Source organism: Mustelus asterias, chromosome 23, assembly GCF_964213995.1.
Source record: "Mustelus asterias chromosome 23, sMusAst1.hap1.1, whole genome shotgun sequence".
Taxonomy (NCBI): domain Eukaryota; kingdom Metazoa; phylum Chordata; class Chondrichthyes; order Carcharhiniformes; family Triakidae; genus Mustelus; species Mustelus asterias.
Genome location: NC_135823.1, coordinates 61,758,826 through 61,903,004, shown reverse-complemented (window position 1 = coordinate 61,903,004; position 144,179 = coordinate 61,758,826). Strand labels below are relative to the sequence as shown.

The following is a 144,179-nucleotide window of genomic DNA, read 5'->3' as shown; positions in this document are numbered from 1 at the left end:
ACCTCGATCTGCACTTCCCTATTGTCAGCCTTCACTGCAGCACCGGGATCTCGGATGAGAAGCAAGGGGTTTCAATGCACGTCTTATCATTATTGGTCTTATTTTGTAACAATTACAATGCCAGGAACAAAGGAGAAATAGTAACTGCGATACCACCTGCCTTGTCCTCAGCCACATGCTGCTCCAGGTGACAGAAGGAATGGGACACAGATCTCTAACATTAGCTCAACAGGCAGAGGAACATGTATGAGCACCAGAGCCTCAAGAGGGAGGTAATGGTATTGTCACTGGACTAGTAATCTAGACACTCAGGGTAATGCTCTGGGGACCCGGGTTCAAATCCCACCACAGCAGATGGTGAAATTTGATTTCAATACCAATCTGGAATTAAAAGACAAACGATGACCATGAAATCGATTGTCATAAAATCCCATTTGGTTCACTAACATCCTTTAGGGAAGGAAATCTGCCGTCCTTACCCTGGTCTGGCCTACATGTGACTCCAGAAGCAACGGCAATGTGGTTGACTCTTAAATGCCCTCTGAAATGGATGTTAGGGTTGGGCAATAAATACTGCTCCAGATAGCGAAGCTCACACCCCTTGCATGAATAAAAAAAAATAATGGCAGGTGAATGCTGATATCTGCAGACTCCTGGAACAAAACCTCCTTCCTGGTGAAGCGGGTCAATGCGCATTGTCAGTCGTCATCGAATTGGCCAACTCTGGAGAACCCACTCTGCCCACCACCACCTCCAACCCCTGCCCCAGTCACCCTTCCCCTGCTTTCTGCTCCTCTCGGAGTTGCGAGTCTCCGCTGCATTGAGGAAACAGTGAGTGAGGAATGGATTGTGTGGAGAGGAGGGAAGGACAGCATTTGTGGATGGTGAAGGTGGGACACGGGTGTGAGACAGTCCAAAGATAAGGGTGAGTGGGTTAAGTGTTGGCTGTTCAAACAGGGAGGTGAGGAGGAGCTGGGAGAGAGAGGAATGAGTGGAGCTGCAAGGTGCATTGATCCGAGGAGCCGTGTGCAGGAGAATGCTGGGGAAATCTAAATGTGGGAGTTGGCACCAGAAGTGTCATGTAACACTTAGTGTCAGGGGGACTAACTAGGGTAAATGCATGGGGTTGTGGGGATAGGCTCTATGGCCGGTATTCACTCAGGCAAGGCACCGAAAATCCCGCCCAAGGCCAACGGGGAATTTCATCCTACAAGACTCGCTCGCCCCGGAATCAGGGCAGGCATGCCGGTAAAATTCCGGCCTATGAATATATAATTCACTTATCCCACAGTGCTAAGGTCTTGGATTTTCTTGGTGCACCATCTCCAACCTGGAGGGACCTCATTCCTACTGCCTACTTCCTCAATCAGTTCCAGCCAAGGTTTGAAAGGCTGGTCTCCTCCTCCCCTCCTTGGGAAACAGCACCTCACTTCAGACCGTCAGATCCTATAGTAGGACCTCCGGACAAGAATGGGAGACCCCATGGGCAGTCTGTCCATTCCTGAGATTGCTGGAGCTTCAGGAATCAATCAACAGTTCAACAATTCTGACCCCTACTGCGTTCCTTTAACTAGAAATCCTTCCATTGCCAGAGCTGATGAATCATCTCACCTGTCCAGATGGTCGGGAAACAGGATGCTCAGGTCCGAGTTAAAGAGTCGTGATAAAGGGGGAGGGGAATGGGTTGGCGAGAACAAGGATAAAGGCGCTAAAGAATGGATGCACACCATTAGATTCAAAAACAGGGCAACCTCCTGTTGACCAAAAAGGATGGTTGAGTCAGACACTCTTGTAACATATAGGAAGTATTTAAATATTCACGTTGTGCTTCCGTAACTGCCAGAGCTATGGGCCAAGGGTTGGAAAATGGGATGAGTGCAATCAGATCTTCATTGACCAGCGTGAACATGATGGGCCAAATGGCCTCCCTCTGTGCTGTAATAGTCTATGAATCTATGAAAAATTCACGGTGGTGAGTGGCAGAGATCCCTGGTGGAGAGGGACTTGCTCCAACCACAGAGATCACATGGCTCTCAACAGTGGCAACATGATTTGTTTTATTCATTCGTGGGACATGGGCGTCGCTGGCTGGTCAGCATTTATTGCCCATCCCTAGTTGCCCATGAAGGACAGTTGAGAGTCAACCACATTGCTGTGGCTCTGGAGTCACATGTAGGCCAGACCGGGTAAGGATGGCAGATTTCCTTCCCTGAAGGACATTAGTGAACCAAATGGGTTTTTCTGACAATCAACAATGGTTTCACGGTCATCAGCAGATTCTTAATTCCAGATAATTTTATTGAATTCAAATTCCACCAGCTGCCGTGGCGGGATTCGAACCCTGGTCCCCAGAACATTAGCTGAGATCCTGGCTTAATAATCCAGTGATAATACCACTAAGCCATCTGTGAGAACACTGTGGCACGGTGGTTCAGTTGTTAGCACTGCTGCCTCACAGCGCCAGGGACCCGAGTTCGATTCCTGGCTTGGGTCACTGTCGGTGTGGAGTTGGCACATTCTCCCCATGTCTGTGTGGGGTTTCCTCCGGGTGCTCTGGTTTCCTCCCACAGTCCAAAGATGTGCGGGTTAGGTGGATTGGCCATGCTAAATTGACCCTAGTGTCAGGCGGATTAGCAGGGTAAAGTTGTGGGGTTACAGGAATAGAGTCTGGGTGGGATTGTGGTTGGTGCAAACTCAATGGGCTGAATGGCCTCATTCTGCACTGTAGGATTTTATGATTCTAACTCAGTGTGAGATGGATCTTTTCCTTTTGCCAAATTTGTCACCCATTCATACTTTACAAATAAGATTAAGAATTTCGGTGACTGATGCATTCAATCCACTGATGGTATGGAAGCGGTCTGCGCAATCAAAACCACCAGCTATAAACAGCGTTCTGCTGCTTACCTCTTCCCATCTTTCTCGGGTGAAATTTGGCATGTCTGCTACGACTCTCACCAACTCTTACAGATGCACCATAGAAAGCATCCTTTCCAGATATATCACAGCTTGGTATGGCTCCTGCTCTGCTCAAGACAGCAAGAAACTACAAAGGGTCATGAACGAAGCCTAGTCCATCACACAAACCAGCCTCCCATCCATTGACTCCGTCTACTCTTCCTGCTGCCTCGGCAAAGCAGCCAGCATAATCAAGAACCCCATGCAGTCCGGACATTCTCCCTTCCACCTTCTTCCCTCAGGAAAAAGAGACAAAAGTCTGAGGTCACGTACCAACCCACTCAAGAACAGCTTCTTCCCTGCTGCTGTCAGACTTTTGAATGGACCTACCTCGCATTAAGTTGATCTTTCTCTGCACCCTAGCTATGACTGTAACACTACATTCTGCAACCTCTCCTTTCTTTCTCTATGAACGGTATTCTTTGTCTGTATAGCAGGAAACAATACTTTTCACTGTATACTAATACATGTGACAATAATAAATCAAATCAAATCAAAATCGTCATTTCAGCCCTTCCTTGCTGAGGTTCGTGCGGTTCACAGAATGAGTCTTCGCAGTTTCATAAACCTGAGAAGCTTGCCCATTCCAAGCTGATGGGAAGCGACAGACATTGTGTTCTGTCACATGACCAATGGCCAGAGGAGACAGGTCATTGTCCCACTGCCTAAATTAAATCGTTTTCCTATTTTACAATCTAGAACCTTCCAATGCCACAGCAGTAAGTAGTATTTATTCTTCTGAGGATACAGTAAACCTGGAATCATTATTAGGCTCACAGATTTAATTCAATGAATTAAAATGACTGCATTGTTTATTCGAGTCTGCCTTTTATTGACACTTTGGGTCCATGAATTAAAGCTACTGTCAGACTGGTTTGTGTTAGCTATGCTGGAGTTACATTGCTGCCACAACTCCGCACTGCATAGAACATTTCACTGATCTGGGAAGTTTCAGATTTGTGATTTGGAGATTACAGTGTATGTTTTATTTTTGTATCAGCAACTTGTTTTTTTTCATTCTTTCATGGGATGTGGGCATCGCTGGCAAGGCCAACGTTTGTTGCCCATCCCTAATTGCCCTTGAACTGAGTGCGCCATTTCAGAAGGCAGTTAAGAGTCAACCACACTGCTGTTGACTCATATTTAGGATGTGGAGATGCCGGCGTTGGACTGGGGTAAGCACAGTAAGAAGTCTCACAACACCAGGTTAAAGTCCAACAGGTTTATTTGGTAGCAATGACCTGTCTCCTCTGGCCATTGGTCATGTGACAGAACACAATGTCTGTCACTTCCCATCAGCTTGGAATGGGCAAGCTTCTCAGGTTTATGAAACTGCGAAGACTCATTCTGTGAACCGCACGAACCTCAGCAAGGAAGGGCTGAAATGGCGATTTTGATTTGATTTGATTTATTATTGTCACGTGTATTAGTATACAGTGAAAAGTATTGTTTCCTGCTATACAGACAAAGAATACCGTTCATAGAGAAGGAAAGGAGAGGTTGCAGAATGTAGTGTTACAGTCATAGCTAGGGTGCAGAGAAAGATCAACTTAATGCAAAGTAGGTCCATTCAAAAGTCTGACAGCAGCAGGGAAGAAGCTGTTCTTGAGTGGATTGGTACGTGACCTCAGACTTTTGTCTCTTTTTCCTGAGAACAGATTTTCACTCCATCTGACGAAGGGGCAGCACTCCGAAAGCTTATGGTATTTGCTACCAAATAAACCTGTTGGACTTTAACCTGGTGTTGTGAGACTTCTTACTGGACTCATATTTAGGCCAGACCAGGGAAGGAAAACAGATTTCCTTCCCGAAAGGACATTAATGAACCAGTTGGGTTTTTATGACAATCGGCCAATGGGATAACAGAACATAAGAACATAAGAATTAGGAGCAGGAGTAGGCCATCTGGCCCCTCGAGCCTGCTCCGCTATTCAATAAGATCATGGCTGATCTTTTTGTGGATTCAGCTCCACTTACCCGTCCGCTCACCATAACCCTTAATTCCTTTATTGTTCAAATATTTATCTGTCCTTGCCTTAAAAACATTCAATGAGGTAGCCTCAACTGAATCACAGGGGAGGGAATTCCACAGATTCACAACCCTTTGTGTGAAGAAATTCCTCCTCAACTCAGTCCTAAATCTGCCTCCCCTTATTTTGAGGCTATGCCCCCTAGTTCTAGTTTCATCTGCCAGTGGAAACAACTTCCCTGCTTCTATCTTACCTATTCCCTTCATAATCTTCTATGTTTCTATAAGATCTCCCCTCATTCTTCTGAATTCCAATGAGTACAGCCCCAGTCTACTCAGTTTCTCAGGGAGGCGATGGCCTAGTGGTATATTAGACTATTAATTCAGAAACTCAACTAACGCCCTGGGGACCCGGGTTCATAATCCCGCCATGGCAGATGGTGGAATTTGAATTCAATAAAAAAAAATCTGGCATTAAGAACCTACTGATGACCATGAAACCATTGTTAGACAAACCCACCTGTTTCACTAATGTCCTTTAGGGAAGGAAATCTGCCATCCTTACTTGGTCTGGACTACATCTGACTCCAAAGCCACAGCAATGTGGTTGACTCTCAATTGTCCTTCATGGGAAACTAGGGATGGGCAATAAATGCTGGCCAGCCAACGATGCCCATGTCCCACAAATGAATAAAAAAGATCTAGAGTCACATGTAGGCCAGACCAGGTAAGGAAAGCAGATTTCCTTCCTTAAAGGACATTAGTGAACCAGATGGGTTTTTCTGACAATCGATTCATGGTTATCATTAGACTTTAAATTCCAGATTTTTATTGAATTCAAATTTCACAAAATGCTGTGGTGGGATTCGAGCCTCGGTCCCCAGAACATTACCTGGGCCCCTGGATTACTAACCCAGTGGCAATAGCACTATGCCATTGCCTACCTTTCTATAAAGGCTGCATGAGATAATAATGGAGAACAATGGAGGATCACTCAGGGATAAATTTCCAAAGGTTTCGGAGACTGGGAAAGTCCAACACAGCAACATAATGCAGCTTTGCTGAAACCCCATTCACTGGACTACAGGAGGAGACTGCAAATGGAGACAGGCTAGAAGAGGTGGAGACAACGTGCGCTAAACAAGGCGGGTGGCCATTCGCTGGAGAAGCTTCTGGACTTTGGTCAGCTCTTTTAGGGCAGAATTCACGAGAGTGAAAGCCACCACAGAGGAAGATGATCTGCCTGATAATCTCGCCTTCTCCAATATAAATTGGGACCTAGTGTTCCTGTGAAATAATGCTTCTATCTCACTGCCAGCTTGCTAAGGTGTTATTTACGTTGTCTAATCACACACTGATATAAATAAGCATTTATCTTCTTAAATGCCTCCTCCCATGCATTATTTTGCTTTTATTTTTGTTTTGTTTCGCTTTCGCAGGATCGCACAGAATTCCTCGGCTAGCACAGCGGATCTTTTCCTTTATTCATTCATGGGGCATGGGCGTCGCTGGCTGGGCCAGCATTTATTGCCCATCCTTAGTTGCCTGAGGGCAATTGAGAGTCAACCATATTGCTGTGGTTCTGGCCAGACCAGGTAAGGACGGCAGATTCTCTTCTCTAAAGGACATTAGTGAACCAGATGGGTTTTTCTGACAATGGTTTCATGGTCATCAGTAGATTTGTAATTCCGGATAGAATCATAGAAACCCTACAGTGCAGAAAGAGGCCATTTGGCCCATCGAGTCTGCACCGACCACAATCCCACCCAGGCCCTACCCCCATATCCCTACATATTTACCCGCTAACCCCTCTAACTTACGCATCTCAGGACTCTAAGGGGCAATTTTAGCGTGGCCAATCAACCTAACCCGCACATCTTTGGACTATGTTACAATTGAATTCAAATTCCACCTTCTGCCGTGGCGAGATTTGAACCCGGGTCCCCAGAACATTAGCTGAGTTTCTGGATTAATAATCCAACGATAATACCACCAGGCCGTCGCCTCCTGCCTCTTTCTCAGCCTCTGCTATGAGCCAACCTGATTTGGCAAAAGGAAAGTGTTCCAAACCTTTGGGAAGAGGGGGAGAAGAGAGGACCATCAAGTGTCTTCCCTGTGGTGACACATTCAGGATTATGTACCACCGTGTGGCACAGTGGTTAGCACTGCTGCCTCACAGCGCCAGGGAAACGGATTCGACTCTCGGCTTGGGTCACTGTCTGTGTGGAGTTTGCACATTCTCCCCGTGTCTGTGTGGGTTTCCTCCGGTTTCCTCCCAGAGTTGAAAGGTGTGCACTCTGAAAAAAAATGGAGGAAGAAGAGAACTCTCCATGGAGAAGCCGAACCACGCTGAGGCATTCTGGGAGCAATTCTCAAACCTCCAGCTGAGCCCAGGAGTTGAGTAGATTTAGAGTCATAGAGGTTTACAGCATGGAAACAGGCCCTTGGGCCCAACTTGTCCATGCCACCCGAACAGGTGGTTCAGAACTGTGCCATCACCTACAGTGTGGCCTAGAGCCTAACATTAGGGTAAGGCTGGCAAAACCAGTGGCCACTGACGCCACAGTGGCATTAAACATATCTGGCGGTTACAAGCGAGATATCCGACAGCCGAAATTCTCTGGTCCCTTACACCCCACCACTGCTGCCAAAGTTAGTGGAGAATTTGACACTAAGCCAAATCTTCATTCCAAGCAGCAGGACTGGAAAACCCCAGCCGTGGGCGAGGTCAGAGAATTCCGGCCATCATCTCCCAGTACACTATCCATTGCTGCATCCAAGGGTATGGAGGCCCCACATATCAAGAGGTGTGGTTACATCATACTCTGCCCCTGGAGGGAGCAGAAGGATGAGTGATATATAAGTCAGGATGGTGAGTTGCTTGGAGGAGAACTTGCCGGTAGTGGTGTTCCCATGTTTCTGCTGCCCTTGTCCTTCTAGATGGAAGTGGATGTGGGTTTAGATGATGGTGACTTTGGGATTTAACCAATCTTGGAACGGGAGCCTCAAGCAGGCATTGGCTCAATATTTGCCTGTGGAAAGGGACTGACATCTGCTTCAGCCAATGAGAAAGGACGCCCTTTGCTTGGCCACACACTTCCTTACCACCATCTTGGGGTCTTAGGAAGTTGCATCATAGAATCATAGAATCCTACAGTGCAGAAGGAGGCCAGTTGGCCAAGTCTGCACCAGCCACCCAGGCCCTATCCCCATAACCCCATGCATTTACCCCAGCTAGTCCCCCTGACACTAAGGGGCAATTTAGCATTGCCAATCCACCTAACCCGCACATCTTTGGACTGTGGAAAGAAACCGGAGCACCCAGAGGAAAGCACCGCAGAAACGGGGGGAACATGCAAACTCCACACAGACAGTGACCCAAGCTGGGAATCGAACCCGTGTCCCTGGCGCTATGAGGCAGCAGTGCTAACCACTGTGCCACCGTGCTGCCACCTTGCGGCTCATGACTGAATAATGGTCACCACGACTCCCAGATTGTGGGCAATATTTGAACGATAGCTTCAGCACCGATGTACAACTTTCCTGGGCTTCTCCATCATCATGCAAGAGAAATTATCCACAAGGATAGTCCCCTTTCAAGACTGATAGTGTTTAAAAGTGGAAGAGAATTCTTATTCATGTAACGAGCTAAGTAGCCTAGATTTAATTTGTTTGGAAAATGAGGTTTCTATATAACCATTGAGAAGTCCTGCTCTTGTCCACCTCATTTGGCTGACACCATTTACACAGTTTGTTGCCAATTACTCTATTGCTAAGAGCTTGTTTATTCTCGGCACCATATCATTTTGAATATCCATTGATATGTGCATGCAATCAGTCCTAATTTGCAAATGCTAATCTCTTAAATCTCCACTCAATGTGGATTTGGAACCTAATGACACACATTTAACTAATGGGCTGAAATTTCCAAAATAAATACAAATGGCAGGGATTCAAGAGAGTTTAGTTTCGAGATGTAGAATCGTTCTCGATCCAGACCGGCACAGAAGGCAGTTCACATTTCTAGAGGTACATCTTCAGGGTGGACCTTTCTGAGAGCCAGAACGGAAGGCTCCTTTCCCCGATTCTCAGGTTCTCGTTACCAGTGGCAATGCTCGACACCACACCCAGTCACGCTGGGGCCTGAGAGCGCACAGCTCATTCGCAAGCCGTGTGTTGCCACAGTTAAAGGACTATAAGGTTGGAGAGAGATGTACAGCAAGTAGTCTCGCAACACCAGGTTAAAGTCCAACAGGTTTATTTGGTAGCACGAGCTTTCGGAGTGCCGCTCCTTCATCAGGTGAGTCTCTGATGAAGGGGCAGCGCTCCGAAAGCTCGTGCTACCAGATAAACCGGTTGGACTTTAACCTGGTGTTGTGTGACTACTTACTGTGCCTACCCCAGTCCAATGTCAGCAACTCCACATCATGGAGAGAGAGGTGCAAGAGAAAAGATACAAATGGAGGCTTTTGGCAAAGCATTTTTCCTTTTTTATTCATTTGTGGGTCATGGTGTCACTGGCTGGCCAGCATTTATTGCCCATCCCTAGTTGCCCGAGGGCAGTTGAGAGTCAACCACATTGCTGTGGCTCTGGAATCACATGTAGGCCAGACCAGGTAAGGATGGCAGATTTCCTTCCCTAAAGGACTTTCTGCAGAATCTCTCATTCTGCAGATGGGTTTTTCCGACAATCGACAACGGTTTCATGGTCATCAGTAGATTCTTAATTCAAGACTTTTCGAATTAAATTTAAATTCCACCATCTGCCATGGCAGGATTCAAACTCGGGTCTCCAGAAGATTAGTTGAGTTTGTGGATTAATAGTCTAGCAATAATACCATTAGGCCATCACCTCCCTTAACTGAAGAGACAGAGATACTGACAATAGACAGAGAGAGAGAGAGAGAGAGTTTGGAAGCTGTCATGTCCATAAGACATGAAAGAAATGATAAACTGTTTAAATCAAACCTTACTTCCTGCTTTTATATAAAAAAAATGGACTTTGCTGGATCAAAAACATGGCTGCTCCAGGTCACATGATTTGTAAATTGGCTACAGTTCTGGAAACTTCCAACAACAATTACAGGACAATCTCAATCTTCATCCTTGTGGGATCTCGCACCTATAATTATGTGGATTCGTTGCAATAAACGAACCCAGGAAGAAGCAGATGGCCTGTCTTCCCAGCCTGGATTTATAAAGGCAGAGCCAACAAAACTTGCTGCACCTGTGGAGGTGTTAATGACCACCCCTAATCCTAAAGTGAATAATGGAGTTTGACCAGAGATATAGAAACTAACTGTTTGCCTGAAACTGACTCATCAATGGGTAACACCACAAGACCTCAGCTCCTCTAGCCTTTGGAAAGTTTTCTTGTTACGTTGCTGGATTCTGAGGGCAGTCAACTGTTATCCAGCCTGTTAACATCAAAACTGGACTCCAGGCTGACAACAAAGCCTGTCTTAAGACATTATGGACTGGCGTTCTCGTGATTTAATATCCATATATTTGGTTCTCCTCTTCTTCAAGCTATTCTTAGTTGTGAAACTCTTTTCTTTCCTATCCCCTTCTTATGTGCTTGTGTGTGTGTATATTCTTGCAATGACCATCCCCGGGGTTTAAATGTATACGTAAACAATACTACTCATTTAACCCTAAAGGAAGTTTTGCTGCAAGTTACTTTAAAATTGATTTCACAAACAGAGGATTTGAGGACCATGCCACAACCTATTTTCATAGAATCATAGACACCTACAGTGCAGAAAGAGACCATTCAGCCCATCAAGCCTGCACAAACAGGCCCTATCCCCATAACCCCACGTATTTACCCTGCTCATCTCCCTGACACTAAGGGGCAATTTAGCATGACCAATCCACCTAACCCGGACACCATTGGAGTGTGGGAAGAAACTGGAGCACTGGGAGGAAACCCATGCAGACATGGGGAGAATGTGCAGACTCCACACAGACAGTGACCCAAGCCAGGAATCAAACCCGGGTCCCTGGTGCTGTGAGGCAGCAGTGCTAACCACTGTGCCACCATTCAGAATTCTGGCACAGCAGGATGGTCCGATTGGCCTCTTAGAATCTTAGAATCAGACAGAACAGTCCATTCGGCCCATCAGGTCTGCACTGACTCTTCGACAGAGCATCTTACTCCACCCTCTCCCCTGCCCTATCCCTGTAACCACACACATTTCCCATGGCTAATCCATCTAACCTACACATCTTGGGACACCAAGAGGCAATTTAGCCTGGCCAATCCACCTCTTCCTGAGCGTTAGCCATTCGATGATGAGAGATATCAGGCTGAAAGGACATTACGATATGCTGGAATTTGGACTGAGGTTTAGAAATAAGAGCGTAATGTGAGGAATAGCTGAGAGATGATGGTCAAAGTAGACATTGGGTTTGCTTGCCATCCTACCCCTCCCCCACCTGGCACTGGGTTAATACCCGCAGCAGCAGGATGAGGCCCTGAAGTTGGCATCAACTGGGACTTAATGGGGGTGGAGGCAGAAGGGTAGCTCGGTCACACCTGACTAAATACCCCATCCACCCCCCACCAAGCGCACCATGGTGGGAAAGGACATTCAATTCCATCCTTTTGTTTTCTTATTCTTTATTCTTTCATGAGATGTGGGCATCGCTGGCAAGGCCACCATTTGTTGCCCGTCCCGAATTGTCTCTTAAATTGAGTGACTTGTTCGACCATTTATCCAGTCATACATCAAACCCCTACAGTGCAGAAAGAGGCCATTCGGTCCATCGAGTCTGCACTGACACCAATCCCACCCAGGCCCTCTCCCCGAAACCCCACATATTTACCCTGCTAATCCCTCTAACATACACATCCCGGGACACCAAGGGGCAATTTAGCATGGGAATTCAGAGGGCATTTAAGAGTCAACCACATTGTGGGTCTAGAGTCACATGTCGGCCAGACCAGGTAAGGATGGCAGATTTCCTTCCCGAAAGGGAAAGTTTATTTATTATTGTCACAAGTAGGCTTACATTAACATTGCAATGAAGTTACTGTGAAAATTTCCCAGTCGCTGCAATCCGGCACCTGTTTGGGTACACTAAGGGAGAATTTAGCAAGGCCAATGCAGCTAACCAGCAGGTCTTTCGAACTGTGGGACGAAACCCACGCAGACACGGGGAGAACGTGTAGACTCCGCACCGGCAGTGACACAAGCCGGGAATCGAACCTGGATCCCTGACACTGTGAGGCAGCAGTGCCAACCACTGTGCCACCGTGCTGCCTGGTGACATTCCCTCTACGTGGCCATCTTCCCCTTCTGTCTAACTCATTAATATGCATTGTACAAATCTGAATCATAGAAACCCTACAGTGCAGAAGGAGGCCATTCGGCCCATCGAGTCTGCACCGACCACAATCCCACCCAGGCCCTACCCCCACATATTTTACCCGCTAATCCCTCTAACCTACACATCCCAGGACTCTAAGGGGCAATTTTTTAACCTGGCCAATCAACCTAACCCGCACATCTTTGGACTGTGGGAGGAAACCGGAGCACCCGGAGGAAACCCACGCAGACACGAGGAGAATGTGCAAACTCCACACAGACAGTGACCCTAGCCGGGAATCGAACCCGGGACCCTGGAGCTGTGAAGCAGCAGTGCTAACCACTGTGCTACCGTGCCGCCCTCAGCTCTGATCCTTGCTGCACTCCATTACTTGCAGCTATCAACCTGAAAATGTCTTGCCTACCCCCACCTGAAGCTTCCTGTCCGTTAACCAATCCTCTACATATGCCAACATATTACTCCTAACTCCATGTATCCTTAGATAAAGGCAAAATACTGCGGATGCTGGAATCTGAAACAAAAACAGAAAATGCTGGAGGAACGCAACTGGAGACTTGAAACTCTATTGTTGGCTCTATTCTCTCTCCACAGATGCTGTCAGACCTGCTGAGTTTCTGCAGTGTTTTCTGCTTTTGTTCCATGTGTCCTTATCCTGTATATTAACTCACATTTATGGGGGGATGGTGACTGGGTGGTAACATCACTGGGCAAGTAATTCCGGTGGGAGAGCCTCAGGATGGGATTCTCCGATCTCACTCATGCCCGCCCCGCTGCCAGTGAAAATGGAATTCCAGCCAAAACTCTATTCGCTTCAGCGGCACCGGAGAATCCCAGCCGCGGATGAGGTTGAAGGTTTTCCGTGTTAACCTCTCCCCCTACCAATGCAGAGGGAAAGTGAGAGAGGGCCAGGGTAGATATCAGGAGTGTGTAAAGGGACGGCTCATTCGTAAGGGCGGCACTTTGGCACAGTGGTTAGCACTGCTGCCTCACAGCGCCAGGGTCCCAGGTTCAATTCCAGCCTCGGGTCGCTGTCTGTGCGGAGTTTGCACATTCTCCCCGTGTCTGTGTGGGTTTCCGCCGGGTGCTCCAGTTTCCTCCCACAGTCCAAAGATGTGCAGGTTAGGTTGGATTGGCCATGATAAGTTGACCCTCATCTCAGGGATTGGCAGAGTACTATGTAGGGTTACAGGGATCGGGCCGGGATGGGATTGTGGTTGGTGCAGACACAATGGGCTGAATGGCCTCCTTCTGCACTGTAGGGATTCGATGACTCCCTTTCAACCTTCACCACAGATGCATTTTACCCCTGAGAAACAGGGCCTGAAGGCAGGAAGAGAATGGAGTGTCAAAGGTTATAGTGATGGGTAGCACAGAGGGTCAGGAGCGGCCAGTCCAAGAATCAACCCATACTTCAGCTCCCATCCCTATTTCGGTTTTTTGTGGGACAAACCCAACCTCAGCACAGGAAAATGGACAGTAACAAACTGTCCGCCCAATAAAGAGCCAGCCTGATGTTGCCTTGCTTTAGAGATTGAATTGAAAATCAGTTACAGTGCGGAGCCAGTCCTCTGCTGTCTAGCATGGGTTGAAAGGGTTAATAATCACACAAGTTGAAAAGTCACATAAGCTGCTATGAAGAACAAAGATCTGCTTATCAGAGCCTTTACAGACAAGCACCAAGGCCATTAGTCTGGGCAAAACTCATTAACTCAGACATCTGTAACTAGAATGGGAGTGATCCACAGGCACAGAAGCGAGCTGGACTATGGTAAGTTGCAGCAACGATGTATTAAGTTTTCACGCTGATTGTTTATTGTAATGAAGCAAGCATAAAGTGATTGCAATTGGCTTATGCTAATTACTTGTAATCGAATTTGAAGTCTATAATTGCTTACGTATCTCAGAATTCGCCACTCTGGCTAACTAGAGATGTGAACTGTAGCTTTCCAGCGTCCTTGCTGTAGCTTGCATTAAAACAGCTGTTTAAGAGAACTCTGTGACTTGGTCTGGTTACTTGAAGGGTAAAGTTGTGACTAATTAAAAGGTTGACATCAAAGCCTGCAACACAGGTACACAACTGTAGTCAAATTTGTAACGAGACTGTACCTTCAAGAAATGTATTACAGTCATGTTTCTGCCCAGGATGTTTCTGGCAGTCCCTTCCATTTTATCGGAGCCATTCTGTCTACAGGCATCCTGTATCGTTGCTGTGGCAGCATGATTGTTTCGAATGGCTAGAATATTGGTATTAATCTGAACTAATGCTGTTCTACTGTTTCCCCCGGGGATTTTGCAGAGTGGGGTGATTGGCAGGTATGGTTATATGATGGGGAAGCTGGGCTGACGCAGAATATTAAAGCTTAAATGCTGCTTTTTGAGTTGAGAGAGCGAGAGAGCAGTGTCTCTCTTTTATCCTCTCTGAAGTTGGAGACTGAGTGTTACCGGAGGCTGCGTTTGCTCCTCTGAGGTTTCCCTGCTTTGCGGATATATCCTTCTCTGAAAACTGCTGTCTGGATCTCTGTCCAGAAGGGGGCACAGGTTCAAGGTGAGAGGGGGGAAAGTTTAGGGGAGATGTGCGGGGGAAGTTTTTCACACACAGAGTGGTGGTTGCCTGGAACGCGCTGCCAGAGGAGGTGGTGGAAGCAGGAACATTTAAGAGGCAACATTTAAGAGGCATCTGGATGGGTATATGAATAGGGAGGGAATAGAGGGATACGGTCCGAGTAAGGGAAGAAGGTTTTTTGTTAGTTTCATTTGAGCATCATGAACGGGACGGGCTTGGAGGGCCAAAGGGCTTGTTCCTGTGCTGTACTTTTCTTTGTTCTTAAGTGTTACAAATGCAGCATCATGTGAGCACACTTGTTTTTGTGCTAACTAATTTTGCAGAAGGGTATATATCTATGGGACATTGTTTTCATAGAATCCTCATCATAGAATCACGACAGTGCAGAAGGAGGCCATTCAGCCCATCGAGTCTGCACCAACCACAATCCCACCCAGACCCTATTTCCATAACCCTACTAACCCCCTGACACTGAGGGGCAATTTAGCATGGCCAATTAACCTAACCTGCACATCTTTGGACAGTGGGAGGAAACCAGAGCACCCGGAGGAAACCCTCGCAGACACGGGGAGAATGTGCAAACTCCACACAGACAGTGACCCAAGCTGGGAATTGAACCCGGGTCCCTGGCGCTATGAGGCAGCAGTGCTGACCACTGTGCCACTGTGCTGCCCAAATTGTCACTGTGCCACTTTAAATTGGAACAACAGAGATAGCTAGTTGTTAAGCACAATACTTTGCCATATCTAAGCACTTTAATTGGTAAAAGTTATGCCAATTCTTTTTGTTATATTCTGATTGTGTTCTTAAATGAGCTTTTTTTAATAAAAGCTCCCTAGTGGGCCACTTGAACCATACCTGGAGTGAAACACCTTGTGCTCACCCTGATGCCAAAATCAAAAGGAAAAGTGAGGGTTTAGGCTAACTGCATAATACACATCGGAGTTCCTGGTCTGGGTTTTAACAAAATGAACCCAGTACATCCCTGGCCAATTTTGGTAAAGATCAGCTCAGGGGAACTCTGCTGCATTTCAATGGCCTGGAACATGAGTAGAAGGTCCTGTGCACCATCCATCATCTTTAACCTTTAGAACAGGAATATTTTCAGTCCATTTTATGAAGACGGATGAAGCAGACCAGATAGTAGACAGATGAATTTGTCCTGCTTGTCCTTCTGGCTCCCCATATTTAACCTGAATTGACACACATACTGTACACCTCATGGGGCTACGCTTACTTTATAATATATATATTTAGTGTTCCTGTCCAGGATAATTGTATTTTGAAAATCAATTGCAACTGAGCATGTCACAGAACTGAAAGGTAGGGGAGTCTAAAACTAGAGGGCGTAGGTATAAGGCGAGAGGGGAGAGATACAAAAGGGTTCAGAGGGGCAATTTTTTCACACAGAGGGTGGTGAGTGTCTGGAACAAGCTGCCAGAGGCAGTAATAGAGTCGGGTACAATTTTGTCTTTTAAAAATCATTTAGACAGTTACATGGGTAAGATGGGTATAGAGGGATATGGGCCAAATGCGGGCAATTGGGACTAGCTTAGTGGTAAAAATTGGACGGCATGGACAAGTTGGGCCGAAGGGCCTGTTTCCATGCTGTAAACCCCTATAACTCTCTGTAACTCTATGACTCTTTTTAGACCCTCATCATGTGCTGTCAAAGACTCTCCTGGGTAGGTAACTGTGGAGTTTCACTCATTGACCTGATAAAGGAAAGGTTACAATTCTAAAGCAAACAGCTCCTCAGGGGTGACATTCTCCCAATCATTCCATTCACCTCCCCCACCTCACCCTGACAGATTAAATTCACATCGTTGTCATCCTAGTCTACATTTACAGACTGTGGAAGAATAAGCTTAAGAATTACTGGATGAGTTTGAGTAAAAGAATGTCCGAGATTTTCCGCGATCATTTTATTGATGAAGGAGTTTGCTGTGCTTGTGTTTAGCCTTTGCTGTATCTGCACCTGCCCTTGTGACTCACAAAACCACTTGTGACAGCAAATAAGGCTGTGAAGCAACGGCAGACGGAAGGACGGAAATCCTGTGGCCAGCCAACAATGTGAAGGAGGGTCACATGACAAAACAATTGGCAGTGGGGTAAGCCCAGTGGGATACGGGCCAATCACAGACTCATCATTCATCCCGGAGACCAATCGAGTGACTCAGAATGAGTGGGCATGGGTGGATGTTGCTTTGCAGCTAACGTAGAAAGCAGGGGTTCCCAAACTGTGGGTGACCCCTCCCCCACTTCCGCCTCCTCCCACCAGCCCATGGGGGTCACGGGATGAGCAATTGGGGTGGCAGCTCTGAGGCAGAGACTGAGGTTTCATAGAATCATAGAATCTCTACAGCGCAGAAAGAGGGCATTCGGCCCATCGAGCCTGCACCAACAACAATCCCACCCAGGCTCTATCCCCGTCACCCCACATACTTACCCTTCTAATCCCCCCTTACACGAATGGCAACTGGGCATGGCCAACCCACTTAACCTTCACATATTTGGGCTGTGGGGGGAAATCAGAGCACCCAGAGGAAACCCACCGGGACATGAGGAGAACATACATGTCAGCTACGACTCTCACCAATTCCTACAGGTGCACCATAGAAAGCATTCTTTCTGGATGTATCACAGCTTGGTATGGCTCCTGCTCTGCCCAAGACCACAAGGAACTACAAAGGGTCATGAACGAAGCTGAGTCCATCATGCAAACCAGCCTCCCATCCATTGACTCTGTCTACACTTCCCGCTGCCTCGGAAAAGCAGCCAGCATAATCAAGGACCCCACACACCCCGGACATTCTCTCTTCCACCTTCTTCCATCGGGAAAAAGATACAAAAGTCTGAGGTCACATACCAACCGCCTCAAGAGCAGCTTCTTCCCTGCTGCCGTCAGACTTTGGAATGGACCTACCTTGCATTAAGTTGATCTTTCTCTACACCCTAGCTATGACTGTAACACTACATTCTGCACTCTTTCGTTTCTTTCTCAATGTACAATATGCTTTGTCTGTATAGTGCGCAAGAAACAATACTTATCATTGTGTCCCAATGCATGTCACAATAATAAATCAAATTAAAAATTAAAAAATATATTGTACCTCCTCTAATGAACATGAACTTTGAACCAATTTCACAGAAGTAAATATGACATTTAGACACTTCTTATGTAATCAGACCAGCTCAATATATATTTGAATCAAGCATCATTGGATGGATGAAATAAAGTTAAAGTTTATTTCTTAGTCACAAGTAAGACTTACATTAACACTGCAATGAAGTTACTCTGAAATTCTCTTAGTCGCCACACTCCGGCGCCTGTTCAGGTCAATGCACCTAATCAGCACGTCTTTCAGACTGTGGGAGGAAACCGGAGCACCCGGAGGAAACCCACGCAGACACGGGGAGAACGTGCAAACTCCACACGGACAGTGACCCAAGCCAGGAATTGAACCTGGGTCCTTGGAGCTGTGAGGCAGCAGTGCTAACCACTGTGCCACCGTGCTGCCCAATGTTTAAATAAAGTGAAATAAATTGGCTCAGGTAATTAATTACAGGAAATGGTGATTTGATTCCTGCAAGCTGTAGAGCTCAAGAGACACTTACAGGAGAAAACCCCATTGTTTATCGACTCTGATTAAATGGTGGGGTCGAATTCTGAAGAAATCCTCCAGATTCCCTGGTGTTTGACGGGGGGAGGGGAACTCTTCCCATTGGAGGAGCCGCCTTCAGTGCGCTGAGCGGGCCACTGCGCCTGTCCAATCTGCCAATGGAGAGATTGGCTCATGCGCACTAGCGCCCCCCGCAACCGCCGGCCTCCCAAACCATCCCCCACCCTGAGCTATCCCAAATCTCCAGTCCCCCCCATAGCCAGCCTGAGCCCCCACCCCTCCGCAGAGTGGCACTGGGTACCCCCCTTATGCTGTGGTCTGGAATCACCCCCGATCAATGGGGACACTTGAGGGGGGAGACACTAGTGGGCCTGGAGACTCTCATCCCGAGCTCGCTAAGCAGATGGAAATAACGATTTCCATATGGTAATTGGCCCCACTTCAATTTCCGGTGCAGGACTGATTGCGTGGAAAACATTGCCTGGGACGCTCATGATTAACTGGACTCAGGTCGTGCGTCCTGCTACAGGAGCCCCGCTGATGTCTCCCGGCCCGCTGCGCTACTCGAGCAGCACAGCGGAACAGGAGAATCCCGGCTGTTATGTTCAAATATTCTGGATTTCCCCATCGAAGGAAAGAATGTTCCTCTAACTATCCGAACCAAACATTTCAATTATCTTCAAGATATCGAACAGATGAGCTCTAAACCTGGTCCTAACCATATCTGCTGCGATCGCATGGCCTCTTTAAGGGGCAATTGTTTGTGAATCACATGACCCTCTTGGGGCCTATCGGAATGGCGCGTGTGAACCTCAGCCTATCGGGTATTAGAGCGCAGATCCAGGTAGATGGGACCTGCAGTCTGAGCCCGGATGTGGGTGGGACTAGGCTTGTATCTGCACTTAGCCTTTCTGTATGTAGTAATAACCATTGTTCAATAAATCACCATTGTGATTTAAGGCTTCCTCGTCATATTACCTTGCGCCAGAGCATCTACTACACCTTATTCTGATCTCAGATTTTCCATTCTTTCTTGGCGCATGTACAGATTGCATGTGTGAAAGTTGGCATGGTTTCTAATACAAGAATAGAAGCAATCAGAATTAAGTTTTAGGTTGTTAAACATGGAAACATAGAAGATAGGAGCAGGAGGAGGCCATTTGGCCCTTCAAGCCTGCTCCACCATTCATGGCTGATCATCCAACTCAATAGCTCAATCCTGCTTTCTCCCCATAACCTTCGATCCCATTCGCCCCAAGTGCTATATCCAGCCGCCTCTTGAATACATTCAATGTTTTGGCATCAACTACTTCCTGTGGGAATGAATTCCACAGGCTCACCACTCTTTGGGTGAAGAAATGTCTCCTCACCTCCGTCCTCAATGGTCTCCCCTGAATCCTCAGACTGTGACCCCTGGTTCTGACTCCCCCACCATCGGGAACATCCTCCCTGCATCTACCCTGTCTAGTCCTGATGCCTGTTGCTCAGTGCAATCAGATACAGGGTAGATGCTGTGCATTCTGCATGACCGGAGACTCCAGAGTCAGGGATCATAGTCTTCAGACATGAGTCAATCATTGAGGACTGAAATGAGTAGAAGGTTCTTAGATAAATCTGAGGAATTCTGTGCATCAGAGGGCTGTGGATATTCAGCTGTTCAGAGGATCCAAGAGTGAGACAATAGATTTTTGGACACTGAGGGCATCTCGGAATAGAGGGAAAGGAAAGGGCAGTGGGGTTGAAGTTGAAGATCAGCCACGATTTTTATTGTATGGCTGGATGGGCTGAATGGCCTACTATCCCTGATCCTATATAGGGCAGCACGATGGCACAGTGGTTAGCACTGCTGCCTCACAGCGCCAGGGACCTGGGTTCAATTCCCGGCTTGAGGGACTGTCTGTATGGAGTATGCACATTCTCCCCGTGTCTGCGTGGGCTTCCTCCGGGTGCTCCAGTTTTCTCCCACAGTCCGAAAGATGTGCTGGTTAGGTGCATTGGCCATGCTAAATTCTCCCTTAGTGTACCCGAACAGGCGCTGGAGTGTGACGATTAGGGGGACTCACAGTAACTTCATTGCAGTGTTAATGTAAGCCTACTTGTGACACTAATAAAATAAATAAATAACTTAGAAACATACGTAGAAGATAGGAGGAGGCAAGTTGGTCCTTCGAGCCTGCTCCGCCATTCATCACGATCATGGCTGATCATCCAACTCAATAGTCTAATCCTGCTTTCTCCCCATAACCTTTGATCCCAGTTGCCCCAAGTGCTATATCCAGCCGCTTCTTGAATGCATTCAAAATTATGTTCTGCAAATCCGAATTCAGGCCTTCAGTCGATCAGGGGTACCTCAGCTGCTGAAAAAAAACTACTGACAGGCTCACGGGCCTAGTGAATTGCAAGATTTTTATGATAGTGGCTTGGAGTAACTGCACACCAGTAAATCTGTCCAACATCTCACCTCAGAATTGTCGCAAAGGGAAAACAGCTCTGACGTCCCTCAATTTGACAGAGACAAATGCTTCATATTATATTAAAGAGCTTCCTCGGGGTTGCTCTGAAACACGGATCATGTTGTACATTTGTGGGAACCAGTGAGGACTCTCGTACCTGTTCTCACTTTGATCCCTTCTGGCTGACAGATTCCGTCATCTCTGTGTCAGCTCCTTTAACTCTGTACCTTTCCTAATTTCTACCAGATATCAGCCGCCTGGAAAGGTTCAAGTGTCGCCTCAGTTCAGGACACCTCTCCCCGAGCAAGCCTGAGAAATGAGTGACAGCAAAACCAAACAAAAGAGTTGAGGCCGGCAGCCTGTGTTTGTGTGAGAATTCAGAAGGGCATAGACAGCTCAGAGTATAACCTGCAATTATTTCAACATTTGGACGGTAAGTGTAGCAATAAAATGTTGTTGACTGCTTCATTTACTGTGGAAAAATAGTAGAGGGCAGCACAATGGCACAGTGGTTAGCACTGCTGCCTCATAGTGCCAGAGACCCAGGTTCGATTCCCTGCTTGGGTCACTTCTGTGTAGAGTTTGCACATTCTCCCCGTGTCTGCGTGGGTTTCCTCCGGGTGCTCCGGTTTCCTCCCACAGCCTGAAAGACGTGCTGGTTTGGGTGCATTGGCCGTGCTAAATTCTCCCTCAGTGTACCCGAACAGACGCCGGAGTGTGGCGACTAGGGAATTTTCACAGCAACTTCATTGCAGTGTTAATGTAAGCCTACTTGTGACACTAATAAATAAACTTTAAAACTCTGACTGTAATAGTATCCAGGGAGGTAATTTTAACCAAATCAGCCCATCAGCAAGCTTAAAGGTGCAATGCTAATTTTACACCTGCCAATGACATCTCTCCATTGAAGAAAAATATTGAGCAAGGTAAAACCGCCCACTGTACTTGATCTTGTGGCTAATCCCGCGCACTGGGGAGTTGGGTTAAAATCATCTTGATACTGCATCTGATTGTTAAATTATTTTATTTATTGGATTATAAAACCGATACTCAAGCCATTCCTGCCCGACCACTTCCTTCAGTTCATAGAGACATCACCACCCTTTCCCCTTAGCCCCCAGTCCCCAATGTAGCACACCTCAGACCACTCTCAGTCAATGTAGGACCCTCCTTCACACCCTCCCCCCATCTCCTGGTCAATATTGGACACCCCTCCTTACCAAAACCAACCCCCCTCAACCTGCAATCAATATTGAATCCATCCCTCTCTCCACCTCAGTCAAGAGCGAATCCTCTTCTCTCCCCCTCAGTCAATATTGGATCCTCCTATCTCACCTTCAGTTAATATTGGACTCTCCTCTCCCCTCCTCAGTCAATATTGGATATGCCTCCATCTGCCTCTTCCCTCTAGACCTCCTATATGGGACTGTTCTCTCTCCCCTTGTGAATGGAGAAAGAACGGCTACAACAATGATTTAACAACAATAATGGCAATAGTGGCTTTAAAGTGGCTTTTCTGGCTGAGAGTGAAGCATGCTGGGAATTCTGGTCAATTTATAGATTAAAACCAGATGCAGGTCGTAAAGAGTCTCTGGTCTGGGAGCGGTGATCTGAAGCTTCCTGTATTGGTCGGATCAGAGAAGTTATTTACATTAACTGAGACAGCGTGGCTCCAATTTATGGCTGCTATGTATGGGACATGTCAAATGAGCTAAGCACCATGGTGTCGTTCAAAAGTAATTTCACTGGATGTTCGAGCCATGTAATCGATTTCTGGTTACACAATTGGCTGGATGACAGAGAATCTTCTGGAAGCAACTGGAGAATTGTGGATAAAAGACATGTAAGTTCTTTGTTTGGCAGCGATAAGTCCAAGAGAACAACCATCGCAACAAAACCTTGTACCCTGAAGGGTGCTTCAGAGAGAAGAGGAAGATAGATTCTATATCGAGGATATTTCTTGGCCAAGATTTTCCTAAACTCGGTAGTACCTACTTTCAGTTAAATAGTTAACGTTGATGTTCAGTTAAAGTTAAAGTGAGTTTAAGAGTTAAAGTTCAGTTAAAATTGATGTTCAGTTAGAGTTAAAGTTCAGTAAAGAGTTACAACTGAAGTTGATGTTTGAGTTGGTACTCGGAGTGTTAAGTAAAGAAATAATTGAATTACTGTCCTTGTTTGTCTCATTAAACTGGAATGCTTGGAAGGTGTTTAAATTAAAACTGTATAACGCCCTCAGTCAATATTGGAGTTTCCACTCCCCCCCCCCAATCAATATTGGACTGTCTTTCACCACCTTCACCCCTGTAAACTTTCGAGATTGGATTCTCCTCTCTCCCCCTCAGTCAATATTGGACTTTCCTCTCTCCCTCACCCCGCACCCCCCATCAATATTTGTCTCTCCTCTCTCCCCCTCAGTCAATATTGGATGTGCCTCCATCTGCCTCACCCCTCTTGACCTTCTATATGGGACTGCCAACTCTCTCCCTCAGTCAATATTGTACTCACCTCTCTGCTCCTCAGTCAATATTGGACTTTCCTCTCTCCCCCATCCCCACCCATCAATATTTGTCTCTCCTCTCTCCCCCCACTCAATTTTAGACTCTCCTCCACTGCTCTGACTACCCATCCCCGGCCCCACATGCCCCCCCCTCCTCCCCCCACCATCACTATTGGATTCTTCCACTCAGTCGTTGTTGGATTCTCCTCCTCTCCCCACCCGAGTCACCCAGGCAGTTGCATCCTGCAGTCTCCACCTTCAGTCATTGATAGACTCTCTCATGGTGCTTTTAGGGAGGGAGTTCCTGGATTCTAGCCCAGTGACAGTGAAGTGAGACAAGAGACTGTCTCCAATATATTACTGCAAACCAGTCTCAGGTCCCCGAACATGCAGTGTAAATCCAGCCTCGGTTGTAAAGTTTATTTATTTATTAGCCACAAGTAAGGCTGACATTAACACTGCAATGAAGTTACTGTGAAATTCCCCTAGTCACCACATTCCAGCGCCTGTTCCGGTCAATACACCTAACCAGCACGTCTTTCAGACTGTGGGAGGAAACCAGAGCACCCGGAGGAAACCCACGCAGACACGGGGAGAACGCGCAGACTCCGCACAGACAGTGACCCAAGTCGGGAATTGAACCTGGGTCCCTGGCGCTGTGAGGCAGCAGTGAAGCAGCAATGCCACTGTGTCACCGTGCTGCCCACAGGTACTGCTGATCGGGTAGAAGTTACATCTCCACCGGCCACGTATGTTAACTCAACTGCAATAACAATCACAACCTTCATTTAAATCGCGCCTTCAATGTAGTGAAGTGCCTCAATACTCTTCACATGAGTGATGTTGAGCAAAATTTGACACTGGGCTGCATGTTCTTTTTGAAGTTCATTTATTAGTTTCGCAAATAGGCTTGTGTTAATGAAGTTACTGTGAAAATCCCCTAGTCGCCACACTCCGGTGCCTGTTCGGGTACACTGAGGGAGAATTTACCATGGCCGATGCATCTAACATCCCATCTTTCAGACTGTGGGAGGAAACCGGAGCACCCGGAGGAAACCCACGCAGACACGAGGAGAACGTGCAGACTCCGCGCAGCGACCCAAGCCGGGAATCGAACCCAGATCCCTGGAACGGTGTGACAGCAGTGCTAACCACTGTGCCACCATGCCATCCTGCATGTAGCGGGTGATGGAAAGCTTAATCAAAGATTTAGGTTGCAAGGAGCATTTTAAAAGAGGAAGGAGTGTCGGGAGAGAATTCCAGAACTTTGGGAAAAGACACAACTGCCAATGGTGGGTAGACAAAAGAAGTAGGGATTGTGCAAAGTGCCAGAAGTGGAGGTGTGCTGAGGTCCCCCACAATCCTTCGATGCTGTGGGGCTGGCAGAGGTTACAGAGATAGGGAGGGGCAAAGCCAATGGATGGGAAATTGCTGCTTCTTCACAGCGGATTGATAATTCTATCTGTGCTACTTCTCTGCTTCAAGCCAATTAACCAAGTTTCACGACTCTCGCATTTGTTTCGTTAGCTAAGTGTAGGAACTGAACACATTCCCAACATTGCAACCGGATGCTTGAGGATTTGTTCCCAAATTAGATCCAATCAATCATTTATCCCCAAACTAATCTAAATAATTGATTAGTGGCATTGCTCCTGCCAATTAGAGTAAAAGAAACTACTCAAGTACAAAATGGTAACACTTGTTCTGGAGTTGCACCAACCCTTTTGTTGAAGTTTATTTATGAGAAGCTTTTCATCTCCATTTGTGCTCTAAATAGGCATTCATTTTAGAATTGGCAGTATGAGGAGAAGTACGAGAAGGAAGTATATCTCCATTAAGAGAATGAACAGTCACTTTCTGGCACTGGAAATGTGCAATATATTGCTTTTGTTTCAATACTTAGTTCACTGCCATTCCTCAACCAATAGTACCCACCAAGGAGAAGCTTAGTTCTTCTCTCCAACGGGATTTTCTCTTTGAACTTGTTCTTTGTTGTTTCCCCTTTCCTTTTGCCGTTCTTACTCATCAACCATCTTCCAATTTGTCGTCCAACTTTAAAAGTGCATGGGGGACGCGTGGATACTGATAATCAGAGGGACTCGATTCTACTTGAGAAAGTTAGCCTGCAGACTCAGCAGGCGACGAGAACGGCAAATTGTATGTTGACCTTTATTGCAAAGGGATTGGAGTTCAAGTGGGAGCCGGGTGACGCAGTGGTTAACACCGCTGCCTCACAGCACCAGGGACCCAGGTTCGATCCTGGCCTCTACCTGTCTGCGTAGAGTCTGCACGTTCTCCTTGTGTCAGCATGGGTTTCCTCCGGATGCTCCGGTTTCTTCCCACAGTCCAAAGATGTGCAGGTTAGGTGAATTGGCCATGCTAAGTTGTCCCTTAGTATCCACAGATGTGCAGGTTAGATGGATTAGCCATGGTAAATGCCCTGTATCTCGGCGAATGGGTGGGGTGGTCCTGGGTGGGATGCTCCTTTGCAGAGTCAGTGCAGACTCAATGGGCCCGATTTTACCATCAAGTTGTGCTCATTTTCAGGCGTGAAAACTTGGTAAAGTCGGGCGTGAGGTGAGTAGCGCGATCCACGTCCACCTCCGCGCCAGTTCCCCTTTTACCAAGGCCCAAAAATGGCCGTAACGCATTTGCATGCATTTAAATTGACTTAATGGGCTGCACGCCCAACCTTACCGGCACTTCCCCCTTTACCACCGTGTTCGCCCATCCAGAATCGGCATGAAACAGACATGATCCCCAAAGGTCCGATTCGGGAGCTCCGGTTAGTGAGGAGGTAAGTGCCGAGTGTCCAATGGTTCTCTGCTTGAGATCGGTGGGGGGACGGGGAGGGGGGGGGTGAAGTGAAGGGGGGCCCACTGCCACTCTGCCTGAGATCAGTGAGCGGGAAGTGTGGGTCCGCTACCACTCTGCCTGAGATCGGTGGAGGGAAGGGGGAGGGGCCCGCAGTCAGTCTGGGTGGCGGGGGCTGTGGGGATAAGGGGGTAAGTAATGTTGCGGGGGTTGGGCAATGTCTGTGGGAGCCAGGGGGAGGCATTATCCGACCCCGGAGGGATCTGGCAGGGAAGCATTATTTTATCTTTTTTTTCTGCGCATGCGCAGTTGGAGGCGCCAATCGGAGCTGCAGGATTTTGGGCACATTAGGCCCCGCCCACAGGCTTCTGCAGCACGATTCAGAATCGCTGATATTTTTTCAGGCAGAGTGTGTATGGGGGCGCCTGAGAACGGATTTGAAAGTCGAATCTGAAACACTCCCAATTTCAAGTCCGCCCAGCACTGAGAATCAAAATGGTAAAATAGGGCCCTAAAATAGGGCTTCAAAGCTTTGACAAAGGGTGATCTCCACTCGAAACGTCAGCTCTTTTCTCTCCTTACATTTGCTGCCAGACCTGCTGAGATTTTCCAGCATTTTCTCTTTTGGTTTCAGATTCCAGCATCCGCAGTAATTTGATTTTATCCTGTAATTTACTTTGTTCTTTGAGAAGCTTCAGCAGGAATTATATCTCTATTAAGAGAATATGCAGTCACTTTCTGGCACTGAGTTTTGTTTTATTCTGGAAAGGATTTCCAGTCTCACCATGAATGGAGATAAATGGAGTAGCTTGCACAGACATAGTGGCCTCTTTCTGTGCCAAAACTTTTCTATGGCTCTGTTACATATTTAAATGGTTGCATGGCTGCTCTAAGAGCTGATCACATGATTTGATGGTGATCACATGATTTGATGGTGATCACATGATTTGATGCAGCTGTTTTACTTTCAGTTTGTACTTGTAAACAGGCAAAGACCATTAGAATAAATCTGTTGTTGTTAGTTTGAATCTACGCGTACAAACTACAATTTTTTTCTTTTTGTGTAAAACCCACAATCAATAACATAGTTTGGGCATAACGAAAAGAAAATTGGCAACAAGTTGGTATTTTGTTTCATCAAGGACATCGAGAAAAGATCCTGAGGTAGAAGGAAAAAGCATTGTGCATCTTCAGGCTAGAAAGCTGGGGGGAAGCAACAAGCGGATTCAACATTGAAGTACCAGGAAGGCCAAGCAAGGAAAAAGCTCTCTCTGTGGTTCTAGAAGAGGTTTTCTTTTCCTGATCAGATAGGGGTGAGATTTCAGGCAATATCTGGCATATTTGAAAAGAAGGGCTAATTTGCTATACGGCTGGGGTCATTTGAAAGAAAATACATCTCGACAATAAAAAGGGGAATACTGCGAAGACAGTAAAAAAAAATACTTAGCAGTCTTTGTACTCTTAGAAAGTACAAATGAATAAAATTGCAAATGAGGTGCTTGTATCAGCTTTTCTCAGTACAATAGGAAGTAAAACCTACAATTTGCACCTGAGTTTGGTTCATCCAGCAAAATCAAGAGCCAAAACTTACAATGACTTGACAAAGATCCTTGAAGAGCACTTCTTTCCAAAGCAACTGATCATCGCGGAACAGTTCAGGTTCCACTGAAGGAGTCAAGCAGAAAGGCAAAAGCATTGCTCAGTTTGTGGCAAACTGAATAAGTCTGGCACAGCATTGTGAGTTTGGTGAGTCGTTAGAAGATACTCTTCAAGATCGTCTGGTTTGTGGTCTCCAAAATGAGGCCATCCAAAGAAGATTATTTATTGAACATATTTTGACTATAAAGACAGCAGTAGAAATTGCAATGTCGATGGGACAATTTGGTGCAGGAATGAAGATCCACAAGTTGGGGACTGCCCATAATAAGTTAAAACAGCAACAAGCATGTCACAGATGTGCCAAAATGGTTCATTCAGTGAGTGAATGCTGGAGCAAGGATAGTCAATGCAAGGATTGTTGCAAAGTGGGTCACATTGCAAACGCTTTTAAGGAACTATTGATAAGGCTGCAGGATAGGCATGTGCCTGTAAAAAGGAAGGATAGGAAAGGTAGGATTCGAGAGCCGTGGATAACCAGGGAAATTGAGGATCTGATTAAAATGAAAAGGGAGGCGTACGTTAAGTCCAGGCAACTGAAAACAGATGGAGCTCTGGAGGAATACAGAGAGAGTAGGAAAGATCTCAAACGGGGAGTTAGAAGGGCAAAAAGAGGTCACGAGATGTTCTTGGCAGGCAGGATTAAGGAGAATCCTAAGGCATTCTATTCATACGTTAGGAACAAAAGAGTTGTCAGGGAGAAAATCGGACCTCTTAGGGACAAAGGAGGGGAATTATGCTTAGAACCCAAGGGAATAGGGGAGATCCTAAATGAATACTTTGCATCGGTATTCACGAAGGAGAGGGGCGTGTTAACCGGGAGTGTCTCGGAGGGAGGTGTTGACCCATTAGAGAAAATCTCCATTACAAGAGAGGAAGTGTTAGGTTTTTTAGGGAACATTAAAACTGACAAAGCCCCAGGGCCTGATGGCATCTATCCTCGACTGCTCAGGGAGACGAGAGGTGAAATTGCTGGGCCTCTGACGGAAATCTTTGTCACTTCTTTGGACACGGGTGAGGTCCCTGAGGATTGGAGGATAGCGAATGTGGTCCCGTTGTTTAAGAAGGGTACCAGGGATAATCCAGGAAATTATAGGCCGGTGAGCTTGACGTCCGTGGTAGGGAAGTTGCTGGAGAGGATTCTTAGAGACAGGATGTATGTGCATTTAGAACGAAACAATCTCATTAGTGACAGACAGCATGGTTTTGTAAGAGGGAGGTCGTGCCTTACAAATTTGGTGGAGTTTTTTGAGGAAGTGACAAAAACGGTCGATGAAGGAAGGGCCGTGGATGTCGTCTGTATGGATTTCAGTAAGGCATTTGACAAAGTCCCACATGGCAGGTTGGTTAAGAAGGTTAAGGCTCATGGGATACAAGGAGAAGTGGCTAGATGGGTGGAGAACTGGCTTGGCCATAGGAGACAGAGGGTAGTGGTCGAAGGGTCTTTTTCCGGCTGGAGGTCTGTGACCAGTGGTGTTCCGCAGGGCTCTGTACTGGGACCTCTGCTATTTGTGATATATATAAATGATTTGGAAGAAGGTGTAACTGGTGTTATCAGCAAGTTTGCGGATGACACGAAGATGGCTGGAATTGCGGATAGCGAAGAGCATTGTCGGGCAATACAGCAGGATATAGATAGGCTGGAAAATTGGACGGAGAGGTGGCAGATGGAGTTTAATCCGGATAAATGCGAAGTGATGCATTTTGGAAGAAATAATGTAGGGAGGAGTTATACAATAAATGGGAGAGTCATCAGGAGTACAGAAACACAGAGGGACCTAGGTGTGCAAGTCCACAAATCCTTGAAGGTGGCAACACAGGTGGAGAAGGTGGTGAAGAAGGCATATGGTATGCTTGCCTTTATAGGACGGGGTATAGAGTATAAAAGCTGGAGTCTGATGATGCAGCTGTATAGAATGCTGGTTAGGCCACATTTCGAGTACTGTGTCCAGTTCTGGTCGCCGCACTACCAGAAGGACGTGGAGGCATTGGAGAGAGTGCAGAGAAGGTTTACCAGGATGTTGCCTGGTATGGAGGGTCTTAGCTATGAGGAGAGATTGGGTAGACTGGGGTTGTTCTCCTTGGAAAGACGGAGAATGAGGGGAGATCTAATAGAGGTATACAAGATTATGAAGGGTATAGATAGGGTGAACAGTGGGAAGCTTTTTCCCAGGTCGGAGGTGACGATCACGAGGGGTCACGGGCTCAAGCTGAGAGGGGCGAAGTATAACTCAGACATCAGAGGGACGTTTTTTACACAGAGGGTGGTGGGGGCCTGGAATGCGCTGCCAAGTAGGGTGGTGGAGGCAGGCACGCTGACATCGTTTAAGACTTACCTGGATAGTCACATGAGCAGCCTGGGAATGGAGGGATACAAACGATTGGTCTAGTTGGACCAAGGAGCGGCACAGGCTTGGAGGGCCGAAGGGCCTGTTTCCTGTGCTGTACTGTTCTTTGTTCTTTGTTCTTCTTTGTTCTTTGCTTGCTTGGCTAGTCCAAAGATGTGCAGGTTAGCCATGCTAAATTGTACCTTAGTGTCCCAAGATGAAGTTGAGATAGACAGATTTTTGGTCTCTCAGGGGATCAAGAGGTATGGGGAATGGGTGGGAAATTGGAGTTGAAGCCAAAGATCGGCCATGATCGTATTGAATGGCGGAGTAGGTTCAACGGGCTGGGTGGTCAAGTCCTGCACCTACTTCTAATGTCCTTAATTCTGATGAAAGGTCATCGGCCTGAACCATTGACTGGTTTCAGCCTCCATATTCGCAAATCCTCAGAAACTGAAGCAGTCCATGTCCAAATGTAGCCTGACTTGGACACTATGCAGGCTTAGGCTGACAAGTGGCAAGTAACATTCATGCCACACAAGTGCCAGTCAATGACCATCTCCAACAAGAGAGAATCTAACCATCGTCAATTCAATAGCATCACCACCGCTTGGCACATCATAGCATTCAGGGCTATGGGCCAAGCGCTGGCAGATGGGATTAGGTGGGAATTCAGGTGTTTCTAATGTGTTGGTGCAGACTTGTTGGGCCAAAGAGCCTCTTCTACACTGTATGATTCTATGATTCTATGAATTCCCCTCTATCAACATCTTGGGGAGTCACCGGTCACTAGAAACTGAACTGGACTAGCCATTTAAATATCCTGGCTACAAGAGTAGATTGGAGGCTCAGAATCTTACAGCAAGTATCTCAACTCCTGACTTCCCGAAGCCTGTCCATCATCTGCAAGGCACAAGTCAGGAGTGTAATGGAATACTCTCCACTTGCCTGGGGGGGTGCAGCTCCAAAATCATTGAAGAAGTTTGACACCACCCAGGACAAAGCAACTTGCTTGATTGGCACCACATCCACTCCCTCCATCACTGGCAAACAGTGGCAGTTGTGTGTACCATCTGCAAGATGCACTGCAGGAACTCACCGAGGTTCCTTCATCAGCACCTTCCAAACTCGCAATCTCTACCATCTAGAGGGATAAGAGCAGCAGACACATGGGGAACACCACCATCTAGAGGCTCCCGTCCACACCACTCACCGTCCTGACTTGAAAATATATCCTTCACTGGCGCTGGGGTCAAAATCCTGGAACTCCTCTTCCTAACAGCACTGTGGGTGTACCTACATCATATGGATTGCAGCGGTTCAAGAAGGCGAGTCACCCATCACCTTCTCAGGGGCAATTGGGAATGGACAACAAATGCTTGCCTAGCCAACAATGCCCTCATTCCAGGGCTGAATAAAAAGAAAGAAAGCTCTTCATCAGGAGGGTAATTAGAATCTGCAACTTGCGACCGCTTGGACTGGTTGAGGTGAGTAGCATAGATGCGGGAAGCTAGGTGGACACATCAGGGAGAAATAAAATAAAAGGTCATGCTGACAGGGTTAGATGAATTAGGCTAGGAGAGGCTCACATGGCATATAGACATTGGCATAGACCACTTGGGCAGAATGGTCTGCTCCTGCCCTTTAAATGTCTATGTAACCCGCCCTACTGGAACGAATAAGTGTGGAGATTCCCTGAGGGGGTCACTGCTCACAATCATGCTAGCTGCTTTTCACCATATGTCACAGGCCCAAATAGCTCTGCATCTATGCCAGGAATAGCCTGACCTCTCCGGGATGTGGGGACACATAAGCCTTGGGGGTACTTCCTGAGCTGCAGGAGCGTTGTGGAGTGTGAAATGCTAAAAGACAGTGACATTTTAGCCTCAGCGGGAGCAACGGGGCCTTTGCAATAATATTTTCATTTATACCTTTCACCGTCTAAATTTGCCTAATTTTAATGAGGTACCAGGAGGGGTTTAAGCTTGTTTATTTGATGCCTGAACTGTGTGCCGGTCTGTGCCAGCGTTAGGCAAATGAACTGGACAAACAGGTGATGTGATTCACTGTTCTCTAACTGCCTGTTCTTATTTAATCCCCAACGGTATTTGGCCTACTGTTTAAATTAAGACACTAAATTGGAGCTGAATAACAAGAGATTCATGTTGATCTGTGAGAGGTCAGTGGAACATGAAGCAGCATCAGCAAAACTGCTGCCTTGGAGAAGAAAGAATGTTAAGTGCCAAGTTGGGTAAGTATTTGAATCAGAGGAAAATACTGGGCTACAGGGAGACTGTGGATTCATTTTATCTTGCTGCAGTAAAGAGCTAGCACTGATTCGCTGGGCCGAATGGCCTCCTCTACTGCTGTTAATAGCATGATCCTACGGTTTGTGCAGCTTACCCAGAGACAGTAGCTGGTAAAAGATGCGCAGCGATTTGGGATGTTGGCCAGAATTCTCCGGTCGGTCACGCCGGTAGGATTCTCCAGTCCCACCGGCAGCGCACCCCCGCCCCCACCTTTCCCACTGGCATGGGGTGACATCAATAAGAATTCCCATTGACAGTGGCGGGACCAGGGAATACCACCGCTAGCAAACAACACGCCACCTCCTGCCGGCTGAAACACTCGGCTGGGAGGCCAGAGAATCTCATCCCTTAAACTTAGGTCTGGGTGGATTCATCTGTGCATCAACATCCTGTGATTCATGTACAAGGACACCCGGATCCTTCTGTACCACAGCGTTCTTTAGTCTTGCTCCACTTCTGAATACTCTGCTTTCTTACTCTTCCTGCCAAAGTGGGCAACCTCACATTTTCCTGCATCAGTGGAGTTAAAAGTAAAAGTGGAAAGTGAAAGTGGAGTTGAGGCCATAGTCAGGTCAGCCGTGATCTTATTAAATGGCTCGAGGGGCTGAATGGTTTACACCTGCTCCTAATTCATATGTCCACCTACCAAGTTTTAGCTGACTCACTTAAACCCTCTCTACTTCCCTTTGCAGAGGCTGTTTCCTCCTCACAGCTTCCTCTTCCATTCTTTGTCTGTCATTAAATTTGATGTTATCTATGAAGGCCTTCTCAACCTTGCCACTCGCCTAAGGTGAACCTCAGGTTAAATCACCACCAGTCAGCTCTCCCCTATGGTCATCTGGGACTATGGCGACTTTACCTTTTACCTTTAACTTTGGCTACAATACCATTGGTCCCTTCATGAATATAGATTGTAAATAGTTGAAACCCGTGTGACTAGCTACAGTTTGCTAACCTGAAAATGCCATATTTATCCCAAGTCTGCTTCCTGTTGGTTAGCCAATCCTCTATCCGTGCTAATATATCACTCCCAACATCATAGGTTTGTACCTCGTGCAATAACCTTTATTGCTGCTCCTGATTCCATGCTTTCAGGAAATCCAGATACACTACATCTACTTATTCCCCTTTGTCTACCCTGCTTGTTACATCCTCAAAGAACTATAATGAATAGGTCAAATGCAATTTCCCTTTCACCAAACCATGTCGACTCTGCCTGATACCATTCTGATTTTCTAAATCTGCTGCCATGTCCTCCCTAATAATGGATTCCAATATTTTTCCAATGACAGATGTTAGGCCAACTGCCCTATAGTTTCCTGCATCTTGTCTCCCTCCACCTTTGAATAGAAGTGTTCCATTTGAAGTTTTCCAATCCAATGGGAACTTTCCGGAATCTACAGAATCCACATTCCAATGAATGCATTCACTATTTCTGCAGCCACTTTGTTTAAGCATTTCAACAGTTGCTACACTTAAGTTGCTGTAAAACACTGTGTGATGTCCTGAGGTCAACAAAGGCACTATATAAAAGTGAGTCTTTTCAATTGGCAGTAAGGTTATGTCAGGTGACTAATGTCAGGCAAGCATGTGATGTAACCTAGAAACAGAGAAGCTGGAAGCAGGAGAAGGCCATTCGGCCCTTCGAGCCTGCTCCGCCATTCATTTTGATCTTGGCTGATCATCGAATTCCATATCTTGATTCCTCTCCTTCCCCCCCCATACCCCTTGATCCCTTTAGCCCCAAGAGCTTTTTTCTTGAAATCAGACAACGGTTTGGCCTCAACTACATTCTGTGGTAGTGAATTCCACACATTTACCATTCTCTGGATGAAGAAATTTCTCCTCACCTCAGTTCTAAAAGGTTTACCCCTTATCCTCAAACTATGACCCCTAGTTCTGGACTCCCCCACCATCGGGAACATTCTTTCTGAATCGACCCTGTCTAACCCTGTTAGAATTTAATAAGTTCCTATGAGATCCCCTCTCACGCTTCTAAACTCTAGTGAATATAATCCAAACCGACTCAGTCTTTGCTTATATGACAGACCTGCCATCCCAGGAATCAGCCTGGTAAACCTTCGCTGTACTCCCTCTATAGCAAGGACATCCATCCTCAGATAAGGACACCCAAACTGCGTACAGTACTCCAGATGTGGCCTCGTGAACAGCCTATACAACTGCAGCAAAACATCCCAATCCCTATACTCAAATCCTCTTGCTATGAAGGCCAACATACCACTTGCCTTCTTTACTGCCTACTGTACCTGCACGCTTACTTTCAGCGACTGATAAACGAGGACTCCAAGGTCTCGTTGAGTATCCACCTCTCTCAATTTACACCCATTCAAGCAATAATCTGTCTTCCTATTATTGCTACCACAGTGCATAACCTCACATTTATCCACATTATACTGCATCTGCCATGCAGATGTCCACTCACTCAGCCTGTCCAAATCACGCTGAAGAATCTCTGCATCCTCCTCACAGCTCACCCTCCCACCCTACGTTGTATCATCAATTTGGAGATAATACATTCAGTTCCCTCTTCCAAACCATTAATATACAATGTTGAACAGTTGGGGTCCTAGCACAGATCCCTCCAGGAATATGGTTAACTAGAGTTCGCAACCTAAGCTCTTGTCTGCGCATCATTGGTGATGTATCATATTAAATGCTTTTTTAAATTTTTATTCGTTCATGGGATGTGGGTGTCGCTGGCTGGGCCAAGCATTTATTACCCATCCCTGTGGGGATGCTGTGGCTCTGGAGTCACATGTAGGCCAGACCAGGTAAGGACGGCAGATTTCCTTCCCTAAAGGACATCAGTGAACAAGATGGGTTTTTACAACAATCAACAACCGTTTCGTGATCATCATTAGACTTTTAATTCCAGAGCTTTATTGCATTCAACTTTCACCATCTGCCGTGGTGGGATTTGAACCCAGGTCCCCAGAGCATTACCCTGGGTCTCTGGATTACTAGTCCAGTGACAATACCTCTACGCCACTGCTTCCCCTGCAGAGTAAGTAAGCTTTGCTGTGTGACACTGCAAAACAGGGGAAAAGAAAGACTTGCATTTGTATTGCATCTTTGATGACCTCAACTCAAAATGTAATCACTGTTTTAATGTCGGCGCCGCAGCAACCAATTTGTGCACAGCAAGCTCCCATAAGCAACAACCAACGAATTGTTTTGGTGATAGAGGGCTGATTATAGGACACAAGGGATAACTCCCCTAATCAATTTCAAACTCATGCCGTGGGACCTGAATGTGCTGCCGGGTCCTCATTCTAACATCTTACCAGAACAACGCATCTCTGGCAAGGCAGCACTCCTTCCGTACTGCACTGGAGCGTCAGCCTAGATTTTGTGCTTAACTCTCTGGAGTGGAGCTTGAACTTATGACCATCCGACCTAATGGTAAGAGCGCCCAACTGCGGCATAGCTGTCAGTGGAAGGGTTTGCAATTGTATTCAACCTAGATCACAACAAATGAAGCAGGTGATTTATAATCACCAGTGCAGTCAGAATTCCTGAGGCGGGATTTTCTGACCGCGCTCGCCCCAAGGACGGAAAATCCCACCTGAGGTCAACGGACCTTTACATGGTCCCAGAGTATTGTGTGCAGTTTTGGTCTCCTTTTCTGAGGAAGAATGTTCTTGCTCTCGAGGGAGCGCAGTGAAGGTTTACCAGGCTGATTCTGGGGATTGCGGGACTGATGTATGAGCAGAGATTGACTCGATTAGGATTGTTTTCGCTGGAGTTCAGACGAATGAGGGGGGATCTCACAGAGACTTATAAAATTCTAACAGGACTAGACAGGGTAGATGCAGGGAGGATGTTCCCGATGGTGGGGGGAATCCAGAATCAGGGGTCACAGTCTAAGGATTCGGGGAGACCATTTAGGACGGAGGTGAGGAGACATTTCTTCACCCAAAGAGTGGTGAGCCTGTGGAATTAATTACCACAGGAAGTAATTGATGCCAAAACATTGAATTTCTTCAAGAGGCGGCTGGATATAGCACTTCGGGCGAATGGGATCGAAGGTTATGGGGAGAAAGCAGGATTAGGCTATTGAGTTGGACGATCAGCAATGATCATGATGAATGGCGGAGCAGGGTCGATGGGCCGAATGCCCTCCTCCTGCTCCTATCTTCTATGTTTCTATGTGTCCCGCCCGTTACAATTCCCGTGGCCGGCGGGACGGGAAAATTCTGCCCTTGACATTCCCTCCATTTCATCAATGGCACCACAGGGGTTGGAATGCAGAACATAGCACAGCTAGTCCAGTGCCCCATCTGACTGTGAATTATATTTACACACATACACTGATTTGTTTTTACTGTTCTGAGTTGGATTAAAACTATCCAAGTTTATTTAATTTAGGGTCTTTTAAATCATAAGAATTGCTCATGAAGGAGTTCTTCCCACATAAAGTATTGCTATTAGAATATATCTACATAATGATGTGTGCTAGAGGGTGACAGGAGGAGAGAGTAATTGTGCTGAGCAGCCAGCACTCTGTACAGGAAGAGGTCTGTCTTTAACTTCTCAAGGGCAACATGGGATGGACAATAAATGCCAAAAGGGAAAATGCTGGAAAATCTAAGCAGGTCTGGCAGCATCTGATGTTTCGAGTCCAGATGACCCTTTGTCAAAGCTAAAAGGCAGAGAAAGTGGGAGATATTTATACTGCAGGGTGAGGGAATGAAAGATGAGTCATAGCCACAAAAACCAGGGGAAAGGCTGCTAATGGCAGTCCATAGAGAGAATAAAGGGCCAAACGGCAGAGAAGCTGAAATCAGAGGGTAAACTGTGACAGATGAAGGTGTGGGGGGAGGGGGGGAGACGGGTTGGGAGAGAGAGAAAATGGGGGAAAGGGGAAGCAAAGGGGAAGAAAAGGCAAGGAAAGGGGGAATAAAATAGGGGGGAAAGAGTGAGGGAGAGGGAAAAGGAAAATAAAGAAAGGCAATAAAGAAGTAAAAGCTCGATTCAGATTCCAGCATCCGCAGTAATTTGCTTTTAGACAATAAATGCCAGACTTGCCAATGTTCCAAGATCTTGATGGATTTTGAAAATGACTGCCAACTATGGATGGCCATTTGCTGTTTTTGAGTTACATGCAATCATTTCCAGATGAGGTTTTGAAAGCTCGTGCAGACTTTTCACTTGAACCTCTTTATTTACTTTTGCTCTGTCTTTCTGGCTGTTTTGTAGAAACATGGGAAATAGAAGCAGGAGAGAGGCCATGTGGCCCAACTCCACCATTCATTCTGATCATGGCTAATCGTCCAACTCAATAGCCTGATCCCGCTTTCCCCCCATATCCTTTGATACCCATCGCCCCAAGTGCTCCATCTAACTGCTCCTTGAAAACATTCACTGTTTTGGCCTCAACTACTTCCTGTGGTAATTAATTCCACAGGCTGCCCACTCTCTGGGTGAAGAAATGTCTCCTCATCTTTGTCCTAAATCATAGAAATCATAAATCTGTATCCTCAGACTGTGACCCCTGGTTCTGGACACTGCCACCTTCGGGAACATCCTTCCTGCATCTGCCCTGTCTAATCCTATTAGAATTTTATATTTTTCCTTGAGATTCCCCTTCATTCTTCTGAACTCCAGCGAATACAATCCTTACCAACTCAATATCTCTTCCGTTTTCATTTCCGAGCCACTGAGATTCTGAAATCAAGAACTTTGAATTTTGCAACACTGCCAAGTCGCCCAAATGATTCCCTCATTATTTACACCTGCAGCACTGCTGCCTCACAGCGCCAGGGACCCAGGTTCAATTCTGGCCTCAGGTCACTGCCTGTGTGAAGTTTGGACATTCTCCCCGTGTTTGCGTGGGTTTCCTCTGGGTGCTCTGGTTTCCTCCCACACCCCAAAGATGTGCAGGTTAGGTGCATTGGCCATACTCAATTGCCCCTTAGTGTCCGGGATGCAAAGGTGAGAGGGATTAGTGTGGTAAATATGTGAGGTTATGTGGATAGGACCTAGTTTGGATTCTTGTTGGTGCAGACTTGATGGGCCGAACAGCCTCCTTCTGCATTACAAGGTTTCTATGATTCTATGATTGTATCCTGGTTACAACACCACCCAGTCCTACCATATAAAATGGAGTGCATGTTTACCATCTGAATTGAAAAGAAATACTTGCTTTAGAGGTGGTACAGCGAAGAATCACTGGACCTTTCCTTCGCATGGGAGGGTTGTCCGATAAGAAGAGGCTGAGTAAGTTGGACTTCCATTCTGGGATAACTATGGAAAATGTTGGATAAACGCAGCAATTCTGGCAGCATCTGTGGAGAGAGGAACAGAGTTAATGTTTCAAGTCCATCTGACTCTTCCATAGAACTGAAGAGAGATAGAAATGTGATGGGTTATATAGTTGGTGGGTGGGAGCAGAATGGAAGGTCAGGGATAGGTCAGAGCTGAGGGGAGATTGACAGAGATGTCATAGACATAAAAGAAAGATATGCTAATGGGAACATTAAGGACTAAAGAAATGCTAATAGTGATATAAAGGTAAGATAGCAGAATGTGTTAATAGGATAACAAAGGTCAGTGAAAGCAAAACTGAACATTAAGTTGGCCATGAAGAGGAAGGGGTGGAATTGTGTCGGAGCCAGACAAGGGAACCATAAAACAAAAAATAAAAAGGGGAGGTTAAGATGGAGGGGAAAATTCACATTCCAAAATTGTTGAACTTAGTGTTGAGTCCAGAAGGCACGCTGGCACAGTGGTTAGCACTGCTGCTTCACTGCTCCAGGGGCCTGGGTTCGATTCCCAGCTTGGGTCACTGACTGTGTGGAGTTTGCACATTCTCCCTGTGTCTGTGTGGGTTTGCTCCGGTTTCCTCCCACAGTCCAAAGATGGCCAAGTTAGGTGCATTGGCCATGCTAAATTGCCCCTTAGTGTCCTGGGATGTGTAGGTTAGAAGGATTAGTGGGGTAAATATGTGGGGTTACGGGGATAGGGCCTGGGTGGGATTGTTGTCAGCGTAGGCTCAATGGGCCAAATGCCTCCTTCTGCACTGTAGGGTTTCTATGATTCTCTATGAATTCTTGAATCCCGACAGAGCACAAGGAGGCCATTTGGCCCATCGAGTTTGCACCGACAACAATCCCACCCAGGCCCGATCTGCGTAACCACATGTATTTACCCTGCTAATCCCCCTGACACAAAGGGGCAATTTAGCATGGCCAATCAACCTAAATCGCACATCTATGGACTGTGGGAGGAAACCGGAGCACCCGAAGAAAACCCCGCAGACACAATAAGAACATAAGAACTAGGAGCAGGAGTAGGCCATCCGGCCCCTCGGGCCTGCTCCGCCATTCAATAAGATCATGGCTGATCTTTTCGTGGACTCAGCTCCACTTACCCGCCCGCTCACCGTAACCCTTATTTTCTTTACTGTTCAAAAATTAATCTATCCTTGCCTTAAAAACATTCAATGAGGTAGCCTCAACTGTTTCACTGGACAGGGAATTCCACAGATTCACAACCCTTTGGGTGAAGAAGTTCCTCCTCAACTCAGTCCTAAACCTGCTCCCCCTTATTTTGAGGTCATGCCCCCTCGTTCTGGTTTCACCCGCCAGTGGAAACAACTTCCCTGCTTCTATCTTATCTAGTCCCTTCATAATCTTATGCGTTTCTATGAGATCTCCCCTCATTCTTCTGAATTCCAATGAGTATAGCCCCAGTCCACTCAGTCTCTCCTCATAAGCCAACCCTCTCAACTCCGGAATCAACCTGGTGAATCTCCTCTGTGCCCCCTCCAGTGCCAGTATATCCTTTCTCAAGTAAGGAAACCAAAACTGTACACAGTACTCCAGGTGTGGCCTCACCAGCACCTTATACAGCTGCAACATAACCTCGCTGTTTTTAAACTCCATCCCTCTAGCAATGAAGGACAAAAATCCATTTGCCTTCTTAGTTACCTGCTGCACCTGCAAAACAACCTTTTGTGATTCTTGCACAAGGACACCCAGGTCCCTCTGCACAGCAGCATGCTGCAATTTTTTAAACAATGGCGTCACGTTTGCTGTTTTCCAATCTGCGGGAACCACTCCGGAGTCCAGCGAATTTTGATAAATTACCACTAGTGCATTTGCTATTTTCCCTGCCATCTCTTTTAGTATCCTGGATGCATTTCATCAGGACCAGGAGACTTGTTTATCTTAGAGTCATAGAGTCAGAGAGGTTTACAGCATGGAAACAGGCCCTTCGGTCCAACTTGTCCATGCCGCTCTTTTTTTTAAAAACCCCCTAAGCTAATCCCAGTTGCCCGCATTTGGCCCATATCTCTCTAAACCCATCATACCCATGTAACTATCTAAATGCTTTTTAAAAGACAAAATTGTACTCGCCTCTACTACTACCTCTGGCAGCTTGTTCCAGACACTCACCACCCTCTGTGTGAAAAAATTGCCCCTCTGGACACTTTTGTATCTCTCCCCTCTCACCTTAAACCTATGCCCTCCAGTTTAGACTCCCCTACCTTTGGGAAAAGATATTGACTATCTAGCTGATCTATGCCCCTCATTATTTTATAGACCTCTATAAGATCACCCCTCAGCCTCCTACGCGCCAGAGAAAAAAGTCCCAGTCTATCCAGCCTCTCCTTATAACTCATTCCAACAATTCCCGGTAGCATCCTAGTAAATCTTTTCTGCACTCTTTCTAGTTTAATAATATCCTTTCTATAATAGAGTGACCAGAATTGCACACAGTATTCCAAGTGTGGCCTTACCAATGTCTTGTACAACTTCAACAAGACGTCCTAACTCCTGTATTCAATGTTCTGACCGATGAAACCAAGCATGCCGAATGCCTTCTTCACCACTCTGTCCACCTGTGACTCCACTTTCAAGGAGCTATGAACATGTACCCCTAGATCTCTTTGTTCTGTAACTCTCCCCAACGCCCCACCATTAACTGAGTAATTTAGCCCCATTAACTTGCCCAACACTATCTCTTTCGTGATGATAGTTTCTGGGTCCTCACCTGCCATAGCCTTCTTGTCATCAATTTTTGTCATGTTATTTGTGTCTTCCACTGTGAAGACCGACACAAAATATCTGTTGAATGCCTCAGCCATTTCCTCATTTCCAGTTAATACATCCCCCTTCTCATCCTCTAAAGGACCAATGTTTACTTTAGCCACTCTTTTTCATTTTATATATTTGTAGAAACTTTTGTTAGAGTGTAACCAGTGGCAACTTTGTATTGATTGTAAAGTGACCAATGGGAACAAGATGTAAGAGTCAGCTGACCAAGTAAACTATGGAACCAATTACAGAGTGATGTAATAGTCAGCTGACCAGCTGATTCACTATAAGTAACAAACCATGTAGAATTGTAGGGAGCTTGGAGTGCACCAGGGCGAGGCGCCAAGTTTGGAGTAATGATGTTTCTTTATTAAACCCTTTCTTTGATTTATAAGTTGGAGTAAGTTTTGTTGCATTTTCATATCTGCATTTTTGAAGAGTTCCCTCTGAGGAAACAACTTTTGCTCTCTGTAAATATTTGTAGAAACTTTTGCTATCATGCAACATGCAAACTCCACACAGTCACCCAAGGCTGGAATTGAACCCAAGTCCCTGGTGCTGTGAGGCAGCAGTGCTAACCACTGTGCCACTGTGCCGCCCAGAAAGGAAGTAGAAAAGTCTGATGGTGAAACCCGTCTAATGAGATGGGGAGGCTTACTGAAATGTAGACCACGTTTTCCCAAACACAGCTGGGTCACCTTCATTACAACAGCCCGGATTTGCAAAGGAGGCTTCAATCAAGTGTGAGGCCTATTAATTTTTAAATGGAAAGAGTTCAACACCTCTTTAAGGCACAGGCCTATGAGACCTCTTTATCTACCTTTACCAATGTGGCTGTCTGTGCTCTCTTGCTCCATGAAGTTGCGCATCCACCGTGTTGTGGGTGAGAAATGGGTGCAGTGTCATCAGGTTTCAAAGTTTATTTATTAGGGCCCGATTTTACCAAACCTTTGCGCCCGTAAACAGATGCAAAATCGCGGTAAAGTTGGGCATCGGGCCTATACCGCGATCTGCACCCGATTCCGAGCAGATCGCGGCTTTACCGACACCCGATTTGGGCGCGGGTCCGGCCCGTGCCCAAATCGGGCGGCCCGACGATTTAAATGCATTAGCATGCATTTAAATTGACTTAATGAACCGCGTGCCCAACCCTACCGCCACATCCCACTTTACAGTCTTCTGGCCCGTTCCGAATCCGCACTTTTAGCGACCTGCTGAATAAAAGTCCGAAGCGGATTTCTATTCTGCAGGGGAACCTCCTCGACCATCCTTCGCGGACCCCCCCCCCCCCCCTCGTCCCCCGGATCAGACCCTCCTGGGAGGCAGGCCCCCCTTGGCAGAGCACACTCCCAACCTACCTGATCGCTGGTCTCCCTCCACCACCCTTCCGTTAGCAAGATAAGCTGTATGTTCCTCAGCTAGATCCACTTTTGTCAACACAAAGATGGTCCTTCTGCCTTGTGGGTCCATCTGGCTCACCAAGTCAGTTACAATACTGCGTTCAGCATCTACTGAACCATCTTGGATACAAAGGATAATGAATGGTACTGGTCGATCTTCCTGGTGCTATCAGTACTGTAACATCAGGAATGGCTGCCGACACCAAGGATATAATTTTTAGCATAAGCAAGGCTTACATGCAGAACCCTAATGCCATTATCCTTTGTATCCAAGATGGTTCAGTAGATGCTGAACGCAGTATTGTAACTGACTTGGTGAGCCAGATGGACCCGTCACACCCCCTCTCCTCCTCCCACCGCCCCCCCCCCCACCCCTCCCCCTCCCCCGATGATCTGGGTCAGAGAGCCGCTCTCTCTGCTTTTTTCTCCCCGCCCGGGCGCGCTGCTTCGGATTTCTTTTCAAACTGCGCATGCACAGTTCAGAGCTCCGATCGTTCCGGCAGCGCTAAGCCCCGCCCACAGAGTGAATCGGACTGGAGCCGGCAAAACGCGTATGGGTGCGCTGGAAAGAGGATTCCAGGCTCGGATCTATTTGACGCCCAGATTCGGCACTTAGACTCAAAATGGTAAAATCAGGCCCTTCGTGTCACAAGTAGGATTACATTAACACTGCAACGAAGTAACTGTGAAAATCCCCTCATCGCCACACTCCGACGCCTGTTCGGGCACATGGGGGAGAATTTAGCATGGCCAATGCACCTAACCAGCACGTCTTTCAGACTGTGGGAGGAAACCCACGCAGAGACGGGGAGAACATGCAGACTCCGTACAGACAGTGACCCAAGCCAGGAATCGAACCTGGGTCCCTGGCGCTGTGAGGCAGCAGTGCGAACCACTGTGCCATCCAGTCGCCAAATGCCCAAGGATAATTGCACATGGGTGGAGCCCACATCTCACCATCAAAGGGGACGCAGTGTTTCCTGCCAATGGAGCACTGCTTATCCATGCAATTACTGTGCAAAACATGCTTTGTTAGTAAGCTGTTATCCACAAGGGCAGCTGGTTGACAAATAAGTCGGAATTATGACACCATGAATTACTATTCTTTACTCTATCCCTTCCAGGCACACCTTCCCTCGAGTTGTAGAAACACTGATGTGAATAATTGAATAACTAATCCAAAGACACTAAGAGAGTCAAGCTGTGCACATTGTCGATATAATGGAACCACGGGAGCGACTTCAAGGCTGCAGCCTAAACATTGTGGAGGTGCTGCTTGTTAATTACAGACGTTTTGCTTCTGTGGTGAAGTGTCAGCTGTGGTTGAGTGGTCAGAGTGGTTAGCACTGCAGCCTCACAGCGCCAGGGACCCGGGTTCGATTCCCGGCTTGGGTCACTGTCTGTGTGGAGTTTGCACGTTCTCCCCGTGTCTGCGTAGGTTTCCTCCGGGTGCTCCGGTTTCCTCCCACACTCCAAAGATGTGCAGGTTAGATGGATTGGCCCTAGTGGCAAGGGATTAGCAGGGTAAATATGTGGGGCTGTGGGATTAGGGCCTGGGTGGTCGGTGGAGACTCGATGGGCCGAATGATCTCCTTCTGCACTGTCGGGGTTCTGTAATTGCAGTGTTAAGCCTACTTGTGACACTAATAAATAAACTTTAAACTTAACTGTCTTACCCTAAAGGGGTTTGTGGACTCAAATCCTATCCCAGGGGCTTAGACCTGCTCCAGGCTGACACATCTGTGCAGAATGGAAGGAGTGCTGCACTGTTGGAGGTGCAGTTTCTCAAATGAAACTGAGATTCTGTCCACCCTCTCAATGCGTGTGAAAGATCCAGAGCTGCAGAGGAGGGGATGGGGGAGCTCCATGTCACTATTTTGGACAATAACATCACTAAAACAGATTATCAGACCTTTTGGCCTTTGCGGGATCTTTCTATGCTCACATTTTCAGCCACGCTTCCAACAACAGGTGAATGGGATATCTTGAAATGGTGAGAAATGCTGGTGATAAATGCAGATGATGGCACAGTTGTTAGCACTGCTGCCTCATAGCGCCAAGTACCCGGGTTCGATTTGTGTCTGTGTGGGTTTCCTTCGGGTGCTCCGGTATCCTCCCACAGTCCAAAGATATGCATGTTGGGTGGATTAGCCATGATAAATGTGTGGGGTTATGTGGACAGGACGGGGAAGAGGCCCGGGTAAGATGCTCTGTTGGAAAGTTGGTACAGGCTTGATGGGCCAAATGGCCTTTTCTGCACTCCAGTGATTATCTGATTCTATATACATGCATATTTTTAAAAATAAGACATTACATAAACAGTAAAATGTCTTACAAATGTGATTATCTTCAGGTCTCTACCACACGGATTATGTATTAAAATGCTTTATTTTAGGTCCTGATGTGTTTTGTGACTGGTTATAAAATTCAAAACTAAAATACTTAGATTTTTCAGTTCAACTTAAAAATAAAATAGGAATGTAGGAACTAAAGGAGGCCACTCAGCCCTTCGGGCCTGTTGTGCTATGCAATTACAGCATAATTGGTCAGTGCCATGGTGGTGTTTACCCTCTTTGGCTCCAGATCCCTTAATAATACATCTCCAACAAAAATTCATCGATCTCAATCTTCAAAGCTTAATTTGACCTACAATCCACTTTAATTATGGGTGGCACGGTGTCACAGTGGTTAGCAGCGCTGCCTCACAGCGCCAGTGACCCGGGTTCAATTCCAGTCTCAGGTTACTGCCAGTGTGGAGTTTGCATGTTCTCTCCGTGTCTGCATGGGTTTCCTCCAGGTGCTCCGGTTTCTTCCCACTCTCCAAAGATGTGCGGATTAGGTGGATTGGCCATGCTAAATTGTCCCTTGGTATCAGGGGGATGAGCAGGGTAAATATGTGGGATTACAGGGATAGGGCCTGGGTGGGATTGTTGTTGGTGCAGACTTGATGGGCTGAATGGCCTCCTTTTGCACTGTAGGGATTCTATTCCATTTGGGGAAAGAGAATACTCAACTTCACACTTTGCAGACAATAGGAGACAAGTTAATTAAACTGAAGGGCATTCAAATTTGATAGAATATCCATAACTTTATCCAATGTCCACAACATAACTATCCAGTCGAAAAATGTGCGGGTCAGCTGGATTGGCCATGCTAAATTGCCCATAACTGGCAGGGGGCCTTGCCAGGGTAAATACATGGGGTTATGGCAACAGGGTCTGCGTGGGTTTCCTCCGGGTGCTCCGGGTTTCCTCCCACAGTCCGAAAGATGTGCAGATTAGGTTGATTGGCCATGGTAAATTGACCCTCAGAATCAGGGGGTTAGCAGGGTAAATATGTGGGGTTACAGGAACAGGACCTGGGTGGGTTTGTGGTCACTGCAGACTCCATAGGCTGATTGGCCTCCCTCTGTACTGTAGGATTCTATGATTCCATGAACCTTAACATGAACGCAAAATGCCTGCGGATGCTTGCGATCTGAAATGCAAGCAACAAAATGCCGGGAACAGTGGGCAGGTGACACAACATCTGCGGAGAAAGGAAAAGAGACTTCATTTTTCTAATTCAAAACCCATTCAACTTGCACGGTGTTCAAATCGAGGTCAATATTCTAGGCCAATGACCTGAATCTGTGGCAAACACCTTTAAAAATAAACCTCGATCCGTGCTTTTACTAAACACTTTGGCACAGATTCTGCAACAGAATAATCGACCGCAGGATATTTGTCTTCGGAGAGCGGAGATGGTTCTGGCTCTCGGTGTCAGCTGCAGAGCTTTGGGGTTTGTTTTTTTTAAATTCCTGACCCACTTTCCTCCGCGCCTCACATTTCCTGGTTTTACAACTCAGAGCCTGCCATCTGTACACGAGTTTGCTGTGCCCATGGGGCCTGTTCCCCCGCAGTGGTCCAGGTATCATCAATATCACCCTATCCACCACTCACAGCACAGAGAGAGAGAGGGAACTGAGCCAAGTCTTCTCCGATGACACTTCTCAGGGACTGGAACAACTGAAGATTTTTTTGTTGTTGTTGCATTTCTCATTTTGTCCTCAATAAGTTCTTGGCAGCTTTAGTCACAGCCAGGCAGAGATCGCAACGGATTCCTGGTTAGGATACACCTGAAGGTACTGTGAGCAGTTTCTGGGCCCGATACCCTGGGGAGGATATATTGGCATTGGAAAGAATGCAGTATTGATTTACCTGAAAGCTACCTGGCCACAAAGGGTTCACTTACAAAGGGAGATTACACAAAGCAGTAGGAGAGGCAATGGCCTCGTGCTATTATCACTCGATTATTAATCCAGAAACTCAGCTAATAAACTGGGGACCAGGTTCAAATCCCACCACAGCAGATGGCTTTGATTTATTATTGTCACATGTATTAGTTATACAGTGAAAAATATTGTTTCTTGCACGCTATACAGACAAAACATACCGTTCATAGAGAAGGAAAGGAGAGAATGTAGTGTTACAGTCATAGCTAGGGTGTAGAGAAGGTTCAATTTAATGCGAGGTAGGTCCATTCAAAAGTCTGATGGCAGCAGGGAAGAAGCTGTTTTTGAGTCAGTTAGTAAGTGACCTCAGACTTTTGTATCTTTTTCCCGACGGAAGAAGGTGGAAGAGAGAATGTCCGGAGTGCGTGGGGTCCTTAAGTATGCTGGCTGCTTTTCCGAGGAAATTGAATCTAATAAAACAAATCTGGAATCTACTGATGACCATGAAACCATTGCCGATTGTCGGAAAAACCCATCTGATTCATTAATGCCCTTTAGGGAAGGAAATCTGCTGTCCTTACCTGGTCTGGCCTACATGTGACTCCAGAACCACGGCAATGTGGTTTAGTCTCAATTCCCTCAGGCAACTGGGGATGGGCAATAAATGCTGGCCAGCGATGCTCATGTCCCATGAATGAATAAAAAAATATATTTAAAAGATTCCAGAGGTGAATTTGATCAATAATATTAAGTGGGAGAACTATGGTAGCTGGTGGGAAGCTATTTCTGCTGCTTTTTGAGGTCGAGATGAGGGGGCATTGTCTAGAATCATAGAATCCCTACAGTGCAGAAGGAGGCCATTTGGCCCATCGAGTCTGCATTGATAGCAATTTCACCCAGGCCCTATCCCTGGAACCCCATTTATTTACCCTGCTGATCCCCTGACAATAATGGTCAATTTAGCATGGCCAATCAACCTAACCTGCACATCGTTGGAGTGTGGGAGGAAACCGGAGCACCCGAAGGAAAGCCACGCAGACACGGGGAGAACGTGCAAACTCCACACAGTCACCCAAGGCCGGAATTGAACCTGGGTCCGTGGTGCTGTGAGGGAGTGGTGCTAACCACTGTGCCACCGTACCATTTAGAAACAGAACCAAATCGTCTAGGAGTGAAACTAGGAAACACTTCAATTCACAAAGGGTGGCAGAAGTTTGGAATATTTGTCCGTAAATGTAGATCAGTGGTTAACTTTAAATCTGAGGTTGACGGATGTTTGTTAACTGAAGATATTGAGGGTGGCATGGTGGAGGAAACATTGTTTGATTGAGAGCTCCAGCTTTCTGATCTTTGCCATCAATTTCACAATGCTTGATTACACAAGTTAAGGCCATAAGACCATAAGATATATGAGCAGAATTAGGCCATTCGGCCCATCGAGTCTGCTCCACCATTCAATCATGGCTGATATTTTTCTCACCCCCATAACCCCTGACCCCCTTATTAATCAAGAACCTATCTATCTCTGTCTTAAAGACACTCAATGACCCGGCCTCCACAGCCTACTGCGGCAAAGAGTTCCACAGATTCACCACGCTCTGGCTGAAGAAATTCCTCCTCATCTCTGTTTTAATGGATCATCCCTTTAGCCTGCGATTGTGCCCTCTGCTTCTAGTTTTTCCTACTAGTGGAAACATCCTCTCCATGTCCATGCTATCCAGGTCTCGCAGTGTCCTGTAAGTTTCAATAAGACTAGAGGGCATAGGTTTAAGGTGAGAGGGAAGAGATACAAAAGTGTCCAGAGGGGCAATTTTTTCACACAGAGGGTGGTGAGTGTCTGGAACATGCTGCCAGAGGTAGTAGTGGAGGTGGGTACAATTTTGTCTTTTAAAAACTGAAGACTGTGGAGGAACAGAGAGATCTTGGGGTCCATATCCACAGATCTCTGAAGGTTGCCACTCAAGTGGATAGAGCTGTGAAGAAGGCCTATAGTGTGTTAGCTTTTATTAACAGGGGGTTGGAGTTTAAGAGCCGTGGGGTTATGCTGCAACTGTACGGGACCTTGGTGAGACCACATTTGGAATATTGTGTGCAGTTCTGGTCACCTCACTATAAGAAGGATGTGGAAGCGCTGGAAAGAGTGCAGAGGAGATTTACCAGGATGCTGCCTGGTTTGGAGGGTAGGTCTTATGAGGAAAGGTTGAGGGAGCTTGGGCTGTTCTCTCTGGAGCGGAGGAGGCTGAGGGGAGACTTAATAGAAGTTTATAAAATGATGAAGGGGATAGATAGAGTGAACGTTCAAAGACTATTTCCTCGGGTGGATGGAGCTATTACAAGGGGGCATAACTATAGGGTTCATGGTGGGAGATATAGGAAGGATATCAGAGGTAGGTTCTTTACGCAGAGAGTGGTTGGGGTGTGGAATGGACTGCCTGCAGTGATAGTGGAGTCAGACACTTTAGGAACATTTAAGCGGTTATTGGATAGGCACATGGAGCACACCAGGATGATAGGGAGTGGGATAGCTTGATCTTGGTTTCAGATAAAGCTCGGCACAACATCGTGGGCCAAAGGGCCTGTTCTGTGCTGCACTGTTCTGTGTTCTATAAAAAGCATTCAGATAGTTACATGGGTACGAAGGGTATAGAGGGATATGGGCCAAATGCGGGCAATTGGGATTAGCTTAGGGGTTTTTTTAAAAAAGGGCGGCATGGACAAGTTGGGCCAAAGGGCCTGTTTCCATGCTATAAACCTCTATGACGCTATGACTCTAAGATCCCCCCTCATCCTTCTAAACTCCAACGAGTACAGACGCAGAGTCCTCAACCGTTCCTCATACAAGTTATGTTAAGTGGCTTCAAGAGTTTGTGGTTTTCGATTGTTTAAAGGGCCTGGATGATTGACACTTTTATTAGCAGGCAGCACAGATTTTTTTTTACAAACATCGAAAGTTATCAATGAATTATTTTTTCAAAGCTTTTTTTAGATCTACCACTATGCGCTGTAGGGCTCTTGGTTCTAGAAAGTTTACAGTAACCCAGTGGGCATGGAAGTGCTTTAGCTTGGCATAGAGACATGAGAAGAAGGGGGGGATGGGCTAAAGAGCAGAATTTGGTGTTGAGGCATGAGGGGGACCTTTTTAACTTAGCTGTTGAAAGGCTAGGGTTCCTGACTCCTCTGAGAGACCATTAACCATGTTATTCCTGGCCCAATTCCATTACAGAGGATAGGAAATGCCTATCTCCATAATGGAACAGGCCAGGTTAGAAGTATTAGATGTGAGCATTTGACAGGAGCCGGTCCATACAGTTTTACGGCACTCCAAAAAACCAGTGATCCAAGGAATGGAGTTGGGAATCTCAGAATCAGGCCCCACCCACCATTTTAAAAAGGGCTCCCAAGTCAACCCTACTCAGTGAAAATCTATTGCTAAGTTGGTCTCCTGTCCTTCTGGAAATGCTGCTGTGGGATTGAACTCTTTCTTTGAAGAAATAAGAGGAGGTAGTGGCGCAGTGGTATTGTCACTGGACCAGTACACCAGAGACCCAGGGCAAGATCTGGGTACCCAGGTTCAAATCCCACCATGGCAGAAGATGAAATTTGAATTCAATAAAACAAAAATCTGAAATTCAATGTCTAATGATGACTATGAAACCCATTATCGATCGTGGTCAAAATCTATGTGGTTCGCGAAAGTCCTTTAGGGAAAGAAATCTGCCATCCTTACCTGGTCTGGCCCACATGAGACTCCAGACCCACAGCAATGACTCTCAAATGCCCTCTGAAAGGGAGGGCAGTTAGGGATGGACAATAAATGCTGGCTCAGTCAACAAAACCCGCACCCTGTAAATTAATGTTTAAAAATCTCTATCAACTGCGGAATTGAGGTAAAGTAAAATTAATAGACAGGGTCCAAGCGAGAGAGAGAGAGAGGGACAGGAGCTCCACTTAGCTCAGCTGCTAGTTCCATTCTGCTGAGAACCCCATGGCATCAAACTACACAACACAAAACTCTTGGACTGCTCGTGAAATCTCTCTCCTACTGCCAGTCGTTCAATCTTAACGATAGATTTCAATTTTAACCAGATGAGCTTGCCTGTACAGCTATCTTAAAAATCAAGGTATTTTGCCCCAACAATTCACCTTTGAATGGTTTGTCTTCAGCTGTTGAATGCTGCAGATGTTTTCCATCACTATCTTGTCAATAGGGTGATGCACCATCAATCGAGCAAAGGCTAGTTTGTATGCAAGAACAAATAGGCTTTTATGAGCAAAAGACTTGGAGCACACCCATGCCGATGAACTGGTCCAAACTGAGGAAGGGGGGTGGGGAGCAGTCGCCTTTATACCTGGACCAGGGGGGGGAGGAGTCTCGGGTAGGGCCGGCAGGGATGTGTCCAGGCATGTGGCACAGTGGTTAGCACTGCTGCCTCAGCGCCAGGGACCTGGGTTCAATTCCGGCCTCGGGTCACTGTCTGTGTGGAGTTTGCACATTCTCCCCGTGTCCGCGTGGATTTCCTCCGGGTGCTCTGGTTTCCTCTCACAGTCCAAAGACGTGCGGGTTAGGTTGATTGGCCATGCTAAATTGAACCTAGTGTCAGGGGGATTAGCAGGGAAAATACGTGGAGTTACGGGGAGAGGGCCTGGGTGGGATTGTGGTTGGTGCCGACTCGAAGGGCCGAATGCCCTCCTTCTGCACTGTAGGGATTCTATGATTCTCTATGATTCTCTATGATATACAGGTAATAAGCTAACAGTGGTTTACCACATAGGGCAAGAGGGAAGGTCTTTCATAGTCCCTGGTGGAGACGTCATTATCCTTGGTGAGTTTTGTACTCTTGCCATTCCCTCTCTGTAGGATTGGAATATGAGATTGACAGTAATGTAAATTAGTGCTCGCCATTATGATGCAACTTGGAAGCAATTTGGGCTCTCTTAAAAAAACTGCCTTTTTAAAAGTCCAATTCCTGTTTCCAGCTGAAGAATTAACAATCAGTATTTGAGATGAGCCCATCTTCAAATTGCTATACATTACACTTCAAATACAACAAAGATCCATCTCATGAATTTACTGGCAGTCCCCCCGCAGTAAATATGGCATCACGTTCAACCACAAAGTCCTTCAAATCTCTGTGTTCCTCAGCTAGGAATTCAACTCCTTTCTGTTGCACTGAATTTAGTCATCAAGTCACCTCCAACAGCAGCTATACTCCATCCGGGTTGGATGGATACAGTCATCATCAAAAGGATAGACCTGTACAGAACTTCCTTAGTGTGGTTCACAGGTTCCAAATGTGAAACACACACACATGCACACACACACACACAGACATGCACGCACACACATGCAAACACACACTCACTCATGCACACACACATGCGCACATACATGTACGTGCATGCACATACATGCACACACATATGCACACCCACACACACATGCACACATACACGCACGCACGCACACATGCACACACACGTACATGCACGCACACACGCACGTGCATACGCACACACACGTACATGCATGCACACACACACACATGCATATGCATGCACATACACACACACATATATGCACACACATGTACACGCACTCACACATGCACACACACACGCACACGTGCACACGCACATGCACACACATGCACACACACACACACACACACATGCATGAACACATACACAGGTGTGCACGTGCACATGCACACACATGCACACACACACGTACACACACACAAGTACATGCATGCACACACACACGCGCGTGCACACACACACGCACCCACACATGCACGCACACACACACAGACACACAAACACACACACACACATTCCTATCTTGGATCTTTGTGTATTTTTCCCCAATCAATTTCCATTCCTTAGCAACCAGAAGGCACAGTCTGGTTTCACAGAAGTCTGATGTCACAGCCAGGAATCCAAACATATCCCCTCAATGTACATACAACTCTCCATCCCACCATGCACACACACGCACATGCACATACATACACATGCACACACACACACGCAGAGATGCACACACACACATGCACACATATATACACACACACATACGCATACACACACACTCTCACACACAAACACACACATGCACACACACACACATACATACACACATGCGTGCATACATACACATACACTCTCACATAGACACATACACACACACACGCACACCCATATCCTCACACATGCATGCACACTCACGTATGCACACATGTACACATATGCACATATACACATGCACAGCCACTTTTCAATTAGGGACTATAGAAAAAAAGGCAGGCTTTGAAACAACGTTAGTGCTAACAGCAACTCACACATTCTCTCTCTCTCTCTCTCTCTCTCTCTCTCTCTCTCTCTCCCCCCCCCCCCCCCCCCCCCCCCCCCCACCACCGCCCCCCACTGACCCATCACTCCCCTGGCACACAAATAGTAAATTTCCTTACAATCGATTGAGTTGAAGGAATGTAATGTAAATGCCAGTAAATGGGTCTGAGTTACAAATCAGTCATGACCTAATTAAATAGTGGAACAGGCTCAAAGGCTGAATGGCCAACTACTGTTTCAAAGGGGTGGGGAAACAGGGCTCACAGAATCACTCTGTGTACCAGTGTATGTGTGCTTGATGAGGGTAGGGCAGTGGATGTTGTCTACATAGACTTCAGTAAGGCCTTTGACAAGGTCCCTCATGGCAGACTGGTGCAGAAGGTGAAGTCGCATGGGATCAGAGGTGAGCTGGCAAGGTGGATACAAAACTGGCTCGGTCAAAGAAGACAGAGGGTAGCAGTGGAAGGGTGCATTTCTGAATGGAGGGCTGTGACAAGTGGTGTTCCTCAGGGATCAGTGCGGGGACTTTTGCTGTTTGTAATACATATATAAATGATTTGGAGGAAAATGTAACTGAATTGATTAGCAAGTTTGCGGACGACACAAAGGTTGGTGGATTTGCGGATAGCGATGAGGACCATCAGAGGATACAGCAGAATATCGATCGGTTGGAGACTTGGACGGAGAGATGACAGATGGAATTTAATCCGGACAAATGTGAGGTCATGCATTTTGGAAGGTCTAATACAGATAGGAAATATACAGTAAATGGCAGAACCCTTCGGAGTATTGATATGCAGAGGGATCTGGGTGTACAGGTACACAGGTCACTGAAAGTGGCAATGCAGGTGGAGAAGGTAGTCAAGAAGGCATACGGCATGCTTGCCTTCATCAACCGGGGCATTGAGTTTATAAATTGGCAAGTCATGTTGCAGCTTTATAGAACCTTAGTTAGGCTGCATTTGGAATATAGTGTTCAATTCTGGTCGCCACACTACCAGAAGGATGTGGAGGCTTTGGAGAGGGTACAGAAAAGATTTACCAGGATGTTGCCTGGTATGGAGGGCATTAGCTATGAGGAGAGGTTGGAGAAACTTGGTTTGTTCTCACTGGAGTAACGGAGGTTGAGGGGAGACCTGATAGAAGTCTACAAGATTATGAGAGGCATGGACAGAGTGGATAGTCAGAAGCTTTTTCCCAGGGTGAAAGAGTCAATTACTAGGGGGCATAGGTTTAAGATGTGAGGGGCAAGGTTTAAAAGAGATGTACGAGGCAGATTTTTTACACAGAACTCGTTGCTGGGGGAGGTAGTGGATGCGGATACTGTAGTGACTTTTAAGGGGCGTCTTGACAAATACATGAATGAGATGGGAATAGAGGGATATGGTCCCCGGAAGGGTAGGGGGTTTTAGTTAAGTCGGGCAGCATGATCGGTGCAGGCTTGGAGGGCCGAAGGGCCTGTTCCTGTGCTGTAATTTTCTTTGTTCTTTATTCTTTGTTTGCATTTACAGCCCACACACATACTGGCCTTCTCCGCATTCACTCATTCAGGAGTTGCATAACAGCTGAGGTATTTAACATTTGGTTAATTTCCTGATGCCTCACAGGAAAATAACTAGACGTTTTGAACACTATTAATGTAGAAGTGTTATCCGCGGGGAGGCTTGCATCAGAAGAGTTAACGTTAAGAGTTTAAGCTCTTAGGAGCGAAAGGCCGACTGTGCATAAATGATGTTGAAGTTTTCCTTCCAGTTATCTAAAACCATGCAGTAACTGTAAGCTATATATAGAACATTGCCCTACTCAGCTGAGCTGGGTCTTTACTCCTGTGGCAACAAAGTACAGGTCATTGCCTCTTGCATGGCTTGTTATGTAAGAAGATATCATAAATGAGGGTGGACAGTTGTTTCCAGAAGTTGCAACAGGCTATTGGGAAGCCACTTTTGGAAACACTTTAGAACAAGACCGCAAGAAACTACAAAAGGTCATGAATGTAGCCCAGTCCATCACGTAAACCAGTCTCCCATCCATTGACTCTGTCTAGACTTCCTGCTGCCTCGGCAAAGCAGCCAGCATAATTAAGGACCCCACGCACCCCGGAGATTCTCTCTTCCACCTTCTTCCGTTGGGAAAAAGATACAAGAGTCTGAGGTCACGTACCAACCGACTCAAGAACAGCTTCTTCCCTGCTGCTGTCAGGCTTTTGAATGGACTTATCTTGCATGAAGTTGATCTTTCTCTACACTCTAGCTATGACTGTAACACTACATTCTGCACTCTCTCCTTTCCTTCTCTATGAATGGTATGCTTTGTCTGTATAGCGCGCAAGAAACAATACTTTTCACTTTATGCTATGGGGAATCAAATCAAATCTAATCAAAATCAGTTCGCTTTTGTTTCAGCTGCTATTTGTATTCCTTCCTGGGCAGTGTCAGTTATGAATGGTGCCATGATTCCTTTTTCCGGATAATATAGACATCAGTTTGAGGGATCATTTTCCATTGTGAAGATGTTTCTGCGTGTTGACCCACGGGACTGAGCTAAACATGGTATTGTTCACCCTTTTATCAACATAAGCCTACCAATCACCTCCCATGTTCTATCCTCCATAAAGCTCAGTCCCTTCAAGACATTGGAATTACTGCGGATGCTGGAATCTGAAACCAAAAGTGAAAATACTGGAAAATCTGGAAGCACTGAACCATAGAACTATAGAAAATTACAGCTCAGAAACAGGCCTTTTGGCCCTTCTTGTCTGTGCCGAACCATTTTATGCCTAGTCCCACTGACCTGCACTTGGACCATATCCCTCCACACCCCTCTCATCCATGAACCCGTCCAAGTTTTTCTTAACAATTCTGTAAGGAGAGAAAAGAGTTGACGTTTCGCATCCAGAAGACTCTTTGTCGAAGCTCCTTTGCTACACCTGCTTTGACAGAGGGTCATCTGGACTCAAAACGTCAGCTCTTTTCTCTCCTTACAGATGCTGCCAGACCTGCTGAGATTTTCCAGCATTTTGTCTTTTGGTTCCTTCAAGACATTGTTTCCCGCCATCCATTTCCCACTGCTCCATGACAGCCTGATCACAATTCAATTTGTCCCTTCCTAAATCTGTAACCTCCCCTATCTGTGACTGCCCCCATTCATAGAATCTATACAGTGCATTTGACCTATTGAGCCTGCACCAACAATAATCTCACCCAGGCACTAACTCCGTAACCCCAGCTAATTATCCTACAAATTCCCCTGTCATTAAGGGGCAATTTAGCATGGCCAATCCACCTAACGTGTACATCTTTGAAGTGTGGGAGGAAGCTGGAGCATCCGGAGGAAATCCATGCAGACACGGGGAGAACTCCACGCAGTCACCCAAGTCGGAATTGAACCCAGGCCCTTGGTGCTATGAGGTAACCATGCTAACCACCGTGCCACCATACCACTCCTTCTCTGTTCTTTTGATTCTTATTGCTTCACCTTCCACTGCATTATTGGCAACCAATTTGGTCCTATTCTCTGGAACCCCCTCCCCGAACATTTCCTTTTCTCCACCTCCCTCCTGTTCTTTAACATCCTCCTTACTAAGCACCTCCTCAGCAAAGATCTTGGTCACCACCTCAAAGGGTTCTTCCCATGGATTGTCATATGCAGTTGCTTTCACCTCCCTGAGGTGCCCCGGGAGAGTTTTCAGCAGTAAAGGTGCCATATAAATGTATGACATCTCAGGAGATAGGCGACCACCCAAGTTTAGTAACTAAACTATTTATTGTAACTAATGAACTATGCACAAAGTGCAAGCAATGTGCCGCTGACTACTGGTATGTTGGTCTTCATAGTGAGAGGATTTGGGTATAAGGAATTTTATAGGGTGTTGGTGAGGCCACACCCGGAGTATTGTGTGAAGTTTTGGTGTCCTTACCTTAGGAAGGGTGTCCTTGCTATAGAGGGAGAACAGCGAGGGTTTATGTGGTAAACCACTGTTATGTCCTGATAACCACTGTTATGTTCTGATGACTGGACACACCCCTACCGGTGCTGCCTGAGGCTCCTCCCCTGTTCACTGGGGTATAAAGGTGGCTGCTCCTCCCCTTCGCCTCATTCTGGTCCGGTCCCTTGGTTAGAGTTTACTGTAGAGTTAGTTCCCTTTTATAGTTAATAAAAGCCTATTATTCCAGATTCCATCTCTGGATGTTGATAGTGCATCAGTTTACCAGGCTGATTCCTGGGGCAGCAATGTAGGACAGTGGTTAGCTTCATAGTGCCAGGGACCCGGGTTTGATTCCTGGCTTGGGTCACTGTCTGTGCAGAGTCTGCACATTCTCTCATGTCTGCGTGGGTTTCTTCCGGGTGCTCCGGTTTCCTCCCACAGTCTGAAAGACTTGCTAGTTAGGTGCATTGATCCAAACAGGCTCCGGACTGTGGCGACTAGGTGAATTTCACAGTAACTTCATTGCAGTGTTAATGTTCATTGCAGCCTTACTTGTGACTAATAAATAAACTTCACTTTATCGCAGGTCTGTCACATGAGGAGAGACAGTTAGGAATATATTTATTGGAGTTTAGAAACGTGAGACAGGATCTCATAAAAGCTTATGAAATTCTAACAGGGTTAGAACAAGGTTAGGGCGGCATGATGGCAGCACGGTGGCACAGTGGTTTGCACCACTGCCTCACAGCGCCACAGACCTGGGTTCGATTCCCGGCTTGGGTCACTCTCTGCGTGGAGTTTGCATATCCTCCCCATATCTGTGTAGATTTCCTCTGGTGCTCCGGTTTCCTCCCGCACTCCAAAGTTTTCTGGGTTAGGTGGATTGGCCATGCTAAATTGCCCCTTAGTTTCAGGAGGATCAACAGGGTAAATACGTGGAGTTACGGGGATAGGGCTTGGGTGGGAATTTTGTTGGCGCAGGCTCGATGGGCTGAATGGCCTTCTTCTGACTGTAGGGATTCTATGATTCTATGACAGGGTAGATTCAGGAAGAATGTTCCCAATAGTGGGGGAGTCCAGAACTAGGGGTCATAGTTTGTAGATAAAGGGTAAACTGAGGTGAGGAGAAATTTCTTCACCCAGAGGGTGGTGAATGTGTGGAATTCACTACCACAGAATGTAGTTGAGGCCAAAACATTGTCTGATTTCAAGAAGAAATTAGATATAGCTCTTGGGGCAAAAGGGATCAAGGGATATGGGGGAGGAGAGGGGGAGATGGGATCAGGGTATTGAATTTGATGATCAGCCATGATCAAAATGAATGGCAGAGCAGGCTTGAAGGGCCGAATGGCCTCCTCCTGCTTCTAGTTTCTATGTTTCTATTTTTACTCTAGACTCACTGCCCCAGGATTCGCACGCTTCAGCCCCATTGGCCAATCGTTTCACGTGATCCTCTCGAGATGTCACCCCTAAAAGGGGCTCGCTACTGCAAAAGGCAAAGTGGGTGTTTTGAGACATGTCGCTCACATGAGCCATTGCTGAAGGCGCCATGGTTACATTGACGGTGAGGCTGGCTAAGTGTCCAACCATAGTCAGAAGCTTTTTCTCAGGGTGGAAGAGTCAATTACTCGGGGGCACAGGTGCGAGGGGCAAGGTTTAAAGGAGATGCATGAGGCAAGTTTTTTACACAGAGGGTGGGTGGGTGCCTGGAACTCACTGCCGGGGGAGGTAGTGGAAGCAGATACGATAGTGACTTTTAAAGAGCATCTGGACAAATACATGAATAGGATGGGAATAGAGGGATATGGTCCCTGGAAGGGTAAGGGGTTTTAGTTCAGTCGGGCAGCATGGTCGGTGCAGGCTTGGAGGGCCGAAGGGCCTGTTCCTGTGCTGTAATTTTCTTTGTTCTTCTTTGTTCTAAATGTGTTGCCCAGTGTCCAGAGATTGAGGAACAATGCTGCCGTGTGTGCTGTCAAATGAAAGGAACACATTGCTCCCTTTGGAAGGATCTGGCATGGAATTCCCTGTGAATTGTATCACTGGCTTTTCATCAAACTCACTTCACCCACAAAACAGGCGGCAGGGAATCAATCTCTTCATCTCTCGAGGTTCCGAAACAACTTGCAATTTGTGCGGCCTCTGTAACTCAGATACTATACGGGACTGAATGAAGCAGTTGCGTCTGGGTGCCAAGTTCTAGTCAATCTACTTGCCAAACCAGCTGGAAACCAGCAATTCTCCTCACAGCTGCCGTGCGCAGCTGTGGAGAGGTCCATGGAGTCTTCTGAAGGCTAACCTACAGGGACTGATGGAGCAGCAGCCAGTATCGTGGTTGCTGTGCTGCTAAAATATATGGAAAGTGATGGGCTCTCCCAAAGCTGAGGAGGCACGGTGGCCACAGTGGTTAGCACTGCTACCTCACAGTGCCAGGGACCCGGGTTCGATTCCCGGCTCGGGTCACTGTCTGTGCGGAGTCTGCACATTCTCCCCATGTCTGCGTGGGTTTTCTCTGGGTGCTCCGGTTTCCTCCCATGGTCCAAAAGATGTACAGGTTCGGTGATTTGACCATGCTAAATTCTCCCTAAGTGTACCCAAACAGACGCTGGAGTGTGGCAACTAGGGGATTTTCACAGTAACTTCATTGCAGTGTGAAGTAAGCTTACCTGTACGAAGAAGGAGCGGTAAGTAGTCTCACAACACCAGGTTAAAGTCCAACAGGTTCATTTGGTAGCACGAGCTTTCGGAGTGCTGCTCCTTCATCAGGTGAGTGCCAGTAGGAACAGGAGTTGGCCAAATGGCCCCTGGACCTACTCTACCTTTCAGTAAGATCATGGGCTGATCTGATTGTAATCTTGACCCCACATTCCCCTGATAACCTTTCACTTTGTTAATCAAGAACCTATCTAGCTCTGCGTTAAAAATATGCAAAGACTTTGCCTCCACTGCCTTCTGAGAAAGACAGTTCCACAGACTCATGACTCTCTTGAGAGAAAAAGTTTCTCCTCATCTGTTGAAAATAGGCCAACCCTTATTTTTAAACATTGAACCCTGATTCTCCCACAAGGTGAAGCATTTGTTTATTTAACATTTCATGGAATCCCTACAGTGCAGAAGGGCCCATTTGGCCCATCGAGTCTGCGCCAATTCTCTGACAACCCTCTCTCCCGCTCTGTCCCTGCAACCCTACACATTTCCCGTGGCTAATCCACGTAACCTGCACATCTTTGGACTGTGGGAGGAAACCGGAGCACCCGGAGGAAACCCACGCAGACACGGGGAGAACGTGCAGACTCAACACAGACAGTGACCTGAGGCCGGAATTGAACCCGGGTCCCTGGCACTGTGAGGCAGCAGTGCTAACCGTTGTGCCAACCATTGTGCCACAGTGCCGCCCCTGTGTTAAAAACAAATTTAACATTACACAATTTGTCCTTGCTCCCCAACATATATATCAATAAAATGTAATGATTTTTTTTATTTATTGGTGTCACAAGTAGACTTACATTTAACACCGCAATGAAGTTACTGTGACAATCCCCTAGTCGCCACACTCCGGCGCCTGTTCGAGTACACTGAGGTAGAATTTGGCATGGCCAATTCACCGAACCAGCATGTCCATCAGACTGTGGGAGGAAACCGGAGCACCTGGAGGAAACCCACACAGACACGGGGAGAATGTATGGACTCTGCACAGACACTGACCCAAGCCGGGAATCGAACCTGGGTCCCTGGCGCTGTGAGGCAGCAGTGCTAACCACTGTGCCACCGGCAGATGGGATGGGAAAATTCCCTTCCTTGCCCTCCATTCCCCTTTGAGGAAGGGAATTTTAGTTGAAGGGTCAGTCACGAGGGAACATAGGGTTCAAGGTGAGGGGCAGGAGGTTTAGGGGGGATGTGAGGAAAAACCTTTTTTACCCAGAGTGTGGTGACAGTCTGGAATGCGCTGCCTGGGAGGGTGGTAGAGGTGGGTTGCCTCACATCCTTTAAAAAGTATCTGGATGAGCACTTGGCACGTCATAACATTCAGGGCTATGGGCCAAGTGCTGGCAGATGGGATTAGATGGGAGTTCATTAGGTGGGAGTCCTTGATGTGTCAGTACAGACTTGATGGGCTGAAGGGCCTCTTCTGAGCTGTAAGATTCCATGAAGAGAGTTCCACAGACTCACGGCTCTGAGAGAAAAAGTACAATTTGACAACTGTGTCTTCGGAAACAGTTAACACACTTTGAGCAAAGCAAGAGTTGGTTGGTTGAGGTTCCCCCTCGAGCCTCGTTGGATAAATGACTGAACATCTAAGTGACATTTTCGAAAACGCAAATTTGCTGCTGAAGTGTAGCCTCAAGTAATGCTGTTCCGATGCTGGTAGCCCACCATGTATTGGTGTAAATCGGTCATTGCCCTTTACAAAGCAGATGTAATAAAGATCAGGTGCCCACACAGGTTTTTCGGAAAGCACTGCAGCAGGAGACACCTCCTGTTTTCAGTTGGGAGGGAGGTCGACTAGTTGCCTACCCTGAGGATTGATTTTGGGTGGTACGGTTGTTGGCACTGCTCCCTCACAGCGCCAGGGACCCGAGTTCAGTTCTGGCTTCGGGTCGCTGTCTGTGTGGAGTTTGCACGCTCTCCCCGTGTCTGCGTGGGTTTCCTCCGGGTGTTCTGGTTTCCTCTCACACTCCAAAGATGTGCTGGTTAGGTTGATTGGCCAAGCTAAATTGTCACTTATTGTCAGGGGGGGACTAACTAGGGTAAATACGTGGGACTATGGGGATAGGGGTTGGGTGGGATTGTTGTTAGTGCAGACTCGACGGGACGAATGGCCTCCTTCTGCACTGTAGGGATTCTAGGATTCTATGGTCCTTTAATCCCATAAACTATGAAGAAAAAGGGCCGTTTGTTCATGGAAATCTAATGAACTTGTGTCTGTTTTCTTTACTGAGAGAATGCTGCATAAACTGCCTTTGTCGATAGGGCCTGTCATCGCAAATCCCGGCTTGTCCTAGATTTCACACCAAAGGAGAGAAGTGGATTTATTTTGAGCTCTCGGTGCCTCTCAATCCCCACAAGCCTAACCTTGGAATGCAATCATCCACTTTGCTTTTGTAGTGTATGGAATGCTTCTAAAAGACGATAATACTTCTGTACAAACCTTGGATTTAAATAAAACGTGTTCAGATAATGGGCGATTGTGAGTGTTAAGGTACCTGAGTGTTGCATTGTGTTATGAGTTGTTTGCATCACTCACACAATGTTGGGTCCGACACGGTAGGTTTTGGAGGAAGTGTTCGACTGAGATGTAGGTGGATAACTGATCTTTAAGCAACTTTCATAGAATCATAGAATCCCTACAGTGTAGGACATTCGGCCCATTTAGCCTGCACTGACAACAATCCCACCTAGGCCCTATCCCCATAACCCCACGTATTTACCCTGCATTGCTTTCTTCTAGCAGCCCAGGCAGCAACTGCTTTTGGTTTAAAATGAAAATGAAACTGTTTTTTTCTCCTGCAGGCTTAGCTCCTCCCATTAGGCACATGTGCTCAGTTCTGGTCGCCACATTACAGGAAGGATGTGGAAAAGATTGAAAGGGTGCAGAGGCGATTTACAAGGATGTTGTCTGAATTGAGTGGCATGCCTTATGAGGATAGGCTGAGGGAGCTCAGTCTTTTCTCCTTGGAGAGACGTAGGATGAGAGGAGACCTAATAGAGGTATATAAGATGTTGAGAGGCATAGATCGGGTGGACTCTCGGAGGCTTTTTCCCAGGGTGGAAATGGCTGCTACGAGAGGACACAGGTTTAAGGTGCTGGGCGGTAGGTACAGGGGAAATGTTAGGGGGAAGTTTTTCACACAGAGGGTGGTGGGTGAGTGGAATCGGCTGCCGTCAGTGGTGGTGGAGGCAAACTCAATAGGGTCTTTTAAGAGACTCCTGGATGAGTACATGGGAGTTAATAGGATGGAGAGTTATAGGTAGGCCTGAAAGGTAGGGATATGTTCGGCACAACTTGTGGGGCCGAAGGGCCTGTTTTGTGCTGTAGTTTTCTATGTTTCTATGATTCTGCCCCTGTCAATCAACCCAATAAAAACTCAGATGACTCGAGACACTGAGCCTAAAAATCCCAGCAGAACCTAAATAAACAAAAGGTCCATTGACTCTGCAAGTCACACATTCTTAACTCAAGCCATTTATCAGCCTGCATTCTTAACATCTGCTGCATGTTTACCAGACAAACCGACTCTTGTAAGAATACATTTCCTCTTAAAGCAACCACACCTTAAACGTAAAATATATCAAAACAGCACAATATCATCACAGTGTGGAGTTTGCACATTCTCCCCATGTCTGCACGGGCGTCCTCCGGGTGCTCTGATTTCCTCTCACAGTCCAAAGACGTGCTGGTTAGGTGCATTGGCCGTGTTAAATTTTCCCTCAGCGTACCTGAACAGGTGCCGGAGTGTGGCGACAAGGGGATTTTCACAGTAACTTCATTGCAGTGTTAAAGTAAGCCTACTTGCGACACTGATAAATAAACTTAAACTTGAACTGAATGAGTAGTTGGCACACCATAACATTCAAGGCTATGGGCCAAGTGCTGACAAGTGGGATTAGGTGGGTCGATCAGGGTCCTTCATATGTCAGTGCAGGCTCGATGGGCCGAAGGACCTCTTCTGCACTTTAGTGTTCTGTGATTCTGTGAATGGTCTTCTCCTGCTCCTGTGCTCTTAAAAAAAACACTTCTAGTCAGTTTCCAGCAGAGTAACTGTGAGCAACCCAATTATTAAATAATTGAAAATGATTCAAAACAACTCTGCGGTACAGTCATCAGTTTCTTGGGAAGTTAATTCTCATTAATATTTTAAAAACATTTAAAATCTGCCCAAACAAAATGCTTAATTTTAAGAGCTTCCCTGAAAGGCTACAAATGGGCACAATAGGTGGAATAAAAGTAAAAAAGTTTATTTATTAGTCACAAGTAGGCTTACATTAACATTGCAATGAAGTTACTGTGAAAATCCCCTAGTCGCCACACTCATGCACCTGTTCGGGTACACTGAGGGAGAATTTAGCATGGCCAATGCACCTAACCAGCACGTCTTTGGACTGTGGGAGGAAACCGGAGCACCCGGAGGAAACCCACGCAGACACAGGGAGAATGTGCAAACTCCACACAGACAGTGACCCAAGCCGTGAATTGAACCTGGGTCCCTGCCGCTATGAGGCAGCAGTGCTAATCACTGTGCCACCGTACTCTCACTGCGGGTGACATATGGGCTGGAATTTTCCAGCTGTTTGTGTCCCGCTGCCGCTACAAGCCAGGATGGGGAATTTGGCGCTCAGCCAAGCCTTCATTCACTGCAAGCAGGGCTGGAGAATCTCACTGGCGTGAATGGCCAGAAAATTCCGGCCATGGTTATGGTTGGTTTCCAAACATTTTCAAAACGAGGTGCGAGTGATTGTATGCAGTCTAATTTGCCTTGCAGTTGAAATTCCTCAGTTTCCTTCAATGATTTGGCTGTTAACTCTACCCACTTATCTTGAAGTTCTCCAAGAAATGTTAACACAGGGCCTTTGAGTGATGTGACTGCTCTGGAGGGTGTACAGAGGAGATTCACCACCAAGTTGCCAAGATGGAGCATTTGAGTTATAAGGAGAGACCAGATAGACTTGGATTGTTTCTTTAGAGCAGTTAAGGCTAAGGGGGGGACATGATTGAGGTGTATAAGATTATGAGGGCTATGGACAGGGTGAGTAGGGAGCAGCTGTTCCCATTGGTTGACGGGTCAATCACCAGTGGACATAGTTTTAGGGTAAGAGGCAGAAGATTCAGAGGGGATTTGAAAGAACATTTTTTCAGTCAGAGGGTGTGGGAATCTGGAATGTATAGCCTGGGAATGTCGTGGAGGACGGAAACCTTACAAACTTTATAAAGTAAAAAGCAAAGTACTGCGGATGCTGGAATCTGAAACAAAAACAGAAAATGCTGGAAAATCTCAGCAGGTCTGACAGCATCTGTGGAGAGAGAATAGAGCCAAAGTTTTGAGTCTGGATGACCCTTCATCAGAGCTATGTCAGAGCTATTGTTGTGGAAGTAGATATCCTTTGGGCAGTGCTGGGACACAGGCTGGCACTGCTAGGATGCCCATGCCCAGGAGGCATCACCCCCCCCCCCCCACCGCCCAACCCCCTGGGGGGTCCCTACTGCCTCCCTTTCATTTTGGCGGGGTCTCCCGCTCATTCCCCAAACGTGGGGAGCTACTCTAAACCCTGCCGGAATGAAGTACTCTTGGTGGGGTGGGAGATTCAATCGGGACCAGTAAGTTCCTGATAATTACATTTAAAATACATTTAAAACATACTAAAAAAAGATATAATTGACTTACTTGTCTTCCCGCCCGGTTTCCAGCGTGGTCCGGCCTCCAACAGTTTTCCGGATCTGGGAGATGCGCATGCATTCCCAGCGCACGCACAAATCCCGGAATAAGGCCGGTGACGCGCATCTCCCACCCCGACCCCCAAGAAAAGTTGCGAGTCGGGATGGGAGAATCACCCCTCCGTTTCCCGTGTAACAGACGGGGATACTAACAACTATAGTAATGAGGAACTCCAAATGTAGGCATCGATCCCACTACCTCTCACGTGCGAAGCGAGCGCTCTAACATTTGAGCTAATTCCCCCTTTTGATGAGAGATTGCGGAAACTGGGTCTGTATTCTCTAACATTTAGAAGAATGCGAGATGATCTCATTGAAACTTGTAATATCCTTATAGGGCTCGATGGGGAGGAAGGAAGTTTCCTCTGGGTGGGAGGTCCTGGAACCAGGTGACGCAGTCTCAGAATAAGAGATTGATCATCTGGGACTGAGATGAGAAGGAATTTCTTCACTTAGAGGGTGGTGAATCTTTGGAATTCTCTACCCCAGACTGCTGTGGAGATTCAATCCCTGAGTAAGTTGAAGGCAGCGGTCAATAGATTTCTAGAAATCAATGACATTTTTGATGTGATTTGATTTGATTTATTATTGTCCCATGTATTAGCATACAGTGAAAATATTGTTTCTTGTATACAGAGCATACCATTCATAGAGAAGGAAAGGAGAGACTGCAGAATGTAGTGTTACAGTCATAGGGTGCAGAGAAAGATCGACTTAATATAAGGTAGGTCCATTCTAAAGTCTGACAGCAGCAGGGAAGCAGCTGTTCTTGAGTCAGTTGGTACACGACCTCAGATGTTTGTATCTTTTTCCCAAAGGAAGAAGGTGGAAGAGAAAATGTCCGGGGTGCGTGGGGTCCTTAATTATGTTGGCTGCTTTGCCGAGGCAGCAGGAAGTGTAAAAAGTGTCAATGGATGGGAGGCTGGTTTGCGTGATGGATTGGGCTACATTCACGACCTTTTGTAGTTTCTTGCGGTCTTGGGCAGAGTAGGAACCGTACCAAGCTGTGATACAACCAGAAAGAATGCTTTCTATGGTGCATCTGTAAAAGTTGGTGGGAGGGACATGCCATATTTCCTTGGTCTCCTGAGAAAGTAGAGGCGTTGGTGGGCTTTCTTAACTATAGTGTCAGCATGGGGGGACCAGGACAGTTTGTTGGTGACCTGGACACCTAAAAACTTGAAGCTCTCGACCATTTCTACTTCGTTGCCGTTGACATAGGGATTAAGGATTAAGGACATGAAGGGATTAAGGAGCTACTGATGACGATGAAACCATCGTTGATTGTCGGAAAAACCAATCTGGTTCACTGATGTCAAGGAAGGAAATCTGCTGTCATTATCTAGTCTGGCCTACATGTGACTCCAGAGCCACAGCAATGCGGTTGACTCTCAACTGCCCTCTGAAACAGCCTCACAAGCCACTCAGTTCAAGGGCGACTAGGGAGAGGCTGGAAAATGCTGACCCAGCCAGAGACGCTCACGTCTCACGAATGAATACAAGATGAGATTACGGGGATAGTACGGGAAGATGCTCTGAAGTAGGAGATCAGCCGTGATCCACTGAAATGGGGGAGTAGGCCCGAGGGGCTGAATGGCCTACTCCTGCTCCCACGTTCCTACATTCCTTGCTGTGTTTCTACACACATTCTTCCGCCTGTTCATTTCTCTCACAGATGTGAGCATTCGCAAGTTAGTAAAGTACAGCAAAAGCCAGATTAAAATCACACCTGCCACCCTGAAGAGACCTCCACTGCCTCAGTACAATCCAGCCGTATTCGCTATTGGATGAGATGACCAAGGATTTGTGACCAGTGTTAAAACCCCATGTCTGCCAGGAGTTTAATTGAAGCTGATTTAATTGAGGATCCTTAAGGAGCCTCCGGTCGGGAACAGATAGCTCGTAATCTCCTCTGTGTGAGTTGGATGTAAGCCCGTGGCTCTGCAGCCTCGCCCATTAGCTAAGGCCGTGAGCGCTCTGACAGAAGAATTGCCTCACACAGCATTTGGCACAGGTGAAAATGGACAAGGAAGTCCATTTGCTTGCAAAATAAATTCAAAGGTTTTCTGTAAAGTAAGGGACCCACGGTGCAAGCGGGTGACCTTGAGAATGAGCGGGACAGATTTATCCTGTGTGGTCAATAAACTGAAAGCATTCAATCAATTGTGAGGCCGAATGAGTTGCAACTCAGTGAGCGTGGGGCATGATTGGAAGGCGGAATGGAGAATTGCAGAAGTCCAGATAGATTGAAGTCAGTCATTGAATCACTACAGTACAGAAGGAGGCCATTCGGCCCACCAAGTCTGTACCAACCACAATCCCACCCGAACCCTATTCCTTAAACCCCACGCATTTACCCTGCTAATCCCCCTGACACTAGAATCAATTTAGCATGGCCAATCAACCTAACCCACACATCTTTGGACTGTGGGAGGAAACCCACGCAGACATGGGGAGAATGTGCAAACTCCAGAGAGACAGTCACCCGAGACCGGAATTGAACGGGGGACCCTGGTGGTGTGAGGCAGCAGTGCTAACCACTGTGCCACCGTGCCGCCCCGATCAGTGAATGTCAGTGTTGTGGGATAACCTACCAGTAACCGTAGGCGAAGCAACTGTAACTAACCTTGGTGTCACTGTGCCCGAAATCCCAATGTTAAAAGGAGCTGTAGAAACTTCTCGTTGTGCTTTCTGCAGGGGCAAACTTGTCACATTACAACGAAAAGGCAAGCTAAAAATAGAGCTTGTAATAGTTTCCACTCCATAAACTCCCAGCCAAACAAACTTCTTTCAACAGCCTGCTTACTGCAGCTAAATGAAATAAAACAAATCAGGAAAATGCTGAATTAAGGGTTGAGAGCCGTGCTGTTAATGAAGGTAATTAGACTGTCAACAATTCAGATGTCATTAAGGGACATGGAGATCAAAAGTCTTTTGTCTCCCTGGTGTCTTATTCTTATGACGAGGAGATGTCGGCGTTGGACTGGGGTAGGCACAGTGAGAAGTCTCACAACACCAGGTTAAAGTCCAACAGATTTATTTGAAATCATGGACTTTCGGAGCGCTGCTCCTTCCACCAGGTGAGTGACCTCATGAAGGGACAGTGCTCCAAAAGCTTGTGATTCCAAATAAACCTGTTGGACTTTGACCTGATGTTGTCAGACTTCTTATTCTTATGACACTTTCAGTTCCACGTTGTACAGCACGCATTAGATATGCACAAACACTTCTGAGGGCTAATTCAGCATTTTAGATCTATATAGGCATGCTTGGTAAGTTTGCAGATGACACCAAGATTGGTGGCATACTGGACAGTGAAGAAGGTTATCTGGAATTGCAACGGGCTCTTGATCAATTGGGCCAGTGGGCTGACGAATGGCAGATAGAGTTTAATTTAGATAAATGTGAGGTGATGCATTTTGGTAGATCGAACCAAGGCAGGACTTACTTAGTTAATGGTAGGATGTTGGGGAGAGTTATAGGACAAAGAGATCTAGGGGCACATGTTCATAGCTGCTTGAAAGTGGAGTCACAGGTGGACAGAGTGGTGAAGAAGGCATTCGGCATGCTTGGTTTCATTGGTCAGAACATTGAATACGGGAGTAGGGACGTCTTGCTGAAGTTGCACAAGACATTGGTAAGGCCACACTTGGAATACTATGTACAATTCTGGTCACCCTATTGTAGAAAGGATATTATTAAACCGGAAAGAATGCAGAAAAGTTTTACTAGGATGTTACCAGGATTTGATGGTTTGAGTTATAAGGAGAGGCTGGATAGACTGGGACATTTGTCCCTGGAGCGTAGGAGGCTGAGGGGTGATCTTATAGAGATCTATAAAATAATGAGGGGCATAGATCAGCTAGATAGTCAGTATCTTTTCCCAAAGGTAGGGGAGTCTAAAACCAGAGGGCATAGGTTTAGGGTGAGAGGGGAGAGATAGAAAAGGGTCCAGAGGGGCAATTCTTTCACACAGAGGGTGGTGAGTGTCTGGAACGAGCTGCCAGAGATAGTAGTAGAGGCAGGTACAATTTTGTCTTTTGAAAGGCATTTAAACAGTTGCATGGGTAAGATTGGTATAGAGGGATATGGGCCAAACGCGGACAATTGGGACTAGCTTCGTGGTAAAAACTGGGGGGCATGGACAAATTGGGCTGAAGAGCCTGTTTCCATGCTGTAAACCTCAATGACGCTATGACTCTATCGAAATGTATGAGAAGAATAATCCTGCAATGAAATGGAGGTGTGTTCTGTGGCTCCATAATATTTTATGGAAGTCACTGAGATCATATTAAATTCTCATTTCAGCTTTTATGAAGGACAGTTCCAGTTTTGTTTTATTCATGTATGGGACATGGGCGTCGCTGGCTGGCCAGCATTTATTGCCCATCCCTAGTTGCCCAATGACAGTTGAGAGTCAAACACATTTTATTTAGATTACCGTGTGTAGAATTCCCATTGTGCTATCTGTTGCCCGATGTTGGTGTGATAAATGTATGTTGGTTAATTGGGGTGCGTACTGCCCCTTTAAGAGTGCAGGTCATGTGACCCAGCAAGAGGTATCTCCTCCCAGTGTGGTACCCGGTTAACCAGTCTAGGATTTGACGGTGGGACGGTGCAGACAGTTCCCCAGTGTTTAAGTTTACGAGGCCTACATTGTGGTTCTTTTTTTATTTGTGTCACAAGTAGGCTTACATTAACACTGCAATGAAGTTACTGTGAAAATCCCTCAGTTGCCCACTCTGGCACCTCTTCAGGCACACTGATATGGTGGCACGGTGGTTAGCGGTACAGGCGGTATGGTGGCACAGTGGTTAGCACTGCTGCCTCACAGTGCCGACGCCCGGGTTCGATTCCCATCTTGGGTCACTGTCTGTGTAGAGTTTGCACGTTCTCCCCGTGTCTGCGTGGGTTTCCTCCGGTTGCTCCAGTTTCCGCCCACAGTCCGAAAGGCGTGCTGATTAGGTGCATTGGCCATAGTAAATTCACCCTCAGTGTACCCGAACAGGTGCCTGAGTGTGGTGACCAGGGGATTTTCACAGTAACTTCATTGCAGTGTTAATGTAAGCCTACTTATGACAATAATAAATAAACTCTAAAAGTGAGGGAGAATTTAGCCTGGCCAATCCACCTAACCGGCACATCTTTGGAGTGTGGGTGGAAACCAGAGCACCCGGAGGAAACACACAGAGACACGGGGAGAACGTGCAAACTCCACACTGGCCGTCACCCGAGGCCGGAATTGAATCCGGGTCCCTGGTGCTGTGAGGCAGCAGTGCTAACCACTGTGCCACCATGCTGCCCTTCTTGTACAATATTCTGTTAAATACATACATAACAGTTGTGCTATTGAAGTCGGGTGGGATCATGGTGAAAACAGTACCTGGGGTGTGGGCCAGTGCGCTGGTAGCCTATACTGCCACCATTTTGATAGGGCGCAGCAAATGGAGATGACATTTGGAATGCTTCCTGCATTATCAACACGAGTAAAAGGCCGGAGAAAGTTTCAGGGAGTGAAGATTCACCTTTCTGGGTGTGTGTGAAGGGTGGAGAAAAGACACGTTAATTGTGTTTTCAAGCTTGCCATTGTAATAGCGCGAGGTATCAATGAGGAGGCTGCTGGAACCACGGAGTGATTTAATTAAACAACAACAAGTAAAATTTGACATAGCAAGTATGATCCAGCTCTCCCATGCTCACATACAGGGTGCCTGCCTCCCCGGACCCAAGCACTTCACTCCCATTGGCCGAGGTTCGCCTGCTTGCATGCAGTAGGCCCTGGCTGTGATCATGTGATCAGCGGACGGATGCTCCGTAAAGGAGCCACACTACCACAGCCACAATGTTATTTAAATACATTCTCGGCCACACCCATGTTAGAATGCATCAAGCATATGAACGTGCGGCTGGGGCATTACTCATAGAACAAAGAATAAAGCAAAATACAGCACAGGAACAGGCCCTTCGGCCCTCCAAGCCTGTACCGACCATGATGCCCTAACTAAACTAAAAAAACCTTCTGCCGTATCCCTCTATTCCCTTTCTATTCATGTACTCATCCAGAAGCCTCTTAAATGTTGCTAATGCACCCATTTCCACCACCTCCTCTGGCAGTGCTTTCCAGGCACCCATCACTCTCCGCGTGAAAAACTTCCCCTGCCCATCTCGCTTAAACTTTCCCCCCTCTCACCTTAAACCTGTGGCCCTGGGAAAAAGTCTCTGACTATCCACCCTGTCTACGCCTCTCATAATTTTCATAGATCGTAGAGCCCAACAGTGCAGAAGGAGTCCTTTTGGCCCATCGAGTCTGTATCGACCACAATCCCACCCAGGCCATGATCCCACCCATGAATCTTGTTGACCTCTATCAGGTCTCCCCTCAGCCTCCGTCTTTCCAGTGAAAAACAATCCTTGTTTATTCAACCTCTCCCCATAGCCAACGCCCTCGAGACCAGGCAACATCCTGGTGAACATTCTTACGTGTGGAACACTTGGCTGTAACTTCTGGAGGAAATGAATCATAAGTCTGATTGTTATTGAGTGTTATCCTTGGCAGTTCAGCCAAGATTCCTGGCTTTTTGTGTGAGCAGGAATGAACACACTGCTGGTGACAATCTTATTGACCTTCACCTAATTGTTCTGGAATTAAACTTATCCCAGTGTGATAGAATGACGACTTGTGACACTAATAAATAAACTTTAAACTTTATCCTCATTTGCGTTAGGATTGTGGAATGGGTGAGTGAAATTTATCGTCCGTTCTGTGCAAGATGTGACTTGTGTGTGTGATACCTGCATTTCAGAAGCTGTCAACCAGGTAATTAAATGAAAAGCAAAACGATTCATCAATGAGGAAGGGGCTGGAATATGGTAATTATAATCCAAACACATCATGAGAATCCATTTGTCTTTAGTTTGGTATTTTCTGTAGTGTTTATCCAGCAATAGATGATGCAGTGATCACCGGTTTTCTTTATCACCGAAGTACGTAGTTAAGTGTATTGAGGTTTTTTTATTAGTGAAACAAGTAGGCTTACATTAACACTGCAATGAAGTTACTGTGAAAATCCCCTAGTCGCCACACTCCGGCCCCTGTTCGGGTACACTGAGGGAGAATTTAGCACCTAACCAGCACGTCTTTCAGAGGAAACCAGAGCACCCGTAGGGAACCCACGCAGACATGGGGAGAATGTGCAGACTCTGCACAGAGAATTGGATTATTATCTAAATGGAAAGAAATTACAGCTGTGCAGAGGGACCTGGGGGTCCTTGTGCATGAGACACAAAAACCCAGTCTGCAGGTGCAACAGGTGATCAAGAAGGCAAATGGGATGTTGGCCTATATCGCAAGGGGGATAGAATATAAAAGCAGAGATGTCTTGCTGCATCTGTACAGGGCATTGGTGAGGCCGCAGCTGGAATACTGTGTGCAGTATTGGTCCCCTTATTTGCGGAAGGATATGTTGGCCTTGGAGGGAGTGCAGAGAAGGTTCACCAGGTTGATACCAGAGATGAGGGGTGTTGATTATGAGGAGAGACTGGGCAGATTGGGTTTGTATTCGTTGGAATTTAGAAGGCTGAGGGGGGATCTTATAGAGACCTATAAGATAATGAAGGGGCTGGATAGGGTAGAGGTGGAGAGATTCTTTCCACTTAGAAAGGAAACTAGAACTAGAGGGCACAGCCTCAAAATAAAGGGGGGTCGGTTTAGGACAGAGTTGAGGAGGAACTTCTTCTCTCAGAGGGTGGTGAATCTCTGGAATTCTCTGCCCACTGAAGTGGTGGAGGCTACCTCGTTGAATATGTTTAAATCACGGATTGATGGATTCCTGATCGGTAAGGGAATTAGGGGTTATAGGGATCAGGCGGGTAAGTGGAACTGATCCACTTCAGATCAGCCATGATCTTATTGAATGGTGGGGCAGGCTCGAGGGGCTAGATGGCCTACTCCTGCTCCTATTTCTTATGTTCTTGTGTTCTTATGACCCAAGCCGGGAATCAAACTCGGGTCTCTGGTGCTGTGAGTCAGCAGTGCTAACCACTGTGCCACTGTGGTTGGATTAAAAATAATGGTCAAAATAAATCATTTTCAAACTGGGGGGCCGGAATTTTATCAGCACCCCCGCCCCGATTCCGGGTGCGAGCGAGGTTCGGAGAATGGCATTCTCCGTTGGTCTCAGGCGGGATTGTACGAACCTCGGACGGACATGTCGGTAAAATTCCACCCTGTGTGTCTGTGAGTGATGGGGGAGGAAAAACTTCACTTCAATATCAGTGCGCCGTTACAACAGTGAACAGCTAAGATTGGAACATATAAGCAATAGGCATTTCAATACTCCCTTCCTTTCAGCCCAGTACATTATAAGTCCACACGCAGACTGGTTGAATCGTTAAGTTGCAAAATAGTGTGTCATTAAGAGTTTATTTAAAACTCAAGTGATCAGAAATGTCAGGGACCCCGGGAGCTCTGTAGGTAGATGAAGTTAAAGAGCAGATGTGTCAATGCGGAAACATCTGTTCAGCTGGCCCTGTCATATTTGCTTAAATATGATAAACCGTGCATCGAATCCTAGTGGAGTGATCACAATATTCTGGCTTTTAATTGCATTAATTAAGAAACAACAGTATGCATACAAAGGCCTGGGATTATTTGAATGGTTTTGTGACCTGTTAATACACGGCTAATATTTGCTTTCTTCTCAGCAATTTAATCTCAGGCAAGAGATTTGTTCTATCTGTGCTGAGAAAGTCAGAAGCACGTTTCCTTTGATATTGGTATTTGCAATTTTACTGTAAACAGAAAGCAGGGGGAATCGCCGTGTAGGTGGACGGCACTGTGGTTAGCACTGCTGCCTCACAGCGCCAGGGACCCGGGCTCGATTCCCGACTTGGGTCACTGTCTATGCAGAGTCTGCACGTTCTCCCCGTGTCTGCGTGGGTTTCCTCCGGGTGCTCCGGTTTCCTCCCACAGTCCGAAAGACGTGCTGGTTAGGGTGCATTGGTCGTGCTAAATTCTCCCTCAGTGTACCCGAACAGGTGCCAGAGTGTGGCGATTAGGGGATTTTCACAGCAATTTCATTGCAGTGTTAATGTAAGACTACTTGCGACATTAATAAATAAACTTTAAATTATCCATAAGTTAGCACTTGCGATTGCAAATTATTTTTGACAAAGGTGAGGTGACAATTGGGTCCCATTCCAGAACATTCCATTAAGATATGTGTCTGCATACACGCAGTGAGTGATGGTCAAACAGGTACGGATTCCACGCATTGCATCACAGAGACACCTGATCTATGTTCACAGCCAAAAGCCTCTAAATGATAAGCTGTGATCTCAAGCACGGTATCTATCTGTCAAGGCAGAGAACAGAGGCCAGATGTTTTCCCACAGGAAGGTCAGCCCAGGTCACACTAACAAGCCGGCTAATGGCCAAGTTCAGAGTAGCTATTGTTGAAGATGGAGGCTGGTTCGGAGTTTATACTCTCAGCTATTAACCCCCCAAAACGAAGAGAAACTCCAGGAAAGATAAGAGGAAGCAAACATCTTCAAGAATCATAGAAGCCCTACAGTGCAGAAGGAGGCCCATCGAGCCTGCACCTACAACAATCCCACCCAGGCCCTATTCCTCTATCCCCATGTATTTACCCGGCTAATACCTCTGAACTTAACGGGCAAATTAGCAAAGATGCACATCTTTGGAGCATGGAAAGAAACCCAGAGCATCCGGAGGAAACCCACGCAGACATGGGGAGAACGTGCAGACTCCGCACAGTGATCCGAGGCCGGAATTGAACCCGGGTCCCCGGGGCTGTGAGGCAGCAGTGCTAACCACTGTGCCACCGTGGGAGTATTAAAAGAGCTCTGAAACCCACTGGTGAGAAATATTTTAACAGCTCAATTTCTATATTGCAAAACATCTCCATCTCCAGGATGGCTTAGCACTGCTGCCTCACAGTTCCAGAGACCTGGGTTCAATTCCGGCCTTGGGTCACTGTCTGTGCGGAGTCTGCACGTTCTCCCCGTGTCTGCATGGGTTACTTCTGGATGCTCCAGTTTCCTCCCACAGTCCAAAGATGTGCGGGTTAGGTTGATTGGCCATGTTAAATTGCCTCTGAGTGTCAGGGGGATTAGCAGGGTAAATACATGGGGTTATGCGGATAGGACCTGGGTGGGATTGTTGTCGGTGCAGACTCGATGGGCCGAATGGCTTCCTTCTGCACTATAGGGATTCTATGATTCTATTCTTTCATTATAATTCCCATTGCAGTGCCCAGAGAGAATTCCCTGCCAATTATTGTTGGTGTGACTGACCAGGAAAGTAAAAATCAACAATGGAAATATTATAATTTTTCACATCCCATTTTAAAATACTGTTGAATTTGACTGAATCACAATCCAAGATTGACTTTAAGCTGATGGACACAGATCTTCCCACATTAGCATGTCTGTGCAATTCAACCATTTGCTGTATTTACGATTCTTGTTCGATTCCCGGCTCAGGTCATTGTCTGTGCGGAGTCCGCACGTTCTCCCCGTGTCTGCGTGGGTTTCCTCCGAGTGCTCCAGTTTCCTCCCACAGTCCAAAGATGTGCGGGTTAGGTTGATTGACCATGTTAAATTGCCACGTAGTGTCAGGGGGTTAGCAGGGTAAATATATGGGACTATGGGGATAGGGCCTGGGTGGGATTGTGGTCGGTGCAGACTCGATGGGCTGAATGGCCTCATTCTACACTGTAGGTATTCTATGATTCTACACCTCTAAAAGCAAAGGGACACGATTTTTCTCCCTTTTCCAAGATGGTAATTAAACTCTTAAAGCCATACCAGATAGCGTACTGGAACATTTATCAGAAGATCAGGATATATGAAGCAGTAAACAGCTTCTGTGTTGTAAGCACAAGGGCTTATGTTCTTTCAGTTTCCCCATAAACTCCTGAACTGTGACATATATCACCTGCTTTTCTCAGCAGACATGCCAGATCCAACTTAAGGCTGCCTGATAGATTACAATCCATAATAAAACACGCATCCATTGTGGCTGCTCCATTATAAAAGCCTCACAATTATATTATCATCTAGAAACATCCTTTTGGAGCCCCCAGAGGACATCTCTTTTCTGTTCCACTGATCTCTCTTCGCCTGCTCATACCAAACATAGGAATGGCGAGATGAAAAGAGATTTCGCTAGTTCACCTTTGAACATCATGGTTGTCCAATGATACAATGATGATGGTTAACTAACTGTCGTAGGGCAAAACCCAGGGAGTGTGGGCTGCAGCAGGAGAGGAGTGAATGCAAAGAGTTGAACAGACCGCACTATGGTATCCACACTCAGTGCAGACAGACAGGACAAAATACAAGTAACTATATCTCAGATGGCAATAAAACAGTTACACACCAGGTGGTATCGCTCCAAGGTTACAACAACCACATGAGAATTGATATCAATTATCAAGGCTCCAAAAGTTCTAGAGGAGCCATTGTACCTCGGAAAACTTAATCAAATATCCAGGGGATGGGACAATTAACACCCCATCGAAATCAGTTTGACAAACTCAATGCTTTGATATTGTAAACGGGTAGACAGGAGATGTCCAGAAAATGATTAAAGCTGAAGCACCCAAGACAATGGAACCATATAATGTAATCAAATACACAACTGTAACCAATTCAAAGTAACAATACGACAATCTGATGTCAATGTAATGCTTTATAATGGAAAGAAAGGGGTATAAGAATCTGGAAGAGCCAATGAACAAAGAACAAAGAACAGTACAGCACAGGAAACAGGCCCTTTGGCCCTCCAGGCCTGTGCCGCTCCTTGGTCCAACTAGACCATTCGTTTGTATCCCTCCACTCCCAGACTGCTCATGTGACTATCCAGGTAAGTCTTAAATGATGCCAGCGTGTCTGCCTCCACCACCCTACTTGGCAGCGCATTCCAGGCCCCCACCACTCTCTGTGTAAAAACGTCCCTCTGATATCTGAGTTATACCTCGCCCCTCTCACCTTGAGCCCGTGACCCCTCGTGATCGTCACTCCGACCTGGGAAAAAGCTTCCCACTGTTCACCCTATCTATACCCTTCATAATTTTGTACACCTCTATTAGGTCTCCCCTCATTCTCCGTCTTTCCAGGGAGAACAAGCCCAGTTTACCCAATCTCTCCTCATAGCTAAGACCCTCCATACCAGGCAACATCCTGGTAAACCTTCTCTGCACTCTCTCTAAAACCTCCATGTCCTTCTGGTAGTGCGGCGACCAGAACTGGACGCAGTACTCCAAATGTGGCCTAACCAGCGTTCTATACAGCTGCAACATCAGACTCCAGCTTTTATACTCTATACCCCGTCCTATAAAGGCAAGCATACCATATGCCTTCTTCACCACCTTCTCCACCTGTGCTGCCACCTGCAAGGATTTGTGGACTTGCACACCTAGGTCCCTCTGTGTTTCTATACTCTTGATGGCTCCTCCATTTATTGTATAACTCCCCCCTACATTAGTTCTTCCAAAATGCATTAGTAGGGTACATGATTAGTAGAGTAGCTCAGAAGCAAGCTGTAATTACAGCCACAAGTTCTGCTCTCCCTCATGCATGTTGAATAAAGCCATTTTTGTTGAAGTCACGGTCTTGGAAGACTCAGTTCATTCATTCCCTCCTAACTAACCATATCAATTAATTTCTGTCAACTAGTTGTTACAGCCACAGCAGATGTTATTGCAGAGCAAGCCAGACCCCAGAGTGAAGCCTGTCTCACCGATCATAAACCCTTCTTTTCATGTTCTGAAAATGAGGAAGAGCTACTGACCCCAAAAGCATAGAACTCCAGAAACACTGATAGAATTTTAAAAATTCAAGGATTTATTAAAAAAGATAAAAACTTAAGCACACAAGATTAAAGTTACACAGTTAAAACAACCTTATGGAACAACCCTCTCCCAGAAAATAGGAACATATACCAGAATTCGATTGCCCTGCCCGCCATGGAATCGGAGCAAGCGAGGCGTGGACAACAGGAAGGTGCGCTGTCCTCGGGCGGGATTTTCCGGTCTTGGGTCCAGTGAAGCCGTAAAATCCCACCCATAGAAACATAGAAACCAGAAGCAGAAGCAATTCAACCCTTCAAGCATTCCCATTATTCATTTTGATCATGGCTGATCATCAAATTCAATATCCTGATCCCCCTTCCCCTTATATCCCTTGATCCCTTTAGTCCCAAGAGCTATATCTAATTTCTTCTTGAAATCACACAACGTTTTGGCCTCAACTACTTCCTGTGGTAGTGAATTCCACACATTTAACACTCTACGAGTGAAAAAATTTATCATCACCTCAATTCTAAAAGGTTTACCCTTTATCTTCAAACTATGACCCCTAGTTCTGCACTCCCCCACCATCAGGAACATTCTTTCTGAATCTATCCTGTCTAATCCTGTTAGAATTTTGTAAGTTTCTAGTAGATCCCCTCTCACTCTTCTAAACTCCAGCAAACATGATCCTAACCGACTTAATTTCTCCTCATATGACGGACCCGCCATCTCAGGAATTAGCCTGGTAAATCTTCACTGTACTCCCCCTATAGCAAGGATATCCTTCCTCAGATAAGGACACCAAAACTGCATACAACACTCCAGGTGTGGCCTCGCCAATGCCCTGTACAATTGCAGCAAAACATCCCTATCCCTATACTCAAATCCTCTTGCTATGAAAGTCAACATACCATTTGCTGCCTTTACTGCTTGCTGTACCTGCATGCTTACTTTCAGCGACTGGTCCACAAGAACACCAAGGTTTCACTGAGTATCCACCTCTCTCAATTTACACCCACTCAAGTAATAATCTGTCTTCCTATTATTGCTACCAGATACCCACTGATTGGTCAAAAGTGCACAAATAAATATCTTCTTGACAACAAACCCCTCAGAGATTTTCAACTATAAAAATCCAGTAAGATTACTCAAGTCAAGGAAATGTTGGTGCTTTAGTAAAGGGGTGCCGCACAACTTCTCAAACACTTCCACTCTGGTGTGGAATTCCAAAAGGAGACCCAGAAACAAACCTTTCTTGCAAAATTAATTAAAGACTGTCCAGTGTTAACAGTGAGTGGCCGCTTCCAAATCCAAACACTCACAGCTTCTCAGAACAAAGGAGACGGTCTTCAGGCTTTTTACACCCAATTAATCATCTTTCCTCAAGTATCTTTTTTCCCTTTCATCTCAAGTTCCTGTGTCCGGCAAGGCAGAACAGTGGTTAGCTGCCTCACTACGCCAGGAAGCCGGGTTCGATTCCAACCTCTGGTGACTGTATGTGCAGAGTCTTCATGTTCTCCCCATGTCTGCGTGGGTTTCCTCCGGATGCTCCGGTTTCCTCCCACACTCCAAAGATGTGAGGGTTAGGTTGATTGGCCATGTTCAATTGCCCCTGCGTATCAGAGGGGTTAGCGGGGGGGAGGGGAGGGGGTGGAGTTACAGGGATAGGGCCTGGGTAGTATTGTTGTCAGTGCAGCCTCGATGGGCCAAATGACCTCCTTCTGCACTGTAGGGATTCTATGATTCAAACACCTTGTGACCTTGAAACTCCCTTTTGAAATTCAACAGCTGGAAAAATAAATTTCCCACTTATGTCACAATGCAAATTTTTGATCCAACCTATTTACCTGTAACTCAAACTCACTATAATTTTGTCTTTTAAAAAGCATTTCGACAGTTACATGGGTAAGAAGGGTATAGAGGGATATGGGCCAATTGCGGGCAATTGGGATTATCTTAGGGGTTTAAAAAAGAGGGCAGCATGGAGAAGTTGGGCCAAAGGGCCTGTTTCCACGCTGTAAACCTCTATGGCTCTATAACCTCTCATCATAAATGCATCAATGTAGCACCTTTAACTTTTCATGAAGAACAAAGAAGAAAGAAAATTACAGCACAGGAACAGGCCCTTCGGTCTTCCAAGCCTGCACCGACCATGCTGCCCGACTGAACTAAAACCCCCTACCCTTCCGGAGACCATATCCCTCTATTCTCATCCTATTCATGTATTTGTCAAGACGCCCCTTAAGAGTCACTATCGTATCTGCTTCCACTACCTCCCCTGGCAGCGAGTTCCAGACACCCTCTGTGTAAAAAACTTGTCTCATACATCTCCTTTAAACCTTGCCCCTCACACCTTAAACCTATTGATGTGCGATTAAATCACTCGGGAGGCTGGATCGTACCCGGGAAATAAAGGCTTTTATTAGTAACAAGAATGGAGCATACTGCTTAACAATACAATCCCAGACTAAAGGGTCACCCGGCAGTGCAGTGACCTTTATACTCCTACAGGTAGGCGGAGCCAACCGGAGTGTACCACAGAACAATACCAACAGATAGAACACCCCAACCCTAACCCCAACAGTGACAACAGTAACATATGTACAAGTACCCATAGTGCTAACCATCTATGGTTCACCACACCTATGCCCCCTAGTAATTGGCTCTTCCACCCTGGGAGAAAGCATCTCTTAGTCCTTGCCGTCAACCTGTTTCTAGTAACTCCACCCCTGTTTTCTTAACACAGGACAGACATGCAAAGCATTTTTTTTACCTACACAGAATCTCAACGTAATCCCCAAGAATTTTTTAAAGAAATTATCTCAGATAGTCCCTTGTTGTAAGATCCGACCTGGAGCAGAGCGTACTATGTAAATTATTCAAAGAGGCTTTGATGATGATGGCGAACATTTTCACCATGGTGTGATTATAGCACTGAGGACCTGGATATGAAAAATTTAATTGCCCTGATCTCTGAAAGATTGCCGAGGGAATACAGTACTTAGGATAGATCCACATAGTCAATATTATCACAGCACAGAAGTGTTTGTTTGAACCGACTCTGAAATCCATGAGACGGCAAAAACAAAATCGAAGGAAGACATGAGAAAAAAAAAGATGAACGATGTTCATTATTTTGGAAGGAAGCAAACCTCCCCCCCACCACGGAGGTCAAGCCATATCCTTTCATTAGTTTCTGGCAGCCATGAAACCAGAATTACTTCAAAAGATCTGATGTTTCAGTGATTCACATCAGTCACATTCTACGTTCTTCTTTCAAAGTAAGACCCTGAAGGCAGCATCAGAAGGCTCCGCACGACTTACATAGCCGGCAAGGTCTTGTCTCTCAGAAGGATGGAAGCATGCATATCTCCAATGCGCGAAAGTTCTTACATCTGTATCACTCAAAATCACACATTTAATGATAGACTTGTCCTTTGGCACATCCTGAGAATGTGACAGGTGCTATATAAATGCCAGTGTTTTTCAATCCTCTAAAGTATCTTTTTGGACCTTTACTTTCTCTGCATTTTCTCTCACAAACAACACAAAATGCCCCACAACACCAGGGACCCGGGTTCGATTCCCGGCTCGGGTCACCGTCTGTGCGGAGCCTGCATGTTCTCCCCGTGTCTGCGTGGGTTTCTTCTGCGTGAACAAAGAACAAAGAAAATTACAAGACAGGAACAGGCCCTTCAGCCCTCCAAACCTGCCAAACTGACCATGCTGCCCGACTGAATTAAAACCCCCTACCCTTGGGGCACCATATCCCTCCAATCCCATCATGTTTAGGCCTAGAGGTGGGGATGTGATCGGCGCAACCTGTGGGCCGAAGGGCCTGTTTGTGCTGTGGCTTTCTATGTTCTATGTTCTATGTTTACGTTGCAACAGAACTCTCCGAGGGATGCTACGCTCCGCATTTCTGGAAACAGTAAGAAGTCTCACAACACCAGGTTAAAGTCCAACAGGTTTATTTGGTAGCATGAGCTTTCGGAGCGTTGCTCCTTCATCAGGTGAGTGGAGAGTTGGGTTCACAAACAGGGCATATATAGACACAGACTCAATTGCAAGATAATGGTTGGAATGTAAGTCATAACAGGTAATCAAGTCTTTACAGGTACAGACAATGTGAGTGGAGAAAGGGATAATCACAGGTTAAAGAGGTGTGAATTGTCTCAAGCCAGGACAGTTAGTAAGATTTCGCAAGCCCAGGCCAAATGGTTGCAGGCAGCCCTCAGATAGGCCTCAACTGGGATCTTGGGTTCATGTCACACTACCTGGAACCATTTGGCCTGGGCTTGCGGAATCTTACTAACTGCACTGGCTTGAGGCAATTCACACCTCTTTAACCTGTGCTTAACCCTCTCTCCACTCGCATTGTCTGCACCTGTAAAGACTTGATTACCTGTAAAGACTCGCATTCCAACCATTATCTTGTAATTGAGTTTGTGTCTATATATGCCCTGTTTGTGATCCAAACCCTCCACTCACCTGATGAAGGGGCGGCACTCCGAAACCTCGTGCTACCAAATAAACCTGTTGGACTTTAACCTGGTGTTGTGAGACTTCGTACTGTGCCTACTCCAGTCCAACACCGGCATCTCCACATCATTTCTGGAAAAGTCAGGCTTGGAAGGCCCAGGAAGAAATGCGGGAGCAGTAGTGAGTCAGGGGGAGGTTCAACGATTGCCATTCCGTGGAAAATGTGGGTCAATAGAGGGAGCTGGCAATTCATTATCACCCATTATACAGGCTGGCACAAATCCAAATCCAACCTCGGGTAAATAATTCTATAACCCGTTTCAGGCCCATTCCCTCTATGACTCCAGATATGATTAAAGCTAATTCTTTTTAGAAATCATTATTTAATACTCCGGGACTTCTGACTTTTAAAAGGTTTCCTCTGAGTAAAATGTCAGTTTGAATATCTCAAAATATATTTAACCAAGTGTACTTTCTCATTTTAACAGCCCTTGGATCTGGAGTCAGATGAAATATGATACCATTCATCTGAACATTGTTATCAAAGTGGACTTATGTCTTTAAGTAAAACAATTGATCCAGTTGTGGACAGGGGAAGCAAAGGGCAATTAAATGTTTAATTAGAAGAGAGTACTCGATGTAATGCTGTTTCACAAAGAGAATGAGATCTGCAATATTGGGTTTGTCAGCAGGAAAGGGCAATGACGGAGCTTCACAATTTCACCCTGAATTAAACACCATAAATCACCGTGGAAACCTTCCAGGTGAAAAAAAAAGCCTAGTCGAGTGGATGCTGGAGATCCGAAATAAAGACAGAAGGTGCCGGAAAAACTCAGCAGGACCGATAGCAACTGTGGAAGGAGAAAAACCGAGTTCGCATTTCAGGTCCAATGCGACTCTCACACAAAACGTGTTCAGAGAATCATAGGATCCCAACATTGCAGAAGGTGGACATTCAGCCCATCGAGTATCTTACCCAGGCCCATCCTCCTGCCCTATCTGCGTAACTCCACGTATTTACCCTGCTAATCCCCCTAAACTGCACATCTTTGGACACTAAGGGGCAATTTTGCCATGGCCAATCCACCTAACCTATACATCTTTGGATACTAAGGGGCAATTTAACATGGCCAATTCACCTAACTTACACATCTTTGGACACTAAGGGACAATTTAACATGGCCAATTCACCTAACTTACACATCTTTGGACACTATGGGACAATTTAGCATGGCCAATCTCCCTAACCCGCACATCTTTGGACAATAAAGGGCAATTTAACATGGCCAATCCACCTAACCTGCACACCTTTGGACTGTGGGAGGAAACCAGAGCACCCGGAGGAAACCCATGCAGACACGGGGAGAATGTGTAAATTCAACACAGTGACCCAAGCCAGGAATTGAGCCCAAGTGAGGTAGCAGTGCTAACAACTGTGCCATCGTGCCACCATTGTTGGAAGGGACTTGATGCCCAAATGCTGTGTGAAAGAAAGAAAATGAATCTGCCCGAGGAGGACAGAGTTTGGAAGAACTTTGTAGGCACACATCATACCTTATTTGTTGAGGCAACTGCTGGTAAATCTGTGCGAACTATCTTTGGTGCATCAGCTAATTGTAGTGTATAGCCTGCAGTTTCTACTGAATACAATTTGCCTGTTCAAAGAACAAAGAACAAAGAAAATTACAGCGCAGGAACTGGCCCTTCGGCCCTCCAAGCCTGCACCGACCATGCTGCCCGACTGAACTAAAACCCCCTCCGGGGTACCCGCATGGTAGGTTGTTGCATAAAGTTAAATCTCACGGGATCCAGGGTGAGGTATCTACTTGGATACAAAATTGGCTTCTTGATAGAAGCCAGAGGGTGGTTGTAGAGGGTTGTTTTTCAAACTGGAGGCCTGTGACCAGCAGTGTGCCTCAGGAATCAGTGCTGGGCCCACTGTTATTTGTCATTTATATTAATGATTTGGATGAGAATATAGGAGGCATGGTTAGTAAGTTTGCAGATGACACCAAGATTGGTGGCATAGTGGACAGTGAAGAAAGTTATCTCCAATTGCAATGGGCTCTTGATCAATTGGGCCAGTGGGCTGACGAATGGCAGATGGAGTTTAATTTAGACAAATGCGAGGTGATGCATTTTAGTAGATTGAACCAGGGCAGGACTTACTCAGTTAATGGTAGGGGGTTGGGGAGAGTTACAGAACAAAGAGGTCTAGGGGTACATGTTCATAGCTCCTTGAAAGTGGAGTCACAGGTGGACAGAGTGGTGAAGAAGGCATTCGGCATGCTTGGTTTCATCGGTCAGAACATTGAATTCAGGAGTTGGGACGCCTTATTGAAGTTGTACAAGACATTGGTAAGGCCACATTTGGAATACTGTGTGCAATTCTGGTCACCCTATTATAGAAAATATATTATTAAACTAGAAAGAGTGCAAAAAAGATTTACTAGGATGCTACCGGGACTTGATGGATTGAGTTATAAGGAGGGGCTGAATAGGCTGGGACTTTTCTCTCTGGAGCGTCGAAGGCTTAGGGGTGACCTTATAGAGGTCTATAAAATAATGAGGGACATAGACAAGGTAGATAGTCAATATCTTTTCCCAAAGGTAGGGGAGTCTAAAACTAGAGGGCATAGGTTTAAGGTGAGAGGGGAGAGATACGAAAGTGTCCAGAGGGACAATTTTTTCACACAGAGGGTGGTGAGTGTCTGGAACAAGCTGCCAGAGGTAGTAGTAGAGGCGGGTACAATTTTATCTTTTAAAAAGCATTTAGACAGTTACATGGGTACGATGGGTATCGAGGGATATGGGCCAAATGCGGGCAATTAGGATTAGCTTAGGGGTTTTAAGTTGGGCCGAAGGGCCTGTTTCCATGCTGTAAATCTCTATGACTCTATGATCATATCCCTCTATTCCCATCCTATTCATGTATTTGTCAAGACGCCCCTTAAAACTCACTATCGTATCTGCTTCCACTACCTCCCCCGGCAGCGAGTTCCAGGCACCCACCACCCTCTGTGTAAACAACTTGCCTCATACATCTCCTTTAAACCTTGCCCCTCGCACCTTAAACACAGGCCCCCTAGTAATTGACTCAACCATATAAATGCACTCTGTTGTTGTTGTTGTTCATTTATGTTCATTTTACTTTGATTGTTAAAGTAAAAACTATAAAAAGATAAAATATTGTTTTTTTTTCCCACTTGGGGACGTTTGGTAAGTTTGGTTCTTTTAGGTTAAAAATGATCTCAAAGAACAACAAAGAAAATTATAGCACAGGAGCAGGTCCTCCGGCTCTCCAAGCCTGCACCGATCATTCTGCCCGACTTAACTAAAATCTCCTACCCTTCCAGGGACCATATCCCTCTATTCCCATCCTATTCATGTATTTGTCAAGATGCCCCTTAAAAGTCACTATCATATCCGCTTCCACTACCTCCACCGGCAGTGAGTTCCAGGCACCCACCACCCTCTGTGTATAAAAACCTGCCTTGTACATCTCCTTTAAACCTGCCCCTCGCACCTTAAACCTGTGCCCCCTAGTAATTGACTCTTCCACCCTGGGAAAAAGCTTCTGACTATCCACTCTGTCCATGCCCCTCATAATCTTGCAGACTTCTATCAGCGTCGCCCCTCAACCTCCATCATTCCAGTGAGAACAAACCAAGTTTTTCCAACCTCTCCTCATAGCTAATGCCCTTCATACCAGGCAACATCCTGGGAAATCTTTTCTGTACCCACTCCAAAACCTCCACATCCTTCTGGTAGTGTGGCGACCAGAATTGAACACTATATTTCAAGTGCGGCCTAACTAAGGTTCTATAAAGCTGCAACATGACTTGCCAATTTTTAAACTCACTGCCCTCATCTCGATGAGGACCCTAGCACCAACTTTCCAATGCTGGCTTATAAATGAGTAAGTTCGGGACTTTTATACGTTATTTCTATGAGTAGTTCTTGATATAACTGAACCATTTCATTACCCAGTAACGTAATTGTTTTAATAAGATTTCTCTCATATATTCAACTGTGAAACATTTGAAAATCCATGACTAATTTTATTAAAATCCATTCAATCTCCTCCAATTTACAGTTGTTACTTATTTTAGTTGTTCCTATCATTTTCTTTATTCACGGGATGTGGGCGTCGCTGACTGGGCCAACATTTATCACCCATCACTGAGAACATTTAAGAGTCAACCACGTTGCTGTGGATCTGGAGGACCGGGTAAGGACAACAGGTTTCCTTCGTTAAAAGACATTAGTGAACCAGATGGGTTTTACGACAATTATTTTTTGGGTTATTATTAGACTTTTAGGCCGTGATTCTCCCATCTCGCTGCGTTAATTTTTTTAGCGCAGCGGGCCAGGAGACTCGCGAGCGTTAGCGCTGCAGTTGCGTCCCCCAGGCCCGGATTTCCGGTGGTGTCTGCGTGGCGGCCCAAATCAGCTGGGAGGCGGGACTAGAATTAAAATAGTATTTTATATACTATTTAAATGCTATTAGCGGGCCTGGGACTGAATTCTCTGGGCCCTCTGGCATCTCCTACACCGACAGAGTGTCTCACTCCAGCAGGGGTTATTATACCTCCCCATTTTCGGGGAGCTAGCAGCTCAACCCCGCTGGTGTGAAGGGGGGAATTCGGGGCCCCCTCCCAGGGGCCGGGCAGCAGGGGGGGGTGCCCTTTGGGTATAGGCACCCTGGCAGCACCCAAGGGGCAAAGTTCCCATGCTCAGGGGACACCATAGCACTTCCCCATGCCCATCGGGCTTAGGGCAGTGCCAAGGGGACAGGGCCTATTGGGGGCGGAGGCTAGGGGGCAGGGTCCTCTGGGGGAGGGGGCTAGGGGGTGATCGGTGGGGGTGAGGAGTCCTGCTGCCACTCTGCATTGGGATCAACGTGGGCTGGGGGGAAGGCCAGCGATCAAGGTGGGCTGAGGGCAAGGGTCAGCGGGGGGGGCCTGCGGGTTGGGGGAATCTGCCAGTGGGAGGGTGGGGGGACCGTCACTGCTGGGGGCGGGGGCTGGAGATCGGGGTGAGCTGGGGGAGGGGGGGGTTAGGGGCTGGCAGCACTGCGGGGGTCTATTCACTGCGGGTGTCCTTGTGCATGAATCTCAAGGAGTTGGTTTGCAGGTGCAGCAGGTAATTAAGAAGGCAAATGGAATTTTGTCCTTCACTGCGAGAGGGATGGAGTTTAAAAACAGCGAGATTATGTTGCAGCTGTATAAGGTGCTGGTGAGGCCACACCTGGAGTACTGTGGACAGTTTTGGTCTCCTTACTTGAGGAAGGATATACTGGCACTGGAGGGGGTGCAGAGGAGATTCACTTGGTTGATTCCGGAGTTGAGAGGGTTGGCTTATGAGGAGAGACTGAGTAGACAGAGGCTATATTCATTGTAATTCAGAAGAATGAGGGGCGATCTTATAGAAACATATAAGATTATGAAGGGAATAGATAAGGTAGAAGCAGGGAAATTGTTTCCACTGGCGGGTGAAACTAGAACTAGAATCATAGAAACCCTACAGTGCAGAAGGAGGCCATTCGGCCCATCGAGTCTGCACCGACCACAATCCCACCCAGGCCCTACCCGCTAACTAGGGGGGCATGGCATCAAAATAAGGGGAAGCAGATTTAGGACTGAGTTGAGGAGGAACTTCTTCACACAAAGGGTTGTGAATCTGTGGAATTCCCTGCCCAGTGAAGCAGTTGAGGCTACCTCATTGAATGTTTTTAAGGCAAGGATAGATAGATTTTTGAACAGTGAAGGAATTAAGGGTTATGGTGAGCGGGCGGGTAAGTGGAGCTGAGTCCACAAAAAGATCAGCCATGATCTTATTGAATGGCGGAGCAGGCTCGAGGGGCCAGATGGCCTACTCCTGCTCCTAGTTCTTATGTTCTTATGTTATTATGGATCCCGGGCTGACCAGTGATCGAGCATGCGTATGTGCAGAGGCCCGCTGATTTCAGCCTCCTGGGTGCGAATAGGGCCCGCCCCCTGAAATTTAATGAAATTCGCGATGGTGGCCTCTGCTTTGCAAAGAGATTCTGATCTGAACTCCCACTGAGAAAACCAGCGAGAATTACTCGTTTTCCAGCGAATTCGATATTTGTTTGGAAGAATTGGCCCCTTAATTCCAAATTTCTATTGAATTCAAAATTTCACCATCTACCATGGTGGGATTCAGACACAGGTCCCAAGACCATTACCCTGGGTCTCTGGATTATTAGTCTGGCAACAATACCAATATGCTATCGCATCCCCATATTAGCATGTTTTTTCCCATGTATTATCAGAGGCCTCTGAATGAAAGAATGCTATCAATATTAAGCACGAACCTTGGAATTCTTGGTTTAATTAAATTCATAAGCCAACACGATTGTGCTAACCCCTTGACAACCAGAATGCCAGAGGATTGACTTCGTTACCCATCTGCTTCTTTGACGATCCACTCAAATGCCAATTCTTGATCAGCGAGTGAGTTACTAATGAGAAAGTCCACTTCCCGATAGTCTCACAGTCCTGCTTTGGAGAATTTACATGGTGGGAGAGGATGAGGTGAGAATTGAATCTGAACACAGTGGGTGGGATTTTCCAGCCGCGGTCACCCCGTTACCGGAAAATCCCGCCTGGGATCTACGGGCCTCTGTGTGGTCCCTGTTCCGCCCGCTACGAATACCGTGGCGGGCGGGAAGGGAAGATTTTGCCCGCGGTGTTAGTTTTGGCTGGCGTTCTCTTCACATGCACGCCCCGCAGCAATGAAAAGCCATCGCCCTCCACCGCCTGAAACATTCGAGCTGTTACTCAACGTGGCACAGTGGTTAGCACTGCTGCCTCACAGCGTCAGGGACCCAGGTTCAATTCCGACCTTGATTGATTGATTGATTTATTATTGTAACATGTATTAACATGCAGTGAAAAGTATTGTTTCTTGCGCGCTATACAGACAAAGCATGCCGTTCATAGAGAAAGAAACGAGAGAGTGCAAAATGTAGTGTTACAATCATGGGTAGGGTGTAGAGAAAGAACAACTTAGTGCGAGGTAGGTCCATTCAAAAGTCTGACAGCAGCTGGGAAGAAGCTGTTCTTGAGTCGGTTGGTATGTGACCTCAGACTTCTGTATCTTTTTCCCGACGGAAGAAAGTGGAAGAGTGTGGAGTTTGCACGTTCTCCCCGTGTCTACGTGGGTTTCCTCCGGGTGCTCCGGTTTCCTCCCACACTCCAAAGATGTGTGAGTTAGTTGGATTGGCCATGCTAAATTGTCCCTTAGTACCCAACGATATGCGGGTTGGGGGATTAATGGGGTGGATATGTGGGGTTACGCGGATAGGGGTTGGGTGGAATGCTCTGGCGAAGAGCATCATCGGTGCAGACTTGATGGGCCGAATGGCCTCATTCTGCACTGTAGGGATTCAATGATCGACATTGGATTTTGTACCCCCTCAGCATTATGCTGCCTTTGTGTGGTTGAGTGATCAACCATGATCAAGATGAATGGTGGAACAGGCTCGAAGGGCCGAATGGCCTCCTCCTGCTTCTAGTTCTATGTTTCAATGAGTGTCTCCATAGAGAAGGCATCAATATCTGTCGGCATCCATTCCCCTTCCTCTCAGGTGGAATGTCTCTGACAACTGGCCTTGCGCACTAATAAGCAAAGAACAAAGAACAAAGAAAAGTACAGCACACAAGCAGGCCTTTTGGCCTTCCAAGCCCATGCCAATCGCGATACCCTAACTAAACTGAAAAAAACCTTCTGCCCTTACTCGGTCCATATCCCTCTATTCCCTCCCTATTCATGTACCCATCCAGATGCCTCTTAAATGTTGCCAATGTGCCTGCTTCCACCATCTCCTCTGGCAGTGCATCCGCCACTCTCCGTGTGAAAAACATCCTCCGCGCATCTCCCTTAAACTTTCCCCTCTCACTTTGAACCTGTGCCCCCTTGTAATTGACACTATCCACCCTGAGGCAAAAGCCTCTGACTATCCACCCTGTCGATGCCTCTGATAATTGTGTAGACCTCTATCAGGTCTCCCCTCAATCTCCGTCTTTCCAGTGAAAACAATCCCAGTCTATTCAATCTCTATCCAGGTACCTTGAGGTAAAGCCTAACCCGACAACAATGTACAAAGGGAGATAGCGAGCTATCATCATCAGTGGTTTTACTTCCACTGACTTCAATGTTAAATTCAGTCTACCTTTGTGAAAAATCCCCGATTGCTTTTCTAATAACGAGCTCTCGTTTCTATCCCTCAACGGAAGAGGAAGTCCCCCCCACCCAAGGAACTGGTGTATCGGTGGGGCTTGGCTCTGCCAGTCAAGCCCCACCGATATACTGGACTGAGATTCGATCCAGTCTCCATTATCTCCACTTCTTCCTGTAGCAGCCTGTGACTGCTGGAGTAAAATGGAATCATCGGAAGGAAACCAACTGCAGACATGCATGAGGGCAGGAATAGAAGCACAGCAGGGTGGCATAAAAACTGACATAAGGGCACAGAAACTGGCCTAAACGCAAGGTATGCTGGGATTACCTCAGCCCAAACACACAGAGACAATTCTGCCCGGAGACTGGCTTTTTGCAAGATTCAAGAGCGAGAGAGAGAGAGTGGGACAGAGAGGTAGGGAGAGAGAAAGACAGACAGATTCGAGGATCCAGAGTAGTATACAAATTTCTAAATGATTGATTAGCTAGAGAGAGAGAGGCAGAGAGAGAGACAGACAGACTTGAGGACTAGACTGGGTAGAGTCAGGGAGGATGTTCTCACTGGTGGGGGTGTCTAGAACCAGGGGTCACATTCTGAGGATAGACCATTTCGGACGGAGGTGAGGAGACGTTTCTTCACCCAAAAAGTGGTGAGCCTGTGGAACTCATTACCACAGGAAATTGTTGATGCCAAAACATTGACTATATTAAAGAGGTGGCTGGATATAGCACTTGGGGGCGAACAGGATCAAACGTTATGGGGAGAAAGCAGGATTAGGCTATTGAGTTGGATGGTCAGCCATGATCGTGACGAATGGCAGAGCAGGCTCGAAGGGCCGAATGGCCTCCTCCTGCTCCTATCTCCTATGTTTCTATGATCCGGGGTAAATGATCAATTAGCTACAGAGAGAGAGAGATAATTGTTAAAGTTGTGAAACTTAAGTCTTTCTTTGAGGGAAACTTGTCCCTCATATCTCCTTTGAACTTTTCTTCTCTCACATTAAGTGCATGCCCTCCTAGTATTAGACATTTTGGGCAGGATTTTCCAACCATGCTCACCCCAAGACCGGAAAATCCCACCCGAGGTCAAAGGACCTTTGCATGGTTTGTGTCCCGCCCGCTATGAATCCCGTGGTGGACAGGACAGGAAAATTCCACCCTTCAACTCTGGGAAAAAAATTCTGACTGTCAACCCTATCTATCGCCTCTCATAATTTTATAGACTTCTATCTGGTCTCCCCTCAGCCCCGTCTCTCCAAAGAAAACAACCCTAGTTTGTATAGCATCTCCTTATGGCTCATACACTCTAATCCAGGCAGCATCCTGGTAAACCCCTTCTGCGCTCTCTGCAAAGCCTCCACATCCTTCCTGTAATGTTCTGAATATTCTTCTTCACCTACTCAGTAATCAACAATTAAATTGGATTTTCTGGAACAGCAGTGAAGGTAAAACCCGACATTTAGGAAACAACATGACCCTGCAGTCAGGTGACCAGCGAGTGTTTCGGGATGAATGAACTAATTTGAGTCCAATGCACTTACACTTACTCATCCGTAATTAGTCTGTGATCTTCTGCTCCGTTTGACATCTCTCCATCTGGTTTAAATCAAATTTGAACTGATCCAGCTGTTTCCTTCAGCAGACGTTTATGCAAAAATGTAAAAAAATAATGCAAAATGTGATTTTGATAACAGTAAAAAGTCTGCGGAGGCAGAAGTCCCTTCACCAAAATACCTTTATTCACAAACTCTAAAAGAAGTACACAGAGTGCTAGAGGTTAGCAATCTACCTCTGGGGGTGCCAGAGGAACTGACACGCCCAGTTCAGTGAAGGCAAAGACTCCCTGATTAGCTCATCAATTGGATCCTAAATCAGGGACATCTTTAGTTGTTAGCCTACTGCACCTGGTATTCCCAGGCAGTCTCCCATCCAAATACTAACCAGGCCTGAGTCTGCTTAGTTCTGAGATCAGACTAGTATGGCCACAGGCGATTGTTAATCAGGAAGTTCATACTCCAATAGGCCAACCTAAATGGCCTGATTGATGTCAATACTAAAACCAATCAGAAGAAAATGCTTACATACAAATCTGCAAAACAGAGGTTCAGCTAACATGATTGGGAAAATCTCCGAGAACTTCCATCAACAAATCCACTGCCTCTTGTAAATTAAGAATATCTTTGGTAGCATGGGAACAGTTTTATTTGTTTAGCAAGCATTTAAATGGGGTCCTGCTATAATTTCAACAACACCTCTCTAGCACTGCTACCTCACAGCGCCAGGGACCTGGGTTCAATTCCGGCCTTGAGTGACGATGTGAAATTTTCACATTCTCCCCGTGCCTGCATGGGTTTCTTTCGGGTACTCAGTGTAAGAATGTGCGGGTTAAGTGGGTTGGCCATGCTAAATTGTCCCTTAGTGTCCAAAGATGTGTAGGTCAAATGGACTGACCATGTTAAATGTGCGGGGTTACAGGGATAGAGTGGGGGCTCAAACTGTTTCAATGCTCTTCAGAGGGTCAATGAGTTGAATGGCCTCCTTCTGCATTGTGGGGACTCTCTGGTTCTATGCAGTAGATGGAGGATGATCAAATCTTGGGAAACATGGGGGACTGTATGAGCTAGGCGGTGTTGCTGTGGTTTTGTGAGCACGGTGGGGAGACGGCCGCTTGTGAAACCGTGGGAAAAGGACACCCGTATCATAGCGAGGGTCACAGATCCGAAATACAAGCCCGTCCTGGCAGTAGTCAGTCCGGGATAGATGACAGCTGTGGGACAATCCAGGAAGGTCCGGGGCAAAAAAATATTTGGATGAGCACTTGAAATATCATAACATTCAAGGGGTGGCAGGGAGGCACAGTGGTTAGCATTGCTGCCTCACAGCTCCAGGGACCTGGGTTCACTTCCAGCCTTGGGTCACTGTCTGTGCGGAGTTTGCATTTTGGCCCCGTGTCTGCGTGGGTTTCCTCCGGATGCTCCCATACTCCAAAGATCATTGAATCCTACAGAATCCTACTGGGCAGAAGGTAGCCATTCAGTCCATCGAGTCTACACAATCCCACCCAGGTCATATCCCCATAACCCAACGCATTTACCCTAGCTAATCCCCCTAACACTAATGTCAATTTAGCACGGCCAATCCACCTAACCCACTGTGGGAGGAAAGCAGAGATGTGTGGGTTAGGTGGATTGACAATGCTAAATTGACGTTAGTGTCAGGGGGATTAGCAGGGTAAATATGTGGGGTTACGGGGATAGGGCCTGGGTGGGGTTGTTGTCAGTGCAGACTCGATGGGCCGAATGGCCTCCTTCTGCACTATAGGAATTCTATGATTCTATGATATGGGACAAGTGCTGGAAAATGGGATTGGTGTGACTTTAGTGGTAGTTATTGTCAGTATGCACTCGATGGGCTGAAGGACCTTTTCTGTGCTGCACGACTCTATGACTCTATATTTATACATTACAAATTCTTCACCTCATGTTGAAACCTGAGGAAGTCCTTTCTATCGGGGAGAAGGTGGAGACGCAGAGGTAAGATTCACAATATTAATTCTGCAGCATTTCATCCCACACGTCAACACAGAACCAATGACTTTCTCGCTGGCTCGCAACCGTATTGCTTCTCCAGATACCTTGCCTTGGTACTTGCAATCGGACATTCCTTATCAAGGAAAAATCATCATCTCAACGCCAGTAATAATTTACTGATATGGGGTGCTCTGGCACCAGTTATTATCTCTTAGCCACAGAGGGAAAATGTCATTAACAGACTGCGGGCTCCATTATGTACTTAAATTGAGGTGTTTCCACCTCATTACACACTCTGGCAGCCGACAAGATAAAACTCCTCAATGCAACTCAACCCATACTGGAAACCAGATTTAAAATTGGAGGCCAGCATTTTAAAAATGTTTTAAAAATTTATTTGTGGGACATGGGTGTCGCTGGCTGGCCAGCATTTACTGCCCATCCCGAGTTGCCTGAGGGCAGTTGAGAGTCAACCACATTGCTGTGGCTCTGGAGTCACATGTAGGCCAGACCAGGTAAGGATGGCAGATTTCTTTCACCGAAGGGACATCAGTGAGCCAGATGGTTTTTCGACAATTGACAATGATTTCATGGTCATCAGTAGATTCTTGATCCCAGATATTTTTTATTGAATTCAAATTATGAGGGGCATGGACAGGGCTGTTAGGGAATAGCTGTTCCCCTTAGTTGAAGGGTCAGTAACGAGGGGACACAAGCTAAAAATGAGGGGTGGGAGGTTTAGGGGGGATTTGAGGAAATACTTTTTTTACCCAGAGAGTGGTGATGGTCTGGAATGCGCTGCCTGGGAGGGTGGTGGAGGCGGGAAGTCTCATATCCCTTAAAAAGTATCTTGATGAGTACTTGGCATGCCATAACATTCGAGGCTATTGGCCAAGTGCTGGCGAATGGGATGAGGTGGGCAAGCCAGGGCATTTCATGCGCCAGTGTAAACTCGATGGGCCGAAGGGCCTCTTCTGCACTGAAGTATTGTGTGAAATTCCACCATCTGCCGTGGCGGGATTTGAACCTGGGTCCCCAGAACATTCGCTTAGTTTCTGGATTAATAGTCTGGAGGCGGTAATGCCACTTGGTCATCGCTTCCCGTTGCATGCACGTATTCCGTTCAATCGAGGCATTCAAAAGGGAATCAGACTGTTCTCTGAAAATGAGGAATGTCCATGCCTATGGGGTGAAGGTGGGGGACTGGCACTATTATTCTTTCGAAGAGCTAGTCCAGACACGATGGGTCAAAGGGCCTCCTTCTGAGTTTCATCAACTCTGATTCTGACTCAACTAATATTGTTTACCTATCAAATGTGACGAGCTGAAATAATAGTACATCAAAGGTTCCTGCTCAGCTTAATAATATTATTGTGACTGGTTGAATAAATGTGCCTGTCTTCGATGCGCCTTTGCTTGCCCTGATGCTACGGTGCGATTCTATTTCTGTGGCATCCTTACTTTCATTTTCCATATTTTTTCATGGGGTGTGGACGTCACCAACAAGGCCAGCATTTGTTACCTATCCTTAATTGCCCTTGAACTGAGCGACTTGCCATACCATTTCAGAGGGCAGTTAGGAGTCAACCACATTGTTGTGCGCCTGGAGTCACATGTTTTTATTTTATTTATTAACGTCACAAGTATGTTTCCATTAACACTGCAATGAAGTTACTATGAAAATCCCCTAGTCGCCACACTCCGGCGCCTGTTCATGTACACTGAGGGAGAATTTAGCATGGCCAATGCACCTAACCAGCATGTCTTTCAAACTGTGGGAGGAAACCGGAGCTCCCGGAGGAAACCCACACAGACACGGGGAGAATGTGCAAACTCCACACAGACAGTGACCCAAGCCGGGAATCGAACCCGGGTCCCTGGCACTGTGAGGCAGCAGTGCTAATCACTGTGCCACTGTGCCACCCAATGAACTGGATGGCATTTTACGACAATGGTTTCATGCTCACCATAATGAGACATTACTTGCTTTATATTCACGATGACTAATTGAACTTAAATTCCTCCAGCTGCCGTGGTAGGAATTGAACCCTTATCTCCAGAGCATTAGCCTGGGCCTCTGTGTTACTGGTCCATTGATATTGCTACTATGCCACAATCTCCCCATTCAGTGGAGGATTCTGTAGATGACATTGAAGGACGACCTCAAACCTGGGAGGCCCAACATCGAACAGCACCAGTTCAGCTGTCTGAGCTGGCTGGCTGACAAGCTCCATCCTCTCACCAACTCTTACCGATGCATCATAGAAATCATTCATTTTGGGCATATCACAGCTTGGTATGGCTCCTACTCTGCCAAAGAACACAAAAAACTACAAAGGGTCGCGAACGTAGCCCAGTCCATCATGCAAACCAGTTTCCCATCCATTGACTCTATCTACACTTCCCGCTGCCTCGGCAAAGCAGCCAGCATCATTAAGGACCCCACGCACCCCAGACATTCTCTCTTCCACCTTCTTCCATTGGGAAAAATGTACAAAAGTCTGAGGTCACATCCCAACTAACTCAAGAACAGCTCCTTCCCTGCTGCTGTCAGACTTTTGAGTGGACTTACCTTGCATTAAGTTGATCTTTCTCTACACCCTAGCTATGACTGTAACACTACATTCTGCACCCTCTCCTTTCCTTCTCTATGTACAGTATGCTTTGTCTGTATAATGTGCAAGAAATAATACTTTTCACTGTATACTAATGATATTTGCCAATAATCAATCAATCAATCACGCAATGGCCCCCAGTTCTGGACTCCCCCATCATCAGGAACATTCTTTCTGAATCTACCCTGTCTAATCCTGTTAGAATTATATACATATCTATGAGAACCCCTCTCACTCTTCTAAGCTCTACTGAATACGATCCTAACTGACTTAGTCTCTCTTCATATGACAGGCCTGCTATCCCAGAATCAGCCTGGTAAACCTTCGTTGTAATCCCTCTATAACAAGGACATCCTTCCTCAGATAAGGACACCAAAACTGTACACAATACTCCAGGTGTGGCCTCACCAATGTCCTATATAATTGCAGCAAAACATCCCTATCCCGATATTCAAATCCTCTCACTATGAAAGCCAACATACCATTTGCCTTCTTTACTGCCTGCTGTTGCTGCACGCTTACTTTCAGCGACTGATGCACGAGGACACCAAGGTCTCGCTGACTAGATATCAGAAGGACATATAGATATCAGAAGGACATATTTCACACAGAGGGTCGTGGGGGCCTGGAATGTGTTGCCGGGCAAGGTGGTGGAGGCGGACACACTGGGAACGTTTAAGACTTATCTAGACAGCTATATGAACGGAGTGGGAATGGAGGGATACAAAAGAGTGATCTAGTTTGGACCAGGGAGCGGCGCGGGCTAATTGTTCCTGGTTTCTCATTTCAAGGCTTCATTCTACGATCATCTTGCTGGTGCCAGTACAGAGTGAGACTGCGGATAGTTGGGAACCTGTCTCGGGGGCAGGGGATTCATATGGTGTTCGTGGAAGTGGAAATGACTAGGGTTGGGAAGCATTTTCCGATCGGGGCCATTGTGATCTCCTGGACTCGTTTCGATCGCCTCAGGGGGTCGGAGAGGAATTTCCCAGATTTTTTTTCCCCATATTGGCCCTGGGGTTTTTCACTCTGGGTTTTCGCCTCTCCCTGGAGATCACATGGTCTGGAATGGGGGGGTGGGGGTAAGTTAATAGGTTGTAATGAACAAAGCATCGTAGCTGTGAGGGACAGCTCGGTGGATAGGATATTGGTATGTAGATAGGCTGGAAAATTGGGCGGGGATCCTGGATTCAGGATTCAATCCTGGACCGGGGAGCGGCGCGGGCTTGGAGGGCCGAAGGGCCTGTTCCTGTGCTGTATTGTTCTTTGTTCTTTGTTCTTTGAGTATCCACCTCCCTCAATTTACACCCATTCAAATAATAATCTGCCTTCCTATTTTTGCTACCAAAGTGGATACCCTTTATTGAGATCTATCGCCAAAGACCTCAGGGTAAGCGTATGGTATTCAGGGCACAGACTTCTCTCTTGGAGCCTCTTAGTCACCTGACCACTGATGCCAGAGTTACATCATTAATATCGTCATAGTCTCAATAGCATATCCATTAACCCGTTCCCTCTGTTCTTGAATAGGGGTTTGGATGATGTGGTTAGTGGGGCTGAATAATGTGTGCAAGCAGTGGGTGGGAGGCTTGCATGCAATGCTTTAATAATCGGTTGTATTGTTCTCCCCGTGTCTGCGTGGGTTTCCTCCGGGTGCTCCGGTTTCCTCCCACAGTCTGAAAGACGTGCGGGTTAGGGTGCAATGGCCGTGCTAAATTCTCCCTCAGTGTACCCGAACAGGCGCCGGAGTGTGGTGACTATGGGATTTTCACAGTAACTTCATTGCAGTGTTAATGTAAGCCTACTTGTGACACTAATAAATAAAATTTAGGCCTAAAACTTTGCTGCATCTGAAACAATGGTCGCTTCTTATTTGTGCATCATATCTACTCCTGCTTTTGTGGGTTATTGAATTTTGCAGCTATCAGGCGGAATTTTACTGACGCGTCCGCCCGAGGTTCGTACGATCCCACCCGAGGCCAATGCCCTTCTTCGAGCCTCACCCGCCCCCGGAATCGGGACGGGTGTGCTGGTAAAATTCGGGCCATTGTGTTCAAAAAGAGTACACACAGAAAGGTTTGAAATGCATTGCATTACAGACAAGGCAATTCAATGTTCTGGGGGAGATAATAGTTTTCCCATATGGCTAATGCAAACTTTTTTTGTTCATTCTTATAAGAGTGAGAATCGCAGGCTAATTATTGATGGTGCGACTAATTGGCTATCTGCATTTTGATTCCTGAAAGTGGGCTCTGCTAGAAGGTTGTTGAAGAAATGAAAGGAAGATGAGTGTGGTGTTTGTTTTAATCATATTTTGTCACGACCTCAGGGAATTCCTGAGTCTATTTTGAAATGAAAGCTAAATCCTTGTGTACATTAAAGGAGCAAGTTTGTGAGCAGGCAATTCTCCCCCGAGACTGGTTTATTCTCCATTCAGAAGAGGTCAAACACTGATAATCCAGCTTGAGACATGTTGTGACATATACAATCCTTTGGTAATACAGCCAGCGAAAGAGTAGGTCTTTATGAAAGGAAATGTGATATGGTGACTCCAGCATTTCTGGAGCACGTACCATCTTATTTCGCTCTCCGAACCTGGGTTTTCTTTTTATTATTATTGTTTGAGTTATAAGGAGAGGCTGGATAGACTGGGACTATTTTCATGGAGCATAGGAGGCTTAGGGGTGATCATATACAGGTCTATAAAATAATGAGGGGGAGTAGATCAGCTAGATAGTCAATTTCTACCAAAGGAAGGTAGGGGAGTCTAAAACTAGAGGGCATAGTTTTAAAGTGAGGGGGGAGAGATACAAAAGGGCCCAGAGGGGCAATTCTTTCACTCAGAGGGTGGTGAGTGTCTGGAACAAGCTGCCAGAGGTAGTTGTAAAGGCGGGTACAATTTTGTCTTTTAAAAAGCATTTAGACAGTTACATGGATAAGACAGGTATAGAGGGATATGGGCCAAATGTGAGCAATTGGGACTAGCTTAGTGGTAAAAACTGAACGGCATGAACAAGTTGGGCCATAGGGCCTGTTTCCATGCTGTAAACCTCTAAACATTTTCATGCTATAAACCTCGATGACTCTATGACTCTATTCATTCATGGGATGGGGGCATCACTGGCTAGGCCAGCATTTATTCCCCATCCATAATTGCCCTGGAGAATGTGGTGGTGAATTACCTTCTTAAACCGCTGCGGTCCATGTATTGTAGGTATAGCCACAGTGCTGTTAGGGAAGGAGTCCCAGGATTCGGACCCAGTGACAGTGGAGGAATGACTGATATATTTCCAAGTCAGGATGGTGTGTGGCTTGGGGGGGAACTTGCAAGTAGGTGTGTTCCCATGTATCTACTGCCCTTGTCCTTCTAGGTGGTGCAAGTTGCTGTTGAAGAAGCCTTGCTGAGTTGCTGCAGTGCATCTTGTAAATGGGACACACGGCTACCACCGTACCTCGATGGTGGAGGGAGTGAATGTTTGTGGATGGGGTGATAACCAAATGGGCTGCTCTGTCCTGGATGGTTTTGAGCTTCTTGAGTGTTGTTGGAGCTGCACTCATCCAGGCAAGTGGAGAGTATTCCAGTACACTCCTGACTTGTTCCTAGTAGATGGTGGACAGGCTTTTGGGAGTCAGGAGGTGAGTTACTCTCTGCAGAATTCCTAGTCTCTGGCCTGCTCTGGTAGCCACAGTGTTTATATGGCTGGCCCAGTTTAGTTTCTAGTCAATGGTAATCCTAGGATGCTGGTAGTGGGGGATTCAGTGATTGTAACACCATTGAATGTCAAGGGGCAATGATTAGATTTTCTCTTCTTGAAGCTGGACGCTGCCTGGCATTTGTGTTGAATGTTACCCGCCCCTTATCACCCCTAGCCTGAGTGTTGTCGAGGTCCTGCTACATTTGGGCACACACTAGAGTCATAGAGCCATAGTGTCATAGAGGTTCAAAGCTTGCAAACAGTCCCTTCGGCCCAACTTGTCCATGCCGCCCAGTATTTACCACTAAGCTAGTCCCAATTGCCTGCGTTTGGCCCATATCCCTCTCTACCCATCTTACCCATGAAACTGTCGAAATGCTTTTTAAAAGACAAAATTGTACCCGCCTCTACTACTACCTCTGACAGTTCATTCCAGATACTCACCACCCTCTGTGTGAAAAAATTGCCCCTCTGGACCCTTTTGTACCTCTCCCCTCTCACCTTAAACCTACGCCCTCTAGTCTTAGACTCCCCTACCTTTGGGAAAAGATGTTGACTGTCTAACTGATCTATGCCCCTCATTATTTTATCAACCTCTATAAGATCACCCCTAAGCCTCCTACGCTCCAGGGAAAAAAAGTCCCAGTCTATCCAGCCTCTCCTTATAACAACTTCAGTATCTGAAGAGTAGTCAATGGTGCTGAACACTGTGTAATCATGAGGGAACATCCCCATTTCTGACCTTATGATGGAGAGAAGGTCATTAGTGAAGCAGCTGAAGATGGCTAGGTCTAGGACACTACCCTAAGAAACTCCTGCAGTGATGTCCCGGGACTGAGATGATTGACCTCCAACCACCACGACCCTCTTTGTGCCGGGTATGATTCCAACCAGCGGAGGGTTTTCCCCTGATTCTCATTGGCTGCAGTTTTGCTAGAGTTCCTTGATGCCATTCTCTGTCAAATGCTGCCTTAATGTCAATGGCAGTCACTCTCACCTCAGCTCTTGAGTTCAGTTGTTTTGTCCGACCCTGGCAGAACCCAAACTGAGTGTCACCGCGTAGGTTACTGCTAAGCAAGTGTGGCTTGAAAGCACTGTTAATAACATTTTTTTATCACATTACTGATGATTAAGAGTACACTGATGGGCAGTAATTGGCCAGGTTGGAGTTGTCCTACTTCTTGTGTACAGGACACACCTGGGCAATTTTCCATTGTTGGGTAGATGTCAGTGTTGTAATTGTACTGGAAGAGCTTGGCTAGTGACGTGGCAATTTTTGAAGCACAGGTTTTCAGTACTGTTGCCGGAACATTGACTATAAGGTCATAGTCTCCACAAAGTCGGACTGACTTAGAATCATAGAATCCCTATCGTTCAGTAGGAAGCACTCGGCCTATCAAGCCTGCACCGGCAACAATCCCACCCAGGCCCTATCCCAGTAACCCCACATACTTACCCTGCTAATCCCTTTGATTCTGAGGGACAATTTGGCATGCCCAATCAACCTAACCACACACCTTTGGACCGTGGGAGGAAACCAGAGCACCAGAGGAAACCCACGCATAGAATTTGCAGACTCCACACAGACAGTGACCCAAGGCTGGAATCGAACCCAGCACCCTGAGTTGTGGGGCAGCAGTGCCAACCATTGTGCCACTGTGCCGCCGCCCATTAATCAGGCTTGAGATCAGGAACAACTGGTGTGGCCCACTCTGCGAATTGTGCGGGTCTTATTATGCCCACCTTTTCCAGACGTTCCAATTCCAACTCTACTTTTTCCCATAGGGAGTATGGAACTGGTCTTGCTTTAGGCGTAACATCGAGGCTGACGTAGACCTTAGCTTTGGATTCCTTTATTTTTCCAAGCCCTTCCTGGAAAACTTTGGGATACTTACTGATGAACTTACTGATGATTTCGTCCAGTGCTCCTGCGCCCAGCCTGAAGATCTCCAGCCAGCTCAGTCTGATGTGTTGGAGCCAATCTCTCCCCATAAAGCTCGGTCTTTATCCCTGTACAGTGATGAGTAAAGTCCAGCTGACTGCTGCCTGTAAGTCACTCTGGGCGCTATGGCTCCCCCATCTAGCTGGCCAGCTGGCAATTGTGACTTCTAAACTCAAGGAGGCAATCATTGTGGCACAGTGGTTAGCTCTGCTGCCTCCCAGCACCAGGGACCGGGTTCGATTCCAGCCTTGGGTCACTGTCTGTGCGGAGTCTGCACGTTCTCCCCGTGTCTGCATGAGTTTCCTCCGGGTGCTTAGGTTTCCACCAACACTCCAAAGATGTGTGGGTTAGGTGGATTGGCCATGCTAAATTGCTCCTTAGTGTCAGGGGGTTAATAGTGTAAATAAGTGGGATTATGGGGATAGGACCTGAGTGGGATTGTGATCGGTGAAGACTAGATGGGGCATACGGCCTTTTTCTGGGTAGCCATTTACTAACAACTCCACCATTATGGGGGCAACCTTTGTTGTCAAGATGCAATTGAATTGCATTGTCCCTGTTCCTGGTTGTGGGCATTCCTGTTATATATCATAGAAATCATAGAAACCCTACAGTGCAGAAGGAGGCCATTCGGCCCATCGAGTCTGCACCGACCACAATCCCACCCAGGCCCTACCCCCACATATTTACCCGCAAATCCCTCTAACCTACGCATCCCAGGACACTAAGGGGCAATTTAACCTGGCCAATCAACCTAACCCGCACATCTTTGGACTATGGGAGGAAACCGGAGCACCCGGAGGAAACCCACGCAGACACGAGGAGAATGTGCAAACTCCACACAGACAGTGACCCGAGCCAGGAATCGAACCCGGGACCCTGGAGCTGTGAAGCAGCGGTGCTAACCACTGTGCTACCGTGCCGCCCACGGTCCATTACTGGCCTTAGTCTTTTTTGTCCCTATATTTTTGCCTCAGTGTTGGTCTTCTGCAGCAATTGCAATAGTCCATCGTCAGTAATCTATAACCTTCTGGAATATGTCCCCGAGGGGCCTGCAGGCTGTCCCTGCCCTTCCTTGACTGCCTGATGATGTAATTGGAATCCACCATTATTAGGGATTGTGAGATATTTTACCATTATCATTACTCTCAGTTGAAGGATGAACATTGCATGAGACCTCTCCCCCCAATCAGAGGACATTGCTGTCTGAGATCTCCTGTGATTCCTGAGCTCTTTTCTCTGCATTCTCCAATGATAGAGCCATCTCAATGGCCTTCTTTATATGCTAATTGGGTTCTGCTGATAATTTGTTTCGAACTGTCGCAGTTCCACAGACCAGTCTATCTTCTATCATGTCATTTCGGGGTGACCCAAATTCACAGTGCTCTGCCAATTTTTGTAACCTGGTCAGAAATCTGGAGACAGATTCCCCCGGGATTCACCCTGCCATGTTAAAGTGGTATTGCTGGAGTATTATGGAATGTTTTGGGTCATAATACTCTTTAACCAAACCCACCAGTTCATTAAAAGTTTTGGAGTCAGGGATATCTGAGTAAGTCAGATTTTTATTAAACTGAAGGTCGGAACCCCATATGCCATTTGCAGGACTACTTTCTGCTTCTTTGTTTAAAATTTTATTTATTAGTGTCACAAGTAGGCTTACATTAACACTGCAATGAAGTTACTGTGAAAATCCCCCAGTCGCCACACTCCGGCTCCTGTTTGGGTACACCGAAGGAGAATTTAGCACAGCCAATGCACCTAACCAGCGCGTCTTTCGGACTGTGGGAGGAAACCAGAAGAAACCCACGCAGACACGGGGAGAATGTGCAGACTCCACACAGACGGTGACCCAAGGCGGGAATCGAACCAGAGTCCCTGGCGCTGTAAGGCAGCACTGCGCCACCATGATTGGTGAGCTATACTGGGATAGGTGAGGTACACTGAGGGAGAATTTAGCACGGCCAATGCACCTAACCAGCATGTGTACTTTGACATTAAATATCAGGAAATGACAAAAGAAAAGAAACATTAAAGCAAAAATTAGTGTTTAATGAATAAAGCTGCTTTTAATGATGAGGCGTGTTAATACAGCGTGTTCCTGAGGAGTTAATCTGATTGAAGTGAATGTACAATAAGTATCTTACATTTATCCAATTAATAGTTTGTTCTGCTTTGAAACAGTGGAAGATTTCCCCTGTGCCTTCATCCCAAAATCCTAAGTGCACTTTATAAAGAACAGATTTACGATGCTGCCTCTGATAGTGAATTTTAAAATTACTCTCGCATTGCCGTAAGAGTGTCCTTTATATGTTATTTCAAGGTTTACTAAGTCTATCATTATTTTTCATGGCCTGTTCAAACTACTTGGCTGTGGTCTCAATTGTAGTTCCATGCCCAGCATACCACACTAATGCTCAGTTGACACCAAGACCATTTCCTTGATTTACATTAACTGTGACGCTTTAATCAATGTGATAAATGCCTTGCTAAATCTGCCATGATCCATTCAACTCACCAGATTTATATAAAAGTAGATTCTGTTTGAAAGATAATGTTTAGACCAATGGAAATTGTCTGCAAACCACAATGTTGTCGAATTTTGGTGAATGCAGAATTACCTTTGAAGTTTATTTATTCGTGTCACAAGTTGGCTTACATCAACACTGCAATGAAGTTACTGTGAAAATCCCCTAGTCGCCACACTCCGGCGCCTGTTCGGGTACACTGAGGGAGAATTTAGCATGGCCAATGCACCTAACCAGCACATCTTTCGGACTGTGGGAGGAAACCGGAGCACCCGGAGGAAACCCACGCAGACACATTGGAGAACGTGCAGACTTCGCACAGACAGTGACCCAAGCCGGGAATCGGACCCACTCCTGCACCTGTTCGGGGACAATGAGGGAGAATTTAGCATGACCAATGCACCTAACCAGCACATCTTTCGGACTGTGGGAGGAAACCGGAGCACCCGGAGGAAACCCACGCAGATGCAGGGAGAACGTGCAGACGCCACACAGACAGTGACCCAAATCTGGAATCGAACCCGGACCCCTGGCGCTGTGAGATAGCAGTGTTAACCACTGTGCCACCGTGCCACCCTCAGTTTAGGAGAGGTGATCATACTGAAACATATAAGACTCTGAGGGGATTTGACAGGGTGGGTGCTGAGAGGATGTTTCCTTTTTCCTGGGAGGGAGGGGCGGGGCGGTGCAGAACAAGAGGACACAGTTCAAAAATCAGGGGGTCCCACATTTAAGAATGAAGTAAAGAAACTGCAGTCTGACCTGGGAGAGGATCTCAAATTTGAAGACCTCAGATACACAGCTGAAGATCTCCTAAGAAGCTCCATCATGGGCTTGGAGGCTCAAGGGAAAAAGAAGGACCTACTATGCAGCATAGAAAGGCTCCACAAAGCAAGTGGATGTCACTGGTGAGACCTGACTGAAAGCACAGTCAAAGGACCTAGCCAGATCACAATTGGCTGAACAAACTCCAAAAAAAGCTGATATAAATTTTTAAACTCAGCATAATAATTAGGAAGTATTTGTAGACTAATTGTTTTAATGAGTGTGGCTTGAAGAACACCACAGCCCAGATTCAGAGTTAACATCATAACATGTGGCAATAGCCAGCGAACAGAGAAAAAATTCAAATAAGATTCTGAGCCAAAAATCGGCTTTAATTTGACGCTCCATGTTTAGAAAAGCAACTAGCTGGCCAAAACAATTTGTCCAGAAGATAGAAGGAGAAGAGTGGCACGGTGGCACAGTGGTTAGCACTGCTGCCTCACAGCGCCAGGGACCCGGGTTCAATTCTGGCCTCGGGTCACTGTCTGTGCAGAGTTTGCACATTCTCCCCGTGTCTGCGTGGGTTTCCTCCGGGAGCTCGGGTTTCCTCCCACAGTCCAAAGATGTACAGGTTAGATGGATTGGCTATTCTAAATTGCCCTTTAGTGCCGGGGGGGCTAGCAGGGCAAATAAGTGGGGTTACGGGGATAGGGCCTGGATTGTGGTCGGTTCAGACTCGATGGGCCAAATGGCCTCTTTCTGCACTGTCAGGTATTCTATGAGAAGATTTACTGCAGAATCACTGAAGTTTAGAACGGCTCTGTAACAGCGATGGGAGGGAGACAAATACCAAACTAATGCAGGAAGAAAAGAAATCGTGACTGTTGCACCATTTTTTAAAAATGTATTGCTGTCATCCCCTGTGCCGAAAACAGCCACGGTGGTAAATCGACACAGCCAGACTATTTGAGGCAGGTGAATGGGCAACACCAGGCAAAAAAATGGACGTTCTGGAGGAGAATATTTAAACATGCATGATAGCATCAGGCTTGAATATGAAACTAAAAGTTGAACAAGTGAATACACCATTATATTCAGTAGGTTCAAGAGCCAACGACATAATCTCCAGACTAAATTAACCTTCCAATAACTTTGAAGGGGGTCATGAAGTCCTTAGACACTTATTGGGCATTGAGTATAAAAATTGGCAGGTCATGCTGCAGCTGTACAGAACCATAGTTAGGCCTCATTTGGAATATTGTGTACAATTCTGGTCGTCACACTCCCAGAAGGATGTGGATGCTCTGGAGAGGGTACAGAAGGGGTTTACCAGGATGTTGCCTGAGTCTGGGGGGTATTAACTATGACGAGGGGTTGGATAAACTTGGTTTGCTCTCACTGGAATGACAGAGGTTGAGGGGCGACCTGATAGAGGTTTACAAGATTATGAGTGGTATGGACAGAGTGGATAATCAGATGCACTTTCCTCGGGTAGAAAAGTCTAGTACTAGGGGACATAGGTTTAAGGTGCATGGGGGAAGGTTTAGAGGAGATGTGCGAGGCAAGTTTTTTACACAGAGGGTGGTGAATGTCTGGAACGCACTGCCCAGGGAGGTGATGGGAGCAGGTACGATAGCGGCATTTAAGAGGCATCGAGGCAAATACATGAATAGGATAGGAATGGAAGGATACGGACTCTGTAAGTGTATAGGGTTTTAGTTTAAGCAGGCATCATGATCGGCGCAGGAGGGCCTGTTCCTGTCCTGTACTGTTCTTTGTTCTTTGTACTTTAATCTATTTAGAATTTTGGAGCGAGCAAAGTCTCACCAAGAGACTCCAAAAACCTGGAGTACCCGTTGACGCTTGCATAATGAGTTATACAGATTGGTGGAAAGCTGTGACTTTGGTGACCTTAAGTCAGAGCGCATATGAGTCCGAATAGTAGTGGGAGTGGCCAGTGATAATCTTTCGGGTGTACTCCAATCTAAAGAGGATCCGGAAACCCCACCCAAATCATCAGGCAATCGGACCTCTGGCAGGAATGACAATCTCTTTCCTGTAGGGAGGTTAAACCATGGTGCAGAGCAATCCCAACTGTCCCAGCTCATACGGCAAGGAGACTCCAGGGCAAGGAAAGCAGTAAACATGTACAACACAGGATGGTGGTAGACCCTGTCAGCACTGTGGCACCAACAGACCTCATAGGCACGAGCAGTGTCCAGCAAATACAGGGATACTTTGGAAAGATGTACAAATCTTGATACATAGAATCATAGAATCCCTAATGTGCAGAAGGAGGCCAATTGGTCCATCGAGTCTGCACCGACAACAATCCCACCCAGTTCCTATCCCCGCAACCCCACAAATTTACCCTGCTAATCCTCCAACACTAAGGGGCAATTTGGCATGGCCAATCCATCTATACAGCACATCTTTCGAGTGTGGGAGGAAACCGGAGCACCCGGAGGAAACCCACGCAGACACGGGGAGAACATGCGGACTCCGCACAGACAGCCACCCGAGGTCGGAATCGAACCCGTGTCCCTGGCAGTAGTGCTAACCATTGCACCACTGTGCCGACTTACTGAGGATCCCAAATGAGTCCATGAGATAGATGAGCCACACCGAGAATTCCAACAATGCCTCTTGGAAGAAATTAAGGATCCCGGATTCACGTTTGGGAATGCTGACGTATCTGTAAATGGTCACCTCACAAATTTCAGGCTAAAGACAGGAGGCAATGTGACAGTCCTGCAATGACACGTGGCTAAATGACTTCTGGCTACTCCCACACTCCAAAGATGTGCGGGCTAACTGGATTGGCCATGCTAGGTTGCCCTTTAGTGTCAGGGTGATTAGCAGGGTAAATATGTGGGGTTGCAGGGATAGGGCCAGGGTGGGATTATTGTCAGTGCAGGCTCAATGGGCCGAATGGCCTCCTTCTGCACTGTAGGGATTCTATGATTCTATGAACATGCCACAACCCATCGGAATAGGAAATCCGAGTCCACTCTCTGAGTGAATGAAGGGAGCATTCTCTTCGGGACGCTAGGGATAAGCCCACGGTATCTGACTAAGTCAGGCAGATTGCCGACAAAGTAAAATACGAACGCAAGAAGCGAACCAAATGAAACTTAATTGAGACACAGAGTAATACAAGCTCAACTCCAGGCCAAAACACTCAGCAGGTAAAACCATCGTTCCTCCAAACCTAAAAAGAACGAGATCTGGAAGAGTCGTAAAGCCTCTAGACCTTCTGCATTTGTAAATTCAGAGACTTGTGAGGAGAAGATGAAGCATGTAACATTATTGTAAATCCATTTAGGTAAATCATAGAATTCATAGAAATCATAGAAACCCTACAGTGCAGAAGGAGGCCATTCGGCCCATCGAGTCTGCACCGACCACAATCCCACCCAGGCCCTACCCTCACATATTTACCTGCTAATCCCTCTAACCTACACATCCCAGGACTCTAAGGGGCAATGTTTAACCTGGCCAATCAACCTAACCCGCACATCTTTGGAAAGACTTTTGGTGGGGGGAAGATGTAGTATTAGGGTTCTTTGGACAGTAAGGGCTAATGTATCCATTATATTATGAAGCAGGCAGTCACATGGGTGCAGCAGCGTGTAGTGGCGAGTCTGGTAGATTCAGCATAAAGTTAGCACCCAGTTAAGTCTGTATCCTAGATATATGTGTATAGTTACCTGTTGTTAATAAACAATTATTGTCCAGCCATTGGGTGGCACGGTAGCACAGTGGTTAGCACTGCTGCTTCACAGTGCCAGGGATCCCGGTTCAATTCCAGCCTCGGGTTACTGTCTGTGTGGAGTTTGCATGTTCTCCCCGTGTCTGTGTGGGTTTCCTCCAGGTGCTCCAGTTTCCTCGCACGTTTTGAAAGACGTGATGGTTAGGTCCCGAACAGTCGCCGGACTAGGGGAATTTCACAGTAATTTCATTGCAGTATTAATGTCAGCCTTACTTGTGACAAATGAATAAACTTTAACTTTACTTTTAAGCCTCTAGGCCTCTTCATAAAATCTTCATTTAAATGGTGAAAAATTACAACGTGCAGAGGGACCTGGGGGTCCTTGTGCATGAATCGCAAAAACTCAGTTTGTAGGTGCAGCAGGTAATCAAGAAGGCAAATGGAATGTTGGCCTTTATCGCGAAGGGGATGGAGTATAAAAGCAGGGAGGTCTTGCTGCAATTGTACAAGGTACTGGTGAGGCCGCAGCTGGAATACTGTGTGCAAGTTTGGTCCCCTTATTTGCAGAAGGATATATTGGCCTTGGAGGGAGTACAGAGAAGGTTCACCAGGTTGATAACGGAGATGAGGGGGTTAGCTTATGAGGAGAGATTGAGTAGATTGGGCCTGTACTCGTTGGAGTTTAGAAGGCTGAGGGGAGATCTTATAGAGACGTATAAGATAATGAAGGGGCTAGACAGGGTAGAGGCAGAGAGATTCTTTCCACTTAGAAAGGAAACAAGAACTAGAGGACACAGCCTCAAAATAAGGGGGAGTCAGTTTAGAACAGAGTTGAGGAGGAACGTCTTCCCTCAGAGGGTAGTGAATCTCTGGAATTCTCTGCCCATTGAAGCAGTGGAGGCTACCTCGTTAAATATGTTTAAGTCACAGGGAGATAGATTTCTGATCAATAAGGGAATTAAGTGTTATGGGGAGCGGGCGGGTAAGTGGAACTAACCACTATCAGATCAGCCATGATCTTATTGAATGGCGGGGCAGGCTCGAGGGGCTAGATGGCCTACTCCTGCTCCTATTTCTTATGTTCTTATGTTCTTATAAGACCATAAAATTTAGGAGCAGAATTTGGCCATTCAGCCCATCGAGTTTGCTCTGCCATTCCTTCATGGCTGATACGTTTCCCAACCCCATTCACCTGCCTTTTCGCTGTAATCTTTGACCCTTTTACCAATCAAGAACCTATCTATCTCCATCTTAAATACACTCAATGACCCGGCCTCCACAGCCTTCTGTGGGAGTGAATTCCACAGATTCACCACCCTCTGGGTGAAGAAATTTCACCTCATCTCAGTTCTAAAGGGCTGTCCATTTATTCTGAGGCTGTGCCCTCGGATTCTAGTCTCTCCTACTAATGGAAACAGCTTACCCCCATCCACTCTATCCAGGCCTTTCAGTATTCTGTAAGTTTCAATGAGATTCCACCCCCCCTCATTCTTCTCAACTCCATCGAGTACAGACCCAGAGCCTTCAAACGCTCCTCATACATCAAGCCTTACATTCCCGGGATCATTCTTGTGAACCTCCACGGGACCCTCTCCAGAGCCGGCACATCCTTCCTTAATCATAGAATCCGAGAGTGCAGGAGGAGGCCATTCGGCCCATCGAATCTGCACCGACCACAATCCCACCCAGGCCCTATCCCCATTACCCCAGGCATTTACCCTAGCTAGTCCCCCTGACACTAAGGCCAATTTAGCATGGCCAATCCATCTAACCTGCACATCTTTGGAATGTGGGAGGAAACCGGAGCACCCGGAGGAAACCCACGCAGACACGGGGAGAACGTGCAGACTCCACACAGACAGTGACCCAAGCCGGGAATCGAACCTGGATCCCTGGCACTGTGAAGCAGCAGTGCTGTCCACTGTGCCACCGTGCCTTAGACATAGACTCATGAAAAAACATACAATTACAACAAGGAGGTGGGGGGGGCACAAGAAAAAGTAAAGAATTCTCCTGGTATCCTGGCCAACATTTGTCCTTCAAATAACAAAACCACTTTCAATGGGCCTTTATTTCATTTGTTGTCTGTGGTGAAACTGTGATATGTTGAAATGGGCAGCAGATACGTCTCAAAAATATTTTGGGACATTCTAGGGAGATGAAAGGCCAGATATAATTGTTTTCTTTACAAGAGCGTGAACCCAAAGCTTGCCACTAGTTGCTTCCATGAAAATATGCAGCTGCTCTGCCAGTTATATCTTGTGAAATTTTGGAATGGTTGGAGCCAACTGCACTCAGATACCAATGGGTTTAGATCTCTTACCTTGGCACTTATTCCTAGCACAGTAGGAAATGTCCTGTCATGAGCAGTTAGCTAATACTGCAAACCAACAACTATCAGTTAGCATGGGACTTTTTAATAGAGATAATTGTTCATAATTTTGTCCTTTTTTAACCTGTTCTCAGAGTATAGGCAACGCAGGAGTAGCCAGATTTATTGTCCATCCCTAACTACCCTGAGAAGGTCATCGTGCTGCTGCCTCTTCAAATGCTGAAGCCCTTGTGGAGTTGTCACTTCCAGGATTGGGTTTTCACCCGATGACAATGGGGGAACATCAATACATGTCTAAGTTAGGATGGTGCGTAATTCGAAGGGGAATGTGAAGATGATGTTCTCATGATGATGTCCTTTTCATTGGTGGAGTTTACAAGGTGTAAACTGAGAGTTGCTGCAGTGTTGCATGTTGATTGTATCCACTACATCCAAAAGTGTTCCTGTGCCAGAAGCTTGAATAACGCATCCGGTGGCAGGAGCACTGAGTAAGGGGAGGCAATGGCTTGGTGGTATTCTTGCTAGATTATTAATCCATGGTGGGATTCGAACACAAATCCCCAAAACATTAGCTGAGTTTCTGGATTCATAGTCTTGCAATAACTTGGCCATTGCCTCCCTCTCGCCTCATAACAGTGTTTGAGAGAAGGTCTCTACACAAACATTTGGTGCAGCGCATGTTGCGGGTGTCACTCCAATGTGAATGCTGAGCTCAAGGATAAGTGACTGTCCAACTGGCTTACTCGACCTCATTGAGACTGTTACACCACTGCACTGTGCAAATGTGAAGGACCTGGTCAAGGCCCACAGTGTGGCCGCATCCAGAGACACGAGTGGCAGTGGGTAAGTGGATAATGAGCATGGCAATGTTGATCATTTATCCAGTGGGTCCAGCCAGCTTACTGAATCACTGCATCAAATCTGCTTCGAGTGGTGGTGGCAACACAATGCCATCTCCACGGTTATGTCTTCAGGAGTCAGTCAGTAGTTTGGGTCAGCACACAATGAATTATGAAGCACCAATGAGGGTGGCACGGTGGCACAGTGGTCAGCACTGCTGCCTCACAGCGTCAGGGACCCGGATTCAATTCCGGCCTCAGGTCACTATTTGTGTGGAGTTTGCACATTCTCCCCGTGTCTGCGTGGGTTTGGTCCAGTTTCCTCCCACAGTCTAAAGATGTGCGGGTTTGGTGGATTGGCCATGCTAAATTGTCCCTCAGTATCAGGGGGATTAGCAGGATAACTATGTGGGGTTATGGGGAAAGGGCCTGGGGTGGGATTGTTCTCAGTGCAGAATCAATGGGCTGAATGGCCTCCTTCTGCACTGTAGGGATTCTATGATGCTAATGACAGCTCTTCCATAGGGTGGTAGAGACTGGATCATTAGAAATATTCAAGTGGAGGTGGATAAGTATTTAATAAATCCAGAGATAGGCGACTGTGCGAAAAGGAGTCGACATCGGCATCGATCAGTCATGATCGTATTGGTTTGATTTGATTTGTTATTGTCACATGTATTAACATACAGTGCAAACTATTGTTTCTTGCGAGCTATAGAGCCAAAACATACCATTCATAGAGTACATAGAGGAGAAGGAAAGGGGAGGGTACAGAATGTCGCACTGCAGTTACAGATGGGTAGTGGGATTTTCCGGCCATGATTCCCATGGTGGGTGGGATGGGAAAATTCCTCCCAAGGTGTAGAGAAAGATCAGCTTACTATATAGTAAGTCCATTCAAAAGTCTGATGGCAGCAGGGAAGAAGCTGTTCTTGAGTCAGTTGGTACGTGATCTCAAGCTTTTGGATCTTCTTCCCGATGGAAGAAGGTGGAAGGGAGAATGTCTGGGGTGTGTGGGGTCCTTAATTATGCTGGCGGTTTTTCTGAGGCAGTGGGAAGTGTAGACGGAGTCAATGGATGGGAGGCTGGTTTGCGTGATGGACTGGGCTACATTCACAACCCTTTGTAAGTTTTTTGCGGTCTTGGTCAGAGCAGGAGTCACACCAAGCTGTGATACTGTGGAAGTTGGAACCAGCTGCAAGCAGGTGAAGGGTCTGAATCTGGTTTGCAGCGTGAATGGGTCCTTGAGAAAACAGAGATTGTTCCAAGTGTTGACTGCGCTTGAAGAAAATCAGGATGTTTACTGAACATTGCCTTCTAAAAATGTCAAGGATTCTGTACAGCTGTGTGTATAGATGATAATGATTCAAATGAAGGATTGAAATGATGCTGAATTCTATTGGTTGACAGTACACACCAAACTGTAAGGCTATTGGTGCTTTAACCGGCATGTTTTCTCTCATTGGCTAAAATGTGCTATAACTGACACTGCGGAACTCTGTTAGAACAACATCGTCACATTCACTGTGTCTGCTCCCCTTGTGAGCAAGTAATTAAAGCTTGGAAGATTGAGTACTCACCGCGCCTTGTCTAATTAATACTCAACAATACATCTGTTAATGGCAGGGCAGGCTTGAAACGACCGGTGGCCTTCTCCTGCTTTGATTTCTTGCGTTCTTGTGAAAACCCATGATTGCCCATCTGTTTGAGGATAATCTACATTTACAGGTTTGACCCTGACCCAATCACTCCACAACATCTCCTCCAAGGCTCCCAATCTGCTCACTCACCAGGACTGACAACTCGACAGTGGGGGTGGGTGGGGCTTTGCATAGGCGCCCAAGTCGCCTGTTCCATACTGGGCCTGCCTCTGAACTCTCTCCGCTTTTGGGGTCACCCCTTCCCCCACACCGTTCAAGTCATATTTTAGCCCGTACCCCCAACAGAAAAACCAACCTGCGGGCGCAAACCTTTAAACCTCGCGTTCACCAAGTTATCACAGAATCCTAGAGTGCAGAAAGAGGCCATTCGGCCCATCGAGCCTGCACCGACCACAATCCCACCCAGGCCCTATCTCCATAACCCCATGCATTTACCCTATTTGATTTTGATCTGATTTATTATTGTCACATGTATTAGTATACAGTGAAAAGTATTGTTTCTTGTGCGCTGTACAGACAAAGCATACCGTTCATAGAGAAGGAAAGGAGAGAGTGCAGTTGTGTTACAGTCATAGCTAGGATGTAGAGAAAGATCAACTTAATGCAGGGTCGCCCCCCCCCTGACACTTGGGACAATTTAGCATGGCCAATCCACCTAACCCACACATCTTTAGACTGTTGGAGAAAACCGGAGCACCCGGAGGAAACCCACGCAGACACGAGAAGAACGTGCAGACTCCACACAGACAGTGACCCGAGGCCAGAAACGAACCCGGGTCCCTGGTTCTGTGAGGCAGCAGTGCTAACCACTGTGCCATCGTGCTGCCCTTTTTTGAGTTTGCACTGACAACCATCCCACCCAGGCCCCATCCCCGTGACCCCACATATTTACCCCACTAATCCCTCTCACCGCCGCATCCTGGCAAACTAAGGGGAAACTTAACCAATCATCCTGGGAAATCTGTTGACTGCGCACCCGACCCCGGGGAGGGATATCTGGGCCTGATGCGCTACTCAAACACGAGGCTTGAAGCTCAGTAAATGAAAGGCTTTTATTTACTGTAACGAAGCTACCAGAACTTATATACACTATCCCAGACTGAAGGGGTCCCGGCCAGAGCAGGGACTCTTATACCTCTCCCAGGAGGCGGAGCCCGACTGGGATGTGCCACAACACTACAGTACAAAGGTGTAACAACCCCACCCTAACCCCAACAGCAACAATAGCACAATCCAACAGTAACATATGTACATCCTTGTAGTACTGGCCAGCCCCTGGCTCAGTACTATCCAGTGGGAACCAACGATGGTTCACCACAGGGCCTATGTTTCATTTGGCTGAAAGTTGCAGCGGGGTTTGAGAGAATAATAATGTTATTCACGTTCAGGCTGCTTGGGAAATGGAATTTAATCTATATTTTTGAAATTGCGTGTGGCACTGCGATCTAGCGAGAAGGCTTCCTGAGCATAGCAAATATCACACTGCCGAAAATAAGTCTGAAACCTATTACTGGAGTGAATCTTCAATGTGTGGGAGCAGAGTCCACAACATAAATTCGCCTTCCTTCGTCTTGAGAATGAAAGAGCCTTTCCCGTGGAACTGGAAACTAACTAACACTGACTCATCATTCCCAACTGGGAAGCTGATTGGAACAATCAATAAAAGTGCAAACTGTCTCTCTTTGCTAAAAATAAACTTCAAAAGATTCAATTCAGACTTTATTCTGGGCTTTCAACTGAAAGAGGAGATTTATTTTAGTCCTACTCGTCCTCGTGAGCAGGTCTTATTTCAACTCCTTCCTTCCATATTTGTTCCAAATTTAACCTCAGAGAAACGGCGGGGGGTGGGGTTGGGGGGGGGGGAGGGTGGTGGGAGGTGTTGGGGGTCACCCAAAGCAGGCGATGACCCCATGAAATCCTGGTGAGCGGCTCATAGAATCCCGACAGTGCAGAAGGAGGCCATTTGGCCCATCGAACCTGCACTGACAACAATCCCACCCACCGCCGATCCCCACATATTTACCCTGCTAGCCCCCCTGACACTAATGGGCAATTTAGCGTGGCCAATCCACCTAACCTGAACATCCTTGGACTATGGGAGGAACCCAGAGTGCCCGGAGGAAACCCACACAGACATGGGGAGAATGTGCAGTCTGTAAACAGACAGTGACCCGAGGCCAGAATTGAACCCAGGTCCCTGGCACTGTGAGGCAGCAGCGTTAACCACTGTGCCACAGTGTCACCCATGAGTTCAGAGGTTTTCAATGTACGTTACTGTTTGTGGCATCTTGATGTGTAAGTTTCCCTACATGATAACGATACTTGTAAAGTATTTCACCGAAATGCCCTGAGATTGTGAAAGTTGCTATATAAATGCAAGTCTGTTATTGAATGTGATCTAGACCAGTGCTAGATTTAATGCTAGTTCACCTATCACGGTGGCACAGTGGTTAGCACTGCTGCCTAACAGCGTCAGGGACCCAGGTTCAAATTCCCGGTTGAGTCACAGTTTGTGCGGAGTCTGCACGTTCTCCCTATGCCTGCGTAGGTTTCCTCCAGGTGCTCCGGTTTCCTCCCACAGTCTGAAAGATGTGCTGGTTAGGTGCGTTGACCATGCTAAATTCATCTTCAGTGTACCCAAACAGGCACCGGAGTGTTGCGACTGAGTGATTTTCCTCGTAACATCATTGCAGTGTTAATGTAATCCTACTTTTGACACTAATAAACTTTAAACTTTAAATTGAATCTGTTGAAAGCTCAGATAGACAGATTCCTGAACTATAGCAAAGCCAAAGGTTTTGGGGAAGAGGTAAGCCTGTTAATGGTAGGGCGTTGGGAAAAGTTATAGGCCAAAGAGATCTAGGGGTACAGGTTCTTAGCTCATTGAAAGTGGAATCACAGGTGGACAATGTGGTGAAGAAGTCATACGGCATGCTTGGTTTATTGGTCAGGACATTGAATACAGAAGTTGGGATGTCTTGTTGAAGTTGTACAAGACATTGGTAAGGCCACACTTGGAATACTGTGTGCAATTCTGGTCACCCTATTATAAAAAAGATATTATTAAACTAGAAAGAGTGCAGAAAAGATTTACTAGGATGCTGCCGGGACTTGATGGTTTGAGTTATAAGGAGAGGCTGGATAGACTGGGACTTTTTTCTCTGGCGCGTAGGAAGCTTAGGGGTGATCTTATAGAAGTCTATAAAATAATGAGGGGCACAGATCAGCTAGATAGTCAATATCTTTTCTCAAAGGCAGGGGAAGTCTAAAACTAGAGGGCATAAGTTTAAGGTGAGAGGGGAGAGATACAAAAGTGTCCAGGGGGGCAATTTTTCCATACAGAAGGTGGTGAGTGTCTGGAACAAGCTGCCAGAGGTAGTAGTAGAGGCGGGTACAATGTTGTCTTTTAAAAAGCACTTAGACAGTTACATGGGTAATATGAGTATCGAGGAATATGGGCCAACTGCGGGCAATTGGGACTAGCTTAGTCGTTAAAAAAAAAGGGGGCGGCATGGACAAGTTATGACTCTGACTCTAAGCCTGTTTGTGACGCTAATGAATAAACGTATAAACTATTAGGATCAGGAATTCATTGTAAATTCGAGCTTTACTCCTTCCACGCTTCACTACAGAAGGGAAGACATGGTGCAAGAGATTAATTATTTTCGGCCTCTCTATCCTGCCTCCCATATTGCTTGGTTCAATTTAAATTATTCATGGACTCAACTGTGTTGCCTGAAGCAAGTTAACTTGCGTAATAAAAAAAAACTCTAACTACAATATTGATGTATGGGTTAGTTGAATACAAAACACTGGGGTGAATTTCCAGAGAGCTAGCTGTGCAACCACAGTATAATGCCCCATGATTTTCATGCTGTGGTTACAATCTTTGCTCCCCCTCATTGTTCCTGAAGAACCCCTCGCTTCCAGTCCCCACACTGAAGGAGTTTTTGCCGACTGCTATTGCGTTTCAACATTGCAATTGATCGGATCGGATCTGATTTGATTTGATTTGATTTATTATTGTCACATGGATTAACATACAGTGAAAAGTATTGTTTCTTGCGCGCTCTGCAGACAAAGCATACTGTTCACAGAGAAGGAAAGGAGAGAGTGCAGAATGTAGTGTTACAGTCATAGCTAGGGTGTAGAGAAAGATCAACTTAGTGCGAGGTGAGTCCATTCAAAAGTCTGACGGCAGCAGGGAAGAAGCTGTTCTTGAGTCGGTTGGTACGTGACCTCAGACTTTTGTATCTTTTGCCGATGGAAGAAGGTGGAAGAGAGAATGTTCAGGGTGCGTGGGGTCCTTAATTATGCTGGCTGCTTTGCCGAGGCAGCGGGAAGTGTAGACGGAATCAATTGATGGGAGGCTGGTTTGAGTGATAGACTGGGCTACATTCACGATCTTTTGTAGTTTCAAAGAACAAAGAACAATGAAAATTACAGGCTCTTCGGCCCTCCAAGCCTGCACCAACCATGCTGCCCGACTTAACTAAAACCCCCTACCCTTCTGGGGATCATATCCCTCTATTCCCATCCTATTCATGTAATTGTCAAGATGCCCTTAAAAGTCATTACCATATCCGCTTCCACTACCTCCCCCAGCAACGAGTTCCAGGCACCCACTACTCTCTGTGTAAAAAACCTGCCTTGTACATCGCCTTTAAACTTTGCCCCTCGGACCTTCAACCTGTGCCCCCTAGTAATTGACTCTTCCACCCGAGGAAAAAGCTTCTGACTATTCACCCTATCCATGCCTCTCATAATCTTGTAGACTTCTATCAGGTCGCCCCTCAACCTCCGTCGTTCCAGTGAGAACAAACCATGTTTCTCCAACTTCTCCTCATAGCTAATGCCCTCCATACCAGGCAACATCCTGGTAAATCTTTTCTGTACCCTCTCCAAAGCCTCCACATCCTTCTGGTAGTGTGGCGACCAGAATTGAACACTATATTCCAAGTGCGACCGAACTAAGATCCTATAAAGCTGCAACATGACTTGCCAATTTTTAAACTCAATGTCCCGGCTGATGAAGGCAAGCATCCCATATGCCTTCTTGACTACTTTCTCCACCTGCATTGTCACTTTCAGTGACCTGTGTACCTGTACACCCAGATCCCTTTGCCTATCAATACTCTTAAGGGTTCTGCCATTTACTGTATATTTCCTATCTGTATTAGACCTTCAAAAATGCATTACCTCACATTTGTCCGGATTAAACTCCATCTGCCATCTCTCCACCCAAGTCTCCAACCGATCTATATTCTGCTGTATCCTCTGATGGTCCTCATCGCTATCTGCAAATCTTTTTTGCGAATCAAGCTGGAGACAATACATATCTCTTTAACCTGTGCTTAATGCTCCCTCCACTCACATTGTCTGTACCTTTAAGACTTGATTAGCTGTAAAGGCTCACATTCCAATCATTATTCATGTAAATTGAGTTTGTGTCTTTGTGCCTTTTTGTTATCAGAACTCCCACCCACCTGATGAAGGGACAGCCTGTTCCGAAAGCTAGTGGCTTTTGCTACCAAATAAACCTATTGGACTTTAACCTGGTGCTGTTAGACTTCTTACTGTGTTTACCCCAGTCCAACACCGGCATCTCCACATTTTGGGGATAGGGCCAGGGATTGTGGTTGGTGCAGACTTGATGGGCTGAATGGCCTCCTTCTGCACTGTAAGATTCTATGATTCTAATCCCCCTGACACTGAGGGGTAATTTAGCATGGCCAGTCAACCTAATGCATTGCAGGTTTCAGATTGGCTAGGGGTTCCAGGTGGCATGGCATGATTTCCGCTCCTGGGGTCCTTGATCAGACTAATTTGATTTGATTTGATTGATTATTGTCACATGTATCAGTATACAGTGAAAAGTATTGTTTCTTGCACACTATATAGACAAAGCATACTGTTCATAGAGAAGGAAAGGAGACAATGCAGAATGTGGTGTTACAGTCATAGAAAGCATTGTTAGATAGTTTAAAAGAGTTAGAATAAAGTTTTAGAAGCATGGAACAAGAATAAAAGATAGAATTAGAAGGTATGCTGGGCACAGCTCGCAAGAAGTCGCCTCACTTCAGCGCCATCTTGGAATTCCATTTTTGTGTGATCAGGTGAATTTCTGTATAAAATATCAATGCCTTGTTAAAATTCCAGGTAAAATTATGGCATTGTCATTGAGCTAGTAAACTAGAGTCCCAAGGTAGATGGTGAAATTTGAATTCAATAAAAATCTGGAATTAAGAATCTACTGATGACTATGAAACCATTGTCGATTGTCGTAAAAACCCAATTGGTTCACTAATGTCCTTTAGGGAAGGAAGTCTGCCATCCTTACCTGGTCTGGCCTACATGTGACTCCAGAGCCACAGCAATGTGGTTGACTCCTAAATGCCCTCTGAAATGGCCTAGAAAGCCACATAGTTTCTGCACGAGCATCGCAACAGACTGGGAAAGTCCCGGCAATCCTCTTTTCACAGTGAGGCCTCCACTCTTCTCACCTTGAAATTTTTGGGCTCCTACATAAGATTTATTTCGACCTAACACCAGAATAAATAACTCTCAGGATCAAATCATCGACGCATACTTTGCCCAGACAGAGCCCAGTGTGTAACAGAACAGACACAATGTTATGCTGTTGGGGCAGCATGGTGCCACAGTGGTTAGCATTGCTGCCTCACAGCGCCAGGGACCCGGGTTCGATTCCCGGCTTGGGTGACTGTCTGTCCGGAGTCGCACATTCTCCCCGTGTCTGCGTGGGTTTCCTCCGGGTGCTCCGGTTTCCTCCCACAGTCCGAAAGACGTGCTGGTTAGCTCCATTGGCCATGCTAAATTCTCCCTCAATGTACCCGAACAGGCACCGGAGTGTGGTGGCTCAGGGATTTTCACAGTAACTTCATTTCAGTGTTAATGTAAGACTACTTGTGAGAATAATAAATAAACTTTAACTTGTTTTGAGGTTGTGAATCACTATTAAGGCAGCATCGGAATATTGCCCAGGGCAAATGTTCTGCCTCCCACTAATAGCATGATTTATATCCAGAAAAGTGAGAGAAAGACTCAAGTAATTATGTTTTCTTTATGTTCATGGGGTATGGGGTGTCGCTGGCTAGGCCTGCATTCATTGCCCATCCTTAACTATCCTTGAGAAGGTGCGGGTGAACTGCCTTCTTGAATCACTGCAGTCCATGTGGTGTAGGTGCACCCACCGTGCTGTTAGGGAAGGAGTTCCAGGATTTTGACCCATTGACAATGAAGAAATGGCGATATATTTCCAAGTCAGGATGGTGAGTGACTTGGAGGGGAACTTCCAGGTGGTGAGGTTCCCAGGTATCTGCTGCCCTTGTCTTTCTAGATGTTCGTGGTCATGGGTTTGGAAGGTGCTGCTTAAGGAGCCTTGGCGAATTCCTTCAGCACATCTTATAGATGGTACACATTGCTGCTACTATGTGTTGGTGGTGGAGTGAGTGAATTTTAATGGGTGGCGTGTAAATAAAACGAGCTGCTTTGTCCTGGATGGTGTCAAGCTTCTTGAGTGTTGTTGGAGCTGCACCCATCCAGGCAAGTGGGGAGTATTCCAGCACACTCCCGACTTGTGTCTTGTAGATGGTGGACAGGCTTTAGGGAGGGCAGGAAGTGAGTTACTCGTCAAAGATTCCGAGCCTCTGATCTACTCCTGATGGCACAGTATTTATATGGTTATTCCAGTTGAGTTTCTGGTCAATGGTGACCCCAGGATGTTGATAATGGGGATTCAATGATGATAATGCCATTGACTTTCAAGGGACGATGGTTAAATTCTCTCTTAGTAAAAAGTCTCACAACACCAGATTAAAGTCCAACAGGTTTATTTGGTAGCACAAGCTTTCGGAGTGTCACTCCTTCAGGTGAGTGAAGAGTTGTGTTCACAAACAGGGCATATAAAGACACAAACTCAATTTACAAGATAATGGTTGGAATGCGAGTCTTTACAGGTAATCAAGTCTTAAAGGTACAGACAATGTGAGTGGAGAGAGGTGTATTGTCTCCAAGCCAGGACAGTCAGTGAGATTTTGCAAGCCCAGGCAAGTCGTGGGGGTTACAGATAGTGTGACAAGAACCCAAGATCCAGGTTGAGGCCGTCCTCATGTGTGCGGAACTTGGCTATTGTGTCTTTATGTGCCCTGTTTGTGAACACAACTCCCACTCACCTGAAGAAGGAGCTTGAGGCTCCGAAAGCTTGTGCTGCCAAATAAACCTGTTGGACTTTAACCTGGTGTTGTGAGACTTCTTACTGTGCCCACCCCAGTCCAACACCGGCATCTCCACATCATAGATTCTCTCTTGTCAGAGATGATCATTGACTGGCACTTGCGTGATGTGAATGTTACTTGCCACTTGTCAACCCAAGCCTGGATAGTGTCCCGGTCTTGTTGCATTTGGACATGGCCTGCTTCATTTGAAAAAAAAAGCATTTAGATAGTTACATGGGCACGATGGGTATCGAGGGATATGGGCCAAATGCGGGCAATTGGGATTAGCTTACGGGTTTTAAAAAAAAGGGCAGCATGGACAAGTTGGGCCGAAGGGCCTATTTCCATGCTGTAAACCTCTATGACTCTATGACTCCATGTTTCCCTCCTTCTTCGAACGTTTGTAAACTTGCTTAATTTGCAACTTTGATTTCAAAATCTCAAACAGGGAAAACTAACGGATTATAAATATATTGTGCACACACTCAAGCACACTCCATGACCGGGATTTTACCGGCACGCCCGCCCCGATTCCGGGGGCGGGCGAGGCTCGGAGAACGTTGGCCTCCGTTCCGGGATCGCACGAACCTCGGGCGGACATGCCCGGGTGGACAATTCCTCCCCATGTTGTCCTGTGCTGATAAATTAATTTCTCATGAACACATGCTGACATTGAAAGCTCTTGTAGTCACACCAGAGTGTCATGAAACAATTTGCAAATCTGCAATATCTTTATCCAACAGGGACTTCATTGGTCCATGGTCCGTGGCCGAAGATGGTTTCGGAATATCAAAAGTGGCCAGATTTGCTGACTTGCCAGATTCTCTTGCAAACGCTGTAATGAGGTTATTTAAACTGTCAATCACGGGTCACCTTGTAATGCGAGTGCAGTTTAGGTCGCAGGGGTGTTAAATTATGAATGCAGACTTTCACACCAGGCACACAGATATGCTAGTTTTCAATTCTCCGAAAATATTACATTAATTCAAATATCTGCCACAGAGCTTGCTGTAGAATTAATAGCCGGCTAGTAGAACCTGTGGATTAGCCAGTGAGCTATCATAGATTGTGCCTTGTTTTGAATTAAATTTTATAATCAACCCTTTTTATTTGTCATACAGCATAAGCCGATTGAAACAGGGACTCGCATGACCTGCTTCACAATTGGTTTGCTATTTGTATGTCCGATATACAATCATATATCGTAAAGGTCTTCCTTTGTGATTCTCTAATGCTTCCGAGTTTTACTTCAGACAACGCATCGTTCATTTAGTTAGCTCAATTAGGTAATTTTTTGAGGTGGGGTCTTGCAGTTGGAGTCTTGCAGGCAGAAGCAGCAGACAGCTTTTTGCCCTCAGGCTCACATTTCTGCCCTCGGCCTGCTCCAAGTGGAGCCCAACACAAGCTTGAGGACCATCGCCTCATTTGGCACTAACCAGGATCGGGCAGGGGTGACGAGGCTAGCCCATTGCACTGGGGGGGGAGGGGGGGGGATGCTGACACCTGCGATGGTGGTTTCTCTCAGCTAGGGTAGAGTAAAGGATCAGGGTAGCCAATGAGGTTAAACCGAGGCTTTACCTGATGCAACGTTTCAAATCCATCTCGACCTGTGGGCGAAGATGAAGCATAAGATCCAGCCCGGGAGGGGGAGTGCAATGCCTCGCCCTGTCAGCTTGGACCTTGTTAGATTGAGCCCAAGATAGGATGCAATGTAGCTTGGATCTGGTTTGTCCACGATTGGACGTAATTTGAATTGGGTTTTCTGATTAGAAATAAAGTCCTGAAAAAAAATAAAAGATAGGGGGCAGCACAGTGGCACAGTGGTTAGCTGGGACCCCGGTTCAATTCCCGGCTTGGGTCACTGTCCGTGCGGAGTCTGCACGTTCTCCCTGTGTCTGCGTGGGTTTCCTCCGGGTGCTCCAGTTTCCTCCCACACTCCAAAGATGTGCCGGTTGGGTGGATTGGCCATGCTAAATTGCCCCTAGTTTTGGGGGGATTAGCAGGGTAAATATGTGGGGTTATGGGGATAGGGTGGGATTGGTGCAGACACGATGAGCTGAATGGCCTCCTTCTGTACTGTAGGGATTCTATAAATAAAAACCTTATTTCCACTTAGGTATCGTACAGCCTTCAGGATTCAACATGGATTTCATTAACTTCAAACTATGAACTCTGTTCTCCAGTTTGATTTTCCCCCCCAAATGCCGGTCTATATTTTATTCTCATGTTTTTTGCTTTCAGACAGAGCTGACCGCTTTCTCTGCTATGAACACATTCTGCTATTTTGCTTTCAGACAGTGCTGACCTTTATTCTGCTTTTAACACCTACTCTGGATCAAAGCTTTTGTGGCCAAATGGACAACAGTCTGAGCAAATAGGGCCAACATAAAAATGGGACACTTTAATAAAGCTAAATTGCTTCTACAAGCAAGGCCTGATGGAATGTGGATGAGGTGACCACAGATCAAAAGCCAACACACGCCAGAGCTGTCTCACATATTGAATAGAGAGGTTTAATTCCATTCAACCTGAATTGAACAGAGGTTCTTGACCTTAACAGTGGGGAAATCATTATGACCCGAAACCAGAATCCAGACCTCCTACATGTTGAATAGAGAGGCTCAAACTTAACAATGGAGGAGTTATGGCCTGAAACCCATCAGGGGGTTCTCAGCCAGAATGGAAAGCGACATTATGATTGTGCATTCTCCAGTCTCAGCCAGATACGCTGCTATTAACCATATCCTGAAAGGAGATATGTACAACTAGGATGAGCTGGCCTAACCTCACTGGATGCTGTGACTCCCATCCTGTCACTCCATTGGCTGAAAGCCAGAGAACATTCCAGGAGTCTCGGAGATGGGGGATGAAAACAGCCATCTCAAAACAAACTCTAGCATAGACTCGACCGACCCACTGTGACCTGGGATGACGGAAGAGGGCGTGCAAGATCCACTTTCATGTCAACAAGACCAGGAGTTCATCTGTCAATGTGAGCTCAGTGAATTGGATCCAACAATCCAATCGGCTTCAGCAGACCAGGTAATATAAGAACATAAGAACATAAGAAATAGGAGCAGGAGTAGGCCATCTGGCCCCTCGAGCCTGCCCCACCATTCAATAAGATCATGGCTGATCTGAAGTGGATCAGTTCCACTTACCCGCCTGATCCCTATAACCCCTAATTCCCTTACTGATCAGGAATCCATCTATCCGTGATTTAAACATATTCAACGAGGTAGCCTCCACCACTTCAGTGGGCAGAGAATTCCAGAGATTCACCACCCTCTGAGAGAAGAAGTTCCTCCTCAACTCTGTCCTAAACCGACCCCCCTTTATTTTGAGGCTGTGCCCTCTAGTTCTAGTTTCCTTTCTAAGTGGAAAGAATCTCTCCATCTCTACCCTATCCAGCCCCTTCATTATCTTATAGGTCTCTATAAGATCCCCCTTCAGCCTTCTAAATTCCAACGAATAGAAACCCAATCTGCTCAGTCTCTCCTCATAATCAACACCCCTCATCTCCGGTATCAACCTGGTGAACCTTCTCTGCACTCCCTCCAAGGCCAATATATCCTTCCGCAAATAAGGGGACCAATACTGCACACAGTATTCCAGCTGCGGCCTCACCAATGCCCTGTACAGATGCAGCAAGACATCTCTGCTTTTATATTCTATCCCCCTTGCGATATAGGCCAACATCCCATTTGCCTTCTTGATCACCTATTGCACCTGCAGACTGGGTTTTTGCGTCTCGTGCATAAGGACCCCCAGGTCCCTCTGCACAGCAGCATGTTGTAATTTTGTTCCATTTAGATAATAATCCAATTTGCTATTATTTCTTCCAAAGTGAATAACCTCGCATTTGTTAATCTGTAATATCTGTTTCTCAGGCAGTCGGCCTAGTTTGGGGGAAAGTTAACTTAATGTGTCGTGTAAGAATTGTTTCTTTAACCTGTGAGTATTTTTAATAATGTTAAGTTTGAACCACAGTCCTTTGTCTGTCTCATAAAGCAAGAGCACCTGGGTGAATGTGTTTTGAGTGATAAACTGGTCGAAGTGCCTGTTTGGAGCATTTCACAGGCAATAGTTCCATCGTTATACTAATTGTGACCCCCTTTGTCTTGTATTCCATAGTATGAAGTCTCACGGCACCAGGTTAAAGTCCAACAAGTTTCTTTGGAATCACGGGCTTTCAGAGCACTGCTCCTTCATCAGCTGAGTTTATTCCATGACATCCTCATTTAAAATCTCATACCCTCCGACCTATCCCCAACCTTCTATCTGGCTTCATCTGCTTTTCCCACCCCTTTTGTAACAGCATAAGAAACCACAGAATGTCTACAGTGCAGAAGGAGGCCATTCGGCCCACCGAGTCCGAACTGACAACAATCCCACCCAGGTCTTATTTCTGTAACCCTTGGGGATAGGTCGGAGGGTATGAGAGATTAAATGAGGATGTCATGGAATAAACTCAGCTGATGAAGGAGCAGCGCTTCGAAAGCTCGTGATTCCAAATAAACCTGTTGGACTTTAACCTAGTGCCGTGAGACTTCTTACTATGAAATACAAGACAAAGGGAGTCGCAATGAGTATAACAATGAAACTATTGCCTGTGAACTGCTCCATACAGGCACTTCGACCAGTTTATTTACTCTGCTAATCCCTTTAACCTACACATCCCAGGACACTAAGGGGCAACTTAGCATGGCCAATGCATCTAAACTACACATCTTTGGACTGTGGGAGGAAACCGGAGCACCCGGAGGAAACCCACGCAGACACAGGGAGAACGTGCAAACTCCACACAGACAGTGACCCAAGCTGGGAATCGAACCCAGGTCTCTAGATCTCTGAGGCAACAGTGCTAACAGCCGTGCCATCGTGCTGCCCATCGCATTACTACCTCTCTCCAGTTTGCAAGGAGAGTCATATTTTACTCAAAACATTAACTCTGTTTCTCACTCCACAGATGCTGCCAGACTTGCTGAAGTTTTTTTTTGTTTTTATCACAGCAGCCAACTTACTCAAAGCTCGGCTCCGCAAAAGGCAAGGAGAACAACTGACTATTTCTGATAACTTTGATCAAGGAGAAATGTTGCCCAGGGCACCTTCCACTGCACTTCTTCAAATATTGCACTAGAATCCTAACATCCTCTTGAACAGAAAAAAAGCTGGATGGTTTAACATCTCAAACACAATGTTCCATCAATACCACACTCCCTCAGTACTGAACTGTCAGATTGGATTATGTACTGGCACAGAATGAGAATCCCAACATTCTGAATCAGGGTGAGAATGTTACCTCTGAGACAAAAACTCATAAAACCCACTACATCTATAACAGGGAATGGCTTCGAACCAATGATTTATGGATTACAGACCCTTTAATGCTTCCATTTCTCTCACTCTGCGAATCAAATAATTACTCTGCATATTGGAATGATACAAAATGTTTGCAGAATCATACAGGACTGAAGGACAGATGCACCATACAAAGCATTCTTTCTGGTTGTATCTGGTTGGTAATACTCCTGCTCTGCCCAAGACCGCAAGAAACTACAAAGGGTCGTGAGCTAAGCCCAATCCATGACGCAAACCAGCCTCCCATCCATTGACTCAGTCTCCATTTCCCGCTGCCTCGGAAAAGCAGCCAGCATAATTAAGGACTCCACGCACGCCGGACATTCTCTCTTCCACCTTCTTCCATCAGGAAAAAGATACAAAAGTCTGAGGTCACGTACCAACCGACTCAAGAACAGCTTCTTCCCTGCTGCCGTCAGACGTTTGAATGGGCCTACCTCGCGATAAGTTGATCTTTCTCTACACCCTAGCTATGACTGTAACACTACATTCTGCACTCTCTCCTTTCCTTCTCTATGAACGGTATGCTTTGTCTGTATAGCGCACAAGAAACAATGCTTTTCACTGCATGTTAATACATGTGACAATAATAAATCAAATCAAATCAAATCAAACAGGACTGAAGGAGGTCGTTCGACCCATAATGACAGTCCTTGCACTTTGAAGAAGCATTCCAATTAGTTCTATGTCCCCATTGTCCTGCAGATCTTTCATTTTCAAGTGTATATGGGGTGACACGGTGGCACAGTGGTTAGCACTGCTACCTCACAGCGCCTGGGGCTCGGTTTTGACTCCCAGTTGGGTCACTGTCTGCGCGGAGTCTGTATGTTCTCCCTGTGCCTTATTGGGTTTCCTCCGGGTGCTCTGGTTTCCTCCCACAGTCTGAAAGACGTGCTGGTTAGATGCATTGGCCATGCTAATTTCTCCCTCAGTGTACCCGAACAGGCGCCAGAGTGTGGCGACTCGGGGATTTTCACAGTAACTTCACTGCAGCGTTAATGTAAACCTTCTTGTGACACTAATAAATAAACTTAAACTTATAAACTTAAATGAACAGGCGCCGGAGTGTGGCGATGAGGGAATTTTCACAGTAACTTCATTGCAGTGTTAATGTAAACCTTCTTGTGGCACTAATAAATAAACTTTAACTTTAAATATGCAACTCGCTTTTGAAATCTGTTTCCACTGCTTTTCAAATCACCTTGTTAATACAGAACACATTTCCCACCATTTGTCTTTATTCCAAATAAGCATCTGGTGCTTAAGAAGGTTCAAGTGCCAATTTTGACCAATGATTTAAGTTTCAATCTCTCCTTCCCTGTAAGATGCCTGAACTTGAATGAGCACAGTGGAACTGAATTTGCGCTGAATGAGACATCATTTCACATCGGATGGTCTTGGTCAATTTGGCAAACTAGACAGGCCAAAGGGATAGTGGGACAACAATCTATTTATTATACACCGAAACACAAATCGAAGCAAAGCTGGTGGGGTTCCTTCAAACAATGTGAGAAACATTGAACTTAGCTCGCAGACTTCCTCTGCCAGACCTGCATATCATAGGGAGGTATTTTCCAGTCCTTCCCACCAGTGGGATCTTCCAGGCCTGCTGACGGTGACCCTCCCCGCCCTGCAGAGAAGGTTCACCAGGTTGATACCGGAGATGAGGTGTGTGGCTTATGAGGAGAGATTAAACAGATTGGGCCTGTACTCGTTGGAGTTTAGAAGGATGAGGGGTGATCTTATAGAGACATATAAGATAATGAAGGGGCTGGATAAGGTAGAGGTGGAGAGATTCTTTCCACTTAGAAGGGAAACCAGAACTAGAGGGCACAGCCTCAAAATAAGGGGGGGCCGGTTCAGAACAGAGTTGAGGGGGAACTTCTTCTCTCAGAGGGTAGTGAATCTCTGGAATTCTCTGCCCATTGAAGTGGTGGAGGCTTCCTCGTTGAATATGTTTAAATCACGGGTAGATAGTTTTCTGATCGATAAGGGAATTAGGGGATATGGGGAGCAGGCGGGTAAGTGGAACTGATTCGCTTCAGATCAGCCATGATCTTGTTGAATGGCGGGGCAGGCTCGAAGGGCCAGATGGCCTACTCCTGCTCCTATTTCTTATGTTCTTATGTTCTTCTCGATGGGTTGCCTGGCAGCAAGATGAGTGAGCAATGCAAAAGGTTTTAGGCATTGGCAGGATCAGAAGTTCCCGCCAGTGACCAATGTGAGCTCACTCCACCACTGGAAAATTGATCATGGGGAGCCGGGGCTGCAGGGGGAGAGGGGGTGGGGGTTAGGGTTAGCCTGCCTCTAAGTCTTTCTATATCATTGACTCCGCCATACAGCATCACCTCCTGGCTGCTTTCCACTCCCAGATATTTTCCACACTTGTTAAATAGATTTCTTTTGCGAAATGGTTTTGGTACACCGTCCCGAATTAAGTCAGATTGTTTGTACATTCACAACCAGTGATGATTTCCTTCGAAGTTTGTGCTCATATCAGTAGAGGAGTGAAGAATGGGTAACTCCATTCCAATTCTCTTCCCAGACCTAATGGTGCATGAAGGCAAAAGTTTGTCTGTTTCCATAGCTAGTACTTCCTGGAACAAGTCTCCAGTCTGTGGTGTGCCACTCCACATCAAGTGTGGCTGACCAGGAATCTCTCCCGCTCTTATTACCAGCCATTGGCATGTTAGAAACATAGCACATAGGAGCCGGAGGAGGCCATTCAGCCCTTCGATCCTGTCCAACCCATTCATTATCATAGAATCATAGAATCTCTACAGTGCAGAAGGAGGCCTCGCAGACATGGGGAGAACGTGAAGACTCCACACAGACAGTGACCCAAATCAGGAATCGAACCCAGGTCCCTGGTGCTGTGAGGCAGCTGTGCTAACCACTGTGCCACCGTGTCACCCCTTATTATGATGATGAGTGATCAATATCCTGATCCCGCTTTTCCCCCATATCCTCTGATCCCCTTCATCACAAGAGCTTTATCTTATTGCTTCTTGAAAACATTCAATGTTTTTGCCTCCACTACTTTCTGTGGTAGCAAATTCCATCGGCTGACCACTCTCTGGGTGAAGAAATTTATTATAGAATCATAGAATCCCTACAGTACAGAAGGAGGCTATTTGGCTTATTGAGCCTGCACCGACCACAATCCCACCCAAACCCTATTCCCATAACTCCACATATTTACCCTGCTAATCCCCAGACACTAGGGTCAATTTAGTATGGCCAATCAACCTAACCCGCACAAGTTTGGACTGTGGGAGAAAACCGGAGCAACCAGAGGAAACCTACGCAAACACAGGGAGAATTTGCAAACTCCATGCAGACAGTCACCCAAGGCCGGAATTGAACCCATGTCCCTGACGCTGTGAGGCAGCAGTGCTAACCACTGTGCCACTGTGCCGTCCAAAATTCCCCTCATCTCTGTACTAAACGGTCTACCCTGTATCCTCAGACTGTGACCCCTGGTTTTGGTCACCCCCACCATCGGAAACATCCTTCTTGCATCTATCCTGTCCAATCCTGTTAGTTTTATAGGTTTCTATGAGATCCCCCCTCATTCTTCGAAACTCCAGCGAAAACAATCCCAACCGACTCAATCTCTCCTTAGGCGTGAGTCCCGTCATCCCAGGAATCAGTCTGGTAATAGAAATCAGTCTGGTAACAGAATTCAGTCTCATTAACAACTTCTCAAGAATAATTAGGACCAATTCCTCAATAAAATTGGCTTCTTCTACTTGTTCTTTTGATTTTTTTTCATTCTTTTCCTTCCTGATGTCTTTTCCCTCTCTGTCAATCCCCTTGTATCCAAAGAAACAAGAAACAAAGAAAGTTTTAGCACAGGAGCAGAACCTTCAGCCCTCCAAGCCTGCACCGACCACGCTGCCCGTATGAACTAAAATCCCCTACCCTTCTGAGAACCATATCTCTCCATTCCCATCCTATTCATGTATTTGTCAAGATGCTCCTTAAAGATCACTATCGTATCTGCTTCCACTATCTTCCCTGGCAGTAAGTTCCAGGCGCCCACCACCCTCTGAGTAAAAAACTTGCCTCGTACATCTCTTTTAAACCTTGCCCCTCGCACCTTAAACCTATGCCCCCTATTAATTGACTCTTCCTGGGAAAAAGCTTCTGACTATCCACTCCATCCATGCCCCTCATAATCTTGTAGACTTCTATCAAGTTGCCCCCTCAACCTCCATCGTTTCAGTGAGAACAAACCAATTTTCTCCAACCTCTCCAACCATCTGTTCTTTTTATTTATCTTTCCATGTCTAATTTGACTCTCATTCACTCTGTTTCCTTCTCTATTTCACTGGTTAGGAAGATAGGCCATTGGACACACTGCTCATGAATATATATTAAAAATTTATCATTTGCTGATGCAGAAGACTTGACTGAAAATGCCGCATTTTATATTTTTATTTTTATTTGTAGTCGTCTAACATCACCCTCTTTATTGTATCCTGCCCCATTACGCTTTACAAACTAGATTTACAAATTACTGGAAATCTGAATTGGTAACAGTGCAGCCACGTCACCAATTGCATCTGAAACATTGTCAACATTGTGTTCACTGGCCAATCTCCTTAACCAATGAAATAATAGGAAACAGAGAAATGAGACAGGGAGAGTTCGGAAGGACAGTAAAATTCTGTTGCTTTCTCATACCTCTTGGCCAATAAGGAGCTGGGAATTGGTCACGTGATTGTCTTCACACTCATGAAAGTTAAAGTTTATTTATTAGTCACAAGTAAGTCTTACCTTAACACTGCAATGAAGTTACTGTGAAAATCCCCTAGTCGCCACAGTCTGGCGCCTGTTCGGGTCAATGCACCCTAACCAGCGCGTCTTTCAGATTGTGGGAGGAAACCGGAGTACCCGGAGGAAACCCACGCAGACATGGGGAGAACGTGCAAACTCCACAGAGACAGTGACCCAATCCGGGAATCGAACCCAGGTCCCTGGCTGTAAAGCCACTGTAACTACCATGTACCATGTACAACCACTGTACTACCATGCCGCCCCACGTCATGATTAGTCTCAACGATCATGCCCTTGACAGTAGAGAGGAGTTAAAAATGGCTAATTCCAATCCCAATTCTCTTCCCAAACCTAGTTTTTTTAAATTCATTCGTGGGGCACGGGCATCGCTGGCTAGACCAGCATTTATTGCCCATCCCCTAGTTGCCCTTGAGAAGGTGGTGGTGAGCTGCCTTCTTGAATCACGATGTGGAGATGCCGGCTTTGGACTGGGGTGAACACAGTAAGAGTTTTAACAACACCAGGTTAAAGTCCAACAGGTTTATTTGGTAGCAAATACCATTAGCTTTCGGAGCGCTGCTCCTTCGTCAGATGGAGTGGAAATCTGCTCTCAAACAGGGCACAGAGACACAAAATCAAGTTACAGAATACTGATTAGAATGCGAGTCTCTACAGCCAACCAGGTCTTAAAGATACAGACAATGTGAGTGGAGGGAGCATTAAGCACAGGTTAAAGAGAGATGTGTATTGTCACAGCTTGCCTTCTGGACTTGCAGAATCTCACTAGCTGTCCTGTCTGGAGACAATACACACCTCTCTTTAACCTGTGCTTAACGCTCCCTCCACTCACATTGTCTGTATCTTTAAGATCTGGCTGGCTGTAGAGATTTGCATTCTAATCAGTATTCTGTAACTTGATTTTGTGTCTCTGTGCCCTGTTTGAGAGCAGATTTCCACTCCATCTGACGAAGGAGCTGTGCTCCGAAAGCTAATGGTATTTGCTACCAAATAAACCTGTTGGACTTTAACCTGGTGTTGTTAAAACTCTTCTTGAGTCACTGCAGTCCACGTGCTGTGGGCTGACCCACAATGCCGTTAGGGAGGGAATTCCAGGATTTTGTTCCAGCGACTGTGAAGGAACGGCGATACATTTCCAAATCAGAATGTGAGTGGCTTGGAGGGGGTGATGTTTCCATGTATCTGCTGCCCTTGTCCTTCTAGATGAAGTGGTTGTGGGTTTGGAAGGTGTGGTGCACTATGGCAGACTATCAGCTGTTTCCATAGCTAGTAATTCATAGAACAAGTCATTAGTCTGTCACCAGGGATTTGTAACTTTCGGAGCGCCATTCCGCATCAAGCGTGGCTGACCAGGTGTCTCTGCCGCTCTTACTGCCTGCCATTGGCGTGTTTGGAAGGATTTTTCAGGTTGACGTTCAAACTGTTTGGCCACATTCTGAACGCACCTCCCTCGGCCACCAAGTCCTAGAGTGGGAGTCAAACCCAGAGCTTCTGGCTCAGAGGCAGGGACGCTACCAACAAGTCCTCCAAGAATGGTTAACATGCCATTCTTATTATGGCATTAAAAGCAATTGCCCGGGGGGTGGGATAGCTCAGTTGGTTAGGTGGCTTGTGTGTATTATGTTTGCCTCTGTGAACTAAGGGACATAAAGAATCACAAAGTCGGCTTGAATACCTCAATACTGGGAGTTGTTTATTGAAGGTGTGCACTCATGCAGTCAGGTCCAAGACTACTCAACAGGACCCTGTACTGGGCAGAGCGAATAGTCTCACAACACCAGGTTAAAGTCCAACAGGTTTACTTGGGAGCAAAAACCACCAGCTTTTGGAGAGCTGCCCCTTCGTCAGGTGAGTGGGAGTTCTGTTCACAAACAGGGCACATAAAGACACAAACTCAATTTACAAAATAATGGTTGGAATGCGAGTCTTTACAGGTAATCAAGTCTTAAAGGTACTGACAATGTGAGTGGAGAGAGCGTTAAGCACAGGTTAAAGAGATGTGTATTGTTTCCAGCCAGGACAGTTAGTGAGATTCTGCAAACCCAGGCAAGTCGTGGGGGTTACAGATAGTGTGACATGAACCCAAGATCCCGGTTGAGGCTCATGTGTGCGGGACTTGGCTATCAGTCTCTGCTCAGCGATTCTGCGTTGTCGTGTGTCGTGAAGGCCACTCTGTTTATATGCCCTACTTGTGAACAGAACTCCCACTCACCTGATGAAGGGGCAGCACTCTGAAAGCTAGTGGCTTTTGCTACCAAATAAACCTGTTGGACTTTAACCTGGTGTTGTGAAACTTCTTACTGTGTTTACTCCAGTCCAACGCCGGCATCTCCACATCAGAGCTAATAGACCAGAGGTCACATGACCTGTACTCTTAAAGGGGCAGTCCAACATACAATATATACATACATACATCAGATTAATGTCAATAGCATGCAGTTTGATTCCCATTTTGGCAGTGGTAAACCCAGGGCCTGCCTCTTTGCCCTGCCCATAGAGAAAATCACAGCACTTGACTGTGGGTTGGCAAATAATCACCAAGGACTTTCCAGTGAGGGAACTGAAACATAGAAACATAGAAACTAGAAGCAGAAGTAGGCCATTCGGCCCTTCGAGCCTGCTCCGCTATTCATTTTGATCATGACTGATCATCGAATTCAATATCCTGATCCCTCCCTTCCCCCCATATCCCTTGATCCCTTTAGCCCCAAAGAGCTATATGTAATTTCATCTTGAAATCACACAACGTTTTTTGGTTCCATTTCCAGCCTCGGGTCACTGTCTGTGCGGAGTCTGCGCATTCTCCCCATGTCTGTGTGGGTTTCCTCCGGGTGCTCCGGTTTCCTCCCACACTTGGCCATGCTAAATTGACTCTAGTGTTGGGGGATTAGCAGGGTAAATGTGTGAGGTTACGAGGATAGAGCCTGGGTGGGGCTGTTGTCGGTAAAAGACTCGATCAGCCAAATGGCCTCTTTCTGTACTGTAGGGATTCTATGAATCCATGATCTAACATTTTGGCCTCAACTACATTTGGTGGGAGTGAATTCCATACATTCACCACCCTCTGGGTGAAGAAGTTTCTTCTTACCTCAGTTGTAAAGCAATTGCTAAATGACCCCAGTCAGTATGTTTGTCTGGGGCTCAGCTACAATAGAATTTGCAGCACAGAGACTGGCCATTCAGCCCATCTGATCAATGCCAGTGTTCTCAACATGAGTAACCTCCTTCATTACTTCATCTCAATCAGCATAACCTCTATCCCTTCCTCCCTCATGTGTTTATCGAACTTCCCATTAAATGTAGTTTGTTATTCACCTTGCCTACCCATCGTGGTAGCAAGTTCAGCCTTCCCTTAATGCTGAGGTGAAGAGGTTTCTCCCGAATTCCGATGGGATTTATTGGCGACCAAGTTATATTTGTGGCCCCTAGTATTGGTTTTCCCCACAAGTGGAAACACCTTAGAATCATAGAATCCCCACAGAGGAGAAGGTGGCCACCCGGCCCATCAGGTCTACACTGAAACCCCCCAACAGAGCATCGCACCCAGGCCCCACCCCCGTAACTCCACGCATTCACCTGCACCCCCCCATCCTCCGCACATCCCAGGACACCAAGGGGCAACCCAGCATGGACAATCCACTCAACCCACACATCTTTGGACACCCAGGCCCTTCCCTCCACCCTATCCACATAACCCCACGCAGTTACCATGGCTGATCCCCCTAAACTACACATCTTTGGACACTAAGGGGCAATTTAGCATGGCCAATCCACCTAACCTACACACCTTGGGTCACTGAGGGGAAATTTAGCATGGCAATTCTACCTGACCTCCACATCTTTGGACACCAAGGGCCAGTTTAGCATGGCCAATTCGCCTAACCTGCACATCTTTGTACACCAAGGGTCAACTTAGCAACGCCAATTCACCTAACCTGCACATCTTTGTACATCGAGGGTCAATTTAGCATGGCCAATCCACCTAATCTGCACATCTTTTTCACTATTGGACAATTTAGTATGGCCAATCCACCCAACTCGCACATCTTTGGACACTAAGGGGCAATTTAGCATAGCCAATCCACCTAACCTGCACATCTTTGGACTGTGGGAGGAAACCGAAGCACCCAGAGGAAACCCACGCAGACACGGGGAGAACATGCAAACTCCACACAGGGCCGGAATAAAACCCGGGTCCCTGGCGCTGTGAGGCAGCTGTGCTAGCCTTCTCTAGGTCGTCCCTATCAAACCCCTTCTTCATTTTAAAACCCTGAGTCAACATCTTGCCTGAGTTAATGTGTTGCATTTCATTATCTGTAAATAGGCTGCTAAAAGCGCAGTGGTTTCCCCCAGATAATAATGTGAGCCAAATATGAAGATTTTAGGAAATACAGCAGATTGAAATGCTGCATCTCCTACAATCTTCATATTTGGCTAATTTCTAACTGATTTAACGGGTAAATAAATAGTGCTGCTTCCAGAGTGGAGATGTATAAATAATATAACATGTTCCGTCACCAGTGTAAAACTCAGCTTCTGCAAATAACCTTGGTAGAGATCTGAGTTTATTTCAGGACAACAGAACGTAGTGCGGTAGTGAACCAGACATTGGGCAATTGGAGAATAAAGGTAAAATTAAAAGATACATCGCAAGATTTTAAGGCAGATCTTTGCACCAACAGATGTATTCTTATCAAATGGACCATTTTACCAACATCAATTATTTCAATGAGAGTTTTGATACCTGAAAGAATTTTTAATTCTGACCACTGATATTACAGAACAGTTCCTGAGCTAACCTCACAGCGCTATTCTAATCCTGACCAAAACATCAAGTTATCTGAGATATAGATACCACAAGAGAGACAAAAATGGCATAAGCTAGATTTAGAAGAGTGGCACACTGGTTGGCACTGCTGCCTCACACCATCAGGGATCCGGGTTGAATACTGCTCTTAGGTGACTGTCTATAACAATTTGGGAGTTGGTTGCAAAGTAACAGGGTTTTACTGCACAAAATAAAGTGAAGCAAAACTACTGTGGGCGGCACGGTGGCACAGTGGTTAGCACTGCTGCCTCACAGCTCCAGGCACCTGAGTTTGATTCCCAGCTCGGGTCACTGTCTGTGTGGAATTTACGCATTCTCCCCGTGTCTGCGTGGGTTTCCTCCGGGTGCTCTGGTTTCCTCCACAGTCCAAAGATGTGCGGGTTAGGTGGTGCTAAATTGCCCCTTAGTGTGTATGTCAGAGGGATTAGCAGGGTAAATATGTGGGGTTTCGGAGTAGGGCCTGGGTGGGATTGTTGTCAGTGCAGACTCGATGGGCCGAATGGTCTCCTTCTGCACTGCAGGGTTTCTATGATTCTACAAGCCTGTGGCGAACACAAACAGGTCCAAACTGGGACACTACAATAATGGACCCACTCAGGGTCCTGCTTTACAAAGGGCTCGGTATACAAGCTCCACCTGGTGAGTTAATTACCCATCCCCAGGGAGCTCGTATTCAATGAGTGCTACAGGGAAGTCAATCAGTGATTCCCCATGCAAGTCCTGGGGATTATCACACTATTTGTGTGCAGTCTGCACATTCTCCCCGTGTCTGCGTGGGTATCCTCCGGGTGCTCCGGTTTCCTCCCACAGTCCAAAGATAGAACATAGAACATAGAACATTACAGCGCAGAACAGGCCCTTCGGCCCACGATGTTGCACCGACCAGTTAAAAAAAAAACTGTGACCCTCCAACCTAAACCAATTTCTTTTCGTCCATGAACCTATCTACGGATCTCTTAAACGCCCCCAAACTAGGCGCATTTACTACTGATGCTGGCAGGGCATTCCAATCCCTCACCACCCTCTGGGTAAAGAACCTACCCCTGACATCGGTTCTATAACTACCCCCCCTCAATTTAAAGCCATGCCCCCTCGTGCTGGATTTCTCCATCAGAGGAAAAAGGCTATCACTATCCACCCTATCTAAACCTCTAATCATCTTATATGTTTCAATAAGATCCCCTCTTAGCCGCCGCCTTTCCAGCGAAAACAATCCCAAATCCCTCAGCCTCTCCTCATAGGATCTCCCCTCCATACCAGGCAACATCCTGGTAAACCTCCTCTGCACCCTCTCCAAAGCCTCCACATCCTTCCTGTAATGTGGGGACCAGAACTGCACACAGTACTCCAAGTGCGGCCGCACCAGAGTTGTGTACAGTTGCAACATAACGCTACGACTCCTAAATTCAATCCCCCTACCAATAAACGCCAAGACACCATATGCCTTCTTAACAACCTTATCTACTTGATTCCCAACTTTCAGGGATCTATGCACACATACACCTAGATCCCTCTGCTCCTCCACACTATTCAAAGTCCTCCCGTTAGCCCTATACTCAACACATCTGTTATTCCTACCAAAGTGAATTACCTCACACTTCTCCGCATTAAACTCCATCCGCCACCTCTCGGCCCAACTTTGCAACCTGTCTAAGTCTTCCTGCAAACTACGACACCCTTCCTCACTGTCTACCACACCACCGACTTTGGTGTCATCAGCAAATTTGCTAATCCACCCAACTATACCCTCATCCAGATCATTAATAAATATTACAAACAGCAGTGGCCCCAAAACAGATCCCTGAGGTACACCACTTGTAACCGCACTCCATGATGAATATTTACTATCAACCACCACCCTCTGTTTCCTATCCGCTAGCCAATTCCTGATCCAATTTCCTAGATCACCCCCAATCCCATACATCTGCATTTTCTGCAGAAGCCTACCATGGTGAACCTTATCAAACGCCTTACTAAAATCCATATATACCACGTCCACTGCCTTGCCCCCATCCACCTCCTTGGTCAGGAATGTGCAGGTTAGGTGGATTGACCAGGCTAAATTGTCCCTTAGTGACCCATGATGTGTAGGTTGGTGGATTGACCATGCGAAATTGCCCCTTAGTGTCCAAAGATGTGTATTTTAGGGGTCCAGCCATGGTAACTGTGCGGGGTCACGTGGATAGGGTGGAGGGAAGAGCTTGGGTGGGATGTTCTTTCGGAGAATCAGTGCAGACTCGATGGGCCCAATGGCCTCGTGCAGCACTGCAGGGATTCTTTGGTTCCATGGAAAGCTGTCAGAGGTAAGTTATTATGTTGCATTAAAAGTACTAATAACGCAGACAATCTTTGACCTAGCTTCATAGAATCACTACAGTGCAGAAGGAGGCCATTTGGCCCGTGGAGTCTGTACTGACCACAATCCTACCCAGGCCCTATTCCTGTAACTCCACATATTTACCCTGCTAACCCCCCTGACACTAGGGGCAATTTAGAGTAGCCAATCAACCTAACCCGCGCACCTTTGGACTTTAGGAGGAAACCGGAGCACCCGGAGGAAACCTCACGCAGACACGGGGAGAATGTGCAAACTCCACACAGACGGTGACCCGAGGATGGAATCGAACCCGGGTCCCTGACCCTGTGAGGCAGCAGTGCTAACCACTGTGCCACCGTGCCGTCCTTTGTGCCACCGTGCCGCCCTTAGCTTCAAAACTACTGAAACAAACTGTGTGTCGCCCTTTCAGAGGGAAGTTCACCACCTCCACCATTCTGGCGCGGACATATCTCGTCACCCCGTCATGGTTTATGGATTAGCAACCTGCAACTCCCTTCCTAACAGCACGGTGGGAGTGCCTTCACCATCTCAAGAAGATGACTCACTGGGCAACTGGGGGAAGGTAAATCAATGCTGGCCTTGCCAGTGATGTTATATCCCGAGAAAGCACTTTCTGTGATTTAAAATTTATTAAAGGGTGAATTGAATTCTGTGCACATGGTAGACGATGCAGTCCCGATGCCCCGAATGTGGAGGGAGCAGATGTTTCAGGTGGTGTACAGGCTGGGCTGCCTACCTGAACACTCGCCTTTTTCTTTAACTTATTATACAGTTCACGCCAAATAAAACATGGACCCTCAGCAGAATCTGCTCAGCGTTCCTCCAAGGTGAAGTTCCAACTGCAGTGAAAAGGAGAATATCAGATAAGTCTAAGCCAAGATCTGTAGCACAATGACTGGCAAATGTAATTTTCCCCCACATTATGTCATGTTCTTGGGTTGAAACGGAGTCTTATCAGAGTGTTTCAATTATCTTAACCCAGAGTGAATTGTTTTTGAGTCCTATGGGTGGCGCGGTGGCACAGTGGTTAGCACTGCTGTCTCACAGCACCAGGGACCCGGGTTCAATTCCCGGCTTGGGTCACTGTCTGTGTGGATTTTGCACATTCTCCTCGTGTCTGCGTGGGTTTCCTCCGGGTGCTCCAGTCTCCTCCCATAGTCCAAAGATGTGCAGGTTAGGTTGATTGGCCGTGCTAAATTGCTCCCAGTGCCAGGGGGATTGGCCAGGGTAAATGTGTGGGGTTATGGGGATAGGGCCTGGGTGGGATTGTAGTTGGTGCAGACTCAATGGGCCGAATGGCCTCCTTCTGTACTGTAGGGATTCTATAATATTCTCACAGTGCCAGGGACCCGGGTTTGATTCCCAGCTTGGATAACTGCCTGTGTGGAGTGTGCACACATCTACCCATGTCTATGGTGTTTTGCACGGCTCACCTTTTCCCCACATCGGTGAACCTGTCAGCAATGGGTAGCCTTCGCTGGGGTATTCCAGTCCCGCTGGCAGGAAGGACTGGAAACCCTACCCATTCTCTCTCAGGTTTATGAAATTGTTTCATGTCAGGTGGCACGGTGGTTATCTTTGCTGCCTCATAGCGCGAGGGAGCCGGGTTCAATTCCCAGCTTGGGTCACTGTCTGTGTGGAGTCTGCACGTTCTCCCCGTGTCTGCGTGGGTTTCTTCCGGGTGCCCCGGTTTCCTCCCACAGTCCAAAGATGTCCGGGTTAGGTGGATTGGCCGTGCTAAATTGCCCCTTAGTGTCAGGGGGATTAACAAGGTAAATGCATTGGTTATGGGGATAGGGCCTGGGTGGGATTGCAGTCGGTACAGACTCGATGGGCCAAATGTCCTCCTTCTGCACTGTAGGGATTCGCCGATTCTATGTAATCCACAGAGGAAACCATGCCCCTCATTTAATGTCTAAAGAAACCTCAATTATTTGCTCAGCTAATGACGACCATATGCAGTTTTAATCTGTTCATTAATTTATTGCACTTCAGCCACACTGTACAATCACACTCCAAGTTCTCTCAGCTGTTTGAACCTTGGTGACACTACAATTAACATCGTACATCCAAATACTTGGGCTTTTACAGTGTCCAAATGATCTGAAAAGCATCCTCTTCACTATTGAGTTCAGTCTTTAAAAATAGCAGGGAATGGGTTTGGACTGAGTCTCAATCTGCTGTACTCTAATAAATAAATGATAACCAGGAGGATGCTGAAGGCAGTAACACAATGCCTGCGCCCGGCTGACTTACATAAACTGCGCTGACTTCATTATCCTGCTTTATGATACTTTCTGATCTGTTCCGTGGTGTCACCGCTGGTAAGTCTTTATCTCTCCATTATCCTAAGTGCACATCTATTGAGTTGTGGTCTGTCCAAAGGCAAAAGCTGTGCCGTGGCTTTGGTGGTGTCTCATTTCTTGCAAGGATTCAAAGCAGCTGCACTTATTTTTAAGTCAAAGTCAGACTCTGTTAGTTGGTTCAAAGGACAGCTGGAGGCAGCTGCTATAGAAGTCAATCTCGCTGAACTCCGGGGCTAGATCTTCCACCCATTGAGCAGGAACGAGAAAAAAAAAACTGAGTTTGGCTTTATTTTTCCCTGAAGTGAATTACATTTTACATTTCTCCTCCAGTATTGTGCTGAGACTTGGAGCTTACGTGTGTGTGGCACCAGAGAGTGCGACCAAAAAAGCCTTATTGAGATGTCCATGCAATGTCATAGAGTCCACACAACCCCTACAGCGCAAAAGGAGGCCACTTGGCCCAAAGAGTCTGTACCGACCCTCCGAAAGAGCACTCTATCTAGGCCTGCTCCCTACCCTATCATCATAAACCCGTGCATTGATTATAGTCAATCCACATAACCCGCACATCTTTGGACACTAAGTGGCAATTCAGCACGACCAATCCACCTAACCCGCACATCTTTGGACACTAAGTGGCAATTCAGCACGACCAATCCACCTAACCCCTGCACATCTTTGGCGTGTGGGAAGAAACCAGAGCACCCGGAAGAAACCCACGCAGACACGGGGAGAACGTGCACACTCCACACAGACAATCACCCGAGGCCAGGAATTAAACCCGGGTCTCTGGCGCTGTGAGGCAGCAGTGCTAACCACTGTGCCACCATGCTATTCAAATTTAATTTTTCTTGACTACCAGTAGATCTTGCATGATGTTCTTCATGGTGAGCTGAAGAGTGTGCTGTTTTGTAATGTGTGTTTACTGGGCCGCATTGGCAACTATCTCTATAGACAGGCTGGTAAGTTACAGGGCACAAGTTTACAGGATAATGAAGACAGTGCAAGTCAACTTCCAAGGATGTGCATCCTTCTTTAGGGCAGCACGATGGCACAGTGGTTAGCACTGCTGCCTCACAGCGCCAGGGAACTGGGTTCAATTCCCGGCTTGGGTCACTGTCGGTGTGGAGTTTGCACATTCTCCCCGTGTCTCCGTGGGTTTCCTCCGGGTGCTCTGGTTTCCTCCCACAGTCCAAAGATGTGCGGGTTATGTGGATTGGCCATGATAAATTGCCCCTGAGTGTTAAGGGGTTAGCAGGGTAAATAAGTGGGGTTATGGGGATAGGGCCTGGGAGGGATTGTGATCAG

General features: G+C 46.5%; 1 long non-coding RNA gene across 1 annotated transcript; it reads right to left on the bottom strand.

Annotated features, from left to right (window-relative positions):
* Positions 1-38,667: 38,667 nt before the first annotated feature.
* On the bottom strand, positions 38,668-142,952 carry LOC144510400 (uncharacterized). Its single transcript, XR_013500630.1, has 3 exons — positions 142,822-142,952; positions 141,302-141,404; positions 38,668-38,809 (listed from the first exon to the last, which is right to left on the bottom strand). It is a non-coding gene; the product is annotated as an uncharacterized LOC144510400 (long non-coding RNA).
* Between the last annotated feature and the right edge of the window lie 1,227 nt (positions 142,953-144,179).